Below are 144179 nucleotides of genomic sequence, written 5' to 3'. Positions count from 1 at the left end.
TTGCATATCATATATGGGATTACTTTTTAAAATGTGAAATTTTTAATTTGACTCAGTATATGTTGCCACTTAAGTATACATCCATCCACATACACAGTAAGTGAGTGAGTTGGGTTTCACGCCGCTAAACAGTTATTGAATTTCAGTAATACCGCAGCCCGTCAGCTTGACGTGGAATGAAAGCCGGCATTCGTCAAACCATACTCACTCACTCACTCACTCACTCACTGTCATCATTCGTGAGCAACTCGTGTTATTCCGGGACAAGCCGAATAGCGACTCGTGCCTCTCTCATGGCCATTTTAGCGACCGGGTTTCGTCTGAGCGCAAACGGGCATAACTAAAACAATTGTCACCTCGTTGCGTAATGGTTCACATATATTTCCCCATATATTAATATTATATATATTTTAGATGCAATTTAAAGCACATCGGGACATGCGGAATTATACAGTATGATTGAACACATTTAACTGTGTCTTGGGTATATGTGTAGATGCAAGACATACGTAAAATCAAAAATTATTTCTGAGGGATTCTTTGACGAAGAACTTGAAATCACACGCGCATTCTGATTGGGTTGTCGTATTTTCGCACATAACATTCATCGATAGTGGGACGAGTCTTCTTGCAGGTTACGGAAAGGGGCGAGTGGTGACGAATGGAAAGCTGGATGTGATGCATTCTTTAGACCGTAGCTACTGTGTTGAATTCCACGATCACGGCGTTACCCTAAGCAACTTCGAAATTCCCCCTTTTCACTCAGGAGCAAATGGGTACACGGCAGGAGGTTGGTTCATTGGTTTATTGATAGACAATAGTCCAGCTATATGACGGCGGTCTGTAAATAATCGAGTCTAGACCAGACAATCCAGTCATAGATATCATGAGCATCGATCCACGCAATTGCGATCGATGACATGCATCAACCAAGTCAGCAAGCCTGACCACCCGATCCCATTAGTCGCCTTTTACGACAAGCAGGGGTTGCTGAAGACCTGTTCCACCCCGGATCTTCACGGGTCACACGGCAGGAGATGGTGAAGTATCTGCAGAAGGATCCACATGTGATTAACACTTGTGTCATATTCACTGACAGTATTGGATTAGGTCTTGCTGGATGATTGTTGTGTGTATATGAACTCAATTAGTACTCTCACTAAAAGAATTCAGACGCATTTACATTTTCACTTTGACTACTGTGATATGAAGCTGAACACTTTGACTACTGTGATATGAAGCTGAACACTTTGACTACTGTGATATGAAGCTGAACACTTTGACTACTGTGATATTAAGCTGAACATTTTGACTACTGTGATATGAAGCTGAACACTTTGACTTCTGTGATATGAAGCTGAACACTTTGACTACTGTGATATGAAGCTGACCACTTTGACGACTGTGATATGAAGCTGAACACTTTGCCTACTGTGATAGGAAGCTGAACACTTTGACTACTATGATATGAAGCTGAACACTTTGATTTCTGTGATATGAAACTAAACACTTTGACTACTGTGATATAAAGCTGAACACTTTGACTACTGTGATATGAAGCTGAACACTTAGATTTCTGTGATATGAAGCTGAACACTTTGACTACTGTGATATGAAGCTGAACACTTTGACTTCTGTGATATGAAGCTGAACACTTTGACTTCTGTGATATGAAGCTGAACACTTTGACTACTGTGATATGAAGCTAAACACTTTGACTACTGTGATATGAAGCTGAACACTTTGACTACTGTGATATGAAGCTGAACACTTTGACTACTGTGATATGAAACTGAATACTTTGACTACTGTGATATGTGAAGCTGAACACTTCGACTTCTCAAGTCTGTTATGTCAGATTGACTGTTTTTATGTGAAGCTGAATACATTTACAACTATTCTGTAAATATGAACACATGTGAATACTACTGTTATGTGAAGCTGAACACTTATACTAGTTTCATGTGAAGCTTAACGCGTTGACTGGGGCGGTGGGATGGCCTAGTGGTTAATGCGATCGCTCTCCACGCCTTAGACACGGGTCCGTTTTCCCTGGTGTCCCCCGCCGTGATATTGCTGGAACATTGCTAAATGCGGCGTAAAACCATACTCCCTCACTCACTAACATTGACGACTGTCATGTGAAGATCAACATTGCACTTAGTCTGAACACATTTACTTCAAGTAACTGAGATGAGTAATTGAGAACACTGACTTTTGTTATGGGATTCTCAAGATATTATGTGGTTAACCTTCAGTGACACATCACACGAGAACCATTGTATAATGATCTAAAACATTTTATTTTATTTTGCCCAATTACAGAGGAAAGATTTAAAATTCAACACCAGTGTTAGCGTCCTTCCTTCATTCGAGCTGGTATTCCCCTGTATTTCAAGACTAGGTAGTCCAATAAAGAGGTTGGTAGGTAATTCTTCCACACTGTCAGCAGCTGTAATTGATGCACGCACTTGTTAGACAACCCTACTTATCAGTGTATTGGTTGAACTGGCGGTTTATACAAACCTACACGCCTAGATGGGCGGTGGGGTGGCCTAGTTGTTCATGTGTTCGCTCGTCACGCCGAAGACCCGGGTTCGATTCCACACATTCGTACAATGTATGAAGCTAATATCTGGAGTCCCCCGCCGTGATATTGCTGACATAGGAATTTTAGCAAAGCTTAGTTTAATTATTTTTAGTAATAACCATACTATATGAATTCATTCGCGATGACATGAATAAACTATAACAATATAATAGTTTGGCTGAGATGGCTGGGATCGAGTACGTCCAGACAATCTATTGTGAACTGAAATATTGTCCGTTAAAGGGCTCGTTTCTTGGAGATAGGTGATCGACAATCTCTTGTATACTGCGACAATAAGCATAGCATTCATTCTTTTTCGAATTAAACCAAATGACGGAGTACATAAAGTTTGTTTGTGAAGTAAAATTGCTCTCGCCAAAATTAAAATAAGCAGTTATCTTGATCGGAATATTTAATTTCGTAATTATTACATTTGTCAACCTATAACTTGATATGGTAACGATGGGTACCACACAGACTTGGCGGCCTCGTACGGGCTTACAGAGCTGACCTTCAGTACAAACCAACCGTGCAAAAACAGTTTATCCTCAACATACACGTACTCCTGGGTTGCTTGCCGTAAAAGGCGACTATGCTTGTCATAAAAGGTGACTCTACTTGTCGTAAAAGGCGACTATGCTTGTCGTAAAAGGCGACTATGCTTGCCGCAAAAGACGATTTTGCTTGTCGTTAAAGGCAACTATGCTTGCCGCAAAAGGCGACTATGCTTGTCGTAAAATGCGACTATACTTGTCGTAAAAGGCGACTATGCTTGTCGTAAAAGGCGACTATGCTTGCCGTAAAAGGCGACTATGCTTGTCGTTAAAGACAACTATGCTTGCCGCAAAAGACGACTATGCTTGTCGTAAAAGGCGACTATGCTTGTCGTAAAAGGCGACTATGCTTGTCGTAAAAGGCGACTATGCTTGCCGTAAAAGGCGACTATGCTTGCCGTGAAAGGCGACTTTGCATGTCGTAAAAGGCGACTATGCTTGCCGTAAAAGGCGACTATGCTTGTCGTGAAAGGCGACTTTGCTTGCCGTAAAAGGCGACTATGATTGCCGTCAAAAGCGACTATGCTTGTCGTAAAAGGCGACTTTGCTTGCCGTAAAAGGCGACTATGATTGCCGTAAAAAGCGACTATGCTTGTCGTAAAAGGCGACTAAGCTTGCCGTAAAGGGCGACTATGCTTGTTGTAAAAGGCGACTAACGGGATCGGGTGGTCAGGCTAGCTGACTTGGTTGATGCATGTCATCGATCCCAATTGCGTGGGTCGATGCTCATGATATTAATCACTGGATTGTCTGGTCCAGACTGATTATTTACAGACCGCCGTCAAGGAGCTGGAATATTGCTAAGTGCGGCGTTAAACAACAACAAACCAAACCAAACCAAATTTCTGAGTCGTTTACCTGCAAGTATTTTGTGTTTCTGCCACGTTTATTTCCTGACATGATATCATTGTCGTTGACTCGGTTCATTATATGTGGAGATAATTATAATGTATTCTGAATTTGAATAAAACAATCAACTGAAAGGCTCACCACGTCAATATCCAATAAGGTGCTTCCCCCATGAGTGGCGTACCTGTACGCTGGGCTCTGATTGGTTAAGGCATCTACAAAGTCATCAAGCAAGGGGTCAATGTTGCTACGTGAATAGGTGTTGCCTTCCTTGAACATGGACAGCATTTGGTCGAGGTAGTCGTCACCGTAGGTAGTTAAAGCCTCGTCTGTAGCACCCGACGTCATGTCTGCCATTTCCCGTCTTAAGCGTTCTGTCTGCAATGTCAGTTTCAAAACACTGTGACATACAAACTTGTCTCTTTCTTATTACATTAAGCTGGACCCGTAAAGATTCCGGGGTAGAATAGGTCTTCAGCAAACCATGCTTGCCGTAAAAGGCGACTATGCTTGTCGTAAAAGGCGACTAACGGGATCGGGTGGTCGAGCTCGCTGACTTGGTTGATGCATGTCATGGATCCCAATTACTTGGATCGATGCTCATGATGGTAATCACTGGATTGTCTAGTCCAGACGCGATTAGTTACAGACCGCCGTCATATAGCTGGAATATTGCAGAGCGCGGCGTTCAACAACAAACCAACCATCCAATCCTACATTAAGCCGTGCTAGACATGACAGCCACTGCACTTCAAGGGAACTTTGTAACAAAGTGATTTTATCTAAGGTACTACAATAACTTAATTCACATTTTAGGATAAGGGTTCAAAGGGGCCGACTATTTAGGAGATAACCTTACTGTGTTTTGAAATTTAAGGTACTAAAACTGTAAATAAGATACCTCTTATTTTAATTTGGAACCGATCGCTTTGGCGGTATGTAATTTACAGTAAAGACTAACAAAAGGTCATAGTACGTGTGAGTGAGTGAGTGAGGTGGGTTTAACGCCGCTTTTAACAGTATTCCAGTTATATCACGGCGTGTCAGCTTAATGTGGGAGGAAAGCCCGAAGTGATGCAGGTCTAAGACGTTTACCACTTCGTTGAAACCCACGAGCACGGGTATGGTCTTAGTACGTACCTAAAAGTAGTCACAAGTAGTGACAAACATAAATCATGTTGCTAATCAAGTTCAAAATCAATTACTTGGCTAGTTCAATATAACAATTACAAAATACATAGTTTCTTTTTCAAAACCAACTGCTGAATTAACCCCCCATAGATATAGATAATTATATCGCCTCGTCACCGGACCGCCTCCTTAGTCTAGTGGTAGAGCGTCCGCCCGGTGAGCGTCATACCAAAAGACGTTAAAAGATGGGACTTGGTGTCTTGCACTCGACATTAAGGGGTTAAAACAAGGGCTCGGAGTCAGTATACTGTGTCTGAGTGGGGTATTCATGTTAAACTGCGGCACGGTATCTCAGTGAGCTGGCACTGTAAATCGGCATCAGTCCGGACTGGTACAAGCAGCCACACAAACACACGGGCATGCACGTCGCTATACAAGTGCAGTAATATTATAGACGCGACGATAAACCCCATTTCACCTCACCTCTTAATTGTGCTCTCAGCGTCATTATTGAAGGTGTAGGGTGTCAACATATACCAACATGCGTCAATGGTATGAGTATGTTGACAATAGCATCACCAGTTGAAGAACATGTTGTTTATGCCCATGTTGCACTGACTGGACGCTTAAATGAAACTGTGAATATGGTGAACGACTATTGTGCATAATTGAAGGTATTGGAAAACGATGCCCCAAATACACACCTCAATGCAACCAGGGGTTCAGCTCATACGCGTGCAATACATGACAGTGACATTCGTCACCACTCGCCCCTTTCCGTAACCTGCAAGAAGACTCGTCCCCCTATCGATGAATGTTATGTGCGCAAATACGACAAACCAATCAGAATGCGCGTGTGATTTCAAGTTCTTCGTCAAAGAATCCCTCAGAAATAATTTTTGATTTTACATATGTCTTGCATCTAAACATATACCCAAGACACAGTTAAATGTGTTCAATCATGCTGTATAAATCCGCATGTCCCGATGTGCTTTAAATTGCATCTGAAATATATATAATATATGGGGAAATATTTGTGAACAGTTACGCAACGAGTTCACAATTGTTTTAGGTATGCCCGTTTGCGCTAAGACGGAACCCGGTCGCAAAAATGGCCACTGGAGGGGCACGAGTCGCTATTCGGCTTGTCCCGGAATAACACGAGTTGCTCACGAATGATGACAGTGAGTGAGTGAGTGAGTATGGTTTGACGCCGCTTTTAGCAATATTCCAGCAGGGGACACCAGAAATGGGCTTCACACTAATACATGACAGTACAAGTAACAGTCAATGTAGATATTTAATGATCATGATTCATTCCAGATTCAACTGAACTACCCTCGACGAAGTTCGACGGGTTTTTTTAAAACTTTTTGCTCTAAGTATCTGTGTGACCCCTTAATTATGACGCTGAGTATATGTATTCTGAAATAGACTACATCCTTTTTGCTAAGCTGTTGAGACCAAGTGTTTGTGCAGTGTATTAGTGAGTGACAAAAACATCTGATAATATTCCGATATCGAAAGTATACAATTCTGATGGGTTATCGACAACCATTGTTATGTGCATTATGCGTATGCTATCGAAAGATCAATGTTTCCATACGCAAAGTCTTTGTGTAAAAAAACTTATTAGTTTTGATGTGTCGGAAAGCATGGTCATGGTAAAATTATATTATTTGGGGGTCTAGGATTATTCTTTTCACAGTTTGTTTCAGAAAATACTGTGAAAGTCTATTTTTGACTCAGGTCTAACAAAAGGAAATAAGTAGTACCCTGGGCATGTTTGACGTCTAAGAAAAAATCGTATGCTTTGAGCAATGAGTCTAACACAAATCCAAGCTGCGATTTAGACAATACCTTTGTTTGTTGGTTGGTTTGTTGTTTAACGCCGCACTCAGCAATATTCCAGCTATATGAAGGCGATCAGTAGATAATCGAATCTGGACCAGACAATCCAGTGATTGATATCATGAGCATCGACCCACGCACTTAGGATCGACGACATGCATCAACCAGGTCAGCGAGCCTGACCACCCGATCCCGTTAGTCGCCTTCGACAAGCATAGTCGTCTTTTACGGCAAGCATGGGTTGCTGAAGACCTATTCCACCCCGGATCTGTACGGGCCCAATACTTTTGTCATCGTATTTCAAACTACAAGTATTTGTAACCAAACTGGGTGTTTGTCCCACGAATGACACTGCAATATTTTAATCCACCTATCACTTTACAAACATCATGTTACATGGCCATGCGAAATACTTGGAAAAGTGTAGATTTTAACAGCTTGTTATATATTTAGCGTTGTATTTTAAAGTCTGTATTTATGTTATCTTTCAGTGAATTTGATCTACATAATAACATCATGCTTTTGTCTTCTAACGTAAATGCCATGGTCACCTCTAGGTCAGGGTGAGTACGGATGTGTAGCTATTGTCGTCAATCAATCTAGGCCATCTTAATGAACTCCTCACGAATTGAATAAAGTTCCGATCTCGTATGTTGAAACACGTGGTAGGCTATTAGTAACGTCCGGGATTAGCCGGAATTCATTTTTCTTTCTTCCAGCGAAGTGTGGCACAAGCCTTAAGCGTATTGATTGAACACAAAACAAATACAGCTGAAAGGATATGCTTTTGCAATTGCCTCTGGACGTATTTGCTTTTTAGTTCAATAAACAATAAAGGTGTTTACCTTGTCATGACCGTTACAAAGGAAAAAGGCAATTAGAAAAATGAAAGCAGAAACAAATCGACAACTTCAAATGAATTCACAGTGTACTGTCTACTATTAATGAATAATTGTGTTTTGTCAAGGATCAAATGTCCGTCTTCAACAAATAACGAATTTAATATGAATTATATACAAACTCATCATCCATCACAATGATTATGCACATCTAATTATAGTGTATACAGAAAATGAACCACACATGTACGTTGGTTTGGTTTGTTGTTTAACGCCACACTCAGCAATATTCCAGCTATATGACGGCGGTCTGTAAGTAATCGAGTCTGGACCAGACAACCCAGTGATTACTATCATGAGCATCGATCCACGCAATTGGGATCGATGACATGCATCAACCAAGTCAGCGAGCCTGACCACCCGATCCCGTTAGTCGCCTTTTACGACAAGCATAGTCACCTTTTACGGCAAGCATGGGTTGCTGAAGACCTTTTCTACCCCGGAATCTTCACGGGCCCACATGTATGTAACCCATGTGACAAACAGTATTAGTATTAGTATTGGATGCCGATTACTGTCATAGTTTTTTCCAAGCACTGTGAGTATATATGTTTTGTTTGTTTGTTTGTTGTTTAACGTCGCACTCCAATATTCCTGCTAAATGACGGTGGTATGTAAGTAATCATGTCTGGACCAGACAATCCAGTGGCTGACATCATGAGCATCGATCCACGCAATTGGGATACGATAGCATGCATCAACCAAGTCAGCGAGCCTGACCGCCCGATCCCGTTAGTCGCATTTTTCGGCAAGAACGGGTTGCTGAATACCTATTCTACCCCGAATCGTCACGGGTCAAGTAGATATGTAAACAAAAATACTTTTTGCGATCCTCTACAAATTAGATGAAGCCTTTTAAAGGTTAAATCGATTAAGCAAATGAATGAATGTAATTTAGAAATAATCAAAATCTGACATATGTAAGGAGATACACTAGTACTTGTAAATTCGATGTAAAAGGACAGTCGACAAAGGCATACTCGTTTATTCCAGTTAACTCGGGACTCCCGGCAGTTAAGTGGTATTAACCACAACTTTAACGTTTAATCAGCATGGATCTAGTTTCATCATTAATTTGCCTTTAATGCCCTATGCAATCTGTTTCCGCGCTTACGCGAGATTATTCTCTAGCGTTGACAGTTGCAGAGATAGCTTATATGTAATGTGTTCAGAAAAAACGTTGTATTAACGTGGTATCAAAGATTACACTCGAGATGGGACCGCCCATTTTGTATTCGCGGCAAGATGGGGAGCTGGAGTTTCGCTTGAGATCAAATATTTTGTCGGTCATTTGATTGAATACCGGACAAACCCACGACAACTTTTTTTTCACATTTCAAGTATTTTTATATATATTTAAAATCTTCGAGTATATATCGGGGTGATGAGGTAGCCTAGTGGTTAAAGCGTTCGCTCGTCACGCCGAAGACCCGGGTTATATTCTTCACATGGGTTCAGTATGTCAAAATATTCAATATGTCACTTCTATTGGTTATGTAAAGGTTTTTCTCGCTTATATTTAATTATAATGCCCCTGAGAATGTATTTGTTCTTACATTACTTTCATCCCATAACGCCGTCGCTCCTCCGAAGTTTCCGGGTTCGACAGCAATGACCTTCACGCCAAACCCTTTCATCTCGAGGCGTAAGGTGTCCGTCAATCCCTCGGCGCCATATTTGGAAATATTGTAAGCACCAAAGCAGGGATAGGCACACAATCCTTTGACACTAGTGACGTTCACTATTCTCCCTAAACACAAAATTGAAATAAAATTAGTCAGAAATCTAACGTGGTACCTTGACATTAATCCACATCTGTTGCATATGTATCCGTATCCTGTACGTCAAAGAAGCATAACACTGATAGGTTATGAACAAACAAATATAAGGTATTCAATAAGTGTTTTATCAACATATTTCGCTTTGATCTAGATGGAAATATTTTGCATTTTTTAATCGTTTCTATGATGTTGGGAGGTGATCATGGGTGGCCCAATAACGCTATGCAGAGTTACCTCCCATGAGGGTGCCAGGAACCTACTATCGTTGGATCAAATTCCAGATTCGCCCTGGGTGCGTGAAAACCATGGAATTCAGCAAAGGTAGAAGTCGATTTTCTTCCTCACTAAAATGCACGCCGTGACGTCACTGAAATAGTGTTAATAGCGGCAATAAACCATGCTCATTCTGACACTCCGAAATAATGATTCATCATCACCTTGTGTATATCTAACCAGGGGCAGGAAGGCCTTCGTTACCCTTATTACGCCAAGGAGGTTGACGTCCACCACTCTCTGAAATATATCCATGGTAGTCAGTTCCACGTCCCCGAAGCTGACCACTCCCGCGTTGTTGACCAAGCCCCATAAGCCTGAAGCATTTAACAGTCATATAAGGTGAGGTGAAATGGGGTTTAACGTCGCGCCCAAGATTATTGCACTTATATAGCGACGTGCATGCACGTGTGTGTGGCTGCTTGTACTAGACCGGACTGATGCCGATTTATAGTGCTAGCTCACTGAGATACCATGCCGCACTCCGAGCCGACCAGTCCTTGTTTTAGCCCCTTAATGCCGAGCGCCAGGCAGGGTAACAACAAGTACCATCTGTTAATGTCGTATGACGCTGCCGGGGATCGAACTCCGGACCTTGCGCTCTCCGGGCGGACGCTCTACCACTAGACCATGGAGGCGGTCAGTAATATAAGGTCAATGAGATAGAATATTAAAACCCAGATTTATAGGTGTATTCATATTCCATCCATGGAAAGAAAGGAAAACAAACGGATATGCATCTTCAAGAAACCACTGGAACAAAGAATTATTCAGCTATAGTATCACCCCTGGTGATCGCGATAGACCGACACGAACAGACGTTTTTGACGTTTATTGATGATAGAGGAGCAAAATATAAATAGACACACAAGTCCAAAACACGTGAGCACCTTGATTAAAATAATGAAAAGATTTGGAAAATATCTGTTGACAACGAGTTTCAATCGACCGAAATCAGTACGACAGTCTACGAACCGGATTTCGATTTGGTTGCGCGATTTTGATTGGACTATGCATGGACTCGTTAGCCCAGACAAAATGTAACTCCATAATACCAGCCTAGTCCGGCAAGGGTGGAAACTGGACTTTTATAGTCAGTTAACTCCCTTGCCTCGGGAAGATGTGTGTAACAATATACTGAGTTAAATTACCATAAGGCCGATAATTTTGTGATGCGATCCAACAGTGAGATACATTAGAACAGTTATATCACTTAAAAATATACATTGGTTATAAAAAGTTATATGGGAGTATTGACTATTGAGTGAGTGAGTGAGTTGGGTGTAACGCTGCTTTCTTTATACATTGAAACAAGGATGGATTGAGTAACATTGATCTAACCCCTGTATTTACCATCAGTGGTTTTGAACCTATCCATGACCACCATAAAGGACGCCTGGCACTGAGGATAGAATCCCTTACTTTGCGGTTTCATCGAAGCGTGATAAAGAGATGTACAACTTGGGGACTGGCCACTTGGTATTATGGGATGAGACCTTGAGTTTTTATAAATTGAACTCAGGTTTGAAAATGAACGTTCAATGGCCTTGATGTTGTGGGATCCCAAATCAAAATTAGACTCTCTCTTTTCAAAGAAAAAGAATGTATCAAATTCTGACTCAAACATAACATCGCATTATAATAAGCCAGTGTAGAATGAGCCTAATATCCTGTCACCAAGTATTTGCATGTCTCGCTACATATATACACAGGTCTTCAGCAACCCTTGCTTGCCAAAAAAGGCGACTATGCTTGTCTTGAAAGGCGACTGACGGGATCGGGTGGTCAGGCTCGCTGACTTTGTTGATGCATGTCATCGATGCCAATTGCGTGGATCCATGCTCATGCTCATGACTCGATTATTTACAGACCGCCTTCCTTGAACGCACTTATTACCAGACTGCAGACTAGTGAGTGAGTGAGTTCGGTTTAACGCCGCTTTAAACAGTATTCTAGTTATATCACGGCAGCGTAACGTGGTAGGAAAACCCGAAGTGATGCAGGTCTCACGAACCGGGATTCGAACCCACAATCATAGGTTTCTGGCGTGCAACTCTGCACAGCCTAAGACGACTGGGCCACCCGTGCCCCTTAGTCTGCAGACTAAAGTACATTACATTTAAAACTAGACAACTGTATGGTATGTCCGGAACAAGAATGTATAAGTCTTGTCTGAAAGCTGCTTAGTGTTGAAGATCCCCTGATGTTGAGAGGTTGAATTTCCAAGAGAAGCTGGTATGAAGGGAGAACGCCTGTATTACACATGGTTCGCTAAACCAAACGCACTTACTTCCACCCTCAATAGATACGATGATAGTGGCGTTACTGCGTATTCGTTCTCATAGGTAAACGACCTGGCGTCGTTCAAAACCCCATCTGCGGATCGATGGAACACACGGTAATCACCCGACATCTTATGGACAATTTATTGAGTGGCGCACACCTGCGGTCGCAGATGTGTGTGGGTGCAATTAAACACTACCGTAAGCTTCTAAATTTAATTCACTTTAAGTACTTAATGTGAATAATACATAACTATAATGCTAGAAAACACCTGACATCCGTCGAAGGCTGCTTGACAATTGTATTTTTTTATTTGTGGTTTAACGCCGCACAGCAATATTCCAGCTGTATGACGGCGGTCTGTAAATAATCGAGTCTGGACCAAACAATCCAGTGATGGACACATGAGCATCAATCCACGCAATTGGGATAGGGTGACAATTGTAATAACCTAGTTAGGCCACAGTTTGACGGAACGATAGAAGAAATAGGATATCAATTTTTTGGGTCTCTGTAAAAAACCATATAGTCTCATTTTATTGATGTTGCTGTGTGTTATAAGACTGTGATTGAAGTGATGACATCTCTGTAAACCAATTGCGTGGATCGATGCTCATGATATCAATCACTGGACTGTCTGGTCCAGACTCGATTATTTACAGACCGCCGTCATATAGCTTGAATGTTGCTGAGTGCGGCGTTAAACAACAAACAAACAAAACATCTCTGTAAAACGTTACAAGAAATATTAAAAACTGACATTCAGGATTAATTGTTTTATATTATCACATGATATTGTGTTTTCAAAAGGGTATCTCCCAGTTTTAGTGAAAACCTGGTGAGAAAAACATTTAAATTGGGCAATGCAACTCATTATTATTTCACAATCTTAAGATAGAAGGATGTTCACATAAAGACACCTTGAATGAGGAATATGAGAAGGTATCACCACACGTTGAAGCATTCTCGTGGGTTTCACCGAAGTGGTAAATGTCTGAGACCTGCATCACTTCGGGCTTTCCTCCCAAATTAAGCTGACATGCCAGGATATGGAATACTGTTAAAAGCGGCGTTAAACCCAACTCGCTCATCCACTCACTGAAGCATACTATGTCGGTCCTGATCATGGATGTACTTTAGACGAGAGATAAATTCTGATGAAAACAATTATATATTCATATTGAAGTAACCAAAACTAAATGATACAATAACAATTCTAGTTTGGAGACCACATTAATGTTAGTGCTGCTTGAAACGGCATCTGATAACGTTTCAGCTCAGTGGCTTTCATCACTTATGCCGAATCAACTACGAAATGGACCCGTGAAGATCCGGGGTAGAATAGTTATTCAACAACCCATGCTTGCCGAAAAAAATGACTTTGCTTGTAAAATGCGACTGACGGGATTGGGAGGTCAGGTTCGCTGATTTGGTTGATGCATGTCATCGTATCCCAATAGCGTGGATCGAAGCTTATGATGTCAATCACTGGAATGTCTGGTCCAGACTCGCTTATTTACAGACCGCTGTCATGTAGCTGGAACATTGCTTGGTGCGGCGTTAAACAAAAAACAAACAACTACGAAATGAAGCGACAAAAACCCTTTCCATATATGATAGAAATCTCTGCATAGAGCAGAGTCGATTGTACGAGTGTTTATGAATCACTGTCAAAAAGGTGTTCGCGAAAAGGTGAGCATATCCTGCCTCACCTGTGGCACCCGTCACAAAAACATGCAAAGGCAAGTCAATTGTTCAGCTGAAAATACACGGGAACATATGGTACAAGTCAAAATAGGGAACTGCATCGGACATCATTATTGTCTCTGATGCGTCAAATTTGTAAAGGTCCTCCATATAAACCGTAAAACGTTCTGAAAGCTTTACTGAGGCCTTTGAATGTTGATCAAACAACTCCTGATCGAGCAAGAGTCGTATGACGCACTTTGAAATCATGGTAGAAAGAGCATGCTCGATCGTATCTCAAGAGTTGTGAAATGTAAACACCCAAGGCTGGATCTGTTGGAATATTGCTCGATATGAAGGGAAAGTTGACTACATACGAGGGGTGTTCATTAAAGATTTCCCCTGACCCACTTCCGATGGTATTTGTGGAGATCAGAAGACTGATTTGGTGATTATACAGGGAAACCTGAACGCTGTGCAGTACAGAGACCAAGTGTTGCAGCCAGTTGTGCTTCCGTTCTTACAAAAACAACAGCAGGGGACATTGTTTCAACACGACAATGCCAGGACCCATACTGCAAGACTGACTCGGAACTTTCTAAACCTGCAGAACGTTGACGTTTTGCCCTGGCCTGCCCACTCACCCGATATGAATCCTATTGAACATCTGTGGGACCATCTCATTGGGCCGAGACATTAAAACTGCTCGGAATAGCAGGAGATTACACATTTGATAGAAAGTTCATACCTACCCGTTCCTTTGCATATTTTTCTTGTTCTTTCAAAACACAGCTCCACGCTGTCATCGGAAGTAACGTCAAGTCTTATGACGTGGACACGACCACTTCTGTTCTTCTTCAGTTCACGGGCACCTGGCCCCTCAACGTCAAGACATGTCGCTATGACTGTGAACCCCTCTAGAAGGAGCCGCTGTGCCAGTCCGTAACCTATTCCTTTATCAACATGGAAACATTGTTTATTAATAAGATGTAGGCATTTTCAAACAGACAACATTCCCCAGCATGTATGGGGCGGTGGATAGCCTAGTTGTTAATGCGTTTTCTCGTTTCGCCGAAGACCTGGGTTCGAATCCCCACATGGGTACAACGTCTGAAGCCCATTTCTTATGTCACCAGTCGTGATATTACTGGAATATTGCTAAAAGCGCCGTCAAACCATACTCACCTACTCCCAGCATGAATGGGTATGTTGTCGTAGACCATCAAATAGAGCGGATAACTCTTGGCATTGGACGAAATGGTTTTACAGCATTCCAAACACATGTACACAGACCTTAAAAATCGGGGCGGTCGGATAACCTAGTGGTTAAAGCGTTCGCTCATCACGCCGAAGACCCGGGTTCGATTCCCGACATGGGTACAATGTGTGAAACCCATTTATGGTGTCCCCCGCTGTGATATTGCTGGAATATTGCTAAATGCGGTGTAAAGCCATCCTCACCCACTCACCCTAAAAATCGCCCCCACCCTTACGTTTTCCATTTGCTCAACCAAACAAATGTATAGAATAGAACAATTAGTATATTTAATTGATGTGTAATGTCTCGTGTTTCTTAAACCCAAACCATTATTCACAAGGCAACATTACACCATGCACGTAGTGCAAATGTGTAGAGCATGCTCTTGTACGAACCTGGGCAGAACAAAACCTTTAAAACTTTGTCACATCTCAGTTTCGTTGCTCTCGTAGAAGTGAATATTAACACACGACGTTTTGGTTGAAAATGCGAAATCTGTGGCTGGGGGGGGGGGGGGGGGGGGGGGGGGATAGAAGCGAGAGGTGGACTGTCTTCTGATCTGTTTGATTCGGATGAAGTTTGACATATTTTGTTCCATTCGTCACCATACGGAGCATGACTTTCTTTGTTGACACGCAATATGTGGACTGTTAAGGTCACGCATCAACGTAAGTCTCGACATGGTGTTGTAACACGCTTGAAAACATGTTCGATTATATGCTGCTGGTGTACAGAGTTTCATCATAAGCAGCATTTATAAAATATACTACAAAAAATATGTTTGGACTGAGACATTGAAACTGGAATCTCAGGCCCATTAGTATATCTTTCTGCGGATAATCGAGACTGGTTATTCTCTGGCGTTGACATTTTATTATGATAATGATCTGTATTCAATGGCCTGTAACTATGGCCTGATTCTAAGTCATACAGAATGTGTATAGCTTTTCTGTGGCAGAGTATATGATAAGATTATATTTTTTCAATCCAAAATTACTTCTTGAAATCGAATCAACAAACATACACATGGTGTGTGTGCAGTGACATGTATATAAAAATACGTGCAGTTCTGTATATTGTACGACTGCTTCAAATATTGTTGTCCATTGAATGTGAAACATTTTTATGAGACCCTGAAGATCCGGGGTAGAATAGGGCTTCAAAAACCTATGCTTGCCGTAAAAAGTGACTATGCTTGTCGTAAGAGGCGACTAAAGGGATCGGGTGGTCAGACTCGCTGACTTGGTTGAATCATTCATGTCATCGTATTCCAATTAGGTGAATCGATACTCATGATGTCAACCACTGGATTGTCTGGTCCAGACTCGATTATTTACAGACCGCCGTCATATAGCTGGAATATTGCTGAGTGCACCGTGTGCGAGATACGCTAAATGTAATTTATTTACATGCGGAAAGCGCACGTTAAATCTCCAAATATGATTGATTGGCTGAGTGCTGCGTTAAACAACAAACAAACAAACAAGTACATGAAGTACTCTAAATATAATAATGAAAGAGGTTTTTTTCGTGTGTTTTGAGAATCCGTTCCGATGTGAACCATCGGTTCCATGTTGGAGTAACCAGTCGAGGGAAACAGTTATGTCTGTGTCTATAGAACACGCTACATGAACACATTTGAACGTTTGGCTGCAGTTATTCATCGTGGCCATTATGGGGTAAAATGGATAAAGGTTCACATTTACCTGTATCACAGCCAGTGATGAGGACGGTCCTACCATATGCTGTCAAACTCCTCACGCGCTTCCTCTGTAGAGCCGTAAAACAAATGTATCCAATAGCAAGGCATAACACTGCCAGGAGTACGCAAGGTTGAAGGGCAGCATATACTGAACTCAGGACGGAGATGAGCAAACCTACTTGGTATATAGCAGCTTCGTCCAACATCTTGCATCACAACTGCAATGAAGTGCATAAAACATCCATCAGATAAACAGTCAAGAAATTGTAAATTTTATAATGACGAAAACATTTGAAATAATTGAATGGTAGAAAATGTAATTTCATAAATAATGAGAAATAGTTTCATAGATGTGGTTGGTTGGTTGGTTAAGAATGAGCTTTTTTATGCTTTCGGAGGCCTAGAGGCTCAGTGCAGAGGTTAAGTGAGTCCAAGGAATTAAAGGTATGTCTAAATTAATGTTGGTTGGTTGGTTGTTTAATGCCGCACTCAGCAATATTCCAGCTGTATGACGGCGGTCTGTTAATAATCGAGTCTGGACCAGACAATTCAGTGATTAATATCATGACATGCATCAACCAAGTCAGCGAGCCTGACCACCCGATCCCGTTAGTCGCCTCTTACCACAAGTATAGTCGTCTTTTATGGGAAGGTTGGATTGTTGAAGACCTATTCTACCCCGGATCTTCACGGGTCTGAAGTCAAAAGAATCAACCTATATATTACGACAACAGTGGTAGACATACAAGCACAGACTGTAAGACATGCTTTCGTTATTTGTTGCTCGTTGACCTTTTGACGGAGGATCTGCGTTATCTGAGTGATCTATTTCCTGGCCTTATATAATTATATTGTTTACGCTCGAACTTAACTATATATTGTCGATAAGAAACATAAAACTAAAGCATGTTTGAACACATTTTGTATCTTACATCAACATCAGCGTCAAGTCTACATAGTTTCAATACACATAAGATTAACCTTATTATTACCGCCTTCTCCCTAACCTTTCTTCGATCCCGTGAAGATACCGGGGTAGAATAGGTCTTCAGCAACCCATGCTTGCCGTAAAAGGTGACTATGCTTGTCGTAAAAGACGACTAACGGGATCGGGTTGTCAGGCTCGCTGACTTGGTTGATGAAAATCATCGATCCCAATTGCGTGGGTCGATGCTCATGATATCAATCACTGGATTGTCTGGTCTAGACTCGATTATTTACAGACCGCCGTCATATAGCTGGAATATTGCTGAGTGCGGCGTTAAACAACAAACCAAAACCAAACCCTAACCTTTCTACCTGTATTTCCGGATCAGTGACCCCAGTTCGCTCTCGAATATCACTGGTGTGAGCTTACTCTCTGCGTGTTTTCAGTTTTTCTCGTCAACACATTCTACCCGCGTAACAAAGAAACACGAGAACGTTTTCCATAAACATACCTGAGCAGAGATTCTGCAAAATATCAGACGGCTTATCTTAACACGCACCTGTTTCATGTAATCTTCGTAACGTTGAACAGTTGAACAGCTGTTGAAAGGTCAGACTAACTGTACCACGTTAGCCAGAACCGGATTTCCTCATATTTAAGTGAGGGTCTGATACTATTTGTTCACTTCAAAAATCACACTGGTACTTTTCAAATGAAAATAATTCCATCTTTGGATTTCTGTCTATTTTATTCTGTTTCATGAGTATTTCATGTCAATTCATGTCATGTCATGTCATGTCATGTCATGTCATGTCACAGCTGTTTCATGTCATTTCATTTCACTTCATTTCACTTCATTTCATGATTGACTGCAAATAAAGCAAAAATACCATTACTCTAGATTGTAAATACAAATAAACTATACTCAGAAACATGTCTTTGCAAAAGAACATAGATTTTAGGACACATTAGGAAATTTATGGTAATTACAAAATGTTATTTACCAGAAGCAATGTAATTAATTCAAATACATAATATCACAATTATACATCAAAAACTAAAGATTTTAGCCAAAATGCTGTTGTATTTATCTAGTTGTTGACCACTTTAATCACATGTGGCTACCTAGCCAGCTGCCATGTGGCTCTGTGCATGCTTTACATGCCTTGATTACATGCATCTATAAATAGACTAGTGCACAGCGCACCTCATTGGGCTTAAGAAAATGAAAATAGTCTACCTTGATACCCAGGCCAACTGAAGCATCATAAAATGTAGACATCTTTAAGCGTATGACCATTACACTATTAGTTATCAAATAGTTCCGTTTAGTACAAATAGTTCCGTTTAGTACAAATAGTTTCGTTTAGTACAATCCCGATTTTACATTTGTACGTTTAGATATTTGAGTCGTCAGGAGTTGATTGTGAGTAGTGAAAATATCTGTCACATAACCAACCCACAAGGGTTAAAGCATATACTATTTACACGTAGTCCCCAATTTATCAGACTGCTCATAATTGTAAAGTACATGTTCAGTGCAAAAATACTTGGGAAGTAAGTTATGTCCACTGGAATATTGATGAGGACTAGCCTCATTCAAACATTAGACGGAGGCTATTTGATGTATACCCGTGCTCGTGGATTACACCGAAGTGGTAAACATCTTGGACCTGCATCATTCAGGCTTTCCTGCTTCATTACGCCGCGATAAAACTGGAATAATGTTAAAAGCGGCGTTAAACCCAACTCACTCACTCATTCATTCACTCACTCACTCACTGATGGTTATCACGGGTGGCCCAGTCGTCTAAGGCGCCGCGATTCGCTCTCCAGAGTTGCGTCCCTTGAACACGCCAGAAACCTATGATTGCGGGTTCGAATCCTGGTTCGCCCCGATTATGTTTCTAGGTTTGTCAGCACCATATCCGTGCTCGTGGGTTTCACCGAAGTGGTAAACGTCTGAGACCTGCATCACTTCGGGCTTTCCTCCCACATTAAGCTGACACGCCGCGATATAACTGTAATACTGTTAAAAGTGACCTTAAACCCAACTCACTCAATTAATGACAAGGCGTATTTAATGATAACTGTTGATAATGATAACATCAAACAAGCTCGCAGTTGAACGTCAATGGTGAGTCGGAAACACAGACTGACTAAAACAACATATACATGGCTTATATACACATGAACGTTTTCTTTGTTTGTTTGTTGTTTAACACCGCACTCAGCAATATTCCAGCTATATGTCGGCGGTCTGTAAATAATCGAGTCTGGACCAGACAATCCAGCATAGATCCACGCAATTGGGATCGATGACATGTATCAACCAAGTCGGCGAGCCTGACCACCCGATCCCGTTAGTGGCCTTTTACGACAAGCATAGTCGCGTTTTACGGCAAGCATGGGTTTTTGAAGACCTATTCTACCCCGGAATCTTCACGGGTCCCGGGCAACTGGGATCAATGACATGCATGAACCAAGTCAGCGAGTCTGACCACCCGATCCCGTTAGTCGCCTCTTACGACAAGCATATATGTAGTCGCCTTTAACGTCAAGCATGGGTTGCTGAAGACCTATTCTACCCCGGATCTTACATGAACGTAGACCCTTCAGCCAAGTCCATATAAGTGTATATAATACGTGGAGCAGAAATGAATATAGATTTACGCCGCTTCTAACAATGTTCCAGAAATGAGCTTCACACATTGTACCCATGTGGGGAATAGATCAAGGGCTTCGAAGTGACGAGCCAACGAATAACTACTAGGCTACCCCGCCGCCCCCTGCTGTCCGGACAGTTGTTACGAAACTGAAACAAATATTGACATAAGATTAACGTGGGGCCGAAATATAGCATGCCTTGTGCTTTGGGGACATGCAGTGTTTCAGTTAGGGCAGGGACGAGTCCAAATTTACTACCCGGGTACCCTCAACCCTATTACCCGATCCTACCCGGGTATCCGTTGTAGATATGTAGATATAGGTGCAAACTGTCCGATTTGGAAAAGTTTGACCGTAGCCCTGGCAAAATGTATTAAGATACATATTTAAAAGTGAGTGAGTGAGTTAAAATTTAACGTCGCATCGGCATTATTTCAGCCATATAGCGACACATATTTAAAACGATCTGGTCATGCATACCCTGAAGACTACTGCATGGAGTTTTATCTTTATTCAGACATATAAAAGTCAGAAGGAATGGGTGCATTGTCAGAAAGAAATTGGAACATTCGTAACTTGTAAGAGTAAGAGTTTTCGATATTTTTTGTTATTAAACAATATATCACGTGACTAAACACGGGTCCGGGTAGTCCTGTGGGTACCCGAGTCCTACTGAGGACCCACCCGACCCTAGTGCCCATGTTACCCGTGCCAGTCCTAGGTTCAGTAGATGGTTTAATTGCTTTATCGAAGAATAGTTTCCTGTAATGCATGGACCACTAAGCCATACGGATCAAGCTGACATGAAGAGTCCCTAAAATACCACCAAGACACTAATGCCAACCAATGTAACAGGAGGTTAACGTAGCGTAAAAATATTGTCCCCCTGTGTGACACGTAATCCTATAGTAATTGATGTAACTATCATCAACCAGTGTTTTAAGCCAACTCATTGATGAGTATTTTTTAATATTGGCCAGCATTGTGCACAACCACCAGTGGCTAAAGTGATGACGTAAATCCTGCTGGGGTATCATGCAGGAAGAAGAGGAACTGTAAGTCCCCATGATCCCCAGCGAGGTGGCCTAGCTTTGGTTACTGGTGGCCTATAGCCTGTTTTTTAAACTGTATTAATGATATTGTAATGCTCAAATGTTTCATCAATTGTTTTTAAATATAGTATGCTCCAATATGTTTCATAAATTGTTTTTAAATATGTCATTGCATAAATAACTTAATTGTATATATATCAGCTTGGTCTCGTCGCTATATGGCTGAAATAATGCCGATGCGACGTTACATTTTAACTCACTCACTCACTCATTGTAACAAGTTCGTGTAAAGATCGCTGTTAATTATCAGCTGCACCTGATCCCCACGTGCAGTTTGGCAGAAACGTTTTGGTTTGTGTCCCACTTCCACATGAATGAATGAATGAATGAATGAAAGACGTAAAAGGATCGGGTGGTCCGGCTCACTGACTTGGTTGGTGCATGTCATCGTATCCCAATTGCGTAGATCGATGCTCATGATTTTCCTGGATTATCTGGCAGCACTTGATTATTTACAGACCGCCGTCATAGAGCTTGAATATTGCTGAGTGCGGCGTTAAACAACAAACAAACAGAATTCTTTTACGGTCCTACCGTCGGGACCCGCCTCACTCAGCAATATAACAGCTATATGACGGCGGTCTGTTAATAGTCGAGTCTGGACCAGACAATACAGTGATTAATATCATGAGCATCGATCCTAGCATTTGGGATCGATGACATGCATCAACCAAGTCCGCGAGCCTGACCACCCGATTACCAACTGTTTTCATGTTCTTTGAGACCCGTGAAGATTCGTGGTAGAATAGGTCTTCAGCAACCATTGCTTGCCGTAAAAGGTGACTAACGGGATCGGGTGGTTGATGACTCGCAGACATTGTTGATGCATGTCATCGATCCCAATCGAGAGTGATTACTTTGTTACATTGGCGTTTTGTATGGACAGCTTTTGTGATAAATTCTCATCTCGAACAATGCAATTATTTCTGGAAGATACCAACTCCAAATCACTATTGCAGATAGCTTTTCCGTTGTACGTTCCTCGCGACACAATGTCCGCCATATCATTTACGACCTATTTGTGTGGATATTGATTCCGCTCTGATTGTACATAGAACTGACACTAAATGAGATACTAGTATGTTAAATATACAGTAGTGATGATTGAAGTAATTACTATTGGCTTTTCACTCAACGCTGATGGTAAACAGGAACTGATTTAGTTTTGCGAGACCGTTACCCAAATAAGAAAATATTCAATTTGATCATGAGTTCTCTTTCGGGTGAACATTCATCTCGCTATAGACGTTAAATACATTCTTCGTTACTCACTACTGCATATTTAACATACTAGTATCTCATTTAGTGTCAGTTCTATGTACAATCAGAGCGAAATCAATACTCACACCAATAGGTCGTCAATGATATGGCGGACAATGTGTCGCGATTAACGTACAAAGGAAAAGCTATCTGCAACAGTGATTTGGAGTTGGTATCTTCCAGAAACAATCGCATTGTTCGAGATGAGAATTGATCACAAAAGCTGTCCATACAAAACGCCAATGTCAGAAAATATTCACTCTCGATTGGGATCGATGACATGCATCAACCAAGTCTGCGAGTCTGACCACCCGTTCCCGTCAGTCGCCTTTCACGACAAGCATAGTCACCTTTTACGGCAAGCATGGGTTGCTGAAGACCTATTCTACCCCGGAATCTTCACGGGTCTCAAAGAACATGAAAACAGTTGGTAATCGGGTGGTCAGGCTCGCGGACTTGTTTGATGCATGTCATCGATCCCAACTGCGTGGATCGATGCTCACTGGATTATCTGGTCCAGACTCGATTATTTATACAGACCGCCGTCATATAGCTGTAAGATTGCTGAGTGCGGCGTTAAACAATAAACCAACCAACCAACTGTGCAATTAACATGTGTACTCAAATACTTGTATGAATAAAACAGAATGACTGATAATCAAACATTGTTTTAAGTGACTGCTGTTGATCTATCTGCTATTCCTTTTCAAAACGATAATTATTTTGCTGGGACTTAAAAAAATAAACTGGACAAATTGGGTTATTATTGATAAAATAACAGTCGTTAAACGATTTTGGCTTTGCCAATTATTACTTTTATCGATTCCATCATGAACATATTGTATTCCTGATGTTACAAAATAATTACATTCAGTTGTTGAAGTTGAAATTTGTCAATACCAGAAAAACTTTAATTGCGAACGTCCAGGTCTACCGGTACACCGTACAGTCATCCGAGGTTATAACAGTTTGCCACGTTTTGTCCAGCGGCGGAAAATGTGGTGTTATAATCTGCATATTGTCCAGCATGGCATTATAACAAGGGACACAGAGACCAGACGGTACTGGTTTGGTTTGGTTTTGGTTTGTTGTTTTACGTCGCACTCAGAAGTATTCCAGCTATATGACAGCTGTCCGTAAATAATCGAGTCTGGACCAGACAATCCAGTGATTCAAATCATGAACATCGATTGGAATCGATGACATGCATCAACCAAGTCATCGAGCCTGACCACCTGACCCCGTTAGTCGCCTTCGACAAGCATAGTCGCCTTTTACGGCAAGCATGGGTTGCTGAAGACCTATTCTACCCCGGAATCTTCACGGGTACTGATACGATATATGTAGTCCAGATATAGTGCTTGTCAAAACTCCTTTAACAACACAAGATCTTTCGCCGGTCAACGGCTCTTCAGGTGTGGTGAGGTGAGGTGAAATGGGGTTTAACGTCACGTCCAAGATTATTGCACTTATATAGCGACGTGCATGCACGTGTATGTGTGTGTGTGGCTGCTTGTACTAGTCCGGACTGATGCCGATTTATAGTGCTAGTTCACTGAGATACCATGCCGCAGTTTAACATGAATACCCCACTCAGAGACAGTATACTGACTCCGAGCCGACCAGTCCTTGTTTTAGCCCCTTAATGCCGAGCGCCAGACAGGGTAACAACAAGTACCATCTTTTAACGTCTTTTGGTATGACGCGGTCGGGGATCGAACCCCGGAACTTCCGCTCTCCGGGCGGACGCTCTATCACTAGACCACGGAGGCGGTCTCTTCAGGCGTAATGAAGAGTCTAACTTTTGTGGTTTAACATTGTAGTTCTAGGCTATGCATTTAAGATTATAGAAAATTATCATAAACGTCAAACTAATTTGTTTATTTTTATGAAAGTGAATGATTCTCTGTGTGAGGATTAGCTGCAAAAACACTGAAATCAATGCAATCAGTTTGTTTATCTAGATTAGTTTGTTGATTTAGGAGAGGGAATTATCTCCAAATGATTAACTGCTTGGCCAATGTTTGGTCAAGATTTAAAAACAAATGGCATAATAACAGGGAAATTGGAATGATTGTTTTCAGAAACAATGGCATTATTACAAGGGTTCGAAAATCCGTTCTGAGAACCAGTACTCGAAGTCTGCTCCAAAACGACATCAGGATTAATAGGAGTTTAAAATTTATTATGTCAAAAGTAATTGCTCACTGACGGTAGACAAATTATTAAAGAGGAGAGACCCGTGAAGATCCGGGGTAGAATAGGTCTTCAGCAACCCATGCTTGCCGTAAAAGGTGACTTTGCTTGACGTAAAAGGCGACTAACGGGATCGGGTGGTCAGGCTCGCTGACTTGGTTGATGCAGGTCATCGATCCCAATTGCGTGGATCGATGCTCATGATGTCAATCACTGGATTGTCTGGTCCAGACTCGATTATTTACAGACCGCTGTCATATAGCTGGAATAGTGCTGAGTGCACAACAAACCAACCAACCAATTAAAGAGGAGATTGCGATTTTCGATATCTTGATAATTCAGCAGCTGATCTTTGCGATGAACGTCATAATTCTAAACGTGGCAAATGAGACCAACGCTTCTTAACTGTTACTCCTCCGTAAAAGCTGTTGCCTACATACGTTAAACTAATAACATCCAAAACGAGAAGCGGAGTCAACATGAAAAGAATGTATTTTATGATTTAAAAGAAGCTTTTATAGTGTTGAATCAGAGTTTAAAATTGTTTTTAAAAAACAGTCAAAATATCAGTGACAATATTTTGCCATTATCTGTAGGATGGCCCGATTATTAGATCATGTTTTGCGGTAGTGAGAACTAAGTTCTGTTTTAATTAGATTGAATGTGATGCATTTCTCAAGTCTTCCTCAACGAGCTTTCGAGACAGATAACAGGAAGGAAAAAGTACTTGTTTGCTCAAATGGAATTGAACAATTAAAAGCGAATACACTAAAAAAAAATTAGATCTTGATCATGAAAGACGTTTTACATTAAAGTATCATTAGTCATTGATAGTTTAACGACGGCGTTGTTATATGCCTCAATTAACTAATTAAACATTAACAATTTAACCATTAGGGTTTAGTTAATTAATTAGTTGATGATGTTTTGACACAACGGGGTCGGGAATATGCTTGATAAACGTACATTTCTTTCAAGGCCAACGAAAATAATAGATAGCATTCTAATAATTGGTTTATTCAGGGATAAATGAATGTGTCGATATCCACATGCTATTTGCCATTTGAAAGAATCGATTCTTTTTATGTAAATGTTTATTCTAGATCGCACTCATGTCTTTTTCGGATTTATACGATTTTTGTTTGTTTGTTTAACGCCGCACCCAGCAATATTCCAGCTATATGACGGCGGTCTGTAAATAATCGAGTTTTGACCAGACAATCCAGTGATTTATATCATGAGCATCAATCCACGCAATTGGGATACGATGACATGCATGAAATAAGTCAGCGAGCCTGACCACCCGATCCACCCGATCCTGTTAGTCGTCTCTTACGACAAGCATGTCTTGTTTCAGTATTCCCTACAGTAAGATCCTTTACCGTTTACATTTAGAAGTGGTTAAAAGTGTCTTTGAATGCTTCCATCATGAAATGATCAACTGTGACAGAACTTCCCGATAGCCAGGATAATAAATTATGTTTGTAAGTTACAAGCAGTGGACGCCAGTTTCTCGATCGATGAAACAATTAACAAATTATATGATTTTAAAAGAGCAGGTGGTGCTTTGTGCTTTTTAAATCGATAGCTCTCATTAATCTTACTGTAAGTACTTGAAGTTAAAGTTGAAGTTAAAGTTTGTTTCAGTTTACACACGCAAGTGGAAAATATTTTAGTCGTATTGGATACCCATTCATGGCTACAGGAGGGATGACTTAAACCTATTAATATATATGCAGTCAATTGTCCTTTTTGTTGAACAATACTCCAGCAGCTGCAGCCCTTGGTGTCTATATTTCGCATCTTTTGAGGTACAATCAACGATGCCCTCTACGAAGATTTCATAGCAATGAACGACACACGGCTCTTGTTACAAGATGCTTGATGACGATCACACTATTCAAGGGCTGAGTAATATTCATGGTATGACAGTTTTATGGTAGACTTGTGGAAGACATTTCCAAATCTGATGCTTTTCTGACCAAAATGATGCCCGATGCAATTCCCTATTCATACTTGTATCATATGTTAATGTTTGTTTTTTCAGGTGAACAATTGACTTGCGTTTGCATGTGTTTGTGACGGGTGCTACCGATACCTGCTATGACACTTGGTGTCATCACTATTTAAAAGTGATTCATTAACACATGCTCATGATATAGTCGGAATCGACTCCGCTTTTAACAGTGGTCTCGTGTGAATATGGAAAGGGTTGTGTCGCTTTTATTTACATGAATTGTTTGTTTGTTTGTTGTTTAACGCCGCACTCAGCAATATTCCAGCTGTATGACGACGGTCTGTAAATAATCGAGTCTGGACCAGACAATCCAGTGATTAAAATCATGAGCATCGATCCACGCAATTTGGATACGATGACAGGCATCAACCAGGTCAGCGAACCTGACCACCCGATCCCGTTAGTCGCCTCTTACGACAATCATAGTCGCCTTTTACAACAAGCATGGGTTGCTGAAGACCTATTCTACCCAGGATCTTCACGGGTCTTTTTATTTATACTGAACAACAAAGGTTCCTGTGACATCGAATAAGATTTAATGCGAAGTTATGTTTTTTACCAAATCTGAAACAATTCCGGTTTGCAACAGATAAAAGACTCTTGTAAGTGTTCAAATGGTTTAATTTGGTTTTTAATTTGGTTGACGTTGAAGGCGCAGATCCATCCTACATGTGCTCGAATGGTGAGAGATCAGGGGAGTGAGCCGGCCAGGGGATGACATTCACGTTGTCTTATTGACGAGAAGCCTGAACAAGTCGAGCAATATGAGGCCGGGCGTTGTCATGTTGAAAGGTAATGCCTGGGCCATGACGACGTAAAAACAGTAGAACAACAGGGCCGATGATCTCGTCGTGGTAGCGCTGTCCATTGAGATTTCCCTCTACCACTATCAAACGGGTCCTCTGTCTTGCTCTAATCCCACCCCATACCATATCGCTGCCGGCCCCGAACCGATCCTCTACCATGACGCAATGATTGACGTAACGTTCACCTCGACGTCGGTACACTCGAATCCGTCAATCGCCGTGGCTGAGGTGAAAACGAGACTCGTCAGTGAAAAGATCTTGTCCCTACTGCATGGCCGACCAGCGTAGACGCTGTCTGCACCACTGTAGACGTGCTTGACGGTGGTTTCCTGTCAAAATGGGACATTCGTATGTTGCCAACGCTGCCATGAACCCCAAATGGTGTTACTTGGGACGTTAAATTGTCTTGCAACATCACGTTGACCCGATCCTGCTTCAAGCATACCAATGGCTCGCAGACGCTCATTTTCGGACAGGCTTGGCATTTCGTAATGTTGAATAATTGCGTAATGTTATTGTTTTTCTGAGTGGTTGTCAGCACGATGCTAAACAATGCATATGGAATCCAGTTAACGCACATGTTTTTATACCCATTCTTGGGTAGTGAACTGCATGGGGCTTGCATAAAAGTCAACTTTTGCATGGAATGCATGCTTTTTTATAGCAGTTGCGTTTGTGTGACTTGATTCCATACATGTACTACAATATTGAAAAACAAACTTTACGTGTTTGAAAAATACACTAAAATATTGTGTCACAGAAACATTTGTGGTTGATTATATATGAAGTAGCTATCGATCGGAATGCCTGTATTTTCATTACTTGTGTGAAATTATATTTTGACAAGACAGAGAGTCCACCAACATCAAAAATAAATTAAAACAATAGATTCAGTTGGATCTATAGGATGTCAAAGAAGAGGCCATTCCCGAAAGAAAAAAACATGTTTTCTTTCTTGTAACTTTCTTGTGATCATCGTCTGTTGTGATTAAAACGTTTTCATTCACCTAACATGCATTGGCGAAGGGAGGAATTGTCTCACTATTTGTAGCAGCACTAGCACTGCTCGTATCTGTTCATCTTCAGTTGCCGGCCTCACGCAGTGTAACTCGTGTGCAACCCGTTGGTTAATGGTGTGCAACCCGAGTGCAACGCTTTGAACACGCATGCGCAGCCCGTCCGCCACGGGCGTGCAACCCGTAACCCACGAGTATCGGGGGAACACACTTTCGACAAAAGATTGACCCGTGTTTGCCTGAGATATTTTCTGATATCTCACATTTACATGAGTCAAAGTAGCAAAGTAGGAAACAATTTTCTATGAATCACGTTGTCAATGTGTTTAATTTAAACAAACATATGCATCAGTCCAAAAATATTTTTTTGTAATGTTGTTGAGGTAAATGTTGCCCCCTGATAATATTAATGTAACTGAAAAGTCAACATGATTTGCCCTTTAGTGCCTGTGAGTCAACGTACATTAAAAAGAATACTGATGTGACTTTCTTTATTTGTCCCCAATTGCTGCAGCTGTAAATCTATTTTTCTCCACCAAGACCCTCAGGACCCAATGGGCTAGGCTTGTCTGTCTCTTTGATTGGGAACTTGTCCTAATATTATTGGTTAAAGCTAGTATTGCCTGCATCCAGTTTGAGCTATATCTATCTTTGTTATTTACGACTGTAGACAGAACAGGGTGGAGGCAATCCTGGATGTTGCCATCATATTTACTGGCTCTCGCTGGAGTAGTGTGCACCACACGATTATACAGACAGAAAACATTATGGCCAATACTGATGATCCTCATTCGATTTCGTTTGGGGCGAGTAATACCATTCAATTGGACCCGTGAAGATTCCGGGGTAGAATAGGTTTTCAGCAACCCATGCTTGCCGTAAAAGGTGGCTCTGCTTGTTGTAAAAGGCGACTAACGGGATCGGGTCGTCATGCACGCTGACTTGGTTGATGCATGTCATCGATCCCAATTGCGTGGATCGATGCTCATGATATTAATCACTGGATTGTCTGGTCCAGACTCGATTATTTACAGACCGCCGTCCTATAGCTTGGATATTGCTGCGTGCAGCGTTAAACAACACACCAACCAACCATTCAATTGGCGGATAGATTAAGGTGTCTTGAAATGTCTCGATATTAATGACAAAAGGAGAATTTCTTGATACGATTGTACCCGAACTGTCAACAGTTTTTATCCATTTGTTGGGTATTGATATATTTTAGGAAGTATTATTTTCTGTCCATTCTGCAAGAATACTGCTTCTACAAGAAATTAACCTCACGCCTGAATGATGGAAGATGCCAGTATTACAGAGGGTCCGCATAATACTCAACGATATGCTAAAACGTTGTGCTACATATATTTCAGACGGCACATGAACAGCAAAAATATGTATACTATTCATCATACATTGTTTTGTTTAGGAATGTGTTATATCCGTCATATTGTACGTCATATGATGTATTTGAAAAGTGACAATGTTGTAATTTAAAAAAATCATTGAGTGAGTGAATTGGTTTAACACCGCTTTTAACAGAATTCCAATTTATGTCTCGGCGTGTCAGCTGAATGTGGGAGGAAAGCCCGAAGTGATGCAGGTCTCAGACGTTTAGCACTTCGGTGAAACCCACGAGCAGGGCATGATGCTGACAAACCTAGAAACATAATCGGGGCGAACAATCATAGATTTCTGGCGTGTTCAAGGGACGCAACTCTGCACAGCGAATCGCGGCGCCTTAGACGACTGGGCCACCCGTTTCCCCTTAAAAGAATCAAGTTTGGTTTTCTGACACTTGGGCCTGTTTTGATAATTATAATATTATATCTTTCCATTAATCAGTGCTCCTCTGTTGCACTGTCGTGTGTATGTTACATAGACCCGTGAAGATTCCGGGGTAGAATAGGTCTTCAGCAACCCATGCTTGCCGTAAAAGGTGACTATGCTTGTCGTAAAAGGCGACTAACGAGATCGGGTGGTCAGGCTCGCTGACTTGGTTGATGCATATCATCGATCCCAATTGCGTGGATCGATGCTCATGATATTAATCACTGGACTGTCTGGCCCAGACTCGATTATTTACAGACCGTCGTCATATAGCTGGAATATTGCTGAGTGCGGGGATAAACAACAAACCAGCCAACCAAACCAGTTGGATCAGGTCGGTCCAAGGAAAGAGAGGCAGGTGCCCGTCATGACGGAATCACTTGGGCCAGCTCTATGCCTTGCCATCACTCTCAGCTACCTGGCTATCTGCTACAAGACCCTCGAGTACGGGTTCAGGGTGTGCAGCAGCTATATCTCCCGTATTGTGCCAGAAATCTGCAACGCCGTCGTCGACAGGAATGACTGAACAATAAAAAAAACAATATGTAAATGAATAATTAATCAATTAATACTGAACCGCACAAGAACCGACACTTCATTAAAATAGTTCATGCAAATTTTCCATTGAAATATCAATGCATATTTTGGAGGTATCTCATTTATGACATTAGTATATATCAAAATTTAATATTAACGGCCGTAAAGTGACACGGTTTATGTCTATAATGGGTCGCCAAAACACAGTTTAACAAACGTCCATGATACAAAGTCCCGAATGCTTTCCATGACGATCAAACTTCACTTGCGTTTCCTTGTTCCATCTTTACAGATGGATCTAAGGATGGTGACATTGTTTCAAGTGCCACTGTCGTTGGAACGAAAATCATATCTTCCAGGATACCTGATAATAGTTCGATTTTCACTGGCGAAGCCAAGGGTATCCACGTTGCCTTGGAATACATTCAGCGCCAATCTAAATATAACCAATTCATTATCTTCTCTGATTCTCTTTCCTGTCTTCAAGCACTTAAAAATATATTGTCAAATCACCCATTAATACTTGCTATTTTAGAATTATACAATGATCTATCTACTGGCCAGTTCGACATTGTCTTTTGTTGGTTACCGAGTCACGTCGGCATTGTGGGTAACACTAGGGCTGATGCTGCTGCTAAAGCAGCTCTTGATAAGCAGATCTCCCCACTTCTGATACCTCACTCTGATTTTAAACCTTCAATCAAAATGTATATACGACAGTTGAGGCAAACAAAGTGGAACACCCAAGTAGGTATAAACAAACTTCATGAAATTAAACAAACTTTAGGTTATACCTACTTGGGTTGTCATTCAAGACGTGATGAAGTTGTCCTCCGACGATGTCGAATTGGCCATACACGTTTTACTCATGAATACTTATTAAAAGGCGAGGATCCTCCGTTTTGTGTCCCTTGTGATGAGAGAATCACAGTCAAGCATGTTTTGCTTGACTGTGTAGATTTTTCTCTCACAAGGGATATCTATTATCATTCATCTTCTTTAAAGGATCTTTTTAATAATGTAAATGCTCATTTAATTATTGGCTTTTTAAAAGAAATAGAACTAATGGATAAATTTTGAAGTATTGCTATGTATTTTAAATTTAGTGTAATATTATCATCAACAGAGATTATAGATGGTGGTGTCACTCGGGGGTTAAAGTAATGTAAAAATATCGTCCTCCTGCCAGTGACACATAAATCCATTATCGATCAAAGTATATAATATTGACTAGGGTTTTAGAAATTCAGTTGTGACTTTTTACTATTGGCTAGCATATGGTCAGCCACTGGTGTCCAAAGTGATGACATAAATCCTGCTGGGGATTCATGCAGGAAGCAAAGGTAATGTAAGTCCCCATGATCCTCAGTGAGGTGGTCTAACTTTGGTTGCTGGTGGTGTATAGCCTATTTTTAATTGCTATTATTATTCTATGTATTTACTGATGTTTTAAATTTGATATGGTTTGTTTTATTGTTTAATTGTGATATTTACCCTACCGTTTTACTGTCCTTTGTTGACAGGATTATCGAAATTATTATCTTGTTCTCATCGCGATATGGCTGCAATATTGCCGATGCGATGTAAAATTTAACTCACTCACCCTTGTCCCAGTTCTGATAAACGGCACCCCGATACGTGGCTCCAACATTCTTATATAGATACTAGCATCATGTCAAGATTTACGAAGCATCAGAGAAACCAGACTTTGGGACGACTGCATGTTGGCCAGACTGCACGTGTGGTTGCCAATGTTTTTAATGTCCACGTGGGAACATCTACAGATTACAGAGACCGCCACCGCGATCTAGTGGTAGAGCGTCCGCCCGGAATGCGGAAGGTCCGGGGTTCGATTCACGGCTGCGTCATACCAAAGGACGTTAGAAGATGGTACTTGTTGTTACCCTGTTGGCGCTCGGCATTAAGGGGCTAAAACGAGGACTGGTCGGCTCGGAGTCAGTATATTGTGTCTGAGTGAGGTATTCATGTTAAACTGCGGCATGGTATCTCAGTGGGCAAGCATTATAAATCGGCATCAGTCCGGACTAGTACAAGCAGCCAAACACACACACGCGCGCACGCACACACACACACACGTGCATGCTATTTATATATCTTGGACGCGATGTTAAACCCCAACTCACAGCTTACAGAGGCGATACCAGACACCAATAGCATGCAGTCTGGGTTTCTTCCCCAGATGGCTACTGGGAATACACATGAAGGTGACAATCGGGTGCTGATCACATGACGCAAGAGTACATATTGTTTTAGATAGTCCCCCAGGTAACGTGTTGTCAACTTATATTAACAGTTACTCATTAGCTTAGTTTCATGCTGGCAATGTGTGTGTCCTACCATCCATCTGGCGCCAACTGAAATCCGAAAACTGAACACTACTCTCTTGTTCTCGCCAAACTTAACTCCAGCAGAGCAGTTTTAATTTTCTCCAAATATGGAATGTTTAGTACCTAATGTGGACGCAATAATGATAAACCCAATTACCTCTTTTAATAACAACCATTATACATTTTTTTCAAGGACACAGTGACCATAGCCCTTTTAACCATATGACGACACACCATCTTGCACGCGCAATACGTGTCCTAAAACGACGAATTTCTTTATGTAACGCAAAAGGCTTTAAGGCTTCAAAGAGCATGAAGCTAACTGTATAATATAACCAACTATCACGAATAATGGTTGCCATATGTTCTTTGCTACAGTATATTTTCATTACAGAATATGAGTTATATATTGTGATCACACACACACACACACACACACACACTAACTCACTCACACACACATAATACTCATTCAAACTGGTATGGAACACCTACATATTGTACCATTCTACAGTCATGAAGCTGTGTGTCTTGACATAAAGACACATTTTATGCTGTAGGTAACATACCGAAGACCCGGGTTCGATTCCCGACATAGGTACAATGTGTGAAGCCCATTTCCGGTGTCCCCCGCCGTGATATTGCTGGACTATTGCTAAAAGCGGCGTAAAACCATATTCACTCACTTTTGGGTATTGTTTGGGAGACTGGCCCAAAGAAGAGTTTTTGGACACAATGTTGCACATGTCGACGTCGGATGTCAGGATAAGGAGGAAAGCTTCACCCAAATGCAACGCTGCACTTGCTTTCCATGCTGTCTGTAGATATGCGGCACACAAGGCAGGATCCAGACATCGTCTGTATCACAGGTTCGTTCCAGACCTATGGAGAAGTCATGGTTCGACCTCGTTCTAGCAGACCAACCACCCGAGCTGATCACTGTCGTGTCATTCTGACAGCTTTATGCTAAAGGTTCACAACAGCAGGAACATTGCGACTTCAACTGAGGACAGCCTTGAATGTCAGTACAGAGACAATCAGGAACCGTCTCGGAGCTGCTGGTATCAACTTAAGGCGTCCAGCTGTAAGACCACCTCTACTTGCACGTCACACAACTGCACGTCTTGCATGGCGTCGAGCTCATCTCTGCTGGACTCGGCAACGTTGTGTTCACAGACGAGTCACGTTTCTGCATCGAGTTCAGTGATGGCCGTGTGAGAGTGTATTCGCCTCAAGGGAAAACTGTTTCGAGATGCCAAAGCAAGGGAACGGTTCTGTGGGGGCTCAGTGATGGTATGGGGAGGTATCAGTTTGAAGCACAGAACCCCACTTCATCATGGCAAAGGAAATCTGACATGAATTCGCTATATGATCGAGCTGCTTCGGCCACTAGTTCCTCCTGCTTTGACTGCAATTACACCTGATGCCATACTTCCTGACCATAATGCTCGGCCTGACAGGGCCTGAAGGGTTACTGACTTCATCAACCGTAATAGGATCACCAGAATGCAGTGACCTGCCTATTCCCCAGATCTGGCATTGATAGAACACCCGCGGGGCGTACTGGCACGACGTTTGTGTACAAATCACCCACCTCCTGTCAATCTGAAACATCTGGCCCAGTGCCTGCGAGCTGAGTGGCAAGCAATACTTCAGGCAACTTTAAGGGCTTTTGTCAATTAGACCGTGTCCATGAGACCTTGTCCATTACAGGGGTGGTCATACACGTAATTGACACCCTCGCCATTCGTGTGAAGTTTACTGAGAAAGCAATATGAGAAATGTTGGACTGACACATTGACAACACCTATGTAACATTTTGGGGTAAGACTTTAAGGCAAGAAGTAGGCATTCCCATGGACACCAGTTACCAGGTAGCGGGTAAGTTTTTTAAGTTTCAGGTATATGATCTGATATCGTTCAATAACCATTAAATAGCCAATTCCCTTGCACTGATTTTCTCACCTGAACAAGAAATTAAGGAGACCAGTGAGACCACCTCTTCTGTTTCATATTTAGATCTATGCATAAAGATTCAGAGTGACAAAACACTATCCACGAGACAAGAGGGATGACTTCAACTTTCCAATAGTCAACTTTCGCTTTGTGTCGAGCAATATTCCTGTAGCTCCAGACCATGATGTCTACAATTCACAACTATTAAGGTACAACCGATCGCGAGCATGCTCTTTCTAACCAAGATTTCAAAGAGTGTCATACGACCCTTACTCAGAAGTTGTTTGATCAAGGTCACAACATTCAAGGCCTGAGTAAAGCTTTCAAAACGTTTTATGGTAGACATGTCGAGGACATTTCCAAAGTGATTCCTTATTTTGACTTGTACCATATTTCCCCGTGTGTTTTCAGTTGAACACTTGACTTGCGTTTGCTTGTGTTTGTGACGGGTGCCAAGGATGGAGCAGGATGCGCTCACCTTTCACGAACACCTGGTATCATTACTTTTTTATAGTGATTCATAAACACATGCTCATGATATAGTCGGAATAGTCTTTGGCAGATATTTCTTATGAATATGGAAAGGGTTTTGTGGCTTGTATTTATGAAATGAAACTACTGGTTTCGAAGGTTCTCAGATGTGACCACTGGACGTCCATACTCAATCGCTATTGGATGAATTCCAATACAATCATCATTTTCTGTTGAATGTAGTTTGTCTTTGTGTGTCCCATACCAACCCCAGGGTGTTCACATACTTGTTTGACTGAGTATCTAAAAAGGCAAGATGTAGTGCTGTCCAACATACATTTAACTGTGGTCTAAACTATTTATACATATACGGTATATTAAACACAAGCCGTGTCAGATCCACTATATAACACGTAAATATATACACATTGTGCCACTTACGCAGTGTGAAGAGAACTCATTGAAAACGCATTTTGAGTACTATAGGGCCCGTAAGTCTCGCGAAGCACTACTTCCGGTACCAGCATTTCCGGTGACATGCTAATACTCATGAACTAGTTCTGCTTCGAAATGTGCGACCGCCAAAGCTAACTCTGTAGACGGGACCAAGTATACTACCACGCTTGGTTGTCACTGCTAGTGGTAAAAGTTTACTTATTTCGGAATAATATGATCTGTTATTTGTCATTCCTGCAAGGTTTATAGGTTCCTGACTGACAACTGACAACCATAGGACCGTTCGTAAAGGTATGTATTCTTTTCTTGACCGTTAAAATAATTTTAACAACCAGTGCTGTACTATCGTCTCAGTGGACTGTGTTTTATGATTACGGAGGATGTGTTACATGTTTATGTGATGTTAGATTATTTATGCAGATGTAACTACTAATAGGTAGGCCACATTACCCAACTTCCCATGGTATTTTGGTATCTGACAGCATGAGCAGTGTCATGGAAGCCATGCCTTTGACAGTTTGAATAGGCATTGAATTACTTGGCAAGATTTGGGGGATGAAATTTGGAAAAATCTATGCTATGAACATATTTTTAAACGTGAAATTTATTATAGGATATTCTAGTATTAATTTAAATTTTTAGTAATTATAGTACTTAATAAACCAGTCATATGTTTGAAACTTAAATTTAAAAATGCATTATATTTGGTCATATTTACTCTGTCACACACCTGTGATAAAATAAATAATTTTCCATTATGAAATTTGTTAGTTTTGATTAGAAATGTATTTTTTAAATATTTTTTTTATGAAAGAGCAATGTAGTAAGCATGTGCATAAATTGTTGTGTAATTATCAAAATTAATTTGTATATTAAATATGAATAGATATGATAACATGCAGATGTATTATCTCTTGCACTTTGGTAGGCTTGCACTAAAGTTTTACTCTCATCTACAGAAATTAAAACTTATTTTACTTGCATAATCTAATTAAAGACCTCTAGGTCTTAGGTGGTTTCAGGTTTGGGCAACAAGTAACATTTGTTAGTATTCCATATGAATATTCACAGTGATATACGTGTACTTATTTCTCAAATTATGTAAATATGATTTGTTAAGTTCAGTGATAAATAACACTGGTGTTGGACAATGGTAATTTTACACTGTGCATGTACTTGATGTCTTAGTTCTATGTTGTTGCTCTGTTAACCATGTGCAGAACTTGAATGGTTAGTTCTTGGTTTTGCAAGATTGAATTTCTGCTGTAGAGTAACCAACAGCAACCAAAAGATGAAGCAGCATCCAGCATACGGCAACTTCAAGTCAGAAAATGCAAGACAAATACACTGAATTATGGAGGCGATAACCAATGGCATGTCCTACATTCAGAAAGATACTTCCCAATAAATGAAGTGTAATGTTATTCTGAAGGAAGAAATTAAAAGTCTGATACACCTCGTCAGCGATATAATTGTTATAACACTGCAGACTGTGATTGACTGTAAGGGAAAAATTAATTGTGATGGACGGTAGTGGTTTTTTAATAATATTTCTGGTTGTGAGGCTCAAACGATCCAAATAAAAAAAATTGCCAGGAGTCCAAAACATTACTTTATTCAACTTATCACTCAATGAACACTGATGAACACAATTTAGTACAACAACATTGACTTGATGCAGAGATAGAAATAATTGTACCTATTTTTCATATATTTTTTTATTTCAAATAGTCTGCCAATAAAGCCAAATTAAACATATGAGGTGAGTGACATTTCACATTTTCCAGTATCCATAGTGACCAATCTGTTTTAAGATTACTGGTCAAGAATAATGTGTATTGGCTATTGTCCAATGAATCAGTGTATTTGCATGCTGAACCCTAATACAGCCGATGCAAAATCAAGACATGTTGATATTTCAACAAATTAATTTCATAAAACTGCTAATGCATTGGTTATGTTTAATTTTCATTGGTGAGTATCTGTTGTTTTTTCTGGGAAGATTTTGAGCCATAAACTAAAAAACTATTGTCATACATTCAGTGTGCTTTTTTTTATGATATTATATTTTAATATCGATTCAGTATCAAGGCTGATACTATAAATATATAAAAAAAAATCCTTTGTATGGCATTATCTACATTTAAAAAAACAATAAAAAGCTTTAGATTTATTCAGTAATTTTATTACCAGGTCATGATTATTCTCTAAATATTAAACATTCTTGGTAAATATTCCCCAAAACCAAGCCTGAACAAATAACTGTGCCAGTGTGAATTGGAATATTTGCAACAGCCTGCACTGTCACTAGTGTCAGCATCTAGATTCACACTGGACTTTATATGAGAGTCCCAAGATGTTCTGCAACACCATGTTGATGACAAGGAGGTCCTATTCCAGCAAGTGTCCAGTGTACATGATGTATTCTGATGGTCACGGAAATCATTTACAAAACCAGTATCACAGATAAGACTTTAATATGTTCACAACTGTATGCACAACAAATGTTGTTCTCTCATCGGCAGTGTATTGCTTGGCCACAAAATATTCAAAGAAATCCGAGATGATTTCTCCCCTCAAACATGGAAAATTCGTCCAACTGCAAAAGATAGATAACTCTTATGAGAACATATAACATATACTTCTAAAAAACCAACAATTTCTTACAATTCCTACATCAAGATGTAATAAATGAATTAAGCATGTACATTGTATCATCAACTGATAATGCTAAACAAATGCTAAATGGGGTTGTAATGATCACATACTGAATGCATTTAAGTGAGATCACTTTTCAGAGATCTTAAAAACAATTGCAAGGATTTCATCAATATTTTTAATATGATTAATAGTTTGTTTGTGAAGAAAATACCTGATTTTTAGTGCAAATGACATAATCATCATGATATGGCACATTTTTTTTATTAACACCAGAGTCCATATCTATTTTATGGTCTCTGTTAACACAGGCACTCCTATAAGTCTCTTTGGACAACAACATTATTACTCAGATATATTACAAGTATTGACAAAAAATCAAAACAATTTACATTGCCAATATGCACATAATAGGCCTTCTTATGACTATAGTTTGTGAAGATCCGGGGTAGAATAGGTCTCCAGCAACCCATGCTTGCCGTAAAAGGCGACTATGCTTGTCGTAAAAGGCGACTAACGGGATCGGGTGGTCAGGCTCGCTGACTTGGTTGATGCATGTCATCGATCCCAATTGCGTGGATAGATGCCCATGATATTAATCACTGGATTGTCTTGTCCAGACTCGATTATTTACAGACCGTCGTCATATAGCTGGGATTTTGCTGAGTGCGGCGTAAAACAACAAACAAACAAACCAACCAACCAATTATAGTTTGTGTCTTCTCCCCAGGACCCATAAATATAATTCTGTGACCTGACTTGTCCGAGCTGAACATTTAATATTGGAAAAAGGCTCTGGATAGTCGAATGGAAATTTGCAACAACATTGTATGACGCATAAACTGGGAGCAATTGTAATATTACCGTCTTTATTTTTGACAATAAATAACAACAAATCCAATCAAACGAGTCACAGCACGACTGTTTATGCTCATATTTCAACGCCATTATCACTGTTTGTGTGAAGATTAACCGATTGACTGATCATCAACACTGACAATTATACCAGCCTATTAGAAGTGTGAGAAGAGTGAAAACGTACACCAATATTGATGAATGGGTAGCGGCTAGTTTGACATCGATCATTGGACAACACTGCAACTGCGTTGACAAGCCAACACTTGCTATTCATGCCACCTAACTCGAGTGTTTAAATGCCTGTGAAAGTGTCATGTTTTTCTAAGCTGCACCAGAGTGTTCCGAATATGATGAGCGGTGCCCTGTCCGACGTAACACTGCTGTCGCCATTGCCGCGAGACGTTGTTTGTCACCGGAAGTACTAAACAACGTAAGGTTTCGCACAGTCCCGTAACGTACTTACACTCCCTATTGTGTTCACGGTCAAAGCGCTCTGCATTAACTTTAAGATGCCCATCATAAGCTGCGCTTGAAAAGTTAGCATCAATAACATGTTAAATTATATCCTGAGCATTTCATTGTGAGCTCTTCAGTCTCGTTACTAAGGGTGTTTCTAAACATTATGTAGTTCTCGATTTTCTAGAGGTTTATTTTGAGAATTTGAGTTCACCAAACTGTCAATAGCAAATGCAAATCTGAAAAAGGTCATGTTTGTTGACATTTCAATAATTGCCTGGAGCAATCACTCCAAGTGAAGTCAATCAGATGTGCGACAGATATGATGGCATGATGAAGTCATGTACTCTCGTAACAACTCAAACTCAAACACGAATGCGTGACTTTTAGCAGAATGTCGAGGCAAAAATACGAACCTGTAAATAGAAGCTTTAGAAATAATTATCAAATTGATAATGCATACCGAAATATTATTTTGTACCAGAATTAATACAATAACAGCAAGCCTTTCAAATTGGTGAACCTCTTAACGGAATTGTTTTCGCGGCTTCCGTTTGGATTACCTTAAGCCTAACAAGGGCAAATATTTGAGTGAGTGAGTGAGTGAGTGAGTTGGGTTTAACGCCGCTTTTAACAGTATTCCAGTGTCAGCTTAATGTGGGAGGAAAGCCCGAAGTGATGCAGGTCTCAGACGTTTACCACTTCGGTGAAACCCACGAGCACGGGTATGGTGCTGACAAACCTAGGAACATAATCGGACGAACCGGGATTCGAACCCACAATCATTTGTTTCTGGCGTGTCCAAGGGACGCAACTCTGCACAGCGAATGGCGGCGTCTTAGACGACTTGGCCATCCGTGCCCCCATATTTACGACAAACTATTCGAACATGAGAGACCCTGTCTCCGATTCAAGAGCGACGTCTGGAGACGCCATCACAAGCTTGAAGAGTCGCAGAGACCCACGATTCACGACTTCTCACATGGAAACGGCACAGGAAGGCGAGGAGCATACGGCTAATCGACCGGAAACAAACAAACTGTCTGTTATATCTCTGAATGTTTGTGTAATAAGAAGGATCCTGCGCAACCCCCTGATTTTGAGATTTAGGAAAGAATTACTTAGAAATCACTATGTGAAATCCTTTCACATTGACAACATCGGTGTAACATTATGGGGTAATACTGTCAGGCAAGAAGTAGGCATCCCCATGGGCACCAATTGTGCTCCCCTACCTTTGATCTGTTTATTTATGAATCGGAATTTCTGCTCGGATTGGCAAAGTGAAAAAACAATTTGGCCAAGAAGTTTATCTGTAGCTGAGAATCTGATATCGTAACCTTAAATAAAGTTGCCTTTGGATATTATACCCGGCTGTGTTTGTGTCCTCAGGAGTTTAGATGCTGATTAAGAACACGTTTTGCCCAAATTCAAAATGACCTGTCAACATGCTCCAACTAACTTGCGACTTCAGTGCTCGCACTAAACATCTCTCTGATTATATTGTTACATACTTCTTCTTCATACATAAGATCCCTATTTGATAGTGTTACGGTAATGCTTACTTGCAGACAGGAATAGTGTCTATTTCTGGTTGCCCCTTACGTTGTTCAAATATGTTCTTACGTAATTCAATAGTCTACGATAATGCCTTTCTTACACTTATGTTAGCTGATACCTTTGCCACATCCAGTTCTCCCGTCAGGTATGTATGCATTATTATGTTTACCTGTGTCAAACAGCTTGTGTACATCATAGTTAGGAGATGTGTCAACATCATATCATTGTCTGAACATCAGAGTAGATGAGAGCTTCGTCAGTCTGGTTGAAGTCTGAATCTCTCGAAGTTGTTTACAAGAGCAAGCTTTTTCTGGTGGTAAAATAAGATCTTTTAAAGATCTATTTTAACAAAGGGCAGCCAAGCCCATGACATTGTCATCCCGATCGGTCGATTATATATTGTTAGGTATCGACTTCCAAAGTGAAACAATAAGTTAACCAAGAAATCACCATCCAAAATTTAAGAAATTGGTGTTTAAAGGATTTTAAGGTGCCACCATTCTTGGTTGCTGTTTGCTGGTAGTAATTCCGTTGTTGGCGAAGTGGATCAAGGACAATCTGTCCCAAGGGATCTTCGATCGAAGTGGTAGTGCTTGTTTGTTTGTTTGTTTGTTTGTTGTTTAACGCCGCACTCAGCAATATTCCAGCTGACGGTGGTCTGTAAGTAATCGAGTCTGGACCAGAGAGTCCAGTGATTGATATCATGAGCATCGATCCACGCAATTAGGATCGATGACATGCATCAACCAAGTCAGCGAGCCCGACCACCCAATCCCGTTAGTCGCCTCTAACGACAAGAATAGTCGCCTTTTACGGCAAGTATGGGTTGCTGAAGACCTATTCTACCCCGATCTTAACGGGTTGCAGTGATGTAGACCACGTACTTCACAACGTGTTCTCCTTCTGGATTCTCTTTGATGGTGTCGACTAGTAAATACAATAGCGCGGTGCATCTAACTGCTTGTCTATACTCACTTCTCGTTATATATAAGAAAGTATAGGTTGGCAATTTGTAATTTTCCTAAAACCAGCGATAACTAGTGGAAAGTGGATATTGGGAATATGACTGCCCAGGAACAGGCACCAAAAAAAACCTCACCCGAACGCGCCACCTTTGACGGCGCTCGTGCGGTGACAAAAAAATGATGAAACAGGTTTTCCGCCTATGGCATAAACTGCACGTGCATGTTAGCTGTATAAATGCGTTCGTCTGCAGGGTATAACCACACGTGATCACGAAAGCACACGAAAGAAATGCCACGACTGTCACAGGAGCAGAGAGAGAGAGAGAGACATCGGTATGGCCGAAATGGGGGCAACACAGTTCCAAATTGCCAGAAGGTTTGGTTGTACACAATTGACACCCTCGCCATTCGTGTGAAGTTTACTGAGAAAGCAATATGAGAAATGTTGAACTGACACATTGACAACACCTATGTAACATTTTGGGGTAAGACTTTAAGGCAAGAAGTAGGCATCCCCATGGACACCAGTTACCAGGTAGCGGGTAAGTTTTATAAGTTTCAGGTATATGATCTGATATCGTTCAATAACCATTCAATAACCAATTCCCCTGCCTTGATTTTCTCACCTGAACAAGAAATTAAGCAGACTAGTGAGACCGCCTCTTCTGTTTCATATTTAGATCTATGCATAAAGATTCAGAGTGACAAAACACTATCCACGAGACAAGAGGGATGACTTCAACTTTCCAATAGTCAACTTTCGCTTTGTGTCGAGCAATATTCCTGTAGCTCCAGACCATGATGTCTACAATTCACAACTATTAAGGTACAATCGAGCATGCTCTGTCAAAGAGCGTCATACGACCCTTACTCAGAAGTTGTTTGATCAAGGTCACAAAATTCAAGGAATGAGAGAAGCTTTCAAAACGTTTTATAGTAGACATGTCGAGAACGTTTCCAAAGTGATTCCTTATTTTGACTTGTATCCTATTTCCCCGTGTGTTTTCTGTTGAACAATTGACTTGCGTTTGCTTGTGTTTGTGACGGGTGCCAAGGGTGGGGCAGGATACGCTCATCTTTCAAGAAACCTGGTATCATTACTTTTTGATATTGATTCATAAACACATGCTCATGATATAGTCGGAATTGTACAATCGACTCTGTCTTTGGCAGATATTTCTTATGAATATGGAAAGGGTTTTGTGGCTTTTATTTATAAAATGAAACTACTGGTTTCGAAGGCGATATATATGTTACCTTGTTCTCAGATGTGACCACTGGACGTCGATACTCGATCGCAATTGGATGAATTCCAATACAATCATCATTTTTCTGTTGAATGTAGTTTGTCTTTGTGTGTCCCATACCAACCCCAGGGTGTTCCCATACTTGATTGAATGATTATTATACAAAGGCAAGGTGTAGCGCTGTCCAACATACATTAAACTTTAATATGAGTCAATACATCTTCTGTCTAAACTATTTATACATATACGGTATATTAAACAAAAGGCGTGTCAGTTCAACTATATAACACGTTAATATTTTAACATTGTGCCACCTACGCAGAGTGAAAAGAACTCACTGAAAGCGCATTTGGAGGACTATTGTGTTCACGGTCAAAGTGCTCTGCGTGAATTCTAAGATGCCCATCATTGCCCGCTTGAAAAGTTAGCATCAATAACATGTTCGGGCACCCGATCGGAATTGTAGCAGCGGATCCTGCTCTCCATTCATAGAAGTCCTTTTACAAAATCGCACTTTGGTTATACAGAGTACTAAAACCATTGAAACTGGGTTATTAATGGCCCTAATCTTGGCTGTTTTGACCCCTGGATCGGGTAGCAGGACTAAAAACATTTAAAAAATTCAAGGTCACGGGGTCAAGGTCATTTAGGTAGTCCGTTAAACGAAAATGTACTTTTTTTGGCGAGCTTAGACGCGACTGTTATTGTATGTATGATAGAAGCGATTGGTGTTTATGCTTTATCCCGACCTGTTGTATCATAAGTATAGGTCAAATCTGACGAAAAGTATGTCCGCCGTTCGTCCGCGGAACTGTCCACTAAAACCTTGTTTTGTCATTTTCTCACGAACTATGTAACGTGCAAAACTGAAACTTTGCAGAAATCTTCCAACGGTCTGTATCAAATAGTGCTGTGAAAATCTACTCATTTCGATGTCAAGTTTGGTATCCATGGCAACCTGACGAAACGGATCTTAAATCCAAGATGGCGGCCAAACGGTTGGATGTAGCACTTTTGACACACACACACACACACACACACACACACACACACACACACACAGATCGAAATTGATCAGTATCTTATGACGATGTCACATGCAAAATCTGGAACCTATTGGACTAATAGTGGCGGACATATATGATGTTTTATGCCGTTTTTATCACTTTTTTGCATTCTGACGGTCTTCAATCCAATATGGCCGCCAAATGACGCAACTGTTGACAAAGAGCTAAGAACATGAAATGTTCAGCGTCTGATGCTGGTGCATAATAGTAATTTGTAGTACTTTCTATGAAGAACTCAAGTAGATACGTAGTTTGCAAAGTAATTTTATTAGAGGCTACCAAAATCCAATATGGCCGCCATACCACGTGACTTTCGGCATAAGAGCAAGAAGAGAACTTGTTCAGGAACCAAAGCAAGATACAACAGAGGTTGTTCAAGTGCTTTACCTGATAAGTCTCCAGTGCCAGAGCTTGCTAAAGTACTCCTGTCAAAAGTTTGAAAATAACTTTGGGACGGAAGTAAGAGTCAATATGGCGACCATGGAAGACATATCTCAGCATGTTTTGGTTATATGGTACTTGGACAGAAAGTATGGAAAGTTTGGTAGCTTTTGAGCTGGTAGTTTGAGCTGAGCACATTTTGGGAGACAAGTATTGAGAAAAATGGGTAAAAAAAGAGCCAAAACCTTTAATCCAATATGGCGGCCAAACGAAGCCATTTAGCGACTTTGGACGTCGAGGCAAAGTTGTTGGGTATCTGATTCTGCACCTGTACAAGAAATGTGGAAGTCATTGGAGCTTTAGTTTCGGAGATATTAGCTGTTAAAATTGCAATTTTTGAAATTGTTTGAGTTACCTGCCCTTAGTCCTTGAGCCTAGAGCCTTGATATTTTTGTGATATCTGCTTCAGGACCATAGGTATCTGAGCTCCTGACTACTGGTTCATGAGGTAGGATTGGCACACAACACGCCGGAATAATAAATAATAGCCCTAATAAATCGAACGATTACAATAGGGCTCTTGCCTTAAAAGGCAGGGAGCCCTAATTATATCCTGAACATTTCATTGTGAGCTCTGTATTCTTGTTACTAAGGGTGTCTCTAAACATTATGTAGTTCTCAATTTTCTAGAGGTTTATTTGTGAATTTGAGTTCACCAAACTGTCAATAGCAAACGCAAATCTGAAAACAGGTCATGTTGACATTTCAATAATTGCCTGGAGCAATCACTCCAAGTGAAGTCAATCAGATGTGCGACAGATATGGTGTCATGATGAAGTCATGTACTTTCGTAACAACTCAAACATGCATGCGTGACCTTTAGCAGAATGTCGAGGCAAAGATACGCACCTGTAAATAGAAGCTTTAGAAATATTGATTAAATTGATAGTGCATACAGAAATAATATTTTGTACCAGCAAGCCTTTCAAATTTGAGAAACTCTTAACGGAATTGTTTTCGCGGCTTCCGTTTGGATTACCTCAAGCCTAACAAGGGCAAATATTTGAATAACCTGAGGGCCAACCAGAAAAAGCAAAATATTTCTACATGTAAGCATAACAGTAAAACTACGTAAAACGGCCAAAGAGGCATATAATATGTATGACACAAAATGTCACGACATACAGCGACAATATGTAAAACACGGCATTCGTGTATGTGAATTATTTGATTTCACATATGTGTTCTACAATGTAAGTAAAATGGGATTGTTTTGACTTTGAAACGAAATGCGTGCACATGTAAGTTAAAAGAGGGAACATTAATCGCATCTGATTAATGTACTTTGTACTCTACTCTACCATAGTCTCCTTAGTGGTACAGGAGTTTAACGCCAAAATAAAGTTCTTTACAGTAGATTATTATACGTGTTCACTCTTTACATTAATAAAGTAAGTTCCGTTCATCAAAATATTAATCATAGCTTTTTCGCTTTGATTTAAGGATTGGTAATGGTTCTCTGGGCCTCTTGTTATGCGGCGACCAGTTCTGGTTGCCCTGGTGACAGCCTTCGCACCAAAGTGACATCTCGTGATAATCTCTATTTTACCTCGAACGTCACTTTTGGATAATCTTACTTGAAATTTAGAAACTGGAACCACAATGCAAGGGTAGCTGGTTACTGTCACTTACTCTTTACAAACACTTACTACCTTTAAACCGTAAACCGTGTCATTATGTGTATCTTTGTGTATTTAATTGTCAGTAACATTCATTATACTACAAGGGGCGATCGGGTAGCCTAGTGGTTAAAACGTTGGCTCTTCACGCCGAAGACCCGGGTTCGATTCCCAACATGGGTACAATGTGTGAAGCCCATTTTCCGGTGTCCCCCGCCGTGATATTGCTGGAATAGTGCTAAAACCTCACTCACTCATTCATTATGCTACAGTTCAATTATTAGCTAACACATTTGATGTTGCAAGCTTGACTAGGTTGTCCACACAAACGCATTGTAACTAATGATGAACTACTGACTGGCATGACACCTTAGTAGCACAGGGCAGTGGCTTCTATCCGCTACCCGCAGGCGAGTTTTTGAAGAATGAATTGAAACTTGATTGTAGTATGGAATTTGACAGGGTGCATAGAAAGAGAGTCCCTCGGGCTAGAAAACCTAGACTTATAGTTGCAAAATGTTCAAATTGCAAAGACAGGGGTGTTGTCACTCGTGAAGCCGTTGTACAACTCACTTTTAAGTACATAAACTGTTCCTCGAGGAGATAGAGACGATAATAATCATAGAGACCATAATGTACGCTAAACTGTATTAAGGGTGAAACGATACACCGATATTCCGATGCATCGCGATACTTAACCCACGATACGATATACGATAAACGTGGGCCCATTTATCGATACGCCACGATACGGAACGCAAATCTCAAGTACAGCGTTTCCTCGCTACTGTGCCTTTCAAAAAACCGCAAACTTGGTTATAGCGCGCGGTAACGCATGGCTCCCAAAAACGTACTTACATTTTTAATAAGCTCAGGTTTTACAACGACATGTTTTTCCCCATCTCATTAAACATTATCAGCTGATCCCCGCAAGCACATAACAATGGAAATACAAGTCTGCAAGTCCGAACTGAAGTACGCAATTCAATACCATTATTATATTATCTTGTTATTAAAACGTGTTCATTATATATCTGGACATGTGTTTGTAGTATTTTTTATTAATTTTACTCAAAATTTCATTTAAAGTCTTGTTTTTTTATCATTGCGTATCGAGATACGTATCGTATCGTGACCAGAATATCGAGATGCGTATCGTATCGTGACCTTCCTGTATCGTTGCAGCCCTAAACTGTATGTATATCAACGACAGTGAGTGAGTTGGGTTTAACTACACTTTTAATAGTATTACAGATATATCGCGGCGTGTCAGCTTAATCTGGAAGGAAAGTCCGAAGTGATGCAGATCTTAGACGTTTGCGACTTCAGTGAAACCCACGAGCACGGGTATGGTGCTGACAAACCTAGAAACATAATCGGGCAAACCGGGATTCGAACCCACAATCATAGGTTTCTGGCGTGCCCATTGGACGCAACTCTGCACAGCGACTGGGCCACCTGTGCCCCCATATCAACGACAGACTGTTCGAACATGGGAGGCCCTGTCCCCGATTCAAAGAGCGACGTCCTGAGAAGCCATCACAAACTTGGCCTTTTTCGACCGACCCGATCAACTTCATTCTAGGTAGTCGATCGATTAGGATATAACCGCCAAACCGATCCTGATAATTATCCCCCGCCGCGCGAAAGCGCGAAGCGGGGGATATAGTATTCACGACCGTCCGTACGTCCGTCCGTACGTCCGTACGTCCGCCTGTCCGTCCGTCCGTACGTCCGTCCGTACGTCCCACCTGTTTGTTGCCGCGATATCTCAAGAACTAAACACTGGATTGTCTTCATATTTGGAACTATGGTGTATATACAGACTCCGCAGACACCAGTCGGTTTTGGTGACCTTGACCCCATTTTCAAGGTCACAGCAGGCATATCTGCTTTTGGAGTTGGAAAACGGTGTTGCCGCAATATCTCAAGAACTAATCTCTGGAATGTCTTCATATTTGGAACTATGGTGTATATACAGACTCCGCAGACACCAGTCGGTTTTGGTGACCTTGACCCCATTTTCAAGGTCACAGCAGGCATATCTGCTTTTGGAGTTGGAAAACGGTGTTGCCGCGATATCTCAAGAACTAAACACTGGATTGTCTTCATATTTGGAACTATGGTGTATATACAGACTCCGCAGACACCAGTCGGTTTTGGTGACCTTGATCCCATTTTCAAGGTCACAGCAGACAAATCTGCTTTTAGAGTTGGAAAACGGTGTTGCCGCGATATCTCAAGAACTAAACACTGGATTGTCTTCATATTTGGAACTATGGTGTATATACAGACTCCGCAGACACCAGTCGGTTTTGGTCACCTTGATCCCATTTTCAAGGTCACAGCAGGCAAATCTGCTTTTGGAGTTAGAAAACAGTGTTGCCGCGATATCTCAAGAACTAATCGCTGGATTGTCTTCATATTTGGAACTATAGTGTATATACAGACACCGCATACACCTGTCAGATTTGGTGACCTTGACCCCATTTTCAAGGTCACAGCAGGCAAATCTGTTTTTGGAGTTGGAAAACGGTGTTGCCACAATATCTCAAGAACTAATCGCTGGATTGTCTTCATATTTGGTACTATGGTGTACAGGCGGGGGATATTTCGTCACTCTGTGACAAATACTTGTTACAGAAGCGTCTGCAGAAATTCTCTGCAGCTGATTATACTCATTTGATAGGGGAAACCCACGCTGGGTTTCGTAAGTTTTACTCTACAATATACAATAGTATGTACAAAAGGCGCTAACGGATATTTAACCATTAAACCATTTGATCACTTACAGGAGTCTTTTATCTGTTGCCAACCGAAATTGTTTCAGATTTGTTAAAATCACAACTTTCATTAAATCTTATTCAATGTCACAGGAACTTTTGTTGTTCAGTATAGTTAATTTTTTACCGCTGAGGCCAAACAACTTTGACCTATATCAAACATCAAAACCAATCTAAAAATTTTATCATCTTTTCTGATTCATTATCTTGCCTTCAGGCATTTAAAAGTGTCTCCTCAAATCATCCCATAATCCTTGACATTTTAGAACTTTTGAATTATCTTTCTACTGGCCAATGTGACATCGTCTTGCTGGTCACCAAGTCATGTAGGCATAAAAGGTAACTCAAAAGCTTGAGTCGACAACATCGTCATCAACGACTGCATTGGTGTCGTCAACACGGGTATGGCCTCAACTGTGATGGAGAGATGTCTGGTTCAGCGACGAATCAAGATTTCTCCTCTGTCAAGGAGATGGAAGAGCACGGATCTACAGACGTCGTTGAGAACGTTACGCCGGAAACTGCGTACAGGAAGTAGAAAGGTTTGGTAGGGGTAGCGTTAAGATGTGGGCGGCTATCTCTCATCATGGCAGGACAGGTTTGGTCCTTATCCAGGGCAATCTTACGACTCAACGATACATAATCGATATACTCCTACCAAACGTCCTCCCGATTGCAGCCAACGGCAACGGTGTATACCAGCAGGACAACGCTCGACCGTATTCAGCACGGATCAACAACAACAACGTTGATGTTCTCCCCTGGCCCTCCAGATCCCCACGATAGAGCACCTGTGGGATGAATTGGATAGACGGATACGCCGACGTCAACCACAACCCCAAGACGTTGCAGCAGTTGGCTTTTGCGTTGCATGCCGAGTGGGCTACCATTCCCCAGGATATGATTCGCATACTCGTCTCTTCCATGGGCAGGAGAGGTCAGGCCGCTATCGATAACTGAGATGATTACAATAACCAAGTGTTCTCTCCACAACATTTTTGATCAATACGTTGTACGGTTCCTCGTCTAAATATATTTTCCTACCTCACACAAATCTGGCACAAATACACATGTAAGCCTACATACACAATTACACATACATACACATATATATGTACAAGTACATACATGCACACGTACACACTAACATATATATATACACACATATACACACATATATACATATATATCCACATACACAAACATGCATATACACACGGACATACACATACAGACAGACATGCCAATATTTATATATATATGTACACATATATTCACACATACACTACCGTATACAGCCATACACACACCAATATAAATAATGCTTACAGAGGCAGACATACCCCTGTAATCATATGTATGCATGCACTTTATACACTAATGTCGTAATTTATAATAAGTGGTCCCAGAGCGAATTTCTTACTTATGATAAAGAGTTACTCGAATCCATTAGTCGACAGTATATATTTTTGAGCGCTTTTGAAAATGGGTAATGGATCGGTGACACATCTTCGGGCAGCCCACCAGTGACTCCCCAGGCACCTACCAGACCGAACAATTTTTGCAGCGCACGGGTGTGGTATGGTCATCGGAGGATGCCCGAAAGGTCATCTGCCGGAAAATCGGTCCATATTCGGAATGTTCCCCTCCGGTGACAGAACGATTAAGCCAAGTCGTGAGGCACCCGTGAAGATACGGGGTAGAATAGGTCTTCAGCAACCCATACTTGCCGTAAAAGGTGACTATGCTTGTCGTAAAAGGCGACTAACGGGATCGGGTGGTCAGGCTCGCTGACTTGGTTGATGCATGTCATCGATCCCAATTGCGTGTATCGATGCTCATGATATTAATTACTGGATTATTTGGTTCAGACTCGAGTGTCTAAGACGTGTATTCAAAATGTTAGCTCTTCGGTTGCCGGTTCAGAAGTCTGGAGATGGAGCTGCAATAGTTGTTCTAATCGTCTGTTTTGAAATTGACAATGGTGTTGCACTTCCGTATTTAGGGGGTAACTCATTCTATAGTTTGATTGAGGAAGGCATTATTGAATGCTAGTATTTAGCTATTCGTGCATGCGGCATGCTCATATTGTTCATATTTCGTTAACTCCTAATAATAGTTGATACTTTGGGTGGTAACGTGTCATGTAAAAAAGATGGACATAAATTATTAATTATACCTTAAATTGATCAAAGCCTTTCTTATATTTTCTTCCATAAGATAGTGATTCCCATCCTGTCTCAAAATATAAACTCTATCTTGAGGAGAATGTAGGGAGACCTGTTACTATGCTTCGAGTTGAATCATTCAAAGTTTTCGGAATTTTCTTGACTGCATTTATACCATACCTCTGAAGCATATTCTAATATGGGCCAAATGTAAACGAGATAGATTTTGGACAGAGTGCTCTGTCAAGTAAATATTGAACTGTTCTTAACGAACAAATCATTTTGGAAGCAGAGCGACATGGCATGACGTGAGCGAGCTTCATGTTTTCTAGAAAGATTCGATTAAAACTTATACATAATGGAATAGCAATACTGTCAGCCAAGGGTAACAAAGTGTAGTGTTTATGTTGTCTGGTCCGCTTGATTTATTGCACGAGAGTGTCTTTATGATATCACTCATTTCTGATGCAGTAACGGTAATATCCGAGAGAGAGGTGTCACAACGTTGACTGAAATCCGGGTGAGGTGAGGTGAAATTGGGTTTAACGTCGCGTCCATGATTATTGCACTTATATAGCGACATGCATGTATGTGTATGTGTTTATGTGGCTGCTTGGACTAGTCCGGACTGATGCCGATTTATAGTGCTAGCTCACTGAGATACCATGCCGCAGTTTAACATGAATACCCCACTCAGATACAGTATACTGACTCAGAGCCGACCGGTCCTTGGTTTAGCCCCTTAATGCCGGGCGCCAGACAGGGTAACAACAAGTACCATCTTTTAACGTCTTTTGGTTTGACGCGGCCGGGGATCGAACCCCGGACCTTCCGCTCGCCGGGCGGACGCTCTACCACTAGACCACGGTCTGGCTGATATCCGGAAGCGGCTGATTACCGTCAAAGTTACACACTTTGAGGGTATATAATCATACATGTAATCTTTTATCTGGAAGTGGAATTTTTCAAACATTTCATTGACGTCAAATCAATTTTTAAATGGTTCATTCCAAGTTGTATTCACAATTTTCATTTTTTTTTATCAAAGTTAGCTTGTTTGTAGAGCCATACTTTTCTTTTTTATGACTTTTTTGTATCAGGATGAACTTTAATAGAAACGAAAACTCCCCTGTGGTCCGATACATCGGTACTAATATCAAGTCTCGTCACGATATGGCTGAAATACTGCCGATGTGACGTTAAATCTTAACTAAAATCAAGTACACAATTATAAGGAACAATTACAATAATTACTTTCTAAAATAGGATAAATAAGTTACGCCGAAACTGTAGTAATTCGTGTTGCTTCATTAATAATTCAGCGTAAGTGGTGAATATTCGTATTGAAATTTTAAAGATATTCATTTTGGTCACCAACAAGGACAATGTCACGGGATACGTCAAGTGCAGTTTCTATGATGTGCTCAAGAACAGTCCAATATGCAAGGGGTGTTGGGTGAGCGACAGGTGACACAATGGAGAAAACTGTGCTGTGGTGAATTAACTTGAAACCACATTGTTTCGGAATCAATTACTTCCGAGTCTGCTCTATGCTTGACACTAAGTGAATTAGAAAAATATACAATTATATCACCTCCGAAACAATCCCTGTCCCTCCTGTGAGGTTCATGGAAGGCATCAAGGAGAACATCCGTTGACTGAACGTTTGCGTCCTGGTGAGATTCAGTGAAGCATAACACATCGAAATCGCAGATATCATCGTAGATTTTTGTCAATTTATGCCGGATACTTATCATATTCAAGCGGAGTGAACTTATATCATTGGTTGTGATATATGATTTGGGCAGGCTTGGTTGGTTGGTTGGTTTGTTGTTTAACGCCGCAATCAGCAATATTCCAGCTATATGAAGGCGGTCTGTAAATAATCGAGTCTGGACCAGACAATCCAGTGAATAATATCATGAATCCACGCAATTGGAATCGATGACATGCATCAACCAAGTCAGCGAGCCTGACCACCCGATCCCGTTAGTCGCCTTTTACGACAAGCATAGTCGCCTTTTACGGCAAGCATGGGTTGCTGAAGACCTATTCTACCCCGTATCTTCACGGGTCATCATGTTTAAGCACAGGCCATACGTCATGACAAGACAAAATTGTAATATGTATATCGTACATAACTTGAAGTCAAGTTTATTGTCATGGAAACCATCTTTCCGAGGCTAGTGGGTTAACTTACTATAAAAGTCCGTTTTCCAATCTTGCCGAACTAAACTGGAAATTTTGAGTTATGTTTCACTGTCCTAATATGTGCATAGTCCATTCCAAATCACGTGACGGAAACAACGTCCTATCCGAAAACAACATAGCAGCTGCCGTGCAGATTTCGGTCGATTACAAGATTTTCTAAGCATGTGATGAACCGTCAACTGGGCGTCAACAGATATTTTCTTAATCCTTTCATGTCTTATCAACTTTTTTGTGAACTTCGCGTTGTAAGACCCCCGGTTTTATTACAATACAGGTCTTGATTATCGAGCAGATCGCCTTGCACTGCCAGTTTGTTTGAGAGGTGGTTGGTTGGTTTGTTGTTTAACGCCGCACCCATAGATGTTTTATGAATATAGAAAGGGTTTTGTCGCTTTAATCTTCCTAAACCGGAAAACCAGACGTATCAATGTCTAAATGCTAAGTGCGCTGAAGAAAGGAAGATTTTTTGTTAAGAGCTTGAACGACCGTCCACCATTATGTAAAATGGATAATCAAATACCTTGAAGTTGCTCCTGGAGTCCAATTGCTGCTTCCGGATATTTTTATGATATTGTCTATTTCTATTAAAAAAAGCGATTTTTAATATGTTCCCTTTAAAATATCCCACAGCCTATTTCTTTGTACACACACACACACACACACACACACAAACACACACACACACGGATATGGTTGGTTGGTTTGTTGTTTTACGCCGCACTCAGAGCAATATTCCAGCGATATGACGGCGGTCTGTAAATAATCGAGTCTGGAACAGACAATCCAGTGATTGACATCATGAGCATCGATCCACCCAATTGGGATCGATGACATGCTTCAACCAAGTCAGCGAGCCTGACCACCCGATCCTGTTAGTCGACTCTTATGACAAGCATAGTCACCTTTTACGGCAAGCATGGATTGCTGAAGACCTATGTGAAAATGCCAACAAGACATAACATCTGAAGGTTACAATTGATATCTTTATGCAACGAGATTTCACAACGTAACAGTTAAACCAGGACAGCAAAGACATGTTTCCGAACTGGTTGCTGTGTCTTAATAATAGGACACGCACTCCTAATACAGAAATTACACAATCACGACGCGCGAGGCTCCATTGCATTGAGGCTCACTAAATTTACCCATGTAAGGTGCGTATTAGAATATCGTATAATTTAGGAAACATACTGTAACATAATGAAGTCTTTGATTGTGGGTTCGAATCCCGGTTCGCCCCGATTATGTTTCTAAGTTTGTCAGACTGGTTTGTGTTTTATATTTTCCTGAAATGGGTCGATATTTCTGCTGTTGGGCTTAGGTCCCTGTGTATCCTTTTTAGCTAAGTAGCATCTATCAATTATTTTGAGTCAACTACAAGAGACCCGTGAAGATCCGGGGTAGAATAGGTCTTCAGCAACCCATGCTTGCCGTAAAAGGCGAATATGCTTGTCGTAAGAGACGACTAAAGGGATCGGGTGGTCAGGCTCGCTGACTTGGTTGAAGCATCGATCCCAATTAAATCCCTATGAATATTTTTAAATTGAGAATAATGGTTATAATGACTCCTCGACTGATGAGTTTACTGATCATGAATCTTTTAACATTGACCATTGTTATGTTTTAGACAAAGAATTTACATCATTGGAAATTCAAGACGCCATTATTAGACTGAAACAGGACAACGCCTGTGGTCCTGATGCAGTCGCGTGAACGAATAAATTATAAATCCTCCGAGGTTATGATGCCTGTGTACGTTAAACACTTTAGTACAATTCTAAACACAAGTGCGTTCCCTGACCAGGGGCTTACAGGTCTTATGAGACCAATGTATAAAGGGAAAGGATATCCAAACAAACCGATGAAATGTCGTCCTTTAAAAGGCGACGTTTCGGTATAGATCCTTATACCGTTGTCAAGCAAGACTGCTTGACAACGGTATAAGGATCTATACCGAAACGTCGCCTTTTACAGTATTAAAGAAGTTGTTATCCATACAAAAATTGTGTCTATCTTGTCATCCGTCAACTTCTAAGTAATGCCTATCAAACAATTTGTCGTCCTTTAGTCTAATTAGCTGTCCCAGTAAATTATTTACTGTTCTTCTCTGGTCTAGAATAAACACTTACTTGGAAAATGAAAACATTCTTTCAGAAGCACAAGCAGTATTGAGAGATTAAATTTCTACCATTGATCACATATTCACACTCCATAGCTTAATCGAGTTGTTCAATTGTTCTTTGTTCAATACGGAGAATTGGTCTTTGGTGTAAATTACTAGCCCAGAGAATAAATGGAAAATGCTTTCGTATTGTAAGATCAATATGGGATGGAATCAAATCATATGTGCCTGTGGATTGTTTAAAGTCAGAGTTATTTGATTGTAATATTGGAGTAAGACAAGGGGAAAATTTATCGCCAATTCTATTTTCCTTCTATTGGAATGATCTAGAATCCTATTTTACGCAACATGATTGTACAGGGTTGCAGATCGATTAAACTTAACTTGACTATTTTGTAGATAGTGCTCTAGTTTTATTTGTACTTCTGTATGCCGGCGACATAGCATTTTTGGCCCTGACACGTAAAGACAGAAATCACTTAATTGTTTTGAAACTGTATTTAAATTGTGGAAACTAACTGTAAACACATAAAACAAATAAAACGAGGGTCCTTATTTATGGTGGTCCTAAAATTGACAAAAAAAGGAATTTTTTTTTTAATGAAAATTATTTGGATTTTGTGGATGAATATAAATATGTTGGTATGTATTTTCAAAGCATGGTTGAAAACATATGTCTCTCAAACACTCTCTGATATATTTTGGCAATCTTGGAAAACGGATATTTCAAATTCTAGTCTTTGTCTTTGTCTGTTGTTTAACGCCGCACTCAGGAATATTCTAGCTATATGACGGCGGTCTGTAAATAATCGAGTCTGGACCTGACAATCCAGTGATTGACATCATGAGCATCGATGCACACAATTGGGATCGTTGACATGTATCAACCAAGTCAGCGAGCCTGACCATCAAATTCTAGTAAAAGGTCCTCATATCGTATTTTCAAAATCGCCAATAAACTTGAAACACATGTACTAAACATTCCTCCCCAAGTATCCTTTAAATTGTTATTCTTTAGGCCATCTTGTCACCGCCTGCCAATAGAAACTGGAAGATGGAATAAAACTCCGTTGAATAAACGTTTATGCAAGTTGTGTGATAGTTTTGACATTTTGAATGAATTCCATTATATCTTCAAATGAACAAAGGGACACATGTATATCACAAAACACTATTAAAAAAGCTCAACTATGTTACGACAGCAAGTATAACAGCCATAAGATAGCTGTCCAAAGGAAACTACGTACATTTGTTGCCATTATAATACAAATTGTAAAAGTTCCGGTCAACATCTGCCCACGGCGATGTAAAACACTGTTTGTAACTCATACGCCGATGCACTCGGCCTGAGAGAAATAAAGTGGTTCATTGATTGATCGGTTTTAGAGGTTTTATAGGTGTTCGGGCATCTAGGCCCATTTACACCTTGCCTATAATAAAGGTTTGCTAAGTACCTAGATATTTGATAAAGTATCAAAACTGCCACACGCTATAATATAAGCGAGAATGACATTCTGAACGTCATTGTGAACAATACTCCTAGAACATAAAATACCAGACAATGAGAGGTCAATATTGAGAACTGTTGGAGACTCCACAATTGCCTTACGCTGATTAACGTTAATACTGTAGGCAATGCAATAAAAAATTAGCTACATTATCAACCTGATTACACACTGTACAATGTGGAGAAATGTCTTTATTAATAACATTTAGATAAACACCAAGACCACAATGCCCAAGACGAAGTCTGGTTAAGAGAACCTCTCTCCGATTATTTCTAGATATGTATAATTTAGTGATAAAAGGATCGATGCCATAGAGATGACGTCCTTTAGAAGTGGTGTTCTGTTCTGTAGCGACCGGTGAGGATTCGGAGTAGAATAGGTCTTCAGCAACCCATGCTTGCCGTAATAGGCGAATATGCTTGTCGTAAAAGGCGACTAACGGGATCGGGTGGTCAGGCTCGCTGACTTGGTTGATGCATGTCATCGATCCTAATTGCGTGGATCGATGCTCATGATATAAATCACTGGATTGTCTGGTCCAGACTCGATTATTTTACAGACCGCCGTCATATAACTGGAATATTGCTGAGTGTGGCGTTAAACAACAAACAAACAAACAAATCAAACAAACAAACATATAATTTTCACCCTTATTTTGCCTTTAAGCAGACATTTCTTATGAAAATGGACAGGGTGTTGTCGCTTTTATTGATATAAGAAAATAAAAATGATGTTAATTCAAAAGGCAAGTGTCAATGTCTGATAGGTATTCAAACTGGTATGTACGTTTAAAGAAAATTGGCGAAAATAATCAAGACCCCCATCGTGACGAGTTTGCACTGAAGTCACATCAGAATTTACAGTTATGCCTTTTTGCCTTATGCCACTGTCTGTAGTGGAGACGCGTGAATATACGGGGTAGAATAGGTCTTCATGATCAGCAACCCATGCTTGCCGTAAGAGGCGAATATGCTTGTCGTAAGAGGCTCGCAGACTTGTTTGATGCGTTTCATCGATCCCAATTGCGAGGATCGATGCTCATGATATCAATCACTGGATTGTCTGGTTCAGACTCGCTTATTGACAGACCGCCGTCATATAGCTGGCGTTCAACAACAAACCGTCCATCCATCTGTAGTTGAGTGCATTGATTCATTTCACGCAAATTAATACTTCGTCGACTGTACATATGGTTATCATGTAACACAGAGGCTGACATCATTGTATTATATTTTTCAAATAAAATATAAGTCGAATGGGGAATTTAAGCAGTTGGTAGGTGTTGAACGGGTGTTAAGTGTGTGTGTGTGTGTGCGTGTGTGTGTGTGCGTATGTGTGTGTATGTATGTGTATGTGTGTGCGTGAGTGTGTGTGTGTGTATGTATATGCGTGTGTGAGTGTGTGTGTATGTATATGTGTTTGCGTGTGTGTGTGTGTGTGTACGTGCGTGTGTGTGTGCGTGCGTGCGTGGTGTTTTGCTGTATCGTGTGTGTTTGTCTATGCGGTTTGTGTTTGTGGTATGTGTGTGTGTATGGTGTGTATGTGTGTGTCTAAATATGGTGTGGATGTGTCTGTAAAACCACAGCAATAGTTAAGGGAAACCAGTTGGAAGGGGATCATGATAAAATAATGAAGTCTCGTTTGATTTATTTGCATGTATATGAAATGTGTGTTTGTCGGAATACGCATCAGGACAATTCAGAAAAAAAACATATATCCACCTATAATCCTTGGCGATTAATTTTTTATACGATCGTGTTTTCCAAAACATGTGTTCATTCTAACGTAGAGACAGGTGGTTGACGTGTATTAAATATGAGATGGAAAATTACTGTTTACAATAACTCACAGTGACATGTGTATACAATGATCCTTCCTTTACAATGAACCACTAATTGATCGAGATTCGTGACAATACAACATGTTTACAATTAATGAATAAAACATTTCTAAACGATTACATCAATAGTGGGACTATTATTCAGTGTTACTTTCCAAATGTTTTACAATTTTATTTGAATGCAGATAATGACGTCGTAAACGGTTAACTAGTACAAGCTATTTAGTTTATCTTTCTCTTCTAGTTATGTTCATTATAATGCCTTATCACATCGATAGTTCTACAAATGTTCTACCAGATTCTAAGGCCGTGTCTGTATTCAGGGTAACAAAATGTCCGAATTACCTCATGTTTATCATCAGCCCTAACTTAAATTAACATGATTGTGTCTTCTCAAACCAACGAATAATTGCTACAATAATCAATCAATAATATGTTTTGGTTTTGTTGTGTGAACCTCTGTTGGACTTTTCAAGTGGTGTAGGGATCGATAAGAGTGCGACTGTATCAACGGGTTTTTCTACTTTTGCATGACTCAAAATAATGTATGAAATCAATATCATTACTGACATACGATCAGTTTTGCTTGTAATTTGTTTTGTTTGTTTGTTGTTTAACGCCGCACTCAGCAATATTCCAGCTCTATGACGGCAGTCTGTGAATAATCGATTCTGGACCAGACAATCCAGTGATTGACATCGATCCACGCAGTTTGGGTGCGTGAGTGAGTGAGTATGGTTTAACGCCGCTTTTAGCAATATTCCAGCAATATCACGGCGGGGGACACCAGAAATTGGCTTCACACATTGTACCTATGTCGGGAATCGAACCCGGGTCTTCGGCGTGATGAGCGAACGCTTTAACCACTAGGCTACCCGACCGCCCCCACGCAGTTTAGATACGGTGACATGCATCAACCAAGTCAGCGAGCCTGTTCACCCAATCGCTTCTTGCGACAAGCATAATCGCCTTTTATGGCAAGAATGGGTTGCTGAAGACCTATTCTATCCCGGACCTACAAGGGTCTGCTTGTACCCTTGTACCATCACTGCTTGAACATGCTCCACAAGACTATATGACAACAGAGATGACTTCAACTTTTCAAAAGTTAATTTTCCATTTATATCGAGCAATACTCCAGCAGCTCCAGTCCTTGGTGTATACATATATATTTCACACCTTTTGAGGTACAATTTAGCATGCTCTTTCTACCTTGATTTCATAGAGCGCCGTTAGATTCTTGCATAAAACCTGTTTTTTAATCAAGGTTACAACATTCAAGGCCTCATTAAAAGCTTTCAAAAAGTTTTATAGTAGACATATGTGGAGGACATTTCCAAATCCGACGCATCAGTAACAAGAATGGTCTTCAAAGCAAATCCCTTTTTCGATTTTACCATATTTTACCGTGTTTGTTCAGATGAACAATTTTCTTTCCTTTGCATCTGTTTGTGGCGGGGACCGCCTCCGTGGTCTAGAGGAAGAGCGTCCGCCCGGACAGCGGAAGGTCCGGGGTTCGATCCCCAGCCGCGTCATACTAAAAGACGTTAAAAGATGGTACTTGTTGTTACCCTGTCAGGCGCTCGGCATTAAGGGGCTAAAACAAGGACTGGTCGGCTCGGAGTCAGTATACTGTGTCTGAGTGGAGTATTCATGTTAAACTGTGGCATGGTATCTCAGTGTGCTAGCAGTATAAATCGGCATCTGTCCGGACTAGTACAAGCAGCCACACACATACACGTGCATGCACGTCGCTATATAAGTGCAGTAATATTGGACGCGACGTTAAACCCCATTTCACCTCACCTCACCTGTTTGTGGCGGATGTCACTGGTGGGTCAGAATACGCTTACCTTTTCGCCTATTTGACAGTGATTCATAAACACATGTTCGTGATATAGACGGAATCGTACAATGGACTCTGCTTTGGCAGAGATTTCTTATGGATATGGAAAGGGTTTTATCGCTTTTATTTATTCTTATTGTGAATATGGAAAGGGCTTTTTTCACTTTTAATTCAATGTGCTGCAAAGACCATGAACGAGTGTGTTTCTTACCGCTGGGGCCTACGTTAATAAACATAAACAGTGTCTCTTGAAACATGGCAACACTCTTCGCTCAGGAGTTCCTCCGGGAATAAAATGCTACATATGGAATAACTAATATTTGTCTGTGGATGCCCTGTGTGAAACAAATCCTTGAACGCAAACAAGCGTATCTCCGCGTTACTGAATATTTGATGGTACTAAAACCTCAGTCCTTTATTATGGCGATGGAGATGTTACTGCTGAGGCAACATCAGCAATCAAGCAGCTCGTGTCACCGAAATCGTATGGAAGAAAATACAATAAAAGTGACACCGAAAGCCACATAAATATATCATAGTCACAGGTAAAATACTTCCTATTCAAATTAATTTCTTCCATACTGATAAAATCAGCTTCAGATTATAAGGAACTTAAGTTATTAAATATGGATATTAAAACTGCTAGATATGTGCAGAAACATTCCTGTTAGACTTTTCAAAATATTTTAGCAGAACCTCCATCAGTTACTCTCACAGAGAATTAACAATACTATCATCCGTAACGGTTCCGTCTGACTCTATATCGCCACCTTTTGATACTTCAAAATAATCTTCTATCAGTGTGATACTTCCTAAACATCCACATTAAGCTGACACGCCGTGATATAACTGGAATACTGTTCTAAGCGGCGCTAAAACCCACCTCACTCACTCCCTAACTTTCTTGTCGGTACAAAAGGGTAATACTATTTATAATAGACTTCATTTTTTCAACAGTTCCAAATCGACACCAGGTTATATGGTTAAATGATTTTTTTTTTCAATTCTTTTATAAGTATTTTTTTTTAGGATTTGCGAGATGAAACACAAATAAAAGAATCAATTATCAATAAAGTATTTCCCCATCCTATTTAGTTCCTGTCTTAGAAGATGACATCTAAGGAAATATATTATCAGATATCAGGAAGGCAAGGCCCAAGGGGCCGGAATATTGTTATCCTATGACTTGGGACTACACAATAACATCTGAGGAATCATATCTTCCTTTAAGTCGATTTTCACCAAGAGACGTGTCTGTTTAGTTGTAAACATGAACACGTGAGTTGGGGTACTTAGAAGGGTGAGAATTTATGGTTGGTTGGTTTGTTGTCTAACGCCGCACTCAGCAATATTCCAGCTATATGACGGCGGTCTGTAAATAATCGAGTCTGGACCAGACAATCCTGTGATTAATATCATGAGCATCGATCCTTGCAAATGGGATACGGTGACATGCATCAACCAAGTCAGCGAGCCTGACCACCCGATCCCGTTAGTCGCCTTTTACGACAAGCATAGTCGCCCTTTGAGGCCAGCATGGGTTGCTGAAGACGTGTTCTACCCCGGATATGTAAACATGAACACGTGAGTTAGGGTACTTAAAAGGAAGAGAATTTATGGATGTCAACTTCTTTATTATGAGGAACACAATGTTTCGGAGTATATGCTTACTCCTTCATCAGGTGAATTCTACGCAATAGGGACACAATGACATGCGTCCACCATGTCAGCGAGCCTGAACAAATCAATAGATACACAATTTTAGAGATAGCGTTCTTCAAGTTGGGACACGGGTGGCCCATTCATCTAAGGCGCACCGCAAATCCTTGTGCAGAGTTGTGTCCCGTTGGTAAGCAGGAGCCGATGATTGAAGGTGCGAATCCTGTTCGCCCCGATAATGTTTCTAGGTTTGTCAGCACCATACCCGTAATCGTTGGCTTCACCAAAGTGGTAGACATCAGGCCCACTACGGACTTTCCTCCCACTATAGCTGACACGACGTGATATAACTGGAATACTGTTCAAAGCGGATTTAAACCCTACTTCTTCAAATACGTAATACTATCATTCGGTGACATCATTAACTCTTCCCAGAGGACACACACAATACTTATACCAAGATGTGAGTTTATCCGCCTGCGGCATGTCTATATAGACGACAAAGATACACATGGATGTCAGGAGCATATTTGATGCACGGCGAAGCCGGTGCAAATCAATATTATTTATCAATATTGTTACATGGCATAAATCATGGAGAACATTAGCTGGTCCCAATTGTAGCGTACATGAACTATGAGAAATATGTTTGCTGTAAATATTTCCCAAAAATAATCCCCTTTTTATCATGCAGTGTAATATATTCAGCCAGTTTCACTTATTTATACGCGTGATTTACTAGTCTGTTAATTAGTCTGTTACTCATCTAAAAACCAGCACATATGTGCTTTAATTTAGTATTCAAAATACGAATTCCTTCAATTAGGGGCGTGTAAATCAGATTGATTTCGTTAAACCGACATAAAGATACTGAGTGAGCAGAACATGCGAATACATACACGTCCCATAATTGTTAAAATTGTGAGTGGGTAAGTTGGGTTTAACATCTCTTTTAACAATATTTCAGTTATATCACGGCGTTTCAGCTTGATGTGGGAGGAAAGCCCGAAGTGATGCAGGTCTTAGACGTTTACCACTTCGGCGAAAACCACGAGCACGGGTATGGTGCTGACAAACCTGGAACTGTAATCAGGGCGAACCGGGATTCGAACCCACGAACATAGGTTTCTGGCGTGCTCAAGGGACGCAGCTCATAGTGAATTGCGGCGCCTTATACACGCTTGTCACATTGGAAAATTCGCTTAATAAAGTGTGTACATCAGTAAATGATAAATGCATGAATACTAGTAAATTAAAGCAGAAAGTTGTGACAAGAGGCCACACACACAGTGTGACTCCGACAGCTGGGCTCTCTCGTAACTTTGTTGGAAAAAAGATTAACATAATCCACTTCACGTTTTTGAAAAAAACATTGGGGGATGTTTTTATAAAACACTGAACCTTTTTTTTAATTTTAAGGTTTGTGTTTTTGTTGTGTTTGTTTATTTCTTGTTTGATACAAAATCTTCAAGGACTTTTCCCTTGTACCTGCTGTAGCCTTATAACCAGGAGGGCAAAGCGAGAGGTTAGAACTGTGTATCAAACTGATCTGTGTTATTTAGGTAAGTTTACTGGAGATAAATACCACGGTATATTTGTCGTTTAACGCCGCCTTACGATGACATACATCAACCAAGACGGCGAGCCTGACCACCCGATCCCGTTAGTCGCCTCTTAAGACAAGCATAGTCACCTTTTACGGCAAGCATGGGTTGCTGAAGACCTATTCTAACCCGGATCTTCACGGGTCCTGAAACGTGTATTTTGATACTCTTCTTAAATTGAGAAAAGGAAAACGTACAACTTTTTCATAACAACATCTGGTGTATTGCATATAGCGATGTTTTGATGTAGATTTTTATTCTGTTATCAAGCTGGGGTGACAATTAAGTGACATCGGCAATATTTCAGCCATATCGTGACTTTCAAAGGTTATACATAATAAATACATGTAAACTATAAAAACCTGTCAACAAGGGACAGTAAAATATCTAGACTTATCACAGATTATAATTTAAAACTAGCATAGAACCATAAAATTACATCAGTAGACAGAACAATACATTATAAAAAAGAGCAATAGATCGCCGGCAACTGAAGGTAGATCACCATACCGGGGACAATGGGGACATACAGTACCTTTGCTACCTGCATGGACCCCGGCAGGATTTACATCATCCCTTCAGTTGTTGGGGACGATTAGGAAATTCAGCCGAATTTAAAAGAACACATATTCTACGATTAAAACTATGATAGGAATAAAGTACTTCGAATTATATGGACATACTATGCCCTCTCAGGGGGACAATAATTTTACAGTACTTTAACCCCCGTCAAGGGCACAGCCAATAACAATCTCAGTTCACAATTAGACACTATCAATTTAAGAAACAACTATGTACATCAATATTTATTTATCAGTTCAATTTCTTTTAAAACTGCAATAATTTAATGAGGACTAATATTAGTAAAAAGATCCTTAAGAGAAGATGATTTGAAATAGTTATCCCTCGTGATGGAAAAATCAACACAGTCAAGCCGGACATGCTTGACTGTGATTCTTTCATCACAAGGGATACAAAACGGAGGATCCTCACCTTTAAGTAAATGTTCATTCGTCTATCTGCTGTGGCCAATACGACATCGTCTCATAATGACCTCTTCAAATCTGGACTGACAACCCAAGTAGGTGTAACCGATATTTGGTTTAATTTCATGTAATTTATTCCTACCTACAAGGTTGTCCCACTTCTGTTGCATTAGATCTCTGATGTAACATCTAATAACAGGTTTGATGTCTCTGAATGGGATCAGAAGTGGTGTCACAGATTTGTTGTGTGCTGCTTTAGCAGCAGCATCGGCCATTGTGTTACCACTGATTCCAACATGGCTTGGTAACCAACAGAAAACGATGTCGTATTGGCCAGGAGCAAGATCATTAAACAATCAAAAATTTCTATTAAAAGTGGATGTGTGGAGGACATGTTTTTAATAGCTTGAATGCAAGAAAGATTTATCTGGTAATCTGGTTGAGATAGTTCTGGATCCAATGACGGTGGCGCTGGCAACAGCGTCACCATCCTTGGATCCATCTGTAAATGAGAATGAGTATCATACGTGCTTCGTAATTCATTATATTGCTGTTGATAAATTAGTGATGAGAGGTGTATATGAATGATATGTTGTGATAAGCAGCATATTAACATTGGCACCAACAGGTAATAGATAACAAGTAGCATACAGATGATAGGATGGAGCCAAATGTACAGTAAGAATAATAAATAGCACACAGGTAATGAAGCACACGGGTAATGAAGCACACGGGTAATGAAGCACACAGGTAATGAAGCACACGGGTAATGAAGCACACGGGTAATGAAGCACACAAGTAATGAAGCACACGGGTAATGAAACACACGGGTAATGAAGCACACAGGTAATGAAACACACGGGTAATGAAGCACACGGGTAATGAAGCACACGGGTAATGAAGCACATGGGTAATGAAGCACACGGGTAATGAAGCACACAAGTAATGAAGCACACGGGTAATGAAACACACGGGTAATGAAACACACGGGTAATGAAACACACGGGTAATGAAACACACATGTAATGAAACACACGGGTAATGAAACACACGGGTAATGAAGCACACGGGTAATGAAGCACACAAGTAATGAAGCACATGGGTAATGAAGCACACGGGTAATGAAGCACACGAGTAATGAAGCACACGGGTAATGAAGCACACAAGTAATGAAGCACACGGGTAATGAAGCACACGGGTAATGAAGCACAGGGGTAATGAAGCACACGGGTAATGAAGCACACGGGTAATGAAGCACACGGGTAATGAAGCACACGGGTAATGAAGCACACAAGTAATGAAGCACACGGGTAATGAAACACACGGGTAATGAAGCACACAGGTAATGAAACACACGGGTAATGAAGCACACGGGTAATGAAGCACACGGGTAATGAAGCACATGGGTAATGAAGCACACGGGTAATGAAGCACACAAGTAATGAAGCACACGGGTAATGAAACACACGGGTAATGAAACACACGGGTAATGAAACACACGGGTAATGAAACACACGGGTAATGAAGCACACGGGTAATGAAGCACACAAGTAATGAAGCACATGGGTAATGAAGCACACGGGTAATGAAGCACACGAGTAATGAAGCACACGGGTAATGAAGCACACAAGTAATGAAGCACACGGGTAATGAAGCACACGGGTAATGAAGCACAGGGGTAATGAAGCACACGGGTAATGAAGCACACGGGTAATGAAGCACACGGGTAATGAAGCACATGGGTAATGAAGCACACGGGTAATGAAGCACACAGGTAATGAAGCACACGGGTAATGAAGCACACGGGTAATGAAGCACACGGGTAATGAAGCACACGGGTAATGAAGCACACAGGTAATGAAGCACACATGTAATGAAGCACACGGGTAATGAAGCACACATGTAATGAAGCACACATGTAATGAAGCACACATGTAATGAAGCACACGGGTAATGAAGCACACGGGTAATGAAGCAAAAAGGTAATGAAGCACACAGATAATGAAGCACACGGGTAATGAAGCACACATGTAATGAAGCACACATGTAATGAAGCACACGGGTAATGAAGCACACAGATAATGAAGCACACAGATAATGAAGCACACGGGTAATGAAGCACACATGTAATGAAGCACACATGTAATGAAGCACACATGTAATGAAGCACACGGGTAATGAAGCACACAGGTAATGAAGCACACATGTAATGAAGCACACGGGTAATGAAGCACACGGGTAATGAAGCACACGGGTAATGAAGCAAAAAGGTAATGAAGCACACAGATAATGAAGCACACGGGTAATGAAGCACACATGTAATGAAGCACACATGTAATGAAGCACACGGGTAATGAAGCACACAGATAATGAAGCACACAGATAATGAAGCACACGGGTAATGAAGCACACATGCAATGAAGCACACATGTAATGAAGCACACGGGTAATGAAGCACACAGGTAATGAAGCACACGGGTAATGAAGCACACGGGTAATGAAGCACACAGGTAATGAAGCACACAGATGATGAAGCACACGGGTAATGAAGCACATGGGTAATGAAGCACACGGGTAATGAAGCACACAGATAATGAAGCACACGGGTAATGAAGCACACATGTAATGAAGCACACATGTAATGAAGCACACGGGTAATGAAGCACACGGGTAATGAAGCACACGGGTAATGAAGCACACATGTAATGAAGCACACATGTAATGAAGCACACGGGTAATGAAGCACACGGGTAATGAAGCACATGGGTAATGAAGCACACGGGTAATGAAGCACACAGATGATGAAGCACACAGATAATGAAGCACACGGGTAATGAAGCACACAGGTAATGAAGCACACGGGTAATGAAGCACACAGGTAATGAAGCACACGGGTAATGAAGCACACGGGTAATGATGCCAGATGTACAGTAAGGATAAGGATAAAAGGACTAAACAGTTGTGACAAGCTGACTGCATACACATAAAAATAAGGCGACTATGCTTGCCGTAAAAGGCGACTATGCTTGTCGTAAGAGACGACCTGGTTGAAGCAAGTCATCGATCCCAATTGCGTGGACCGATGCTCATGATATTAATCATTGTATTGTCTGGTCCGGACTCAAATATTTACAGACCGCTGTCATATAGCTGGAATATTGCGACGTAAAACAACAAACAAACAAACCAACTAATAAAAATAGTCAATTGCTTGATAAGATCTTCATTGGGAAACGTAATACCCTTGATCTCTGTTGATCAAAGATTTGTGACGGCGGATTTTTATAGCTTCTGAGAGTTGGTGTGAAGTCCTCATGCTTGGTTGAGAGAAACAAATTAGATCTATCTTTAAGACATATCCTTAAAGCCCCAGCCTGACTATAAATAGCCCGTAAGGTGGCGGTGTTTCAGTTTCGAATGACTGACAATGTAAACACAACCGAGTGTCGGGAGAAGCTTTTTGAAAACCATACGGGAATAAGATCACCATTGACCGTCAAACTTCATATCAACTTGAATGACAAACCATGGATACAACAAATGGCTCCATATCTAGATATAAGTCAATACATTTTCTGTAGTTTTATCATAAAAAATCGAATCGATCGTGTTTGGCGTCTGCATCAATCACAGTGGGCGGAGCTTATTTACGGTTGCGCTATAAAGCACATGTGACACATTCAATGTATTTGTGGTCAAAGTGCATTGTGAGGTATATTTTTACGGCAGAACAGCAGCAGAATATCTGTTTCGGTTAATGTAACAGTAACGATACTTAAATACGAAACTGACGACACGATTCTTTCAGTTCAATCCGAAATTTACAGATATTTGTTTAGTTTGCATTTGCATTTGCATTCAACAGTTAGATCTGTGCCACACAATAATCAGATTATATTTATAAAATTTAAATTATTACACAGGGGCCTCATTTGAAGCGCCAGAATTTGCGCCAATATTTCTCAGCTTGACTACAATAGATGAACATGTCACGTGTATCAACATAACAATGCACATAAGCAACTGGTAAATAAGTAACCGAATATACTTGATGTTTTGACCTACATAAGGCGTATCCAGATAATATTGTACTTACGATGAACGAAAACTCCAATACACATATTCCAAGACAACTTTAATTATGAATTTCCTTTTCCTTCACAGAATTTTCACACACAAAATTGAATTTGATCATTAGATCAACACGCATGGTTGACAAAAGATGTGTGAACATATATATTCGGCTTCATCTGGTTCCACAATGAAATCTAGCTGTCACATTGATTCACTACTCCCAAGAATCGGCACTGAATTTGTCAAAGTTTCTGCTCCACTTGCAAGGGCGGGAAGAGAGGCGCCATCTTGTCGATTCGAGTTGTGAATCGGAATGATGTCATCTTGAATCCACGAGAAAGTCACCAATGTCATAATCGAAATCACCAAAGGCTCCCTGATTATCTCGAACAACTCTTCGTCAAATTAGGATTTACATGAAAATGTTTTGTTGCTCATATTGAAGACAAGCAAAGTTCTTGACAGTTGTAAGCAGCAACTCGATGCGCTCATGGGGCGTGGTTGCTAGGAGATCGCGTGGTCAGAAAGGGGAAAACAAAAGGTTTTAGAAAGTAATAAAAGAAATCCGCAGTGCAATCCAAAAGAACCATGTACAGGATATTTTTTAATTATAATATTCACACACAAAATCTTTTCTAAAAGTGCTAATTAATTTATTAATTCATCCCAAGGTCGTAACCCTGACCAGGGGCGGTCGGGTAGCCTAGTGGTTAAAGCGTTCGCTCGTCACGCCGAAAACCCGGGTTCGATTCCCGACATGGGCACAATGTGTGAAGCCCATTTCTGGTGTCCCCCGCCGTGATATTGCTGGAATATTGCTAAAAGCGGCGTAAAACCATACTCACTCACTCGTAACCCTGATCACGTGGTTGGTATTTGGAAGGAATCTTGTAATGACATCGTGAATGAGGCCGTGTGTAATAACATTGTTGAATTCAACTGACCAGGAAGATTGTTGAGGCACATTATGACAGATGCTCGTCATGGATGGAGAAAAAAATGTATCTTAGAGAAACATTGTTGCTTTGAGCTTCGAGACAAAACATGGTATCATGCCGAAGTAGGATGAGAGAGGATGATCTGTGCAGCCAGCGACCTGAATAAGCTTGATGAAAATAATGTTGAAATCCATTTTCTCGCACATGACAAAATTAATGTGTTTGTTGATTGGTTGGTTTGTTGTTTAACGCCGCACTCAGGAATATTCCAGCTAATATGACGGCAGTGTGTAAATAACCGAGTCTGGACCAGACAATCCAGTGATTAATATCATGAACATCGATCCAGCGAGCCTGACCACCCCATCCCGTTAGTCGCCTTTTACGACAAGCACAGTCGCCTTTTACGGCAAGTATGGGTTGCTGAAGACCTATTCTACCCCGGAATCTTCACGGGTCCAGAATTAATGTGAACAAATATTAATTGAACACCGTTTCGAAGTCTGTGAGGCTGTCCGTATTTTGATATATTTATTTCCTTTCCGACGTGAAATAATATAATGTTTTCGTGTCTTAATTTTGCTGCCGCTGTGGAAAATTGCGCACCGATCTAATAAAAGACACACTACTAGATCTACCATTGCATCGTCATAAAAGAACCAGGTCAATTTTATCTTTGTTCCGTTGTTTATTAAAAATTCGCTCCCGAAGCAAAGCGAATCGATCTACATCATAAATTAATTCAAAGACTAGATTCTAGTACCAAGTGTTTAAACCTTTTTTTTAAAATGTCATAAAATAACTTACACAATTATTGAAAGTCATTTTTTTTACAATTAATATATTTTATTTCGTCCCCCAGCTATCTGGTTAGTTTAGGCTTGAGGGGAGAAACACATACAAAACATATGGATGGGCTTATGCAAATGACACATGGCATGCCAATCAACAGGGATCTGGGTCACTGGGACCCGCCAAGTTTCACGGATCGAGTTACTTGGCATGAGGAGCTTCATCGGACAAGTGTGACTTTGCCAAAATACATTGCTACTTGGCAATGAAAAAATGTCACGGAAACGACCAAAAAAACCTACTTTGAAAACATTTTTGACCATTACCAGGGTTTTTTACACGATCGTTGTCATCCAGAAAAGCTATTTATTAACAGCAGATATACCGTAAACCACATATTATGTTTTTTGTTCAATTACGCTGCTCATATTCATGACGACAAACGTATTTCGTTCTCGTCCAGAGATCTAGAATATAGCTCAGAACGAGAACATCTATAAATTCTGTGTTTTGACTGCTTGGATAAATCGTGGACATTCCGCGGTATCATTTTATGAAGATGTCAAGACGACATGGCAGGTAGGTTTTGAAACCAAAGGCCTACGCGTTTGTTGAAAAGTCCTGGAATCGTTTGATAGATATTTATTACCATTAAAACTTCGTCCTTGTTGTCAGACGGTCCACGTGGGTGGGTGACGTTAACATGACCCGTTTACGCATTAATCAGTGAAATGTGGGTGTTATCATGACCTGTCAGATCACTCGTATAAGCTTTTTAGTTCCTACCGAACATGCTCCTTTAAACTAAACATATCATATGTCTCACGACAAACACTTGTTAACGTTAATTGTCAGTCCGACCATTTAACTCGGCTTTTGTTGCCGAGATCATCATTATTTTCCTTGACACAAAGGCATGCAAGAATGAACGAGATCGATTTTGGCACACAGCCTGACAACATATATTTCACAGAAAGGATCGATATGTCTTGAAGGAAACATTTCAAGCGCCATAGCAACTTCGATGACACACGATAACGTTTGAATAATATTAATCGCCTTTCTTGCATTTGACGTTCTTTGTTCCATGTAACTTCGTCGAACGTGAACCACTTTCGGTCTGCGGACACCGTGTTTGGTTGACTGGCAATCGATGCCCTTTAATGTGGACATCAAACTCTCCTAAGTTCCAAATGGAATTAAGCTACATATATTTTCCATACACTTTGCTCGCTCTGCTCCGTCTTCGATATTGCATTGGTTGTGATGACATCACATACATGTACCCAGAGGAAACTTTGAACGGGGGGCTTGTGGCGGACTTAGCTCTGTGGACGCGAACAGATACGGGTTCTCTCCTTGGTTGTACGAGCGACTGTAAACGTGACAAGAAATGTGTATCCGTTTTCTACAACACTGACACTGACACATGTACTGCCCATGCTGTCCAACTTTACCCTACAGATCCGCGGACAACAGATGCTGGGTCCGTCTACTACACGCTGCCCATAGGTAGGTTGGTTGGTTGGCTGGTTGGTTGGCTGGTTGGTTGGTTTGTTGTTTAACGCCGCACTCAGCAGTATTCCAGCTATATGAAGGCGGTCGGTAAATAATCGAGTCTGGACCAGACAATCCAGTGGTTGATATCATGAACATCGATCCACGCAGTTGGTAGGTTGGTTGTTTGTTTAACGCCGCACCCAGCAATATTCCAGCTATATGACGGCGGTCTGTAAATAATCGAGTCTGGACCAGACAATCCAGTGATTAATATCATAAGCATCGATCGACGTAATTGGGATCGATGACATGCATCAACCAAGTCAGCGAGCCTGACCACCCGATCCCGTTAGTCGCCTCTTACGACAAGCATAGTCGCCATTTACAGCAAGTATTGGATGTTGAAGGCCTATTCTACCCTGGATCTTCACGGGTCCTCATAGGTCGGCTGTATATGAATACGCTTTACATTGATTCGTAAGTGTTGGTTCATAATGGTGTCGTTTTGGTTAGTTCATCCTTTTCTTTTGAGAGATATGAATGTGGATATAAATTTTCACACAATCATGCAAATTCAAAATGTCAACGCCAGAGAATTATGAGACACGAATATCTGCGGAAGCAGATTCTATATGGCGTACAATACAATATTTGTTATGAAAATTATAATATTGGATCACTGGAAATAAACGATGATATCATGTGTTCGCGAAAAGGCTCTATTAGTAGTTCCGCCAAAGATTTTATAATAAAGTAAGTACCAGTGACTAAGGGGATGCGAATGTATGGATGTCTACGATACAATTTCTAGTTGAGAGTCTGACATTCCAGAATGGACTGGATCACAATCCCAACTACGTTTGTAGGCACCAAATATTTGCTTTTTTTTTATTTAATTGCTGAGTGCGGCGTTAAACATCAAATCAACCAATCAACCAACCATTTGCAGTGAGAGGGGTTTCATTTGCGAACGTATACCATATAATATAACATTCGGCAGGCACTTTATCTGACTGCAGGTTTATAACTTTTTGGTTTGTTATTTAACGCCGCACTCAGCAATATTCCATCTATATGACGGCGGTCTGTAAATAATCGAGTCTGGACCAGACAGTCCAGTGATTAATATCATAAGCATCGAACGACGTAATTGGGAACAATGACATGCATCAACCAAGTCAGCGAGCCTGACCACCCGATCCCTTTAGTCGCCTCTCACGACAAGCATAGTCACCTTTTACGGCAAGTATGGGTTGCTGGAGACCTATTCTAACCCGAATCTTCAAGGGTCTGAGGTTTATTTCAGTTGGCGGACTGCAGGTTAATAACAGGGCTTGATAACATCTACATGTATTTGAAATTTCAGGATAGGACATTTAGGAAGAAGCAGGCGAACCCAAGGGCACAAATTGCGCTCCTCTTTCTGCTTATCTTTGAAGTCTTTATTTGTACTAGCTAGTTGGTTGGTTGTTGGTTGGTTTGTTGTTTAACGCCGCACTCAGCAATATTCCAGCTATATGACGGCGGTCTGTAAATAATCGAGTCTGATATAGTGTGGTACATGAAAAAAAGGTATGGTCAGGTACAAATTTACAAATTTACAATTTTCATAATTACGTCTTCTTTCATAGCTGTAATACAGGTATTTACATAGTTTTCCAAGTAATTGTTTACATGAAGATGACAGGAGCGTTTTAAATTTATGCACATTTGGATTATGGCAAAATGTTGTTGGTAAATACAGTTGTCTAATATCGTTGTCATATTTACATTCTAAAGTAAAATGATATTCATTCTCTATACTTGTTTCACATATGGGGCAGAGTCGTAAACGTAAATCAGTATCAGCCCATCAGCCTTTGTTTACCGTAAGTCTTAGTAGCCCGGCTCTAAGCCTATCATAACATTTCGATACTTTATTTCAGTAATAATGGAAAGGTGATTTCTGGTTCCAGGAGACTTTAAACTCTTTATACAGAATGTACCTAGAACTAGCATTGATAGTACTATTCCATGATTGGTAGAACATATTTATCAAAACGTTTTTAAAACTATTCATGAATGATGGTTTGTCGCCAGCAGCTTGACTGAGACAAACTACTCCAAATCCGTGAGAAAATGATATGGAACGAATAGAAGAAGCATAGTTATGATGACCACACTTGTCGTTATATACAAGCATATTATAAGATTTTCTTCGTATCCTATCTTCGTCCGTTTCAATCACTTTTAGCCAATACTTTACAGAACGACACATAGCATTTACATGTAGTGGGTACCGACCACATTCCCCATACACAATAGCATTTGGGGTTTGCAAACTAACGTTAAGAAACTTCTTACAAGCCATAATATGCACTTGTTCTATTTTTTCAAATCTGTCTACACCCCATATTTCCGCACCATATAAAAGAATAGGTTGAATCTGAGTATCAAATATTTCAAAGAAAACTGAAGTGTCAACAAAACCAATCTTCCGTAGATTGCGAAATATTTCCATTAAAGCTCGTTTTCCCCTTGGTGCTAGATCTGAAACACATTGGTTCATCTTTGATGTATATGAGAATACAAACCCTAGATATCTATATGAGTTGGCGGTTGAAACACGTTTGCCTTTATAGAACCATTTCTCATGAACAGATAACCGCCCTCCACGTCTAAATACAACAACACTCGTTTTATCTAAATTTACCGTTAATCCATGTGAATCTGCAAACTTTTCAAGAATATTAAGTTGGTTCTGTGAACCAGTTACTGTGTCAGAGACAAGAATAACATCATCGGCAAACAATAATAATAATATTTCAAACAAGTCTGGAAATAATTGTACGCCGTGTTTCCCATGTGATGAAACATCGTTTGACAGTTCATTGATGAAAAAGGAAAATAATAAAGGGCTTAATATACAGCCTTGTTTAACTCCGTTAGAACAAACAATATATTCTGTATAAATGTTATCATTACATCTCACACACGCTTTCACGGAGGCATAGATTCCCTTAAGTGCTCTCCTCATCTTTCCACCCAAGCCTACATCGTGCAGACACTCCCATAGTTTAAGATGATTAACTGAATCAAACGCTTTTTTAAAATCCACAAAAGCAACGTATAATTTCCCTTTTCTTTTCGATAAACAGTTATTAACAATTGCATTTAACGTGAATATGTGATCAGCAGGAGAATATCCCTGTCTAAAGCCTGCTTGTGTCTCGGGTAGTTTACTTCTTATATTAGCCCAGTTTGTAAGTCTAGAGTTTAAGACACTTGTGTAAACCTTACTAATTGTACACAACAGAGATATCCCTCTAAAGTTATCTGGATTATTTTTGTTGCCTTTCTTATGTAGTGGAAGGATGATAGCTTTCGTCCAGTTCTCAGCAAATAATCCAGAATCAAATAACTTATTGAACAAATTTCGTAGGAAAGGAGTTATTACATTTTCACAACATTTTAACATTTCAATGACCACGTCATCAACACCAGGGGATTTGCCATTCTTTAAACGATTTATAGCCTTGTGCATTTCTGAGTCGGTAATCGGCGACTCCAAAATACACTGGTCAATCTCATCAAGTATAAAATCCTCATCACATTGACATTCAGCATGTAATACATCTGTACACTGAAAACCGTTTGTAAAATTATCAAACCAGCACTCTTTACTTCTGTTATTCTTTGTTTCCCTACGACCTGATATACTCCGTAACTCTTTCCTAAATGTGGTTGAATCAGATAGAGATAGCTTTAGTTTTGTTCGTGTCATAAATTGATAGTTTGATTTTGCTGTTCTGCAAACATGTTTATACTTGTTTCTCATTTTACAAAAGATTAAGTTATTTTCGTTAGATTTCTTCTCTTTGAATTTCCTCATGTATCGCCTTGCTTCCCGTTTAGCTCGTCTGCATTCACTATTATAAAACCCCTTATTTCGAGGTGAACTTTTAACACAAGGTACCTTCATACAGTCAGCGGCACAAAGAACAACATTAACAAATGTTTCGAGGGCAAGATTGAAATCAAAAGTTAAAAGATCGATAAGCTCGTTGAAGGATGGACATAAATTTGTTATACTTCCTATAAACACATCACGCTTACGAGGGTTCCATTTATATTTGTGTGTTTTGGTGGAAAGATAATCATCACTTGTAGATACTTTAGGGAGAAATATGTCCAAATGTAGACATACAGGCATATGTTTTGACTCAACTCTTGTATCCACAAACATGGATTGACAACAATTGTGAACATCAACTGAACCTATGAAATAATCGATTACGCTACATCCTTGATCTGCTATGTAAGTGAAACTACCCTCTTTGTCTCCAGTTGTCCTGCCGTTGAAGATATATAAATCGTGAGTGAAACACAGTTCCAGTAGCTTACGACCAAAAGCGTTAACTTTAAAAAACTATCACATGACTGTCTCTTTTCTACTGGAACGGTTGGTTCATCGGGGAATGCTGCATTGTTGAGGCCACGTTGAGTTAGTGTCTCTGGTGGGTTGTTTGCCCCGCCTACACGGGCATTCAGGTCCCCACAGATGATGACCTCACAGTCTAAGTCACTATGCTCAATCAACCACTGGTCAACCAATTCAATGGCGGTTGCCTTTTCAGCTTCAACGTAGAATGTTGAGCCGATGGGTGGAACATACATTCCAAATAATAACAGGTTTTTGCCAAGAGTTGAGAAATTATCAAATTTAATGCATACGACATTGTGTATATTTGATTCAATCTGTTGGCAGCGCGGGTTTATACAGGTCTTAACCAACAACGTTACACCGCCTGACAATCTACCAGTCCTAGCTAGCCTATGAGCTTTTGCAATATATGTGTCATAGGGTGACAGCTGAGGTATGGATAATGCATAGTCAATAAATGTTTCAACTAGACATCTAATTTCGAAGCCTTTTATGTAATCTAAAAAGTCTAGATCGTCTATTTTGGAAAGAAAACCTTCAATATTCCATGTAACTATTTCGAAGTTTGATATGGAAATGGAATGTTCTGCACCTGATAATTCAGAAGTGATGGTAGGGGCCGGGCCGTATCCCTAGCTACTGTCCGCGGTAGCACAGTGCTCGGAATTGCTGTTGAGGGCGGAGTAGTCAGGTCTTGGAGGTTGGGCATTCCGGGAAACAGGAGCTGTTTCTTTATGCATAAGAATCGGAATTTTCGCTTGTATTTGCAAAATCAAAACTGGGGAATTTGGCCAAGAAGTGTACAATACGCTAAGACCTGCATCACTTCGGGCTTTCCTCTCACATTAAGCTGACACGCCGTGATATAACTGGAAAACTGTTAAAAGCGGCGTTGAACCCAACTTTAACGCCGCTTTTAACAGTATTCCAGTTATATCACGGCGTGTCAGCTTAATGTGGGAGGAAAGCCCGAAGTGATGCAGGTCTCAGACGTTTACCACTTCGGTGAAACCCACGAGCACGGGTATGGTGCTGACAAACCTAGAAACATAATCGGGGTGAACCGGGATTCGAACCCACAATCATAGGTTTCTGGCGTGCCCAAGGGACGCAACTCTGCACAGCGACCTTGCAACAGAGAGAACACCTGGTGACATCAATATAATTTTCAATTATCCATTGATATAATTTAAAGGTTGACGTTTTACACTTAAATATACATTTTACTGGGTACAGTTAAAGCAAAATTAGTTTATTTGTGTGTAGGCCTTTGGTCCATATACAAGAAATGCAATGCCAATAATACTATGTGGAGCACATTACATGGAATTTACGACTTCATGTCTTTTTTTGTATGCATAATATACATAATATTGCACACGTTTTAATAACTCATCCTGAGTTGTAAACAATAAACTTTTGAAGTTATATATAGTTGGACATTTCCAATAACATTCTGGCAAATAAACTTTACGCAGTTCAGTATAATGTTTACAGATCAATACGAAATAATATTCATATATTGCATATTGCATATTGCAAACAGGACACATACGTAAACTTGAATCAATAGATTGCCATTTACCCTAGTTCTGTCGTAAAAGTAAGACATACATCTTAAATATAAAAGTATTGGTAATACATGTGTCTCAAATATTTTAAAATATACTATTATATTCAATCAAAGCCCGTTTTCCACGATTTGCTAGATCAACAATACACTTTGTCATCTTGAAAGTTGAAGAAAATATTACACCTCAGTACTTATAACTGCTAACTATGGCAGTCAAAGAAATCGGTACATGAGGAAGTTTGTCTAACACAAAATTTAACAGAAGAGTAAATGTTTTTTAGGGCTGATAACATTTTTCAACCCAGGCCATTACATTGCAAATAGTACCATAGTTTATTTCTTTTTACATAGTCGAATGCTTTCTTAAAGTCTATTAATGCAACATATAGTTTTTTCCCTCTTTTTAATCAAACACCTTTTCTATAATAGAGTGTAAAGTAAAAATATGATCCGTGGTTGAATAACCAGATCAGTAACCTGCCTGCGATTCTGGTATTTAGTCCTTTAGTTTTGCCCAATTGGAAAGCCTGGTATTAAGAACACCCGTATATACTGAACAACAAAAGTTCCTGTGACGTTGAATAAGATTTAATACAAAGTTATGTTTTTTACCAAATCTGAAACAATTCCGGTTTGCAACATATAAAAGACTCCTGTAAATATTCAAATGGTTTAATTTGCCATTCTGACTTAAGAAAATGCGTGATTTCATAAAAAAAACAATAAACATGCCAAAATGTCAATTTACAAATCAATAGCGCTCTGGTTGCGATGCAAGCAACACATCCTCATGGAATGGACCAGGCGTCGCGCAAAGTCCTGTGGGATATCTGTCCATATCTGCTGGAGCATGTTTCGAAGTTCCTGGAGTGTCCATCTCATCTGACATGTGCTCGATTGGTGAGAGATCAGGGGAGCGAGCCGGCCAGGGGATGACATTCACGTTGGTTTGTTGAAGAGAATCCTGAACAAGTCGAGCAATATAAGGCCGGGCGTTGTCAAGTTGAAAAGTAATGCCTGGGCCATGACGACGCAAAAACGGTAGAACAAGGATGGCCTCTGACTGCATACGTCTGTTGCCAACGTTGCCATAAACACCAAATGGTGTTTCTGGGGACGTTAAATTGTCTTGCAACATCACGTTGACTCGAGCCTGCTTCAAGCATACCAATGGCTCGCAGACGCTCATTTTCGGATAGCCGTGGCATTTCGTAATGTTGAATAATTGCGTAATTTTATTGTTTTTCTGAGTGGTTGTTGTCAGCACGATGCTAAACAATGCATATTGAATCCCATTAACGCACATCTTTTTATACCCATTCTTGGGTAGTGAAATGCATGGGGCTTGCATAAAAGTCAACTTTTGCATGGAATGCAAGCTTTTCTGTAGCACTTGTTTGTTTTGTTTTACTTTATTCCATACATGTACTACAATATTGAAAACCAAACTTTACTTGTTTGAAAAATACACTACAACATTGGTGTCACAGAAACTTTTGTTTTTGAGAATATTTTGCTCATAACACTTATAATGAAATTCCCCTTGTCTGGAATCTTCGTATCTTCCTTCTTATGTAGCGGTACTGGGTCCAAACTGAAGGAAATATACCAAAGTTGCAGGTCATATTAAAAAGGCAAATGAAATAGCATAAAACTTTCTGATGTACGTTTTTACATTCCATTCAAAATCTCATCTTTACCCGCAGATTTGCCATTTTATATATGATGAGCCTTTTCTATTTCTTCCTCTGTAATAGGCGATTCTAGAATAATATAGTCAATTTCATCCATAGGCGGGTCTTCAATATTAATCTGATTATCCTTGAGGTTTACACTGTCGAACTGAAACAATTCACATTAGTAATTTAATAAGATAATTTTTCTCCGATAGTGTTATGCGGTTAGGTCTTCTTATATGTGAGTGAGTTAGTTAAAATGTAATGTCGCATCAGCATCATTTGAGCCATTATGCGTCCAGAACATGTTGATATATAAGCTAGTGAGTCATGATTGCAAAGTCATGTTTAAAAAACAAAATTGTCAGGGCATATTTGGGCATAACAATATTATATAACACGGGCTACAGGTAAACCGACTGTAGCCAACACGACATGGTCTTAAAACCTCATGTCTTGCCTGACTATCCAAGTAGGTATGACTGATTGTTGATTTAAATTCATGAAGTTTATTGATTCTGACCCACCTCTTTTGCATGAAATACCGAATATGAGTTTGAATGATTGGTTTGAAACCGCTGTACGGGATAAGGAGTGGAGATAACGGTTTGTCAAGAGCTGCTTTATCTGCAGCATCGGCTTTTGAGTTACCTGATATGCCCACATGACTTGGCCAGTAGAAAACTTTTGAGATCACTGAAAAGTTCAAAAATGATAATAGGATGATTTGAGGAGACACTTTTAAGTACCTGAGGGCAGGACAATGAATCTGAAAATATGATGAAGTTTAAACATAATGTTGATTCTGTTGTTCAATACAGGTTCAAGCTGTTGAAGATACCTTGGGGCCCATTAAGATTCGGGATAGAGTAGGTCTTCAGCAACCCATGCTTGCCGTAAAAGGCGACTACGCTTGTCGTAAGAGGCGACTAATGGGATCGGGTGGTCAGGCTCGCTTACTTGGTTGATGCATGTCATTGATCCATATTGCGTGGATCGATGCTCATGACATTGGTCACTGGACTGTCTGGTCAAGACTCGATTATTTACAGACCGCCGTCATATAGCTGTAATATTGCTGAGTGCGGCGTTAAACAACAAACCAAACCAAACCAATCGAAATGATCAGACACGGTTGCTTAAACACGAGGGCCCCCTCGCCTTCAGAGGTGCCTGTCCATAACTCCTTTGTGCCTTTGTATATTGAGGTAACTCCATCTTCACAGGCTAGTGCTAGGTGTTCATCTTCCTCACGCTCGCGTGAGAGGTCACCTATCGAACCGCCATGACTCAAACGCCTGATAGGATTCAGTAAATTTACAGAGGACTCAGGAAAACTTTTAATGAGATATAACTGCTTGTTTAAACCATCACCATTGTGTCTCCAAGAGCCATATCTTAAGCATAACGATGCATTTGATTTAAGGCAATACAATTGCTATCATTCGTTTTCACCTCCGGGTGATAAAGCTACTGGAGGTTCTGCTATATTGATCAAACAAGGCATCATCCATATCACTGTTCTGCATAATACAAATGTTCAAGCTGTTGATGTCCGCCTTACATTACACATTGCACTTACTTTGTGTTCTTTATATATTCCTCCTTCGTATACTCTTCAGCAGTATGGGGGCGGTCGAGTAGCCTAGTGGTTAAAGCGTTCGCTCGTCACGCCGAAGACCCGGGTTCCATTCCCGACATGGGTACAATGTGTGAAGCCCATTTCTGGTGTCCCCCGCCGTGATATTGCTGGAATATTGCTAAAAACCATACTCACTCACTCACTTTGTATGATCAACTGTGAAACAAGCGACTAAACCCTTTCCATATCAAATAAAAATCTCTGTATAAGGCAAAGTCGATTGTACAATTCAATATCATGAGCATGTGTTCATGAATCACTTTTAAATAGCAATGTTACCAAGTGTTTGGGAAAAGGTGAGCATGTCCTGCCCCACCAGTGGCACCCGTCACAAACACACGCTAAGGCAAGTCAATTGCTCACCTGTAAAAAAACAATTGAACCTATGGTACAAGTCAAAATAGGGAATTGCATCGGACATCATTCGTGTCACTGATGCGTCAAATTTGGAAATGTATGCCATAAAACTTTTTGAAAGCTTACTGAGGCCCTGAATGTTGTAACCTTGATCAAACAACTTCTGAGCAAGAAATGAAATCTTTGTAGAAAAAACAGCACTGCGAATATATCTCATTGTCGTAAAAGGCGACTATGCTTGTCGTAAAAGGCGACTAACGGGATCGGGTGGTCAGGCTCGCTGACTTGGTTGATGCATGTAATCGATCTTAATTGCATGGATCGATGCTCATGATATCAATCACTAGATTGTCTGGTCCAGACTCGATTATTTACAGACCGCCGTCATTTTAACACGTTATGGTCCCAAACCAGGTAACTGACCCAACATTTCTCTTAGGCCATGTGAAATAGCTGCAATGAAAATAAAACTCCTTAATAGCAAACGGCACCAGTTCAGTATGTGTCTGGTAAACATGTAAGAAATTATTGAACGGTTTTGAGTTACGCTCCGGAAACGAACAGCACCCTTGTAAAACCTAAGTCAGAGACTAAGAACTAAGAACAGAGACTGTGTTTGATTTGTAACCAGAATTTTATTGAGGACAAATATCATTTTGTGCTTATATGCAATGCTTATACTGTTTTAATATATTCCTCCTAAATATTTTACAACCCCTTCTAAAAATAAATTTCATGCTCTTATGTCATCCACTAACTTTAAAATCATACGAAATTTAGCAGTCTACGTTTACAAAGCTTTTCGACTTCGTTCATTGCATACCGTCTAAATATTTATTTGTATATATGCATGTGTATGTGTATGAATGCGTACTATGGATATGGATATACATGTAAAATAGTGGTAATTCTTTTTTCTCCCTCTCCCTGTAAATAGTTCTGTGTCATAGGCCTACGGCCTAACACTTTTTGTGAATAAACGATATATGTATAAACCTAAGTCCAACCTGTTGCCATGGAAACGTAAAAAATAAAAATTTATAAAATTCCTAAATAGCAAAAGGCACCAGTTCAGCATGAGTCTGACAGACATGCAAAGTTTCGTAGAGAAATATTTAACGGTTTCTGAGTTATGCTCCGGAAACGATTTCGGGACGCACACACGCATGCACACTCGCACGCACACACGGACGGAACTCATTTCTATATCCCCCGCCAACTTCGTTGGGGCGGGGGACAATTACTGGTGCCAAGGCATGAAAAAATAAGTGTCAAGTGGATATATATGATCAAATATGGACATCAGGGAATTTTCTTCCTTCATGGCATTATGCCATTGTAGTCCCCATTCCAAAACCTAGCCGGGACTATACATATCCCTCTTATCATCAACCTATATCTTTAAGCAGTTGCGTGTGTAGAACAATGAAATGTATGGTAAGTAATTGATTAGTTTGGTATTTGGAAACCAATTACCTAATTACGAATATACAAGTATTATCGACCATTAAGAACGATCAGAATCTTTTGTTAATAATGCTATTGTAAAAAAACAACATGTAGTGTCAGTCGTTTTCGATCGTGAGAAAGCCTACTTGGAAACATGACATTCTGAAGAATTAATTTTGGTTTGAGAGGCCGCTTGCCTAATTTTTTATCACACTTTTAAACAGACTGGCAATTTCAAGTCCGAGTGGGTTCCAACCTCTCGGACCATTATAATCATGATCAGGGTGTCCCATAAGGCAGTATTTTGTCACTTTATTTAGTATTAACATAAATAGTCTTTCAACGGTTTTAAATGATTTAGTTCACGGATCGCTATTTGTGGGCGATTTTAATTTTTTTTTAGTCGTAGTAAAAATATGCATAGAAATTGCATAAATATGCATATATAAGTGGTCCTGTAAATGTGTTTAGGGTGAGTGAGTAAGTTAAAATTTAACGTCTCATCGGCATTATCGCAGCCATATAGCGACGAGACCAAGTTAATATATTTACAATTTAGTCATTAATGCAAAGTTTTGTTAAAAAACAAGTTGTAAAACAATATTCCAGCTATATGACGGCGGTCTGTAAATAATCGTGTCTGGACCAGACAATCCAGTGATTCCAGTGTCAACGTTATTTCAACGTAGCTTCAACGTTGTGTCAACGTTGATGTATCAGAGGACCCCTTGTAAACCTTGAAAAGGTTGTTTTTCAGTACAGCATCAGCTCAAGAAGTGGTGGCCTCCCTGATATTTGAGATCAGTGAAGTATTCTAGACGGTCATAATACACCAAAAAATCGAACCATTTCATTTTAGTTAAACAATAAATAAGCTAGGCTATAGCTAGCTCTATTAGGGTGTTTACCAATTTCACTAAGCTCAAAGAAGAGGGGGGGGGTGGGGGGGAACTAGAACTGTAAATCTAGAAATTGATGCGTCTCCAAATTAATACGCGTACGACTGCGGACCCCTAACCAGAAATGCGACTCAATATCAATGCCAAGTTCACTGATTGGTATGCATATATAAGTGGTCCTGTAAATGGGTTTAGGGTGAGTGAGTAGTTAAAATTTAACGTCTCATCGGCATTATCGCAGCCATATAGCGACGAGACCAAGTTAATATATTTACAATTTAGTCATTAATGCAAAGTTTTGTTAAAAAACAAGTTGTAAAACAATATTCCAGCTATATGACGGCGGTCTGTAAATAATCGTGTCTGGACCAGACAATCCAGTGATTCATATCATGAGCATCGATCCACGCAATTGGGATCGATGACATGCATCAACCAAGTCAGCGAGACTGACCACCCGATCCCGTTAGTCGCCTTTTACGACAAGCATAGTCACCTTTTACGGCAAGCATGGGTTGCTGAAGACCTATTCTATCCCGGAATCTTCACGGGTCCTTACACTAACCAATCCATTATAAATCATTAATAGAATTTCAAGCCACATTGCTCATACGTCTCTATTATTTAAAAGAAACATTTCCCTTAAATATTGCATGTTAATTTATTAGAAACAACTTTCAATAGATCAAATGCCTTCGGGCATTTAGCTTTAAGGTATTTAATATGTGGGAGGAAAGTTAAATGGTTATCAAAAATAAGTCCCAAGAACTTGGCCTCCTTAACAACTTTGATAGGGGTGCCATTCAGAAATAGTTCAGGGTCCTTATGCGGTTTATATTTTCGGCAGAAATGTATACAATTAGTTTTTGATGATTCTAATTCCAAGTGGGGAGGGGATCAAACAACCCTCTTACACTTATACAGGTCACTGATCCGTTCAAAACTTGATTATGGCTCCATCGTCTATGGTGGAGCCTGTAAAAGTAATTTTAAAAAAACTTGATACTATACATCATCAGGGCCTTAGGCTTTGCCTTCAGGACGTCTCCCATTCACAGTCTGTATGTAGAAGCGGATGAACCTTCTCTTAAACAACGCCGTCTAAAATCATCTTTACAATATGTCACTAAATTATATTCTAATCAGTCCAATCCAGCTTTTAATTGCGTCTTTAATCCTCTTTACCAAGATATTTACAATAAAAAGTCATCTCTTGTTCCACCACTCGGAAGAGGTAGACCTGACATTAACCAAACTTAAGAAATCCGATACTAACCAATTAATATACCAACAAGAATACCATCAACTAAGAAACAATTATGACACTTATAAAACTATATTTACTGATGGATCCAAGGATGGTGGCGCAGTTGCTAGTGCCACTGTCATTGGATCTAGAACAATCTCTTCACGTTTACCTGATAACATTTCAATATTCACTGCAGAAGCAAACGCCAATTTTACAGCACTTATATATATCAGTAATCAGTCTTCACATAAACAATTCATACTGTTTTCAGATTCTCTTTCATGCCTTCAGGCAATTAAAAATATGTCATCAAAACATCCACTTTTAATCCAAATTCTTGAGTTATTTAATGATCTTGCTACTGGCCAATATGACATCGTCTTTTGTTGGTTACCAAGCCATGTTGGTATCTAAGGTAACACAATGGCCGATGCTGCTGCTAAAGTAGCGCTCAACAAATCTGTGACACCACTTCTGATCCCATACACTGATTTTAAACCCATGATTCGATCTTACATCCGAGATCTTATGCAACAGAAGTGGGACGCCCAAGTAGGTATCAATAAATTACATGAAATTAAACCAAATATCGGATATACCTTTTGGGGCTGTCAGTCCAGATTTGAAGAGGTCATTATGCGACGATGTCGTATTGGCTACAGCAGATATACTCATGAATATTTACTAAAAGGTGAGGATCCTCCGTTTTGTATCCCTTGTGATGAAAGAATCACAGTCAGGCATGTCCTGCTTGACTGTGTTGATTTTTCCATCACAAGGGATAAATATTTCAATGTAAAAACAATTAAGGACCTTTTTAATGATGTTAATTCTCGTTTAATATTATGTTTTTTAAAGGAAATAGAACTTGTTCATAAATTTTGATGTGTTCAATGTATTGTTTTAAAAATTGGTAGTGCGAAATTCATAACTAAGATTGTTAGTGGCTGTACCCTTGAGGGGGGTTGAAGTAGCGTAAAATTATTGTCCCCCTAAGAGGGTATGTAAGTCCCATATCATTCGAAGTATTTTTCTGCACACTAGGCTTTTCAACGTAGTATCTTCGTTATTTTAATCTAAGGCTTAACTGGTATACTGTCGCCAGTGACTGAAGGGATGATATAAATCCTGCCGGAGTCCATGCAGGAAGCAAAGTACTGTAAGTCCCCATGGTCCCCAGTATGGTGATCTCCCTTCAGTTGCTGACGATTTCTAGCCCATTTTTATAATGTGGTGTTCATTAATGCTTACTGCCTTTTAATATTCTCAACTAGTTTTAAATCAAGTCCGTGATATTCTAGTTATTCTACTGTCCTTCGTTGACAGCTTTTTATTCAGTTTAAATATATGTATCATAAATGTATCATAAATGTAACTTCTCGTCACGATATGGCTGAAATATTGCCCATGTGACGTTAAATAATAACTCACTCGTTAATTTATTAGAAAAGGATTTTCATGTTTTAATCAGTAGTTACATAGTCATAATAAGCTCAAGATATGTCCTTTGTAAACTTGTATCAGCCCCTTGACTTCATCCCTGCAAAACTCCATGCATTCAAGGGTTTCAATCAGAAGGAGACAGATATAGTCTGCACTCATCCAGACAATGAAAAGTCAATATGGCGTTTAAAGATTCAGCACGCATGAAATGCTTGATGTGAAGCTTTAGGGCATAACAAGAATTTTTAGATGTGGATCAGGAGACAATCAAAATTCACAATATAGTGTCCATGGCAACAATTTTCAAAATGGCCGCCATTCGGAACATGTATGCTATCAAACATGATAACATGGTCATATTAAATGAACTTTTGAACTTTAATTTCACTTTCAGTGGAGACTTTACATGATATTAAGAACAAAAGGAGAAATGTCAAATTAAATACATAAATTACGTGAAAATCAAAATGTCAACTGTTTCCTGTCAAAGTTTGCTTCCTGACAAAGTCTTGTGATCCTTCATGTATAGTTTGTTTGTTTGTTTGTTGTTTAACGCCGCACTCAGCAATAGTCCAGCTATATGACGGCGGTCTGTAAATAATCGAGTCTGGACCAGACAATCCAGTGATTGATATCATGAGCATCGATCCACGCAATTGGGATCGATGACATGTATCAACCAAGTCAGCGAGCCTGACCACCCGATCCTGTTAGTCGCCTTTTACGACAAGCATAGTTGCCTTTTTCGGCAAGTATGGGTTGCTGAAGACTCATTCTACCCCGGAATCTTCACGGGTCTCCTTCATGTACATGTATGATGACACCCGTGAAGATACTGGGTAGAATGTCTTCAGCAACCAACCAACCATGCTTGCCGTAAGAGGCGACAAAAGGAATCGGGTAAACAGGCTCGCTGACTTGGTTGATGCGACGCGGTCGGGTAGCCAAGTGGTTACCCAGCAGGCATTACAACGTTGAAACAATGTTGAAACGTCACTCTTCAACGTTGAAACAACGTTGCAATTATTTCATATGAAAATTGAACAGACGTTGACACTTCAACGTTATTTCAACGTAGCTTCAACGTTGTGTCAACGTTGATGTATCAGAGGACAGCATCAGCTCAAGAAGTGGTGGCCTCCCTGATATTTGAGATCAGTGAAATATTCTAGACGGTCATAATACACCAAAAAATCGAACCATTTTGTTTTAGTTAAACAATAAATAAGCTAGGCTATAGCTAGCTTTATTAGGGTGTTAACCAATTTCACTAAGCTCAAAGAAGTGGAGGGAAAACTAATACTGTAAATCTGGAAATTGATGCGTCTCCAATATAATACGACTGCTGACCCCTAACCAGAAATGCGACTCAATATCAATGCCAAGTTCACTGATTGGTATGCGGAGAAGGCGTCAACAAGCCTGCCACTTGACCTCAGCCGTAATAACACACCGGCTGCCCATTGTGTAATTCCTATTCTTTGAATGACATTGTTAAATACTTATATCTGATGCAGATGACGAATAAACAACAAAGATACATTTTATTCCAAAATTGTATTCAAAGATAATAAAAAAAACACACTTAATTTCAACTATCACAGATACATTTCCTTTTAGATTCCATTTCATGTGTACACAGTATCCTAAGATCTATACTAGTATATGTGTGTGGTGGTAGCAAACCCAAAGATATGATTTTAATAAGTTTGAACAATAGGTGTTATGTATAGAGTACGCTTTATATGAGTGATGGTTTAATTTCTCTCATATCGTTACATAAAAAATATTATTATAATTACTTTTTACCTTTAATCACCACACACAAAGTGGTAGATGAAAACGCAGTCTTCGTTTTCTTTCCCTTCATGTTCATCTTGGACGTGAGCGAGTTTGTCATCATTCTGAAAAATAACAAGTAACATATCTGAGGATGCAAATTTAACCTCATTAAAATCAGATCTTCGTTTTCGCTACCGCTAAACAAAGATATGAGGACATCCCATTACGGGTCACGTCAGAACGACCTCTCGCGAACTTTGACCGATCAATGAAATGACTGCCAAGAAATCGACATTAGCCAATCAGAAGGCAGCTTTCTCGAGCTTTACGACACTAGTTTTAAACTGGCGACTACATTCTGGAATTGCTTACAGATGGCCTTGATTGTATGGATAAGTCACGTGACTGTCGTTCGGAATACTCTGTCAAATATTTCGAGGTTGCATGATCAGAAAACACATTCCGTCTGTCACTTTCATGATCTGGTAAGCGACGCTCTGATTAGTTGGATGAAAGGTCGTTCTCACATGACCCGTCATGGGATGTCCTCAGATCTTTGTTTAGCTATAGTGAGAACTAAGTTCTGATTTTAATGAGATTGATGCAAATTCAAAGTATAGATCTATGTTCTTGAGGTACATATATAAATATTGACCAACTGATTAATTATTTGTGTGTGGATTAACACCACTTCCTTATTATAAACATTCCACTTATCTTACAATAAGGCAATAAAAGTATATACCTTACCACATTTTCAGGACTCAAAAAACTTGATCACTACCACTACTTGTACCAGTCTATATGGATCCATGGACCTGAGTTCTACCTACTGAGCTACTGTAACCTTTCACCAATTTCATTCTATTTTACCTTAGCATAGCCTTTTTCACATGGTCATTAACATTCGCCCCGCCAATCCTTCTTAGGTAATTTTTCTGTAAAAAGAACATTTGAACTTTTTATGTGGTATGAAAATCATTATATAAGTATATTATTCAACCAAAACTTATGGCATCGTACTGTTTACTTTTGTTTCCAAGCAATTCATAACAAAACAACATTCTAATCTTACAATGTAATAACAGTACCATAACCTCAAATTGACTTGAACAAGCTTGCTTGATATTCGTCCTCTCTCAGTCTCCCCTCGAGAGTATCCAACTCATCCAGTGTATTGAGTTGCTCAATAGAGCTTACTGATACTGTGTCTGCAAGTCCTGTTGAGTCCTTATTCTGTTTCATTAGGTCCCTATTTCCGTCAAAAGATAGAGAACCCTTCTCTGGAATCCTGTGAAAAAGAAATAAATACATAACAATAAAAGATAGTTTGTTGTAGACATAGATTGTAACAGGTATAGATTCCTTTGGTGTAACTCAGAAAGTAGCACAATATTTCAAGCAAATTGCAATGCCATAAACACCCTAATTATTATAAGTTTATCTGAGCGAGTATGTCTGTAGGCGCATGGTTTTAACATCAAAGTTGCCTTGACAACAGTTCTGAAAATGTATAATTAAACAATCAATCAACTTAATTAAAACAAAAACACATCACATTTAAGGTGCTGACAGAACAAACTGGAAATGATAATACCTATGGGTAAATTAAATCTTACTTTCTTCGGACATGGTTATAACTGCTTTTAGTTTTCTCCTTTTTCCATCTCTTCTCGGGGATGGTTTCAGCTGTGGTAAGGGAGAATGTCTCCTCGAGATGTGGTGATGGGGAAAGTGGAAGGCTTGACAAACATTCCCAACTATATGTACTGGGTGGCCTTTCTTCATCAGAACATATGGGTGATGGTTCATCAGGGAAAGGTGGTATATTATCTGTAAACAAAATAAAATTTCTTTATCAGATCATTACTGATGTCAATGGTGGAAATACATAATCTTGTAAATTTGCAAAATACAAATGTTTAGTATATAAAACCCACAAAGTAAACTTATTTTAAATACCTTACATGACATGCTAGTTTGAAATACGCAAGCACAAAAAAGGGTATTTTTGCAGACACATGCTCAAATACGAGCTTCGTCCTATAATAAATACTATGTTAGAAACAAACATTTTTAGTCCACTACACCTTATGGTACCCAAACTATTGGGCAATTTGGCAAGGACTATAGGACTAATGCCAATTTCTAATGCTGAAGTACTAATTTAATCCACACTGCAAACCAAATCCTGTCTACAAATTATATGTTCACAGTTTGATTACAGATATAAAAACTGCTTCAATAAAATATATATTTCTTAGCCCTACCTGAACTACAACTTGGCGTTGCGTGTTTTGACACCGTCGATTTGTTGTCAGCCACAGCTGCTGCTCCAGTGTTGACACAGGAGTCTTCAACCGGATCTACTTCCAAATAAATAAAAGGAATTCCACTAAAATTTCATTGTAATCCCTAAATAAACCAGGTATGTGAATCAAGATATGCTTAATATCGCAGCAGCATTATAATTTAAAGAGTTATTAATAGCAATATTTGTACTATGAGCAGGCAAAAGATGAAAAAGTTCTGTTAGTGTACAGAAGCAACAGTGTTATTAAAAGTAATTTCAATTGATAGTAAAAATATTATGCATTTCATACTTCTTTAATGTCGACTTAAACTGAAGATCAATAACATAAAAAAAAACAACCTAAAAATGCTTAAATTTATAATGAGTGTAAAGACGCAAATCAACAAATAATTAGTCTCTTCACTGAGATCTGTATATGCATACCTGTGACAAAATCCAACATCACTTTTTTCTTGGGCAATCTTTTTACAGGTGGATGACCTAGGTGCTCATTGTCTGAAGAGGTCTCCACTATAGTTGTGAAATCAAAGTCTTGCATTCCCTCTTTAAGTCTATGTGAAAAGCACACATCTAATACTTCAAAAACAAAAATAACAATAACATATAACAGCTGCAATGTATGATGTGAGATACATTGATTTATGAAGATGAAAGATATATTGTTTGATTACATTATACGTATTGACATACTTGAGTGCTTAGCCATATGTATCATACCATTGCCTTCCTGTATAGTGCATCCCTAATGATTTAGGAATAATTAAACAGTTATTTGCTTACCAGATGAACATTTGACCTTCACTAGGTTGAATGTAAGCCATTTCTCCGTCGGACATCGCATCTCCTTCATGGCTTGCCGTTAAAGGCGACTATGCAATAAAAGTATATACCTTACCACATTTTCAGGACTCAAAAAACTTGATCACTACCACTACTTGTACGAGTGACCCGTCAAGATTCCGGGTTAGAAAAGGTCTTCAGCAACCCATGCTTGCCGTAAAAGGTGACTGCTTGTCGTAAAAGGCGACTAACGGGATCGGGTAGTCAGGCTCGCTGACTTGGTTCAGGCACTTCATCGATCCCAATTGCGTGGATCGATGCTCATAATTTTAATCACTGGATTGTCTCGTCCAGACTCGATTATTTACAGACCGCCGTCATATATAGCTGTAATATTGCTGAGTGCGGCGTTAAACAACAACCAACCAACCAACCATCTTTTCTACGTTCTTTCCTTGGGTCCGAGCAAGCCCACTATATAATTTATGTCATTTTTTTATATCTGATAATGAAGTAGTACTTTTTAACACAAAACCATATATTATTGAGATACCATAATTATTCCTTGGTCCCAAGAATCCTATAATAGATTGTTAACTTTACTTGATTATCATTAGTACAGATGTCGGTTGGAAGTGCTGATCCCTACTCGACACTATTTGCCCTGTTAATCCCTAATCCACAATGAGTTGAACTGTTGTTATAGAGTAACGAGATAAAGTAAACATTGGGCGTGTTCTGCACGGGTACCGTTTCACAAAGCAGTCGTAAATTTACACGCTCGTAGATTTGACGCCATTTTTACGCAATGTTTACGTTTAAGACTGTTTCACAAAGCTACTCTAAAACTGGCATAACATCGGCCAACTTACACGCGCCCTTAGAAAAATTACGACTGGAGCCCTTTCCCTTTGTGGGGTAGGAAAATCCACACTAGAGTTGTCTACCGTGGCAGGTGCTCTGAGCAGACAACGAAGCGCAGTAAAATGGAGGACATTTACGTCAAGAAATCAAGAAAAAAGAAACTTTTCGGGCACAGAAGTCGAAATTCTCACTGAAGAAGTTGGCAGCAATTCCGATATGTTTTTTTCACCGTTTTCGTCCTGCATCACCAACAATCGAAAGAAGAAGATTGGGAGGACATTCTGACAAAGTGAGTGCAATTTTCTCCGGCATTGTTTGTTGTTTAACGCCGCACTCAGCAATATGCCAGCTGTATGACGGCGGTCTGTAAATAATCGAGTCTCGACCAGACAATCCAGTGACTGACATCATGGACATCGATCAAAGCAATTGGGATCGATGACATGCATCAACCAAGTCAGCGAGCCTGACCACCCGATCCCGTTAGTCGCCTTTTATTACGACAAACATAGTCACCTTTTACGGCAAGCATGGGTTGCTGAAGACCTATTCTACCCCGGAAACCTTACGGGTTATATATATGAATATGTGAACAGAACAAAGTTGAAAATACCACATATTAAATAATAAGTGCAATCAGTGACTTCTTCAACATGTCAGAAGCTCGAATATCGTAACATTCTGTCCAGTATAGAAAAATCAGGTAATAATTATCGATATAACACAATACATTACTGATAATGATGCTCTGGGTCAAGTTGGGGCGAGTAGATTCAAAGGTGTTTGGCACTTGGCACAGTAAGTCACGTCGAAATTGATTAATGCATTTTTTTATATGAATGTAGGAATTTATCCAGGATTCCATTTAATTGCCCTTGGCAGTCAAATCGAATGCAATAATGTAAAAAAGACATATCTTCCTTTTTATAGGTCAGGGTTAAGTCAAGTTATGACTTTGTTAACATTATGGAGGATCTGTTTTATTCAAAGGTATTTAAATTTTAGATTTGCTGCATGATTGTGGCTGTATATCAACCTGTGAGTTTTAGATAAATCCCTAAAATACACAAGACTGCAATATTGATTTAGACAATGTTTTAATACAGGAGCAGATCCAGTTGGTGAAGCAATACGGCAATTAACAGCTGTGCAGGGCCAAATTCTCTTGACTGAGAACAGAAGACTGGAAATTGAGGAGGAGAAGCATCTCAGGGAATTTGTTTCTCCACTTAATGGCCAAAATGTATCCCCGATAATAAAATCCTTTTGATCATGACAAAACCTGTGTAGAATGTGTTTTTTTAATAATATGAAATCTTTTAAGTTATAACTGTCTAGTAATACAGAATAGAAAGTAACTTACATCTCATGATTAATACCCTTGTGCTTACTATAAATGATGAAAACAATAGCATAAGGCTGTAATTTAAGTGAACTTGTGCAAAATTAATTGATATCTTGCTGACAGTCCATCACAACCAGTCATTGTTGCTGGAAAGTCAGCTGGGCGTGGCAACTCTGTGGCAGTTCCCTCTCCTCTGAGTAGCTCAACGCCCTGCATGGGTTGGTTGGTTAGTTGGTTGGTTTGTTGTTTAACGCCACACTCAGCAATATTCCAGCTATATGACGGCGGTCTGTAAATAATCGAGTCTGGACCAGACAATCCAGTGATTAATATCATGAGCATCGATCCACGCAATTGGAATCGATGACATGCATCAACCAAGTCAGCGAGCCTGACCACCCGATCCCGTTAGTCGCCTTTTACGACATTATAGTCACCTTTTACGGCAAGCATAGGTTGCTGAAGACCTATTCTACCACGGAATCTTCACGGGTCCCCTGCATGGGGAAGTGGTAGTCTTTCATTGATGCACATGTTATGCAACAAGAAGCAAGCCCGGACAACACACAAACTCCTTTCTGGGGTGAATAGTAAGACACCAGTTGTCTTGTGAAGGCATCTGTAAATGTGATGAAACACATTTTCTGTATTATAAGTTATTTTTACCCACTTCTTCACAGACCCCTGTTAGACAGGTTGCGAGTTTTTTCAAAATTGAATTGATAATGTCTTTTAACAATTTTCTTTTTTCAGTGGAGCAGTTTTGGTAATACTACACCGACTAAAAAAGCTTAATTTGAGATTAGAAGTAACTCCTTTTTATATTTTTTCAAGTGAGCAAGAATGATACCATGGATAGATAATATTAAATTTTTCCTCTTGTAACTGTACCTTCAGTATTTTCCTTGCCCTAATATTACCAAAAATAACTATTTCATTTACAATAACTTCTCGGTTACATACACCAACTTACTTGGTTGGTTGTTTAACACGGCACTCAGCAATATTACAGCTATATGACGGCGGTCTGTAAATAATCGAGTCTGGACCAGACAATCCAGTGATTGATATCACGAGCATCGATCCACGCAAATGGGATCGATGACATGCATCAACCAAGTCAGCGAGCCTGACCACCCGATCCCGTTAGTCGCCTTTTACGACAAGCATAGTCGCCTTTTACGGCAAGCATGGGTTGCTGAAGACCTATTCTAACCCGGAATCTTCACGGCTAACAGTTACCAACTTACTGTTGCCACTTAAAACCGTAACTAAATCTTGACTTGCACAAGCCAAATACTCTTTCTATGCTTTCTTGATATGCATGACATCTATTTCTCCTGTCCTTCCGAGCTGGGATTGAACACAGGGGTCGGCAGCCATGGTCTGCAGGCATATCTGAAACATGAGTTATAAGGATAACACTACATCCAGACAGGCCATCAAAATGTTATCAATATTATATTCAGTACTGTTTTGTGAGATTTGTTTATCACACATAGTAAATTTCAACAGTATTTACCAAATATAAGTGAAGTTAAGGTATATATTTTGTAGCTGTAGCCATCCATCTGTATTTTCAACGTACTGACCAAGGGCAGAGTTATTCCAAACGTAACTGTCATGGACAGAGCCAGGCCACTTGAACACACAGTTTGTAAATCTGAGAGAAAAATATACCAATTTATATCAATATATGTACAACAATAATCCAATACTGAAAATGCATATGTCTATCGATATTTGATGGTTATGGTTGATGGTTATTGTTTGTTTGTTGTTTCACTGGATTGTCTGGTCCAGACTCAATTATTTACAGACGGCCGTCACATTGCTGGAATATTGCTGAGTGCGGCGCTAAACAACTAACAAACAAACGTTCCCTTCCGTTAAGATGATACTTTAGTGTAAATGTAGTGGCATAAAAATAAAAAACTTCTCATTTAGATTTTTAAACTGTGTTTCAGAAAGAAAGGATTGCGCGGACATTTTGGCCCAGGATCCGTCATCTGCCGATGGCATCTACGTTGTAAACCCCAATGATGGCCAGGGACCGATCCGGGTGTACTGTGACATGACCACTGATGGCGGCGGGTGGACGGTCAGTACACAGATAACTGAAAGTAGAAAGTCTATGCAAAGATGTTAGTGCCAATACATATGCGGAACTATAGGGGGATGCAAGGAAAGCTTACGCTTTTCGCAGACACCTTAACTGTGGCATCACTGATTTTCAGTGATACATTCGTACAAATTTCACCTTAATCACTGGATTGTCTGGTCCAGACCCGATTATTTACAGAACGCCGTCATATAGCTGGAATACTGCTGGGTGCGGCGTTAATCAACAAACCAATCCACTTTGCCATTTACACTAAGAATATCCGATTCGACGATTATTTACAGACCACGTAGCTTGAATATTAAACAACAAACAAAATAAGATCAAATAGTCTTCAGATCTACACATGCGTTCACACAATATATCCTGCTTTAGGGCTGGATGACGTGAAATGGGTGTTAAGTGTTCGCGTTCAGAATTATTTAATTTTATCAACGTGTGGCTGCTTGTACTAGACTAGCTTTATATTGCTAGCCCGCTGAGAAGCCATGCCGCTGTTATTAATGATTGTTTTTTGGTGTCCACACAATTAATTGGGACCGATGACATCCATGAACCAAGTCAGCGAGCCTGACCACCCGATCCCGTTTGTGGCCTCTTACGACAAGCATAACCTTTCAAGGCAAGCATGGGTTGTAATGAACACGGGTATGGTGCTGACAAACCTAGAATAATAATCGGGGCGAACCAGGACTCTACCCCAAAACATAAGTTTCTGGCATACCCAAGGGACGCCACTCTGCACAGCAAATTGTGGCACCTTGACACGACTGGCCAAACCATGCATGTAAAACGTAACAGATTTCTGTAATGTTTTTCACCCACTTGTGATTAGCCATGCTTTTGTGTGTATTCAGGTGTTCCAGAGAAGGATAGATGGTTCAGTTGACTTTTACCGGAACTGGGCGACCTACAAGTCTGGGTTCGGATCTCCTGGAAGCGAGTTTTGGATTGGTAAGATGATGCTATTGGTGTATTGACATATGAGATAGTTCTGGATACAACTTTAAAATTACACTATCATAAAAAGATCCAAATCAATACTTACAAAGTCAAATTCTGGGTTTGAAGGTTGGTTTGTTGTTTTATGCCGCACTCAGCAATATTCCAGCTATATGACGGTGATCTGTAAAATAAATCGAGTCTGGACCAGACAATCCAGTAATCCACGCAATTGTGATCGATGACATGCATCAACCAAGTCAGCGAGCCTGACCACGCGATCCCGTTAGTCGCCTTTTGCGGCAAGCATAGGTTGTTGAAGACCTATTCTATCCCGGATTTCCGAAGTCAGGAGGGGCTCCATTGGGATTCAAGGGCTGGTTAGGCCCAATGGAATTGCTTGTAAGATCCATCTGAATGTTTTGATCAGACAGATGACCCAGGTGTATGAAACTCCCAAAACGTAATGGTACATTCAACTCTAGTCATGTTTCATAGTTTATGGCAGTGTTCAAATAGTAAGTAGGGCACTCACCTACAGTTTTCAAACATTTCCATATTGACAAACCATCATTTTGTTCTTCCTGGCATCAGTATTAAAAATCAGAAATACCATTAATTGCAGATTTAAAAGTGAGTGAGTGAGTATGGCTTTACGCCGCTTTTAGGAATATTACAGCAATATTGTACCCATGTCGGGAATCGAACCCGGGTTGTCGGCGTGACGAGCGAACGCTTTAACCACGAGGCTACCCGACCGCCCACAGATTTAATAGATATTAGATAGGGTATTCTTTGGCACAAATATATACAGCAGCGTTGTTTCTGATCATTTAGACCCCTTATAGTCTTAAACTGAGCGTTATAGAACACTCTGGGATAGGTGAGAGAGTTTAACTGCATGCTCGTTCGAGAATATCATCGCTTTGACCCATCCTAGTGAACAAAACGAAGAAATCCAAACTATCGTAGTATCGACTCCATCCGTGTCTACACATTCGTCACCACTCGCTCCTTTCCGTAACCTACAAGAAGACTCGTCCCCCTATCGTTGAATGTTATGTGCGAAAATACGACAAACCAATCAGAATGCGCGTATGGTTTCAAGTACTTCGTCAAAGAATCCCTCAGAAATAATTTTTGATTTTACATATGTCTTGCATCTAAAAATATACCCAAGAAACAGTTAAATGTGTTCAGTCATACTGTATAATTCTGCACGTCCCGATGTGCTTTAAATTGCATCTGAAATATATATAATATTTGGGGGAATATATGGGAACCATTACGCAACGAATTGACAATTGTTTTAGGTATGCCCGTTTGCGCTAAGACGGAACCCGGTCGCAAAAATGGCCACGAGAGGGGCACGAGTCGCTATTCGGCTTGTCCCGGAATAACACGAGTTGGTCACGAATGGTGTCTACAGTGACAGTTTCAGTCTTCAGCAATCTGACAATTTACCTTATTATCTATATGACGCATCTTTATAATCCCCTTTCAATTATCAGCCAATTGATCAATGATGTAACCGCCACCGGTTCATCTACAACTTCGGAAATATCTCCCGTCACGTTTATCGTGTCAGCCATTTTGACGTCTTGTACTTGATGTAAACGTATTACGACGCGCTGTCATTCTGACTGATTTACTGAAGTAGTTCTCAACACATCTTTCTCACCCAACGATGATATTGTTTTGAGTACATTTGTTGTAAACAAACTACACGAGATATTCCTGTTGTGCAAGGTGAGCATACATACGCTCACATCACCTCTCTTTTTCGGCGATACAGCTGGTTGTTGCATGGCTGGCAGTGTAAACATGAAATAATAAATAAAATTGTCTTTAGATCTGGACCTACATCCTTCGAGGTAAAAATGGTGATATAAAAAATCATAAGAATTTCTAGTCCATGTAACGAGCCTGACCACCCGATCCCGTTAGTAGCCTTTTACGACAAGCATAGTCGCCTTTTACGGCAAGCATGGGTTGCTGAAGACCTATTCTACCCCGGATATCTTCACTGGTCGAAGGCGAGTGGTATAAAACCTAACGAGGGGCGCGAGCCACGAGCCGGCGGAGAGTGATATATAACCAACCTGTCGAGGGACTCATAAACCCCCATGTACCCCGGGTGATACTGCTACAACGAACTTATCTTACCGACATGTTTTAATATGACCCTGTAAAAGAGTTAACACAAATTCAAAATTGATAGAAAACAGCTGTTCGATTGAGAATAGGTTACCTAGTGCTTCGTCTCGTGACTCGAAAAAAGTGCGGCTTTTTGCTTGGAAGCAGGGTATAAGGGATTTATTCTGCCTCTCAGAAGTCCACGTTCAGCCTGTCTTGCTCGTGGCGGGGTATAAGGTATTCATTCCCCCGCTGAGAAATATATTTCCCTCAAAGGAGTTACACATAGTATTTAATCAAGATCACGTGGACCAATCAGATATCAATCTGACATGGAGGTATGATAAGACTATATTTAACATTATGTTCCAAATTATTAAGTTGCGTAATATGCAAAGTGTTTCTGCCACACATCTGAATTACATCATTTCTATATGTGATACAATTATCAGTTAATCGACATATTGAGGGAATGAATATTACCATGGTTACATGTGGGTGTCATAAACAAACGTTAAAGATTCACTAAAGTTCTTCTCATTCATGGCTCACTGCCAATTACCCCAGGTCTTACTAGTCCGTGGAAGTTACTTTCAGAACCTGAAAACATTTATTCCGCGACCGGCTCTATAAACGGTGAAGTACATTGATCTGCTGAAAAGACACTTTTAAAACCGTCACATGTTTAATATTGTTGTGGTTTTTTTTGTATATGTTATACACATAAAGATGTCTAAACACACAAAAACGAAACTAATTACCTGGAGATGCAATATAACATATTGAATATACACTTAACTGCTATTACGCAGGAAACTTGGTAAATGATTTATCTGCATTGCCGAAGCGACCCAACTAAGTGTAATTGATTAAAAGACCAGGTTCTTCGGTACAAAATTTTTACCATTTTATTTTTGTCTTTTCTTATGTTTTTATCCATTGAAAACATTCTTTAACATTGTTATACTGAGTTTCCAGTGTCAAAGTAGTTTTATTCAGTTTGGCATTTAATGATTCTATGGTAACTATTTTTATACCAGAGATTTGGATTCGAATTTCTGATACAGAAATTGTTGGTGGTGTACTAACGACTAATCTTCTCAAATGTCGTTTTTGTTATCCCTGCGACACTTTCAGAAGGTGTCGGTGGATTCGTTAAAACACATTACAGGTATGAATTCGAAACGACACTTTCAGAAGGTGTCGGTGGATTCGTTAAAAAAACATTACAGGTATGAATTCGAAACAATCATAATCAGGAAATATGTATGCTCACTTTTTTCAATGTCTTCCTTTTATGGACTGTAAAATAAGTTTAATTGGTTTTGATGTTGATTTTATGACACCCCAATAGCAAGCAACTACGAGCTTTGTATTCTCAGAATAAACTCAACGTGGTTTAAACGATCTTTGCTTCCACATGTGTATAAACAAACGTTTGTTGGAGAGGATCGGTAAACGGGCAACCCCGGCCCATGTCGCAAAACATGTATCACTATCACAAAGGCTGCGTGCATTACATTATCACAATGCACAACCTTCAGACGAGATGTATATATCAATAGAGGAATCGATTTGACACCAGTATGCACACTAACGTTACAAAGTGACTGTGCTTCATCTACAGTTAAAAAATATATCTAATCTGAAATTTAAAAATGCATCTTGCACTTAACAAGTATGTGTTGTGAAAAGTCGCGGTTATCGACTTCTTGACTTTTGTAAACACACTGGAAGGACAATATGCAATGGTCGGCTTTTTTATTCTCCCACTGCAAATAACTTTTGTTTTAACAACTTAAAACAGACAAATTTATTTGGAATCAGAAAAGCACATTTTTCATTTCAAATTATATGTAGCACTATATCAGATGAATTTAGTGACAATTTCCTTGAAGTGAGCAATAATGATCAGGGAATATATACTGCTTTCCAAGACGTTTTGTTTAATTGTGCCAGTATATTTAAGACAAACTTTATCATAAAGCACAATACTCGTGTATCAATAAATTCACTAAGCTGGTTTCATAAGGACTGCAAGGACGGGTGTCACGGAGCTGTGCTCCAATGATCAGGGATGTCAGAAAATAAGAATAAAAGAATAATGAAAACGGCAAGAATGGGTTGCTGCATACCTATTCTTCACGGGTCTATATAAATTATGGACTTCCAATATCAGGGGAAAGCTAATTCGTTTGTTAAGAAATATGTTAAGTCTTGTATCTCATTAAATGATTGGATTGGTTTGGATTGTTGTTTAACGCCGCACTCACCAATAGTCCTGCTTTATGACGGCGGTCTGTAAATAATCGAGTCTGGGCCAGACAATCCAGTGATTAATATCATGAGAATCGATCCACGCAATTGGGATCGATGACATGCATCAAAACCAAGTCAGCGAGCCTGACCACCCGATCCCGTTAGTCGCCTTTTACGGCAATCATGGGTTGCTGAAGACCTATTCTACCCCGGAATCTTCACGGGTCCTCATTGAATGTAGGCTTTACTGATCATTTTTATTGTATGTTTGGTGTCCGCCATTTCTCTTCACTTTGTACATAAATATTATTGTTGACTTCATGGGAATGGATGGCCATAGATGTATAGAGATAGGTATTTTACAATTATTTATGTTACTTTTTGCCGACGACATTTTTGATAGTACAGTAGTAGGTTTGCAGAGGAGGTTGGATAGGTTATCTTAATATTGAAATAAATGGCAGTTAAAGTAAATGTGGAAAAGACGAAAGTAATGGTATTTAGAAAGGCACGTAGACTGAGGAAATATGAAAAAGTTTATTTTGATAGAGACGATTAGACATCGTATCTACATATAAATATTTAGGTATCATTTCGTCAAGCTCAGGTTTGTTACCCAGGCTGTTTTCTCTGATTAGGCTTTGAAGATTATCAGAATATGCAAAACGTAAGAAATTTTATTGCACATATTTGATGTCAAAGTTTTGCCAGTTTTAATGTATGGCTCTGAAGTTTTGGGCTTTCATGACCCGTGAAGATTCCGGGGTAGAATAGGTCTTCAGCAACCCATGCTTGCCGTAAAAGGTGACTATGCTTGTCGTAACAGGCGACTAAAGGGATCGGGTGGTCAGGCTCGCTGACTTGGTTGATGCGTGTCATCGATCCCAACTGCCTTTTACGGCATCAAACAACAAACCAACCAACCTGTTTTACAATGACCTACGTAACGACCTGCTTCCTAGATATTATAGTGCATAGTAGCAATATAGCACAAAGTGAAAACAATCAATGTTATCAAACAGTAAATATGTTATCAATTTCTTGGCCAAATATGAGTTTAGACATGTAGCTCTAAAAAAACATGTCAACTATGTATAGGTAAGACCACGAGGACCCAGTGTCTAATCCTTGAAATGGTTAATTAAACCACGGGGCGCGCAGCGCCGTGTCGTTTAATCAACCATTTCAAGGACATTTCTAACATACTTAAACCATGTCCAACATTTATGGCACCTAAAATGCTTAAAAAACATTGTTTTGTAAAAGGTATTTTGAAAGATATTCAGGGACTCTATGCTCAACTGTGAGAACACGGTGTGAGTCGGTCCTTGCGTGAGGCACGTGAAATGTGTTCCCCGAGCCTTTCGCACGTGCACCTCGCCGATTTGGATTATGAAATGCATGTCCCAGGGCACGTATACCATTCATTATGGACCAACTCGAGCACATTTATCAATCAACTAAATATTACTTGCCCATGTTTATGGGCCTGTTATGAGCAAATATAAGCCCTCTTCGAGATAATAGTAATTATTTCTTTTCTATCTGTTTGTTTCGTTGAGCGAAAAGGTACAAAATCAGAAGTACTGTACAAATACTAAAATGCACATTTCGCAATTGGTACTGATATTTAGTTGTTAATTTCATGCCCTTTCTACTATGTCGCCGTGGCTGAAGGCTACATTCGTTTGCTTTCAGTGCGGACTTTACGGGTTCGAATCCCGCTGGCGACAAATGTTTTTCATTCAATTGTTCTTTCATCAAGACAAATGGTAGCTGAAAAAAAAGTTCCGCCGTCATTGCCAAGTGGTGTTTAACTAACAATTCAGTTAATTAGACAACGGTCAAACACAAAGGAGCCATGGTGTAAATTCCGTTAATATGTGATGCTGGTGTGATTGTACGACGCATCGTTTGTAGATACTCTTACATGTCCTGGAAATGGGCCGATGGACCCTATACGGAAATAAACACTTTCTCACAATATATTCATAAACACGTATCCTTGACTTTGAAGTCGTGATTCACAATTTGCACGTGCATTGATAATACATGGTGCACATGCCAATTTGCACGATCCACGCAATTGGGGTGAGAGAGTGAATTAATATTTAAAGTCACATCGGCAATATTTCAGCCATATCGTGACTTGAGCAAGTTAAACATTTATTATCACCCGCCCAACAAAGTTGCCGGGGGATATAGAAACAGGCTCCGTCCGTCCGTCACGTTTCGTTTCCGGAGCATAACTCAGAAACCGTTCAATATTTTTTCATCTAACTTTGCAGGTCTGTCAGGTACACGTTGAACTGGTGCCTTTTGCTATTTAGAAATTTTAGAAATTTTTATTTTTTACGTTTCCATGGCAACAAGATGGACTTAGGTTCTGTGAGGGTAGGGTTCGTTTCTGGAGCATAACTCATAAACCGTTCAATATTTTTTAATGAAACTTTGCAAGTTTGTCAGGTAAATGCTGAACTGGTGTCTTTTGCTATTTAGATATTTTAGAAATTTTTATGTTTAACGTTTCCATGGCAACAAGATGGACTTAGGTTCCAAACTCTTCTTTTCAATTTCCATGACAAGTTCCACCTTGGTTAAAAAAGGTTAGGGTTTGTTTAGATTTAATTATGTCATAAATTCTGCAACAGGGGCGGGGGATATGGCCACGTTAGTGGCAAACAACTAGCGATATATCACAGATTATTATTGTGATACGATGACATACATCAACCAAGTCTGCGAGCCTGACCATCCGATCCCGTTAGTCGCCTTTTACGACAAGCATGGGTTGCTCATTAAAACACTGTTGTGTAACCGTAATAGCGCTACCAAATGCCTCTGTTTGCTAAGTGTTGTGCTATGGGGTGGTATCTAATTCATGGGATAATGCTACTCATCATTATTGAAGACAATTTGAATGGCATACGCTACTGGAACGATATCGTCCGATATCAGGGGGTTTTTTTACCCTTGCGCAAATGCGGGTACTTAACGTAAAGTTGCAGCAGGATAACGCCAGCCCACATGTTGTTGTTTTTTGTTTGTTTGTTTAACGCCGCACTCAGCAATATTCCAGCTATATGACGGCGGTCTGTAAAATAATCGAGTCTGGACCAGACAATCCAGTGATTGACATCATGAACATCGACCCACGCAATTGGGATCGATGACATGTATCAACCAAGTCAGCGAGCCTGACCACCCGATCCCGTTAGTCGCCTATTACGACAAGCATAGTCGCCTTTTACGGCAAGTATGGGTTGCTGAGGACCTATTCTACCCCGGAATCTTCACGGGTTTCACATGTTGTAAGAGACTTTGAGGTAGCATAACATTGCTGTACTGCCATGACCTCCTGTTTCTCCAGACCTGCACCCCATAGAACATGTTTGGGATGAGTATGGTCGACGCCTACGACAGGACCCGAACTGTGTAAGGATCTCTATACCGATACGTCGCCATTACAGTAAAATAAAGATGTTATCCATAAAGTGTGTCTACTTTGTAGGTAATGACATACTTAATCGCTTGACAACGGCAAAAGCATCACAACTGAGGATCGACATGAGAGACCAAAGTGACGTATTCGGGTATGCAAAGTACTCATCCTTCTCTGTGGGGAACGAAGTTGGCAAATACCTACTTACAGTATCGGGCTACAGTGGCAACAGAGGTAGGTTCGTGATGACCTCAGGTAATGTTTGTTTGTTTGTTTGTTTAACGTCGCACTCAGCAATATGCTAGTTATATGACGGCGGTCTGTAAATAATCGAGTCTAGACCAGACAATCCAGTGATTGATAGCATGAGTATTGAGCCACGCAATTGGGATACAATGACATGCATCAACCAAGTCAGCGAGCCTGACCACTTGTGCCTAATTCATTTGATTGTTCTCAATAAAACATGTTTAATCAACGAACGAATAATACAAAATGAATGGGTTTGAAACTCAAACACTGGCGAATTATAAACAAGTTCAGACAGTGAGTGAGTGAGTGAGTTTTGTTTTACGCCGCATTTAGCAATATTCCAGCAATATCACGGCGGGGAACACCAAGTTCAGACAGTGTTACTAACATCATTGATGGAAGTTACTTTTGCACAGTAGTGTATTGTTATTTTCCCTTCTCAAGGTGACTCATTTGCCAACACCCATAACGGCATGTACTTCTCCACCAAGGACAAGGACCAAGACACGTGGCACAACAACTGTGCACTCGCCCGTTACGGTGGCTGGTGGTACAGGGATTGTCACTCAAGCAACCTGAACGGGCTCTACGACACCAGCGCTTACAGCAACGGCTTGAACTGGGAAAGTTGGCACGGCTTCGAGTACTCTCTCATGTGGACTGAAATGAAGCTGAGACCTGCTTAAAGTTGCGGTTCCTTCTCTTGAATAACTAGTTGAGAAATGAGTGAGTGAGTGAGTATGGTTTTACGCCGCTTTTAGCAATATTCCAGCAATATCACGGCGCGGGATACCAGAAATGGGCTTCACACATTGTACCCATGTCGGGAATGGAACCTGGGTCTTCGGCGTGACGAGCGAACGCTTTAACCACTAGGCTAACCGACCGCCCCTAGTTGAGAAATGAATAAGATAACTTCGAACATGTAAATTTACTAGTAAACGAATGGGTGCTGATTGTCAAAACGTTTTGAAGCAAATGGAACACAACTTCAAACTCACTGACTTGGTTGATGCATGTCATCGATCCCAACGGCGTGGATCGATGCTCACGACATTAATCACTGGATTGTCTGGTCCAGACTCGATTATTTACAGACCGCCGTCATGTAGCTGGAATACGGCGTTAAACAACAATCCAGTAATTAATGTCATGAGCATCGATCCACGCCATTGGACGCCACGCGAGCCTGACCACCTGATCCCGTTAGTCGCCTTTTACGACAATGGGACCGATGACATGCATCAATCAAGTCAGCGAGCCTGACCACCCGATCCCGTTAGTCGCCTTTTCCGACAAGCATAGTTGCCTTTTACGACAAGCGTGGGTTGCTGAAGACCTATTCTACCCCTGCATCACTTTGGGTTTTCCTCACACATCAAGCTGACACACCGTGATATAACTGTCATAATGTTCATATTCTTAAGGTCACAATTTAACGGCACATGTAGTCCACCAACTAGCCAAGGTTGTTATCGGTGAATAGCATCGCCAGGCTTTCTAAAATATTTTATACCTTCATTAAGTGTTGGATAAACAAACAAAAATTTGTAATGAAAATGTAGTGTACTGTGTATGTATCACATGACCATTTACTTCAAGAAGCACGGCTCTCACAACGACAGCAATGTTAAATAAAAGATTGCTGTAAAGATTGTTTGTTTGTTGTTTAACACCGCACTAATTTTCAAGCTGTGTGAGTGTGGTCTGTAAGTAATCGAGTCTGGTGAGTTAGTGAATATGGTTTTACGCCGCTTTTAGCAATATTCCAGCAATGTCATAGCGGGGGACACCAGAAATGGGCTTCTCATATTGTACCCATGTCGGGAATCGAACCCTTGTCTCAAGCGAACGCTTTTATCACCAGGCTACCCCGACCCGTGAAGACTGCCGGGTAGAATAGGTCTTCAGCAACCCATGCTTGCCGTAAAAGGTGACTATGCTTGTCGTAAAAGGCGACTAACGGGATCGTGTGGTCAGGCTCACTGACTTGGTTCATACATGTCATCGATCCCAATGGCGTGGATCGATGCTCATGATATCAATCACTGGATTGTCTGGTCCAGACTCGATTATTAACAGACCGCCGTCATATAGCTGTAATATTGTTGAGTGCGGCATTAAACAACTAACCAACCAACCAACCCGACCGCCCCTCGAGTCTGGACCTGACAATCCCTTGATTGACATCATGAGCATCGATCAACGCAATTGGGATCGATGACATGTACCAACCAAGTCTGCGAGCCTGACCACCCGATCCCGTTAGTCGCCTTTTACGGCAAGTATGGGTTGCTGAAGACCTATTCTACCCCGGAATCTTCACGGGTGCCTTTTTTGTTGAAAGCTGACTACAAAATCTGCGTTCTGTAGTATAAGCAAACAGACTACATGTAAATGCTTCTGGACAGAGCAAAAGGACAATATTGTCCGTCAGGATTCTTAAACACATTTGAGAAAATTATTTTAGCCCATCCCAATCATGTTGAATAACGTTTTTGTCATGTTGAGCAAAATGAAACAATTGTGGGAGGCATATTTGGACAGTGATCCTTATAATTAATTTAAGCAAACAATGAAAGTCAGTTAATGAAAGAAACAATGTCACTCCAGAAACAATTCCTCGCGTCTCAAGTTCTGAAAACTATGGCATCTTCTTTTGAGATATATTTGGAAATGGAGTAGAGGTTTAATTGATGCAGTCAAAACCGTATTTGATTTCTTTCGTGATTAAAAATAATTAACCAATTACCATCCATACCTCCTTTCTTGGTATAACAGGGGCGGTCGGAGAGCCCAGTGGTTAAAGCGTTCGCTCGTCACCCCGAAGACCCGGGTTCGATTCCCGACATGGGTACAATGTGTGAAGCCCATTTCTGGTGTCCCCCGCCGTGATATTGCTGGAATATTGCCAAAAGCGGCGTAAAACCATACTCACTCACTCACTCACTCTTGGTATAACATGCACTATTCGTTTGCAGAGCATTACAACAAACACGAAATGTCTGCTGCAGATGATTTATTTAAAAGTGGAGACATGTTATGTGTGAAGAAGGTGCTTGCTGCTTCCTCTCGCCCGACAAAGACTATATATTAGCAGCAGGACGAGGTCTGATGGACCTGTGAGCGCTTCCTCTCGCCTGACAAAGACTATATATTAGCAGCAGGACGAGGTCTGATAGACGCGTGAGCGCTTCCTCGAACCATGGGTCATCCTCAGATATATCTGGAAACCAACATTATAACGTATTACATTAATTAATACACGGTTCACGAGTTATTACTTTGAGTTTAAAGTCGAACCATTGTTACATAACAGGACAAGTTACAATTGAAAAAAGTAGACCTATTGTGAGGGGGTTAGTTTTTTTATCTGGGGTTATCTGGGAATCAAACTCCTAATGTGCTGTCTGTGCCTCACATTTCCAAAATCAAGAACACAAAATATGCCTGGCTAAATGTTTCATAGAAACTGCGGGCAAAAAGAAAGTAATGGTGGCTAAAAATGAAACAACAAGAACTGGTTATTCGAGACCCGTGAAGGTTCCGGGGTAGAATATGGCTTCAGCAACCCATGCTTGCCGTAAAAGGCGACTAACGGAATCGGTGGGGTCAGGCTCGCTGACTTGGTTCATGCATGTCATCGATCTCAATTGCGTGGATCGATGCTCATGATATTAATCACTGGATTGTTTGGTCCAGACTCGATTATTTACAGACCGCCGTCATATAGCTGGAATATTGCGGAGTGCGGCGTTAAACAACAAACCAACCAACGATGGTGTTGTATTTGATACGGGTATCATGGCTGTGTTTTGGACCTGAACTTGTTCGTCTTCCGGTGACTGTTTTCAGCCTAGTAACGTTTTGATAACGTTTGTAGCTTTTTTTGGCAATTCCAAGCTTTGAGTGTATAATTTCTTTCTTACAGCAGGACCGCCTCCGTGGTCAAGTAGTAGAGCGTTTGCCCGGAGAGCGGAAGGTTCGGGGTTCGATCCCCGGCCGCGTCACACCACAAAACGTTAAAAGAGGGTACTTGTTGTTTCCCTCTCTTGAGCTCGGCATAATGGGACAAGGACAGGTCGGCTAGGAGTCAGTGTACTTAGTTTGAGTCGGATATTCATGTTAAACTGAGGCATGGTATCTCAGGGAGAGTGAGTTAAAATTTAACGTCGCATCGGCATTATCTCAGTGGGCTGGCACTATAAAATCGGCATTAGTCAGGACTGGTACAAACACACACACACACCACACACACACACGCTAAGTTAAAAAATATTGGACGCGACGTTAAACCCCACTGAACCTCACCTCGCCTTTTCCCAGATGTGTATTAATTCGAATATTATAATCATAAAGCCACTTACCAAATAATTAACTGGCGGTTGGTTGGATGAAGGCTGTTAGAGAGAATACTCTGCAGTTGTAGAGCGGAAATATCAAGTCCATTACTTTACCTGCAGCGTAGAGAAATAGAACACGTCAACGGTAGAAATTAATCCATCTTCATAACCCATGCTTGCCGTAAAAGGCGACTACTCATGACGTAAGAGGCGACTAACAGGATCGGGTGGTCTGACTTGGTTGATGCATGTCATCGTATCTCAAATGCGTGGATCGATGTTCATGATATCAATCACTGGATTATCTGGTACAGACTCGATTATTTACAGACCGCCGTCATGTAGCTGGAATATTGCTGAGTGCGGCGTATAAGTGAGTGAGTATGGTTTTACGCCGCTTTTAGCAATATTCCAGCAATATCACAGCGGGGGACACCAGAAATGGGCTTCACACTTTGTACCCATGTCGGGAATCGAACCCGGGTCTTCGGCATGACGAGCGAACTCTTTAACCACTAGGCCATTCGACCGCCCCTGCGGCGTATAAGAACAAACCAACCAACCAGTCTGGATAAAGTGACTTCTGTAGGTTGAAGTGTGTGAGTGAGTGCCGCCAACTTTCACGATTAAGTTAATATAATGAAAAAGTACAACCTCGATATCACAATTATAGCATTCAAATCGAACAGTTCACTTCAATACTAAACAAAGGTTTTTTAAGGACAGATTAGAATACTTACCTTCGTAAAACTCGTCTGGAGAGTCGACCTGGTCGAGGGAATAACCAACGTGATTAGACTCTGGGTTGATTTCTTCGTCACAGTCGTCGTAACACAGGCCCCCTTTGCTTACCCCGTAATACACGGCGATGTAGTCCCCAGCCTTCACCTGTATGCGATCTGCCTCGTCCACGTAGACATCTTGAGGGGCGTTGGAGACACTCGTCAAAATATTTTGACCAACGAAGCTGATCCTGCAAATTTATCCCAATTATAAATCAGTATTTTCTCATTGTCATAGTTGTTTGGGGTTAAAGCGTGACATTATGACTTTCCAAACTGTCACAGACATTTTACAGGCATTGCCCAGACGTTCCTGTCAGCGTCATCTACTCACGATACTGTTTGCTTATCTGTTGTTTAACGCCCCCCACAAAACTACTTCTCACACAGTGGCGACCCGTGAAGATTCTGGGGTAGAATAGGTCTTCAGCAATCCATGCTCGCCGTAAAAGGTGACTATGCTTGTCGTAAAAGGCGACTAACGGGATCGGGTGGTCAGGCTCGCTGACTTGGTTGATACATGTCATCGATCCCAATTGCGTGGATCGATGCTCATGATATCAGTCACTGGATTGTCTGGTCTAGACTCGATTATTTACAGACCGCCGTCATATAGCTGGAATATTGCTGAGCGCGGCGTTAAACAATAAACCAACCAAACCAACCACAGTCGCACATGGACATACAGAGAGATTTAATTATAAGTAGTGTAAACTTATTGTCCCCCTGACAGTGGCAGGGGGGTCCATCTATATTGAAGTGTTTATCATCAACTTGTGTGTTAATTCCTTGCTTGTGATTTGATTTGTAATATTGGTTAAACACTGCATACAACGACTCGTGACCAAAGTGATGGCATAAATCCTGCTGGGAATCATGCAGGAAGCAAAAGCACTGTAAGTCCCCATGATCCCCAGTTATGTGGTCAAACTTTGGCTGCCATTTGTCTGTAGTCTGGTTTTAATTTATATTAACTAATCTACTCAACACTCTGTTATAATCTTGCCTAGGTATTTTATAGCTAAACTGTGACATTTACCCTACAGTTTTTTACTGTTCTTTGTCGACATGAATTTAACAATAACTAACTTGGTCTCATCGCGATAAGGCTCCAATATTACCGATGCTATGTACAATTTTAACTTACTCATTCACAAAAGTAACCGCGTGAGATTACAATGCCTGGGTGACCCGCTCAATTCGTCATATCGTGATAAATTATTTACAGGCATGCGTCAATACTTCAGCAACATGACATCGGTCTGTAAATATTTAAGTATTGACAAATCCAGTGATTGACATCATGAGCATCGATCTACGCAATTGGGATACGATGACATCCATCAACCAAGTCAGCGAACCTGGTCGCCTCTTACCACAAGCTTGGTGGCTGAACTATGGTAGTACTAGTACTTACTGCTGTGTTTGTTCGCCTCGTATTAGTCGCCAGACCTGCAGTGCTAGGGTACCAGTAATCTTGGAGTAGAACTTCCAGATCGAGAGGCGTCCATCAACACGTATCTTGAAATTGTCATTCAGGCCCATGTAGACCTTCTTCGAACTCCCGACAGAGCTGCGACTCTTTATTGGTGAGGAGTTCACTTGGCTTAAAATCTGTGTTCGCTTCTGTAAAATATGACACACCACTGACTTTATGTGAAAGTGAATTAGTTCGTTTAAGTGACAGGACATGATTGTCTTTTGTTTCCCGTTCCATGCACCCTGTTTAGCTCTTGCTGCACGACAAGTGATATGTATGCTACTTGCTTGATGCATGTCATCGTATTCCAATTGCGTGGATCGATGCTCATGATGTCAATCACTGGATTGTCTGGTCCAGACTCGCTTATTTACAGACCGCCGTCGTATAGCTGGAATATTGCTGAGTGAGGCGTTAAACAAAAAACTCAAACAAACAAAACTTCTCTCATTAAAAACTCTGGCGTTTAATTAAGGACCAATCAATCCCGTAATTGGGATAAAACTATCAACATAATATGTGTCCAATCATCTGATCAACGTTTTATCATCACAAATACATTGACAAAACCCATACCTGATACCAGGAGACAGTTAGCCACACGCGAAGAGAGGGGTGGTATAACAACTCGGGTGTGACCACTATTTGAGTTGATACACGCGAGGCAGCGGTGGCGCGATGAAGACACCAGTTGATTGAAAACAGAAAGAGGGATGTTGTTCCAAATTTCAGATTGGTCCAAGTTGGCTTACATTACCGACTGGTTCTGTTCCTGTCGTAGGCGTCGCCATATCACACCTGGAACATGTTCTATGGACCCGTGAAGATTCCAGGGTAGAAGAGGTCTTCAGAAACCCATGCTTGTTGTAAAAGGCGACTAACGGGATCGGGTGGTCAGGATCGCTGACTTGGTTGATACATGTCATCGATAACAATTGCGTGGATCGATGCTCATGATGTCAATCACTGGATTGTCTGGTCCAGACTCGATTATTTACAGACCGCCGTCATATAGCTGTAATATTGCTGAGTGCGGCGTTAAACAACAAACCAACCATCCAATGATATACGCGAGACAGCGGTGGCGCTATGAAGACACCAGTTGATTGAAAACAGAAAGAGGGATGTTGTTCCAAATTTCAGATTGGTCCAAGTTGGCTTACATTACCGGCTGGTTCTGTCGTAGGCGTCTTCATATCGCATTGGGATATGTTCTATTGGGGAGAGGACCTTTTGAGAAACAACTGGCCATGGCAGTACAGCAATGCTACGCTGCCTCATGCAGCATGTGGGCGGGCATTATCCTGGTGCAAAGCGACGCTCCGTCCCTCCATTTACAAGGGTAGAACATGATCTCGAACGATGTCGTCCCGGTAGCGTACGCCAGTCAAGGGGCGGTCGGGTAGCCTAATGGTTAAAGCGTTCGCTCGTCACGCCGAAGACCAGGGTTAGATTCCCGACATGGGTACAATGTGTGAAGCCCAATTCTGGTGTCCCCTGCCGTGATATTGCTGGAATATTGCTAAAAGCGGCGTAAAACCATACTCACTCACTCACTCCGCCAGTCAAATTTCAATTAACAATTGAACTCATTTGTGAACAGTATACTTTCCCAGTCTTGCCTTCTAAACCTGAGATGCTTTCAATACCAAGCTAGGCGTGCCTGACGGTGACGTGTAAGGAAAAGTCGGCGTATCGTTGGACATCGGGAACGGATGTTGTGCTCCCGTAACCGGTTGCGTACGGTTCTGCCACTACTTGGTCTCAACCCACGAATTTTCCGAGCTGTTAACGTGGCAGTTTGGTGTCGATTCCTTTCCTTTTAGCAGAATACCCATGGCGCATAGACGTTGATTTTCAAGCCTTGGCATTTACGGTTAAACACAAATGTGTTTTAAGAGCACCATAAAGCTAAACTATCATTGTGTGTTGTTCACATTCACAAATCACGTTAGCAAGCTCCCTACAAAGACTCAAACATCCGAATTGTGCGCGTGCAAACTGTGAATAACGAGCTTAAGGTCGAGGAGATATGTAAATGTACTGAAAGATGCATTATTTTTTTCGAAATGTGTTTTTTTTTTAACTTTATATGATGCACGGTTATTTATTCTTTAAGTATATTTTTTAACAAGTATTTTCAGATTTCTTGTTTCTTGTTTAACGCTATATATTCGAGCTATACGGTAGCTCCCTGGAAATAATATAGTCTGGTTCAGACACTCCAGTGATTGATATCATGATCATTGACCCACGCCTTAGGGGTACGACGACACTTATTCAGCAAAGACCACCCAATCGACCAACTGTTGCCCAGTTGTCCCTAGACTGTGTATCTACTATTTAACAATTAACATAAGAATAATTTACTCACTGGTCCAACCATCGCTTTAAGTGAAAATATTTGGCAATTGTCTTGAGTTGTCTGGGTATAAATCGACCCAGGCACAAAGAATGACGCTTCGTCCACTTCTCTCTCGAGCAAGGACATCCCAGCTGCGTCAGGGGTTTCTGTGGCATTGCAGTCACTGTAGGTGATACCGGCGGCCGGGTCGTCGTAGTAGATGCCAATCACGTCTCCAGATTGCACCTGTATCCGCTCGTGCTCAGGTACATTCAGATTATCTGGCTCTCCAATTATTTTGCTCTTTAGGAAGTTTTGACCAACAAACTCATATCTGAAAGTGAGGACAACGCAAGTTTAAAACGAACTGTGTCAGTGTTTGTTTGTTTGTTGTTTAACGCCGCACTCAGCAATATTCCAGCTTTATGACGGCGGTCTGTAAATACCAGTAACCAAGTCAGCGAGCCTAACCACCCGATCCCGAAGGTCGCCTTTTACGGCAAGCATGGGATCATGAAGACCTATTCCAACCCGGATCGTCACGGGCTTTGTGTCTATGTAATAGCTTTGACCTGAGGTAGATTGAGCCATCTTCATCCAGCAAGAGAGTGGGAGGGCAAACTTCTATATTTTAACTTATGTTTTTAAATCACCAATTGTGTGCCATCAGAAGTTCAGAACACATGGTAGCATTTTTAATAAAGGCAACAAAACCCTTTACATAACTCTTAATAAGTGGCCAGAGGGATGGTGTAAATCCTGCTGGGGTACCATGTAGGTAGCAGAAGTACCATAAGTCCCTATGGTCCCTAGTATGGTGGCCTAATTTTGGTTGCTGGCGATCTACAGCCCCTTTTTTGTATTGTGTCGTCTGTTATAATCTGATTATTTTATTATTCTATAACTAGTTTTACAGTTATAATCTGTGATATTTTGCTAGTTGTTGTACTGTCCTTCGACGACAGGTCTTAATATATTATATAAATACATAACTTGCTCAAGTCATTATATGGCTGAAATAATGCCGCTGTGACTTTAAATTTTAACTCACTCACTCACTCACTCATAATAAGTAATCTCGAGTCGATTGTACAATTCATACTAGATCATGAGCATGTGGTTATGAATCACGATCAGATGGTAGTGATATCATGTGTTCGCGAATAGGTGAACGTATCCCGCCCCGCCGGCGGCACTCGTCACTAACATATGCAAACGCAAGTCAAATGGTCACCAGAAGAAAAAAACAACATGGGAATATCTGGTTCAACTCAAAATTATATTTGCTCGACATAAAGAGAACTTTGATTTTTCATCCCTCTTCTTATATAGCCTTTATATTCCTCAACAAAAGGGAAAGTTGACCATTGGAAAGTTGACGTCATCCCCTTTGTCTTTCAGTCTTGCGGAGCGTGTTTTGTCTGTGAATCTTTATGCATAGATCTAAATATGAAACAGATGAGGCGGTCTCATTGGTCTCCTTTGTTTCTAATAGTTCAGGGTAAATCGGGGGTAGAATAGGTCTTCAGCAACCCATGCTTGCCGCAAAAGGTGACTATGCTTGTCGTAAAAGGCGACTATCGGGATTGGGTGGTCAGACTCGCTGATTTGGTTGATGCATGTCATCGATCTCAATTGCGTTTATCGATGCTCATGATATTATTCAATGGATTGTCTGGTCAGGGCTCGATTATTTACAGACCGCCGTCATATAGCTGGAATATTGCTGAGTGCGGCGTTAAACAACAAACCAACCAACCAAGCAACCCACTTTGGACGGGGCATAAACCTACAGACAGTGGTATGGGTGGACGTAAACACGGTATGATGACTACTACAATACAATAGACGCTCAAACTAAAACCCAACATGAACGTGGTATTGTTTTCGTAACCCTGGTGTTAATTGATTATTCAGATCAAAGCAAATATGTCGTTTTAGGTCCTTTTGTTCAAGCATTCGTCAACGTATGGATTCATAGTTCAGAATTACATTGCATCTTATATCGACAAAAACATCTTGAATTGTGTAGACCCCAATATGTTATGCGCCTGTTAATCAAGTTATCATATAAGACATATTTGAATGGACACATGACAAAACAATTTCCAAAGTTGACATATTGTCAAGCGACAATTCTTGTATTTATTGTTAGATAGTATCAATAGTCAGCAAGCATGTTTCAAGTTTTCCATATTAGGTTTGTTTTGGTTCGATTTGTTTTACGCCACACTCAGCAATATTCAAGCTATATGACGGCGGTCTGTAAATAATCGAGTCTGGACCAGACAATCCAGTGATTGACATCATGAGCATCGATCCACACAATTGGGATACGATGACATGCTTCAACCAAGTCAGCGAGCCAGTAGGCTGTCGATAATATTGTGTGTGAAAAAGCTATTTAAAGGGGGCTTCCGTGGGAAAAAGGAAACCTCTTTCTAACCAATCAGAAACAAGCAATCCGTAATTATATAGAATTAGAATTATATACAATCGATATTTCCCACGTGTGAAATTGTAATCTTTGCCGGAACAACTTGCAGTGTGGCTGACTGATGTTCTGACGTTCAGACGTTCAGTTACTTGGACATTTTGTAATATTGTCAAGTAGCATCAGTATCCTGAACAAGTTGACCTTTTCACTCAAATATCAGTTTCGTCAGGTCACTCTATGAGATAAATTCTTATTTGACGCGGAAAGCCAAATATCCTCTATCGATTTTTATGAGAATCCTATATTCTCCAATGATGATACCAAGTATTCGCGAAAGTTGAGCGTATCCTGCCCCATCGATGGCATCCGTCACAAACACATGCAAATGTTCACCCGAACAAACAAGAGATCATATGGTATACTCAGCAATATTCCAGCTATATGACGGCGGTATGTAAATAATCGAGTCTGGACCATACAATCCAGTGATTAATAATTTCATGATCGATGACATGCATCAACCAAGTCAGCGAGCCTGACCACCCGATCCCGTTAGTCGCCTTTTACGACAAGCATAGTCACCTTTTACGGCAAGTATGGGTTTCTGAAGATCTACTCAACCCCGGCGTCTTCACGGGCTTATAACTTTCACTTTCATTTTTGACAATTTGTCCTAACCCTTTGAAGATAGAGATGTAGGTATAATTATGGCCACCAGGATAGTAACAAATGCCACACTGAACAAGGAATGAAGTTTCCACTTAAGTTTAAGGAAAGTGGTTTACAAATTTGAAAAATCAAATGTTTATACAGAATTGAACTTGGTTCTCTTTCAACGTTTCTAAAATCCCAGCAAATTCTTTTAGGTTTTGAGAATCCATTAATTCCACTTGTCTTAAATACTTGTGAATAAAAATAAAGCCCTTCCTTGGTTATATTATGAATGATTGTTAATCTTTGAGACAGGGATTTGCTGGACCAAGTTCTTTGTATGGATTTTTGAGGTTTTAGAGTCAAGCCAAAATGTAAAAAAAACTTATACTTGGTTATACGAAGCATAGTTAAGCTGTTGAAAGATACATAAAAATACATACCGGCCATTTTCCAGATCGTTCCGTGGTCTCCAGACTTGAAGCATTGCACCGCCTACAGCAACAGAGTAGAACTGCCACTGAATTATCTCCCCTTCCTTCATGATTCTCATGAGAGCGCTATTGCCAAAATAGCTGCGTTCCTCGACACCCACAGACTCACGGGCTACCATCGGTAATGTGTTGCTCGGAGACACATAATCTGAATTTAAAGAAACAAAATAAAATCAGTTAGCCAAATCAATTGTTGTGCCGTAAAGTTATTGTGTTTGTTTGTTTGTTTAACGCCGCACTCCGCAATATTCCAGCTACATGACGGCGGTCTGTAAATAATCGAGTCTGGAACAGACAATCCAGTGATTGACAACATGATCATCGATCCACGCGATTGAGATCGCTGAGATGCTTCAACCAAGTCAGCGAGCCTGACCACCCGATCCCGTTAGTCGCCTCTTACGACAAGCATAGTCACCTTTTACGGCAAGCATGGGTTGCGGAAGACCTATTCTACCCCGGATCTTCAAGGGGCAAAGTCATTGTGTCACAGTGGAGTATTGTTACAAAGGTCAGCATGTGTACTTTATAACCTTATCGGTCATTATGTTCTCATTAGTTTAATGTGAACAGTTTGTAATATTTCTATATATTTCATCAACTTGTGTGTTGTGATTTCGATTTTCTGTATCTGTAGGTAACGCGTGAAACAGTATATAATAATAATTATTACACATTCGTGGTATTTGTCACGAAATGCAAACAATTTGGCCATAACATATTCTATATATATTAAGTGTGTCCAAATCATTTATTCATACAATTTAATGACAATGTGCATCTCTTTTAAAACCGTTATAAGTTGTTGTTATTAAGCAGTCAATAATCGTGTGGGTTTCTCTGAAGGAGCTTTAAATATTTCATTTCAGATCAAATTTCCTAACCAGCTACACACCTGAACCCCATATTTAGAAAATAGCAGTCAAATGGCTGGAATATTGCTGAATGCGACGTTCAACAACAAACAAACAAAACAGCCAACCAGCTACGAGAAATTACGGATTATATGTCCTGGGTAAATAAATGATGTAAACCCCGAGCTTTTAACGATTTATCTATATATTACTCATTGACATTGTAAGAGTAAAAACGACGGAAAACGAATAAAATGTCAACCCTACAGATAAATCGACAAAACATTTTCCCTAAATCACCAGAAATATCAGAATATTCAGGAGAATGACCTCCTATGACATATTGAATGCACCCGACATCATTTTTGGTATTGACGTGTCAAATTTGGAAACGTCCACCATATATGTCTACCATAAAATATTTTGGAATCTTAAGTGAGACCTTGAATGTTGAAAACTTTGATCAAAAACGTTTTCAGCAATAGTCATATAACGCTCTTTGAAATCTCTAAGAGAGAGCATGCTCGTTTGTACCTCAAACGTTGTGAAACGTATACAGTCTATTATTCATATGACGCTATGTAACCCATTTGTGACGTCAGGCAAAATGAATGACGTCACGTTATATCGTATTTTTCTTATTGAAAACATTGGACGTGCTATGGCTTCAGCAAGAGATTCGTTACAATTCGTTACAATTCGCATGTGCATATCTTAAAGTTATTACATGCGATAAATCTACAGTCATGAATAATATACCGATCTATAACACAGCCTCCTGTCAATCAAATATACCAGTGCTAGGTATTACCCACGCAGTACGGGTAAGATCATGATAAGCAATCAACGGAGTCATGATGACTAAGCCTGACCTACCGATCCCCTTCAGCAGCACTGTAGATTAAATCAAACCGGGTGCCAAGCGAAGCAAACGAAAATGGCAACGAAACAAAAATACCCAAGAGAATGATATGTACCATGTGTGAAAAGAAGACTGTCGTTAATCTAAACAAGACAAGAGATAAATATTTAAAACATTCAACAAGTTAATGGTAGTCGATGCTCATGATGTCAATCACCGGATTGTCTGGTCCATACCCGATTATTAAGACCGCCGTCAAAGAACATTCAATGAGATAATGGTAAATCGATGATCATGATATCAATCAATGGATCTAGACACGACTATTTACAGACCGTCGTCATATTGCTGGAATATTGCGGAGTGTTGCGTTAAAAACACATAAAAAAGGATTGGTTTGTTGATTAACGCCGCACTCAGCAATATTCCAGCTATATGACGGCGGTCTGTAAATAATCGAGTCTGGACCAGACAATCCAGTGATTAACATCATTAGCATCGATCCACGCAATTGGGATCGATGACATGCATCAACCAAGTCAGCAAGCCTGACCATCCGATCCCGTTAGTCGCCTTTTGCGACAAGCATAGTCACCTTTTACGGCAAGCATGGGTTGCTGAAGACCTATTCTACCCCGGAATATTCACGAAATAAAAGGAAAAGAATAAAATAATGATTTAAAAACTTACCATTTATGTAGTGATCCGTGTTCTCGTCTTGTGTGCAGTTACTACTACCGAGGGACAATATCTGACTGTGTATCTGACACAGCCCGGCCACCCTGTTGTAGGAGAAGAGCATGCAAGACTCTCGTGTGCTACACTCACTCGCACATTCCCCTACATCGCTACGGCCAGGAACCTCGCATATTTGGCGATCTGAACACTTGTATCCCTGAACATCAAGATACCTCGAGTAGCTGGACCTGTCTTTACAAGACGCGTGTACAATGCAATATAGCAAAATCAAGAATTTACCAAGACATTCAATCATCTTTTCAAGCAGAAGCAGTATGCGTTTGAAAAAAGTATCAGTTGATTGTGACTTAGAAGTTATATTCCTCAAATTCAGACAAATTCAGACAATCTTAACAGACAAGAAGTTCTAGAACTCTGTGATGGGTTTGAGTTAAAATTTGCAGGGCCGAGGTATAAATAACTCAAATCAATGGTCAATGCCCATTGTGCCCGACGTGGTATGTGGAAATCATGAACGTGCCTTAGTTGTGTATGTACTCAAGCTTTTGTTTTCAATCTACATTGGTAAAAATGCATCACCTGTCCACGTTTTCATCTCTCAGTAAACATTTCCCTGTAAATGATATTTGCTCATCCGTAAGATAAAAGCATTTTAAAAATCCGTCGATCGTTAGAAGCATAGTCACGATGTGAAAGGTAAATAGTCCAGAGTAAATTGTTGTGATGTTTATGATGTGGAAATACCATATGACATGTGTATGTGTGTAAAACTAACATAAATGTAAACATAAAGCTACAGAAGTTCATGAAAACACTTAATGTTTAATTATCTGAGAATCTGTTTCACGTTGATTATCAGGTTTGACGTTCAACTCAATTAGGGTAATCGGGAAGCAGGTGAATGCATCGATCTTGCATATGAAGGGGTAGCATATGCCTACATATCCTTGAAAAAGTGTCAGGTTTATCCAAAATAAATCTGTACATCAAACGTGTGCATAATAGATCAAGGCGGAACATCATTTATTATAATCAACATATATTTCAGTTTTCTTTCTGCATAAACTGATAGCTAGTTGTAGCCAAAGTGGCAACAAATATCAAAGTTGCACCTAGTAGGAAAGTGGCAACTGGTAGCAAAGTAGCAACTAGTAGCTAAGAAGCAACAAACGGCAAAGTGTCAACTAGTAGCAAAGTTGCACCTAGTAGCAATGTAGAAACAAGCAGCAAAGTAGCAACTAGTATCAAAGTGGAAACAGGTAGCAAAGTTGCAACAAGCAGCAAAGTGGCTACTAGTAGCAAAGTGGCAACTAGTAGCAAAGTGCCAACAAGTATCAAAGAAGCAACTAGTAGCCAAGAAGCACCAACGTCAAATTAGCCCCTAGTAGCAAAGTGGCAGCAAAGTAGCAACTAGTAGCAAAGAAGCAACAAACGGCAAAGTAGTAACTGGTAGCTTAGAAGTAACAAACGGAAAAAGTGGCTAAGAAGCGGCAAAGTAGCAACTAGTAGCTGAGAAGCAACAAGTAGTAAAGTGGCAACTAGTAGCAAAGTGCTACTAGTTGCCACTTTGTTACGAGGTGCAACTTTGCATTGCATCTAGTTGCCAATTTGATACTTGTTGCAACTTTGCCACTATATGCCACTTTGCATCTAGTTGCCGTTTTGCAGCTTGCTGCTACTTAACTACTAGTTGCCACTTACCTACTAGTTGGCACTTTGCTACTAGGTGCCACTTTGCATGTAGTTGCCGTTTTGCTGCTTGCTGCTACTTAACTACTAGTTGCCACTTAACTACTAGTTGGCACTTTGCTACTAGGTGCCACTTTGCTACTATATGCCACTTTGCATGTAGTTGCCATTTTGCTGCTTGCTGCTACTTAACTGCTTGCCACTTGCTACTAGGTGCAACTTTGCTACTTGTTGCAACGTTGCTACTAGTTTCCACTTTGCTACTAGTTGCCACTTTGCTCTTGTTTTCTTAACTTAACTACTAGTTTCCACTTTGATACTAGGTGCAACTTTGAAACTAGGTGCAACTTTGACACTAGGTGCCACTTTGCTTCTAGTTGCCACTTTGCTACTAGGTGCCACTTGCTACTAGTTGCCACTTTGCTTCTTGTTGCTTCTTAGATACTAGTTGCTACTTTGCTGCGTGTTGCTTCCTGTTACCACTTTGCTACTAGTTTCCACTTTACTAGTTGCCACTTTGATACTAGGTTCAACTTTGAATCTAGGTGCCACTTTGCTACTCAGTGAAACTTTGCTCCTAGTTGCCACTTTGCTTCGTGTTGCTTCTTAGATACTAGTTGCTACTTTGCTCCTAGTTGCCACTTTGCTTCGTGTTGCTTCTTAGATACTAGTTGCTACTTTGCTCCTTGTTGCTACTTTGCTCCTTGTTGCTTCTTTACTACTTGTTGCAACTTTGCTACTATATGCCACTTTGCATACGGCGTAAAACATACTCACTCACTCACTCACTCAAGGAACTGAAGTGATGTCTGCACGGCGCTGTATTTCTTGTGTAAAGTCGAAAAATGGACAGCCAATTGACGCTGAACGTTCAGACGATAGCGAAAGCCATCATGTAGGACATGTTGACCACCACGCTGTGAAGTTATGTATTCAAGTCACTGAAGGTTCGCCACAGTGTATTGAAAAATGGGTAGTTGTTGCTCTAGGTGTTTAAGAGGTCGGCTTCTGCCTTAGCAATTTCGGCTGATCTGTCCCTCTTTTGGACTCGTGCGTGAGGAGGGTACACATATCGATTGCGAGTTTGGTATTCACAGAATGTTTGTTTTTGTATTGATATGATTATTATTTTCGTGGTCTTCACATTCCAGTAACAAGAGTGAGCAATGGATTCAGCCTGATTGCAAGATGGACAAACCTTGTCATAGTGCTTATTGTAACCGAGTCTGAGGCGTGAGATGGCAATTTCAACTTTCCTTTCATTTGAGTATGAGTATGGCTTTTGGTGGATCTTGGGTTGAATTTTGTATAGCCATCTACCGATCTTACTTGCGTCCCGGAGTGGGCTTACCATATTTGGGCTATGGAGGCTTTGATTTTGCTTTTTATCTCTAGTTTACTAAAGGGAATAGGCTGTATCTCCGGTTTGTCTAGAGCTAACTTCGACAGAGCGTCTGCATTTTCATTTCCAAGAATATCTGTGTCAGAGGGGATCCAACACAGCTCCACCTATTGCCCTTGGTCCGATAGTTTTGTATATTTGTATAGAATGTAACAGACTGTGTTAAGCCTGGAGTTTGAGTTTCTGCCGCTGCTGGCTTGAAGTGCACTTAGCGAGTCTGACGGGATGACTCGTTGCTTGTCGTAAAATACGACTAACGGGATCGGGTGGTCAGGTTCGCTGACTTGGTTGAAGCACGGTCATCGATCCCAATTGGTGGATTGTCTGGTCCAGACTCGATTATTTACAGACCGCCGTCATATAGCTAGAATATTGCGGCGTTAAACAACAAACTAACCAACCCTTTGCTTCCGGTAGTTCCGGTATGAGTTTGAGTGCATGATGAATTGCCTCCAATTCAGCAGTGAATACTGACTGACCATCAGGCAAGCGAACTGAATGTGTTTGGGGTTTAGAGCTGTGGATATGGATCCCGTACTGTTGTTGATAGGATTCGTTGATCCATCATATGGGCCCAACTGTGCCAGGTAGTTTGAATTTTAGTGATAGCTAAAAACAGGTTGATAGGACCTTATTTTACACCCATCTTTTGAGAGGTTTAAGTGAGAAGTAAAAGGATTACATAAAACCATCATTTCCTGCAGATAAGCATCAAATGTTGTTTTAGTAATCTGTTGCTCAGTTGTTAATCCTAAGAAAATAAGCCTTTAATCCGACTGTCCTTATTAACCGTATGCTTAAACAATCTGAAATTGACAATGTTAGTCAGAAGCAGTTCTTTAATCTTTTATACAGTGACCTGTTTGAATGTTTTGTTTGTTTGATTGTTGTTTAATATCGGCGGTCTGTAAAATCGAGTCTGGACCAGACAATCCAGTGATTGACATCATGAGCATCGATCCACGCAATTAGCAGACGATGACATGCATCAACCAAGTCAGTGAGCCTGACCACCCGATCCCGTTAGTCGCCTCTTACGGCAATCATGCGTTGCTGAAGACCGATTCTAGCCTGGATCTTCACGGGTCTGTTACAATGTTATGAATACAGTTTATACATAGTTTATTTGAGATTAATGAGATCACAAAACAATCCGTAATTGACAATGTGATCAGATGCAGTTCTTTAATCTTTAAAAAATAAAATAAGCTGTATAAGCAGCCACTTTACCCTTCAAGGATATAGCCACTAACAATCTCAGTTATTGATTTTATTTAGCCAATTATAAAATGTAAATAAATAACTGAGATTGTTATTGGCTATATCCTTGAAGGGGGTTAAAGTAGTGTAAAATTATTATCCCCCTGAGAGGGTATGTAAGACCACGTCTTTCAAAGTATATTTATTTATGCCACGTTTTATTCGTAGTATATATGTTCGTTTAACTATTGCTAAATTTGTCAATAATCGCCAACAGCTGAGGGGATGATGTAAATCCGGCTGGGGTCCATGCAGGTAGCAAAAGGACTGTAAGTCCCCATGGACCCTAGCATGGTGATCTACCTTCAACTGCTGACGATCTATAGCCCATTTTTATATTGTTCCGTTACTTATAGTGATATCTTTTTATGGTTGTATGCTAGTTTTAAAATAAAAATCTGTGATATTCTAGTAATTTTACTGTCCATCGATGACAGGTTTTATTGATGCCGTCACATTGATTTATCTGTGTTTCCGTGTTTGCACACCTTTCTCATTGATATAATGAAACATAATCGAACACATCGAACGGACACAATCTCACAGATCATTGATCACATTGGTAAATAACATCATAAAAGCGAACCAGAATCTAAAAGGTTTGCACAACATATCCGGTTAGTTTATCACCATGTCAACATCTATACACAACAGTATGAGTGAGTGAGTATGGCTTTACGCCGCTTTTAGCAATATTCCAGCAATATCACGGCGGGGGACACCAGAAATGGGCTTCACACATTGTACCCATGTCGGGAATCGAACCCGGGTCTTCGGCGTGACGAGCCAACGCTTTAACCACTCGGCTACCCGACCGCCCTCACAACAGTATGAATGCTGGTATATAACGTCTTGTCTGGACCAAACTTAAATATTTACAGACCGCCGTCATATTTGCTGGAATATTGGTGCAAACAACAAACAAACAAAATATTATAGGATAATACAAATAACTTTGATTAACTTCATTTCAAAGATCGGCAATCATTTAGTCAACTCACTGCTTTGTATGTAGCCTTAGCATATGCACCACTAAATATATTTTTTCGTTTTTCGGTTGTAAAGTACCAACCTTTCCATTGGGTTTCCTTACTTTTGATTCTACAGCTATAACCCTTTCAGGTGCCTATTTTCCAGTTATAGTTCACCTAAGCAGGCCGACTTTCCCAGCAGTTACAGACGTACCAACAAGTCCGCGGATTCATTTGCCGTGTGTGCCCGCCTTTATATATGTGCTCTCTAGAACTTATTCATTAAGGTGTACTATTTCAAGAAGGGTGTCAGTGTGTATATAAATGAGTGTTGAATTACTTTCTTCGAATAAAGAATTCTTCAGATAAGTATCGACAGAGAGGCACAAAATATATTCGTGGTATGAGTGTCCAGTCATGTGAAGCTGCCATACAGGTAACCATGGCCGGGACCTTGCAGTACCTTTTCCTCTTGCATATGGACCGCCTCCGTGGTCTAGTGGTAGAGCTACCGCCCAGAGAGCGGAAGGTCCGGGGTTCGATCCCCGACAGCGTCATACCAAAAGACGTTTAAAGATGGTACTTGTTGTTACCCTGTCTGGCGCTCGGCATTAAGGGGCTAAAACAAGGACTGGTCGGCTCGGAGTCAGTATACTGTGTCTGAGTGGGGTATTCATGTTAAACTGCGGCATGGTATCTCAGTGAGCTAGCACTATAAATCGGCATCAGTCCGGACAAGTACAAGCAGCCACACAAACACACATACGCACATGCACGTCGCTATATAAGTGCAATAATCTTGGACGCTACGTTAAACCCCATTTCACCTCACCTCTTGCATATGGTGGCCGAGAGGGGACATCGCTTTCTCGCTTCCTCGCTCTATCGCCTCCCCGCGGTAAAGACAAGTCCCCTTTCGACCTCTAATGAGGTCGCATGTGTTATCTGTTTCAGTTGGGAGGGAATGTTGAAATTTTCTCACTATTTACTTAAACATTATTTAACTGTACAGACGTAGGTGATCCACGGATTTGGATGAAGTATAGGATAATACCAGTGATTCAAAGAATGACACATTGCCTTCTTCCTTGTTTCGCTCTCATTTTCACCATTTTGCTTCACGTAACAATGGCTTCGGAAAGCACCTTTAACTTCGTCCACTCTAACAATCTGAACGGCCAGTTGTGCTATGGGTTAATCAGTCATGGCTGATTATATTGATTTATGATCAACCTGTATTATGTCTCTTGTCTTGTGCAAATCCTCAAGTATATGTACTTACATATAGAAATTTAATAAACACTTGTGTGAGACAGTTAGTATGTTTTTATGCCGTTTTCAGCAGTATTCCAGCAATATCACGACAGGAAACATCAAAAATTGGCTTCACTCATTGTACCCATGTGGGGAATCGAACCTGGGTGTTCGGCGAGACGAACGAACGCTTTAACCACTCGGTTACCTCACCGCTCAACCCGCTGTGGCAATGGTGTAATCACAGTCGATATGTGTCCTTGAGTCAACTACACATATGAAGAGACATCCTAATTAGTGAGTAGTGAGGCGTCACAGTTAGTGAGGGAATTGTGTTTAACTCCGCTTTTAACAATATTCCAGTTATATCACGACGTCTGGGAGGAAAGCCCGAAGTGATGAAGGTGTTAGACGTTGACCACTTCGCTGTAACCCACGAGCACGGGCATGGTGCTGACAAACCTAGAAACATAATGGGGGCGAACCGGGATTCGAACCAACAATCATAGGTTTCTGGCATGCCCAAGGGAAGCAACTCTGCACAGCGAATTGCGGCGCTTTAGACGACTGGGGCATCCGTGCCCCCCACAGTTAACGTTGATAACAACATGGGGTGCATTACAATGATTATCTATAACATATGTTATATCAGCTGTCATTCTGATATTTTACGTACGTTTTAAGTATAGTTTTGTCAAATTGTGACTTGTGTTGTCTGTCTGTCTCCCTCTGTCAAGCGACCCGTGAAGATCCGGGGTAGACTTGCTTGATACATGTCATCGATCCCAATTGTGTGGATCGATGCACATGGTATCAATCACTGGATTGTCTGGTCCAGACTCGATTATATACAGACCGCCGTCATATAGCTGGAATATTGCTGAGTGCGGCGTTAAACAACAAATCAACCAACCAACCGTGGGTGAAACGTTACTCTAGCGTAGGCAACGTAATCGTTAGCTTAGCACCTTGACAACACCACATGCCTACATACCGGTACATACAGGCGTATAACACAAGACACTTCAACAAATTGTTATTATGGGATCTCCTCACTTTGCCACCACCTATTGTTCCCAGTATGAAAATCAGTCAGGCATGCTAATTGGTTAAACAATAGAAGGCACCAGGGGTCATCTCAAAATTTTGATATATGATCATTATTTTATGAGGCTGACGTCCACCTGCTCGGAGTTGGCTGATGATCATTTCAGTATTGGATTGTTCTTTCTGGATGATGTTGATGAACTTGAACAAGTTGGGGTGGGAATGTCCAGTTTTATTCATTTTGGCATGCCAGTCCTCAACGTGGTTAGTTGTTCTGGCACCGTCGTTGATCGTTAATCAGTAATTAATCAACGAATAAGAAAATTCGCTCACCAATATTGCCAGTGAACACTTTTGACATTAATTGAGGGGGTGAACTCAGTTCAGTATTTGGTGACTTTGATATGGCCCCTATGCTTGTATAAACATTGCTACTGTTAATCCCTGGTGGCCTGGTGGCAAAGTGAGGATAAACCGTTATTATTCTTATTCTTCATTTAACTAATTAACAAAGTGATTATATGATACCCGACCCTTTTGATGTTGGCTGTCGTGTATAGAATTGCAAAATACACATCGTCAAGTATGGTCGCTTTCAGATAAATTGAACGCAATGGAGCGTATTTGCACTTTTGGTAATTGAAATTCACTGTCCGGATAAAATAAATAAATATATGCAGCATTTAATTCAATTCACAAAAATACTGTCCAGTAGGCGAGGTTTCCGGTTATTTTTAGTCCTGACAAGCGGGCTTCCACTGTATACGGAACAAAAAAGGTTAGGGATCATGAATATTTTGGGGGATTGCGAAGACTGAGGACAAAATTTCATAATATTTCCCCAAAAAATCATGATCCCTATTTATTTATATTTTTTGTTTTTGTTTTTTGTTCAGTATATATCTATAATGTAAGAATACACAGCGACATAAGTTTCCTCCAACGTGATTCATTGATGACCCACGGGATCCTGTGCACCTGTAATGAACGCTTTCCTGTTGTCATGTATTGGTTTCCTTCGTGTCACACTGGTAATGGTAGCCTTCAACTCCCTGGGCCCAGTCATGCTTGTCTTAAAAGGCGACTATGCTTGTCGTAAAAGGCGACTATGCTTGCCGTAAAAGCGACTATGCTTGTCGTAAAAGGCGACTATGCTTGCCGTAAAAGGCGACTATGCTTGTCGTAAAAGGCGACTATGCTTGCCGTAAAAGGCTACTATGCTTGTCGTAAAAGGCGACTATGCTTGCCGTAAAAGGCGACTATGCTTGTCGTAAAAGGCGACTATGCTTGCCGTAAAAGCGACTATGCTTGTCGTAAAAGGCGACTATGCTTGTCGTAAAAGGCGACTATGCTTGCCGTAAAAGGCGACTATGCTTGTCGTAAAAGGCGACTATGCTTGTCGTAAAAGGCGACTAACGGGATCGGGTGGTCAGGCTCGCTGACTTGGTTGATGCATGTCATCGATCCCAATTGCGTGGATCGATGCTCATGGTATTAATCACTGGATTGACTGGTCCAGACTCGATTTTTTACAGACCGCCGTCATATAGCTGGCACATTGCTGAGTGTGGCGTTAAACAAAAAACCAACCAACCAAATTATATGAAACACAGTAACCTCTTTCAGCAAGTGTATTTTCCTGCAACTTCTCTTCGCCATCCTCTTGACACGCAGAGGGAGTGGACTAAACAGATGACGAATTAACATATTTTAAAACTGGGGTAGATATCAAACATTAAAACCTTCACTCAAGATATAATTAATGAGTGTTGATGGAACTGTCAAATGACAGCTATAATTCGTAACCTTTAGTGTTGATGTCATTTCATACGAAATTACATAGTTTCAATCGAAACTGAATATCGAATACGAAAACGTTATATGAAGCTACCTTGAAATTAAGAAGTGAAGAAACCCTTGGTCTTGGACATTCGTACAATGTATACTAAGTAAACAGTAACATTTACAATTAAAAATGAATTACAGACATACATGGAATGCATTCTTTTCTTATTTCTGGCGCAGAGCTGTTTCTATGGTGCCTAATTAACGTAACTTGATAATAGAAGCAAGATGAGTGCAGAAAAGGTACATTTGTGACTAAGTATGCTTCTGTTAAACGCAAACTTCGTAATATCACGTATTGTCACACCTGAGAGGTGTGTTCTCATGTCAGTATCCAGTCACATTCGTAGATCATTATTTGTCTATACAAACAACCCCACCCCAAAGTAATTTAATCCGGTTCCTGATGAATTGGCTTCCGCGTCGTGTGTTCTCTGTCCATCATGTTGTAACAAGATTACCCTTCCGTTGTTTGTTTGTTTGTTTGTTTGTTTGTTTGGTTGTTTGTTGTTCAATACCGCACTCAGCAGTATTCCAGCTTATGACGACGATCTGCAAGTAATTTTTGTCTGGACCAGACAATTCAGTGATTGATACCATGAGCTTCGATCCACGCAATTGAGATACGATGAAATGCATCAACCAAGTCAGCGAGCCTGACCACCCGATCCCGTTACTCGCCTCGTACGACAAGCATATTCGCTTTTAGGGACAAGTATGGGCTGTTGAAGATTTATTCTAACCCGGACCTTCACGTGTCCTGTTGTTATCAGTTAACCTAGTACTCATGTTAATCCCTCTCATGAATGATGTTTATTCTTACTGTTAATCCCAAACTTACCATACACAAGGGGCGGTCGGGTAGCCCAGTGGTTTAAGCGTTCGCTCGTCATGCCGAAAACCCTGGTTCGATTCCCGACATGGGTACAATGTGTGAAGCCCATTTTTGGTGTCTCCCGCCGTGATATTGCTGGTGTATTGCTAAAAGCGGCGTAAAACCATACTCACTCACTCACTCACTCACTCACTCACTACCATACATAATTATGTAGATGTTCATTATTCAGCCTTGCTCGACAAGGGTATAAGGATCTATACGGAAAAGTCGCTAGTAGAACATAATAGTGATATTGTTTATCTATAAACCTTTGTCTACCTTTATAAACAAACCGACTAGTGGTTCTCTGGAAGAAACAAAATATCAACAAGCAGAGATCTTCCGTTTATGAGAGGTGCCTACTTAAGCGCTCGGTTCCAAATGAGAATAGGAGTTATCTACGCCACAGTGGGACTACATCAAATTTCAACACACAGTAGGTTTATTTCCATTCTACCAGTACAGCGCGACCCGTGAAGGTCCGGGACAGAGTAGGTCTTCAGCAACCCATGCTTGCCGTTAAAGGCGACTATGATTGCCGTAAAAGGCGACTAACGGGATCGGGTGGTCAGGCTCGTTGACTTGGTTGATGCATGTCATCGATCCCAATTGCGTGGATCGATGCGCAAGATGTCAATCACTAGATTGTCTGGTCCAGACTTGATTATTTTACAGACCGCCGTCATATAGCTTTAATATTGCTGAGTGCGGCGTTAAACAACAAACAAACAAACCAGTACAGCGCTTTGAAAAAGGTGCTTACATGGGGTACAAAGGTGCTATCTTAGAACATTCAAAAAGGGGTCAAAGGTAGTGAGTAATAAGTACTGAGGTTCAACATTACATTACCCATAGTCTTGACTTGTTAAAAATAAATGTACAAAAGACATAGGTTGTCAAAAGGAAGTTGACAAATAAGCCTCCAAACCACGGACTTGTATAAGTCCCTGTCCAAACTTAGTCCAAAGAGTGAGTGAGTATGGTTTTGGGCCGCTTTTAGCAATATTCCAGCAATATCATGGCGGGGGACACCAGGAATGGGCTTCACACACTGTACCCATGTCGGGAATTGAACCCGGGTCTTCGGCATGACGAGCGAATGCTTTAACAACTAGGCTACCCGACCGCCCGTAGTCCAAAGATATATGTTTTAATTTCATCGCAACCTGATGTACACTGTTTGCACTCACAAAGTCATTTCTTGGAAATCAGCACAACAAGTCATTTCTTGGACATCAGCACAACAAGTCATTTCTTGGAAATCAGCACAACAAGTCATTTCTTGGACATCAGCACAACAAGTCATTTCTTGGAAATCAGCACAAGAAGTCATTTCTTGGAAATCAGCGCAACAAGTCATTTCTTGGAAATCAGCTCAAAAAGTCATTTCTTGGAAATCAGCACAACAAGTCATTTCTTGGAAATCAGCACAACAAGTCATTTCTTGGAAATCAGCACAAGTCATTTCTTGGAAATCGAATATACCATTTCCCAGGTGACAGGTTGTAGAAATAGTTTTAAAAAACAGTAAATAATACAAATTCAAAATAAAATGCCTCTCCACCCCGAACAGAGTTGTGGAAGAACTTGACCTACGTCACGGTTACACACAACTGTTCATGGCTGCCAATGTTGTTTACACTCTCCATGCCTCTGAACAGTTATAGGAAGGAAGATGGCAACCCCGACATATGATGCAGTTTACCTGTAGATTTTGGTGCAACGTGATTGACAATGTAATTGCATGGAGTGTGACTGAACAGCCGTTCTTGGGCTGTAGACAAACCGGTATTCGGACACCATAGATTGTGCATCAAAATGCATGTTTATTAAAACGTTTGGCCTCTCTCGGTGCAAAACACACGTCCGGGCTTTTGCATTAGACAGTTGTGGCCCTTGCACAGTGGTTCGTGTATGTTTTGCTTAATTGTGCGTGTTCTGGTGTGAATTTCATTAAGTTTGATAAACTGTTGTGATCAAGTTTCTGTGCTGTGACTTCAGTGAAGTCGTTACAGTTTTTCAGTTTTCGTGGAATGTTTTCCAATAAACTTTCAAATCCTCCCCGCCAAATCCCGACGTAAGTGGTTGACGGACAAGATTTTTTGTAAACACGTAGTCTATGAAAACATTTAAAAATAACTGACATAGTTTTTGCCTCTACTGTTGTTTTAATGTTGAATCAAAGTCAGTTTGATCTAGACATGCCTAGGCTTGATAGATAGATGTCCCCAAACACATCGTACCATATTTCCTCTATTAGACGCTCGACCGTCTATTAATTTCGCAAGATCTGTTTAACCCGCATGTATTAGAGATCTTTGTGCCGTTGTACAAAGCAATCTTAGCTCTAAGGTGATCAACGCCCATACCTTAACGTAGACTTACGGCAGTCGTAGCGCTAAGGTTGATTTGTATAACGGCACCCAGGCTTGTATAAGAGACCCAGCTTCTGACAAAGGAACTATCGACCCCCCATTTTTATTGGTGATCGACGGCCATCTCTTTATGGCTCGATATGTTAGCTATCGATGTATTCATACGTACTTAATATATTTAAAGGAGTTTTATGTTGCAAAAGGGAAACCTATTTTTAAACAATTAGAATCAAGCATTCTTCAGTGTCATTATAGAATATGAATGAGATATAAATCGATCATTTGATAATCGATATCGGAAAGTAGCACTAATCAATGAATGGTTGGTGAGGCTGAATCCGTAACTAATAATCATTTAATAAGCTGCCGGCATTTCCCACAATCTAATCTGCTATTGGTAATCTATTGAGAAACATGTACATTTCAAAGCCTATACGTTCAGTACAAATGCATCATGCGTTATATATATTTTGTGTTTGCAGTGGATGTACACTAACAATATATCCTATGCACTTGTTTACACATTTAAAGTATGTTTCATGTTCGATGATATTATTGTTTTCCCACGAATCCTATTTCCTATAAATATCCAAACCAACGTCATTCAGTTCAGACATAGGGAGTCATTTAGAACAATCTCGTTCTGATAGACTCAATAGATATTTAGGATGAAGTATAGGATAATACCAGTGATTCAAAGAATGACACATTGCCTTCTTCCTTGTTTCGCTCTTATTTTCACCATTTTGCTTCACGTAACAATGGCTTCGGAAAGCACCTTTAACTTCGTCCACTCTGACAATCTGAACGGCCAGTTGTGTACTACAAACGCTTGGGGTCAAGCTGTGGTTATTAGCAAACTGGACTGTGCCCAAGCGTGTTCCACAGATCTGTTGTGTATCTCGTTTATCTACGATGACGTCAACAGATTATGCCATGTGTACGACAAAGCTCTTAATTGTGCCTTCGACTGTGTAAATCCTGCAAACCAGACCTACATTTACTACATCAAGTTGGGTAAGTCCTAACTTTATCATTTTCAGTAGAATATCCTTATACGATGTTTTGAAATGTTTATTCGTTATTACCATGGTCTTTTAACATGGTCCTACTACAAAGGCATATTAACTCGTCTGTCATTTGTTGCGCTCGTGGCGCTTGTAACAAAATGGGAACAATCTAAACCAAAGCGACCTGTACCTCAAAAGTTGATGAGGCGATTTTACTGGTCTTCGTTAAATTTCCTCAGTATACTCCAGTTTGAAATATGTGGGCGTCTATTTGTCCGTCCGTCATACCTCCGTCCGTTTTCCGTAACCGGAGCAGAACCGTTGAATATTTCTTGTTAAAACTTGCTAGACAGACAAACAGACAGACTTGAAAGGCCTCGTGGCCAAGAGTACAATTACCTTTCATTTAACATGTGTACAATAGTGGCATATGGATGTATTACGTAATATCTAAATACAAAAGTATTTATTCAATACAATATTATACTTTAATACAGATTAACACATCGGTTGAACGGGAAACTGGCAATTTTGTTTTTTGAAAAAGAGAAAAACCTCTCAGAACATTAACATTATTTTGGGTTATCAAGAAGGCAAATTTCTGTTTTAAACGCGGAATTATTCTTTTCTGCTTTTCTCGAAAAATGGGCAACTGGTATAAAATGATATTCATCTTCTATTTCTGAGAAACGGTGCAATATTCGGGTCCATTATCGGAATTCATTTTATAAAAGGCCTTCGGTTTGGAAGGGTATCTTTTTTCTTTTAGCGATTTGAAAATTGTTTCATTATAAATACTAGTTTATTATGACTGGTGCCGCGAACCGCACTACAAATAGCTCTTAGAGCGTCCAAATGTAGGTTTTCTGTTAACCGGATAGTTGTGAACAAAGTTTGCACATTAAATGTTTTGAGATCGTGTGTTTGAAAATCCATATGGTATTAATTTCATTTGTCTCAAATACTTTGCCGGACACCACACTATCTCTATCTTTCTATGGAGAATACTGAATCCAGTACGAAGGGACGAAGTATGAATGGAAGGGCTTGTGGTCATTCAGACCACGACTAGGTTTCCCTGAGAACAATGAATGGTATAGCAATTCTGAATTAGGTACAAAATCGACATTTGTGTTTTAAAAAGTCGTTTCTGAACACTGGCATTTTAGATAGAAAAGATATTAGGAGCTGGGTAATGTTTGAGGGTTTTCATCAGAAATAAATAAAATATTCCCAAAAGCTTTATATATGGGTAAAGTAAATTATGTTTGCAACAAACACGTTTATAACGAAGGGGTGGATATATCGAACTGTTTATTGGCCCCGGTCATTTGCTATATATTTCATCATATAGAATTGATGGATATTACGAGCACGCTTATAACGAAATAATGAATATAGCGAACTGACTTTCTGGTCTGGTGTGTACTATGTTAACGACAGTGTTTATGTTTTAAACAAACTGTTAATCTCTGAATTGCTCATGTGTCACCAATCAGCCTATCAAAACATCCGGCTGTTCTAATCGTCCTTACACAATGAAGGCAAGTGATAAACTGGATTAAGAAAGTAAACTTTGTCTTCAGTTTACACCCTCAGTTTTAATACAGCAGTGATTAGGCTTTTGCCTTTGAAATGGATGCATATGTCTATAAAATGCGACAAGAATGAGGAAATTCATTTTTTTTTATAAAATCACGATGGCAGACACAGTCTAAATGCTCCGCTCATAGCGAACTACGATTTATAACGAGCAAAAAGTAGTCACAAGAGTCGTATGACGCTCTTTTATTGGAGTACTTCGATTTTCTGGACACAATGCGAGCTGTGTGCAGTGTTTTACACTTTTTGAAGTTTTTGTAGTGACGAGTTACACAGCTAGACTACACAATCTAGAAAGCACCAGTGTCAGATTTTGTTTGTTTTGTTTGTTTGTTGTTTAACGCCGCACTCAGCAATATTCCAGCCAAATGGCGGCGGTCTGAACCAGACAGTTCAGTGATTGACATCATGAGCATCGATCCACTCAGTTGGGATACGATGACAGGCATCTACCAACTCAGCGAGCCTGACCACCCGTTAGTCACCTCTTACGGCAAGCATGGGTTGCCAGTGCCGGAACCAGAGTATGGTTGCACTAGCAGTCATGAGATGACAGATATGCCAAATATATCGGAGATGATCATAGCCTGACACAATTGCGCTCAACTGGAAAAAGCAAAACAATGGAATTTGGCCAAGAAGGTTAACTTTGGCTGCCGGGATAATCGATTATCTGATATTGTTTAATAATGGTAAAAAATCCAATTCCCCACCACTGATTTGACCATCAGTGCTGGTAATAAAAGAGAGCAGTCAACCGCCTCAACTGTTTCACGGTTAGATCGATGAATAACGATTCAGCTATCTGTACAAATGTATGGCAAGAGGCATAGGGGTAAGAGCTGTCCATGCCGAACCGAAAGTTGGTAAGCAGGAACCACCATTTTCTCTCTGGACAGCAAAAATGTGATTTCACCCAAGCTCACAAAAACATGACTTGGGCAAGTTTGTAGCCCTTTTAATAGATATTTTGAACTAAACTTATATCATGCACCGAACGGCTTCCGGGTCATAATCGTTATGGCATTTACATAAGCCACTCAATAAGATGTTCAATATCTCTATCTGTCCTTGTGATGTCATCTGGTGCGGGTCAAGCACTGGGTGCTATTCAGCCTGGAAACGACATTATTAATTCATTCTAGCGTACTTTGGTGTCTATTTTATCTTTAAAGGGCTATTCTAGGAACAGTTTCGTTGCATTATCTTTTTATTCATCACGGCCCTATTCTACATTATAGCGTGTTCAGTGGGAGAGAGTTAATGTCCAATATACAAAAATGTACTTTACACAAAAGCATTGGTTTGTAAGTGAAGATACCTATGTTTTTGACAGTGGGTACATCGATTGACGCCATCAAAATATCAAACAAAAATATCAGATATATATGATAAATGGTAGTAGCGTCTACAAATTATTACAAAATGATACTCATCTTCTACTTGACCCTGATTGTAAAGCCAACGCAACCTTTGATGTTTTAGCTCTTTTCTGTATCCCCAGTCTCAATACGACACTGGTGGGAACAACATTTCAACTTAGCAAGTGCAGTCCTATATTTAAATTATTTAAATTTATTTCGATTGCACCATATAGGCGAGTGAGTGAGTGAGTTAAAATTTAACGTCGCAACGGCATTATTTAAGCCATATAGCGACGAGACTAAGTTAATATGTTAACAATTGAGTCATTTATGCAAAGTTTATATTTAAAAACAATTTATGAAATATATTTGAGCATATACAATATCATGTATACAGTTTTAAAACACGGGCTACCAGTAACAAAAGCTAGGCCACCTTGCTGGGGATCATGGGAACTTCAGTACCTCGGCTTCCTGCATGATACCCCAGCAGGATTTACGTCATCACTTTAGCTACAGGTGATTGTGCTTATACTAGCCAGTATTAGGTGAGGTGAGGTGAAATGGGGTTTAACGTCGCGTCCAAGATTATTGCACTTATATAGCGACGTGCATGCACGTGTGTGTGTGTGTGTGTGTGTGTGGCTGCTTGTACTAGTCCGGACTGATGCCGATTTATAGTGCTAGCTCACTGAGATACCTTGCCGCAGTTTAACATGAATACCTCACTCAGACACAGTATACCGACTCCGAGCCGACCAGTCCTTGTTTTAACCCCTTAATGCCGAGCGCCAGACAGGGTAACAACAAGTACCATCTTTTAACGTCTTTTGGTATGAAGCGGTCGGTGATCGAACCCCGAACCTTCCGCTCTCCGGGCGGACGCTCTACCACTAGACCACGGAGGCGGTCACTAGCCAATATTAAAACAAAACTCAGCCATGAGTTGCCTTAAAAACACTGGTTGATGATAGTTACATCGATTAGGATAGGATTACGTGTCACACACGGGGACAATAATTCTACGCTACGTTAACTTCCTGGACAGAGCCTTCAATAATGCGAGCTGATAATATCATCACACCAAATTTAAAAACAAGCATTTAACCTTTCACATACATTAAAAAATCATCACATGGACAAATTACTTTCAAATAGCCGATAATGGGATGCCCGCTGACACGGGATAAGAGATCTTTCAGATAAAACAAACTATAGTCAACAACAAAAATTCCCGTGACACCAATATTTAAGTAAAGTTTGGTTTTCAATACTGTAGTACATGTATCGAACCAAGTCACAAAAACGCAAATGCAACAGAAAAGCATGCATTACATGCAAAAGTTGACCTTTATGCAAGCCCCATGCATTTCACTACCCAAAAATGAGTATAAAACATGTGCGTTAACGGGATTCCACATGCATTGTTTAGCATCGTGCTGACAACAACCACCCTGAAAAACAACCAAATTAAGCAATCATTCAACGTTACGAAATGCCACGCCTGTCCGAAAATGAGCGTCTGCGAGCCATTGGTATGCTTGAACCAGGATCGAGTCAACGTGATGTTGCAAGAGAATTCAACGTCCACAGAAACACCATTTGGTTGGCAACAGACGAATGCAGTCAGAGACCATCCTCGGAGTGGCAGGCCACGCGTAACCAATAATCGACAAGACAACTGGATTCGAACAACACACCTACGAAATCGATTCCAGCCAGCAACAGTGACTGCAAGAAGCATCCCTGGCCTTCGACAAATATCTTCACAAACCGTACGTCGTCGCCTCAGATGTGCAGGGATTGTCGACAGAAGACCCACCAGACGTCCCATTTTGGCAGGAAACCACCGTCAAGCACGTCTACAGTGGTGCAGACAGCGTCTACGCTGGACGGCCATGCAGTAGGGACAGGTTCTATTCACTGACGAGTCTCGTTTTCACCTCAGCCACACCGATGGGCGGATTCGAGTGTACCGACGTCGAGGTGAACTTTACGTCAATCAATCGGGGGTTGCAGCGTTGTGGTATGAGATGGGGTTACAGCGAGACAGAGGACCCGTTTGATAGTGGTAGAGGGAAATCTCAATGGACAGCGCTACCGCGACGAGATCATCGGCCCTGTTGTTCTACCGTTTTTGCGTCGTCATGGCCCAGGCATTACCCTACCTTGCTCGACTTGTTCAGGATTTTCTTCTACAAAACAACGTGAATGTCATCCCCTGGCCGGCTCGCTCCCCTGATCTCTCACCAATCGAGCACATGTGGGATGAGATGGATCGGCGCCTTCGACGTCAATCACGTGTTCCACAGACACTCCAGGAACTTCGAAACATGCTCCAGCAGATATGGACAGATATCCCTCAGGACTTTGTGCGACGCCTGGTCCATTCCATGAGACGAAGATGTGTTGCTTGCATCGCAACCAGAGGTGGACACACACGCTATTGATTTGTAAATTGACATTTTGGCATGTTCATGTTTTTTTTTATGAAATCACGCATTTTCTGAAGTCAGTGTGGCAAATTAAACCATTTAAACACTTACAGGAGTCTTTTATCTGTTGCAAACCGAAATTGTTTCAGATTTGGTAAAAAAACATAACTTTGCATTAAATCTTATTCAATGTCACAGGAACTTTTGTTGTTCAGTACATGTGGTCCTACACACCCCACCAGAGAGACAATATATTTTACGCTACGTCATCACCCTTTGATGGTCATGCCACTAACCATCTCAGTTAATAATTCTAATGTACCAATTCGAAACACCGTTTACATTTATCAATTAATGTTATTTCTTTAAAGTAACTCTCTAAATGCATAATCTTAGTGACCCAAAGATCCTTAAGAAACTTAATATTAATAAACTTATATTGCGATGGGGAAATTCAGTAACGCAAAAGGCGCAAGGACTGTCACTCACTGAAGAATCCGGGGTAGAATAGGTCTTCAGCAACCCATACTTGCCGTAAAAGGCGACTATGCTTGTAAAAGGCGACTAACGGGATCTGGTGGTCAGGCTCGCCGACTTCGTTGATACATGTCATTGATCCCAATTGCGTGGATCGATGCTCATGATGTGAATCACTTGATCTTCTGGTCCAGACTCGATTAGTTTACAGACCGCGGTCATATAGCTGGAATATTGCTGAGTGCGGCGTTAAACAACAAACAAACAAACTCTCACTACAACAGATGCACATCGGATAATCCCCAGCCTTCAATAGATATTCGTGTGTGTACTTTGTGTGGCCAATACGACATCGTTGTAAAATGACTTCTTCAAATCTGGACTGAAAAACCCCAGTAGGTACAACGTACAGTTGGTTTGATGTGGTTGGTCATGAGGTTCATTAATACCTCCTGGGTGTCCCACTTCTTTTGAATCAGGTATCTTGTAATCGCCCCGGTATTGTACGAAGTGGAGTCAATAATTTGTTGAGGGCTGCCTTTGCTGCAGCATCAGTCATTATGCTATCAACGATTCCTATATGACTAGGTTACCAACAAAAGGCTATGATTTTATTGCATTGTTAGAAACATAATATTTTCAAGTGTCTCATTCGGAAGCAGTGTTAATAATAGTAAACGTGTTCAAGTATATCAGACATGATATATTCATGGGATAAAGCTAATGAATACTGGAGTACTGTTGTGTCTCATTAGGCAACAAGCACTTACTCTTTGTGCAGGTGGTGTGAGCGGCGGGTTCTGTTGGTAGAGCAGGACATGCTTAACGTTCTCGCGAACACGGTGTCATCACTGATTTTCAAGCATATACTTTTCACTGCTATTCTGCCATTGACAAGAATATTCTCTGGCGTGAATTGTTTTATAATTAGTAATTGTGACTTGTTCAACAATCTCAAAATTATGTATTCATGGGATAAAGCTTAATTTATACATGGACTTCAGACATGATGTCAGTTGCGATGTTAGACAATAATACGCTACCGTTATAACATCCAGCTTGCATACATTTCATGATTACGTTTGGCTGATTGTTTCCCATCATATGTTTGTCATATTGCGATCATGGTTATTAATATATTCTTTCAGTCATACACACATACATTGGGTGTTACAACGATAACCGGCGCCGTGTCCTTCCATATCGCAAGCTGTTTGACGACATCTGCCTGACAACTGAAACTTGCAAGCTGCATTGTCACCGATTCAACTACACTTTCTTCGGAATTGAGGTAGATAACGATAATATTTAATATGTTATTTGCCCTAAAAGTCAACGATGTACGTATCATTAATCAAATCGCGATCCAAATGCAACTGAAAAACACACCATTGTTAAAATTTCAAAGCAATTACAAAGGCAATTATCTCTTACTGATTTTCAAATCAAGCTAGGTTTCTTCCCTGTATACAATACTTGGCCAATGACGAACAAATTAGTACCTATCAAGATATTTCGATAGCGTGTGACAACTGTTAATATTTCATAGTTGAAAGTTAGTCAGGCTTAGAACTTCTTGACCAGGCCTCATATGAAGCATTCGCCCAATATACAGTCGTAATAAAAGTAGCTATTAATAAAGATGCGCATGTTATTAAGGTATGAACTTTTATATATTCAGTTGTAACGATATCCATACTATCGATGCACATACTTAATTGACATAATCCTCATCCCTACACTATCCCAGGATGTATTGGGTTACAATAAGTCATGATGGTGTGTCCTATGAGGAAACTAGATTGAACGTGTGTTCAGTTGTGGTGACTTCGTAGATTTCTTGTCATTGCACAAACACAGAGACCACAACATTAGCCCGTTTCACCTGACAGTGCCTCAGCCAAGTACATGAGACCGGTCCACCAGACCAATACCCAACACTAATACATGAGACTAGTACACCAGAACAGTACCCCACACTAATACATGAGACCAATACACAGGAACAGTACCCCAATACCCCAAACTAACACACAAGACCATTTCATCAGAATAGTACCCCACACTAATACATGAGACCAGTACACCAGAACAGTACCCCACACTTATACATGATGCCAGTACACCAGAACAGTACCCCACACTAATACATGATGCCAGTACACCAGACCAATACCCCACACTAATACACGAGACCAGTACACCAGACCAATACCCCACACTAATACACGAGACCAATACGCCAGACCAATACCCCACACTAATACATGAGACCAGTACACCAGACCAATACCCCACACTAATACATCAGACCAGTACATCAGACCAATACCCAACACTAATACACGAGACCAATACGCTAGATCAATACCCCACACTAATACACGAGACAAGTACACCAGATCAATACCCAACACTAATACATGAGACCAGTACACCAGACCAATACCCCACACTAATACACGAGACCAGTACACCAGAACAGTACCCCACACTCATACACGAGACCAATACGCCAGACCAATACCCCACACTAATACACGAGACCAGTACGCCAGACCAATACCCCACACTAATACACGAGACCAGTACGCCAGACCAATACCCCACACTAATACACGAGACCAGTACGCCAGACCAATACCCCACACTAATACACGAGACCAGTACGCCAGACCTATACCCAACACTAATACATGAGACCAGTACACGAGAACAGTACCTCAGAACATGTCAGCTAGTAAGCACTCAAGCATATTCAAATGTCTGCTGCCTCGGTCCTGCAGAGATGTAACATATTTCTTTTCTCCAATTGTGACAAGCAACACATTTCCAGTGTGTTTATTCTCTTCTCAAAATTAAAGGTTTAGATGCACCTGGTTATAGAGTGTTTAGTGTTGATTTTCCAAATAAACAGAAAATAGTTTTTGACATGCTATTTCTGATTGCAGGGAGGAAGAGAATGCTTCTGTGGCAATGTCATCAAAGACGGGTATACTATCAAACCTGAAACTCAATGCAGCTCACCACTCAGTGGTGACCCAAGCACGATGGGCGGAGGACACTGGAGGATTTCAATCTTTAAAATAACTGTCTAATGCACAACCGTCGTTTTGATCGGTCACTAATTCCGTGATGTTTTGTTTGTTTGTTTGTTTGTTGTTTAAAGCCGCACTCAGCAATATTCCAACTATATGCCGGTGGTCTATAGATAATCGAGTCTGGACCAGACAATCCAGTGATTTACATCATGATCATTGATCCAAGCAATTGGGACCGATGACATGCATCAACCAAGTCAGCGAGCCTGACCATCCGAT

At 40.4% G+C, this 144179-nt stretch overlaps 4 protein-coding genes and 1 pseudogene across 7 annotated transcripts; 2 read left to right on the top strand and 3 right to left on the bottom strand.

The window, feature by feature from the left end:
• Window positions 1-2297: 2297 nt before the first annotated feature.
• On the bottom strand, window positions 2298-18216 carry LOC139464509 (17-beta-hydroxysteroid dehydrogenase type 6-like). Of its 4 annotated transcripts, none has more exons than XM_071246034.1 (8): window positions 18157-18216; window positions 16862-17075; window positions 14650-14850; window positions 12219-12304; window positions 10093-10168; window positions 9431-9624; window positions 4135-4371; window positions 2298-2452 (listed from the first exon to the last, which is right to left on the bottom strand). In XM_071246034.1, exons 2-8 carry the CDS (start codon window positions 17061-17063, stop codon window positions 2354-2356), a joined length of 1095 nt encoding a protein of 364 aa, XP_071102135.1. In that variant the 5' UTR covers window positions 17064-17075; window positions 18157-18216; the 3' UTR covers window positions 2298-2353. The 4 variants fall into 4 exon arrangements, with proteins under 4 accessions (XP_071102135.1, XP_071102134.1, XP_071102136.1 ...); XM_071246033.1 differs by lacking the exon at window positions 18157-18216 and adding an exon at window positions 17482-17555; XM_071246036.1 differs by lacking the exon at window positions 18157-18216 and adding an exon at window positions 17482-17555 and having other exon boundaries at window positions 2362-2452; window positions 4178-4371.
• A 54755-nt stretch (window positions 18217-72971) lies between these two features.
• On the top strand, window positions 72972-106991 carry LOC139464514 (microfibril-associated glycoprotein 4-like). The gene is made up of 5 exons (XM_071246042.1): window positions 72972-73368; window positions 97120-97253; window positions 98132-98228; window positions 106123-106287; window positions 106750-106991. The coding sequence occupies exons 1-5, from the start codon at window positions 73020-73022 to the stop codon at window positions 106989-106991; spliced, it is 987 nt and encodes a 328-aa protein (XP_071102143.1). The 5' UTR covers window positions 72972-73019.
• Window positions 95234-96881, bottom strand: LOC139465077 (putative nuclease HARBI1; annotated as a pseudogene).
• Window positions 106992-110679: 3688 nt separating the features above from the next.
• Window positions 110680-121546, bottom strand: LOC139464802 (uncharacterized). Its single transcript, XM_071246310.1, has 6 exons — window positions 121243-121546; window positions 118786-118984; window positions 115285-115588; window positions 112848-113056; window positions 111389-111621; window positions 110680-110762 (listed from the first exon to the last, which is right to left on the bottom strand). Exons 1-6 carry the CDS (start codon window positions 121544-121546, stop codon window positions 110680-110682), a joined length of 1332 nt encoding a protein of 443 aa, XP_071102411.1.
• Window positions 121547-134672: 13126 nt separating this feature from the next.
• On the top strand, window positions 134673-143957 carry LOC139465035 (xylosyltransferase sqv-6-like). Its single transcript, XM_071246709.1, has 3 exons — window positions 134673-134988; window positions 142008-142150; window positions 143811-143957. The coding sequence occupies exons 1-3, from the start codon at window positions 134673-134675 to the stop codon at window positions 143955-143957; spliced, it is 606 nt and encodes a 201-aa protein (XP_071102810.1).
• Window positions 143958-144179: the final 222 nt, after the last annotated feature.

The sequence above is a fragment of the Haliotis cracherodii genome, unplaced genomic scaffold (genome assembly GCF_022045235.1).
Source record: "Haliotis cracherodii isolate W230 unplaced genomic scaffold, xgHalCrac1.p SCAF_17, whole genome shotgun sequence".
Lineage (NCBI taxonomy): Eukaryota > Metazoa > Mollusca > Gastropoda > Lepetellida > Haliotidae > Haliotis > Haliotis cracherodii.
Note: the sequence above shows the minus strand (reverse complement) of the source record. Positions and strands in the feature narration are given on the sequence as shown.

Excerpts from the sequence above, each read along its gene's own strand:
- LOC139464509 (XM_071246034.1), bottom strand. The coding sequence starts at position 17,063 with ATGTTGGACGAAGCTGCTATATACCAAGTAGGTTTGCTCATCTCCGTC. Across the intron at positions 9,625-10,092 it reads CCTGGTTAGATATACACAAG|GGAGAATAGTGAACGTCACT; the intron begins GTGATGATGAAT and ends TTTTGTGTTTAG. Across the intron at positions 2,453-4,134 it reads CCTTATTGGATATTGACGTG|CTGCTGACAGTGTGGAAGAA; the intron begins GTGAGCCTTTCA and ends CATCAATTACAG.
- LOC139464514 (XM_071246042.1), top strand. The coding sequence starts at position 73,020 with ATGTGGACATCAAACTCTCCTAAGTTCCAAATGGAATTAAGCTACATA. Across the intron at positions 97,254-98,131 it reads CTGATGGCGGCGGGTGGACG|GTGTTCCAGAGAAGGATAGA; the intron begins GTCAGTACACAG and ends GTGTGTATTCAG. Across the intron at positions 98,229-106,122 it reads TGGAAGCGAGTTTTGGATTG|GTAATGACATACTTAATCGC; the intron begins GTAAGATGATGC and ends TCTACTTTGTAG.
- LOC139464802 (XM_071246310.1), bottom strand. The coding sequence starts at position 121,546 with ATGATTGAATGTCTTGGTAAATTCTTGATTTTGCTATATTGCATTGTA. Across the intron at positions 118,985-121,242 it reads CACGGATCACTACATAAATG|ATTATGTGTCTCCGAGCAAC; the intron begins GTAAGTTTTTAA and ends CTTTAAATTCAG. Across the intron at positions 110,763-111,388 it reads TCCAGACGAGTTTTACGAAG|GTAAAGTAATGGACTTGATA; the intron begins GTAAGTATTCTA and ends TCTACGCTGCAG.
- LOC139465035 (XM_071246709.1), top strand. The coding sequence starts at position 134,673 with ATGACACATTGCCTTCTTCCTTGTTTCGCTCTTATTTTCACCATTTTG. Across the intron at positions 134,989-142,007 it reads CATTTACTACATCAAGTTGG|TCATACACACATACATTGGG; the intron begins GTAAGTCCTAAC and ends ATATTCTTTCAG. Across the intron at positions 142,151-143,810 it reads ACACTTTCTTCGGAATTGAG|GGAGGAAGAGAATGCTTCTG; the intron begins GTAGATAACGAT and ends TTCTGATTGCAG.